This window comes from Schistocerca piceifrons, chromosome X, assembly GCF_021461385.2.
Source record: "Schistocerca piceifrons isolate TAMUIC-IGC-003096 chromosome X, iqSchPice1.1, whole genome shotgun sequence".
Lineage (NCBI taxonomy): Eukaryota > Metazoa > Arthropoda > Insecta > Orthoptera > Acrididae > Schistocerca > Schistocerca piceifrons.
The window spans coordinates 394861433-395005611 of record NC_060149.1 but is presented as its reverse complement, the minus strand read 5'-3'; the positions used below and the strand labels follow the sequence as shown (position 1 = coordinate 395005611).

The 144179-nt window shown below is 41.0% G+C and overlaps 1 protein-coding gene across 3 annotated transcripts; it reads left to right on the top strand.

Moving 5' to 3' along the window:
• The first annotated feature begins 44292 nt into the window (after positions 1-44292).
• On the top strand, positions 44293-111996 carry LOC124721724 (E3 ubiquitin-protein ligase RNF6-like). Of its 3 annotated transcripts, none has more exons than XM_047246818.1 (4): positions 44293-44411; positions 94552-94662; positions 106214-106275; positions 109795-111996. In XM_047246818.1, the coding sequence occupies exon 4, from the start codon at positions 110434-110436 to the stop codon at positions 111409-111411; it is 978 nt and encodes a 325-aa protein (XP_047102774.1). In that variant the 5' UTR covers positions 44293-44411; positions 94552-94662; positions 106214-106275; positions 109795-110433; the 3' UTR covers positions 111412-111996. The 3 variants fall into 3 exon arrangements, with proteins under 3 accessions (XP_047102774.1, XP_047102776.1, XP_047102775.1); XM_047246820.1 differs by lacking the exon at positions 44293-44411 and adding an exon at positions 77778-77798; XM_047246819.1 differs by lacking the exon at positions 44293-44411 and adding an exon at positions 78325-78739.
• Positions 111997-144179: the final 32183 nt, after the last annotated feature.

Sequence of the window (144179 nt, the reverse complement as noted above, 5' to 3'; positions counted from 1 at the left end):
TGTCCATAAATTCGTAAGAGTACATGGGGGCAGAAATCTCTTCTGAACAGCACATTGCAAGGCATCCCAGATATGCTCAATAATGTTCATGTCTGGGGAGTTTGGTGGCCAGCGGATGTGTTTTAACTCAGAATAGTGTTCCTGGAGCCACTCTGTAGCAACTCTGGATGTGTGGGTTGTCGCATTGTCCTGCTGGAATTGCTCAAGTCCGTCGGAATGCACAATGGACCTAAATGGATGCAGGTGATCAGACAGGATGCAAAAGTACATGTGACCTGGCTTAGTCATATCTACATGTATCAGAAGTTCTCTATCACTCCAACTGCATACGCCCCACACCATTACAGAGTCTCCACCAGCTTGAACAGTACCCTGCTGACATGCAGGGTCCATGGATTCATGAGGTTATCTCCACATCCGTACACGTCCATCTGCTCAATACAGTTTGAAACGCAAACATACGTTCACACTCCACCAAAACAATCAACGTTATATGTGTGAAAGTCTGTAAATTTCCCACAGGACACCGCTGGAGAGAATACTCGAAAAAGAAAAGGTTAAATGTACAATAAATGGATTTAAAAATTAGACAAACGCCAAGCAATAGTATTAGGAACTAATCCATATCATGTCAATCTGTGTTATGCTATCCGTATTGTCCACAGAGCCTCTTTTCAACCTCTATCAACAAACGTCTCATGATTTCATCTGAAGTAATGTCAATATGCAATCAATGTGTTTCGTTTCTTCTGGCTCTGAAATCATATCACTTTACACTGCAGCTTTTTTTACTTTCTTTTTTTTGCGATCTCAAATACGTATGACTCGCAACTAACATGTATTGGTTGGAGAATACCACATCATTCAGAATAAAGTAACATTTTACTTTCCTATGGCTTACTTTTCAGATGCTATCTTAGATCACACATCGTGGTTCCATAATATACATTAATGCAGAACTTTTTTTGAGTAGATGGACCTATCCCAAGCATTACCCTGGGCTTTCTGCAGGTAGATCTGCCCAGAACAATATTCCCAGATGTATCCCACGCTAGATCCAGTCCGAACAATGTACCTAGATGTACAGCATGATTGATGATACCTCAGATCACACATGGGTGGATCCATATAGAATATTATTTGGGAAAATTTTTGACATGGATGGAGCCACCCAATCGTTATCACAACTTTTGCACAGCACGACCAGTATCGCACACCTAATGCAAATGGATCCACCTCTTGGATGCACCTCTGAACCTAGCCCAGGACACTACCCCCACCACTACTGCCGCGGCCACTGCTGCCACCAGCGACACCTATGGTGTCAGCGGAGGGAGGGAGTGGGGTTCTCAGCAGGGGACTTACTACACCAAATAGTGTAAATGTGCTAAGTGTGTGTTTACAACAGGATAGCATCAAAACTTTACCCCTCAGCAGTCCATGTATATGCACATGTGCTTGTTGTTGCTGTGGCTTTGCTGCTTGGTATTGACATTTGGAGGAATAAGTAGATACCACAGCCAGGCTGGAACCCTATATCAAAATTTGAAGGTTATAAAAAATGGCAATCTATACCTGGTTATGTGAGTAATAAGAGCATATATACACTAGTAAGTTTACATATTCAATATGGGAAAAAATAGACAAATATCGAAATTGTGAAAATGTAAAAAATTCTTTAAAAAATCCAGATACGATACAGTCACACAGGATATCTGCATTTATACTTACAGTGTAGTCGAAATGTGACATAAGAGCTATATCAAAGTGTCTGCAGAGATCTCGTGGATACTTTCCTAGAAAACTACAAGGATGAGTGATCTGTTAGAATCACAGCACAAGTCTGCCTCCAGACTGGCTGAGATCTGTGCTAAAGGTTAAGAGAGTAAGAGAGAGAGAGAGAGAGAGAGAGAGAGAGAGAGAGAGAGAGAGAGAGGGGGGCGGGGGAGGAAGGGAGGGAGAGAGGCAGCTCATCGTGGACCCTTTGGCAAAAAGTATTATTTGTGCAGTGGGAGTGTTAGACACGGCATCGCAGACATACTTAGAAAAAAAACACAATCTTTTTACAGATGGGATAATCGGTTAAGTGCCGGCCGGTGTGGCCGAGCGGTTCTAGGCGCTTCAGTCTGGAACCGTGCGACCGCTACGGTTGCAGGTTCGAATCCTACCTTGGACATGGATGTGTGTGATGTCCTTAGGTTAGTTAGGTTTAAATAGTTCTAAGTTATAGGGGACTGATGAGCTCAGATGTTAAGTTCCATAGTGCTCAGAGCCATTTGAACCTTTTTTTTGTTGTTGTTGTTAAGTCCAATAGTGCTCAGAGCCATTTGAACCATTCGAATCGGTCAAGAGGAGCTGTAACGAGTAGATACAGGAGAGGGAACGACACCACATGTGCCTCAATATTGGAACGATGCTGCATTCTAGAAACACGAGATGAAACTGTCACACTTCCAGGAGTTTGTATGTGTGAGGAAACAGCAATGTTCTTTTATTCTGAATGATGTGGTACTCTACAGCCAAACATGCTAGTTGCGAGTCTTATGTATTTGGGATCGCAAAAAAAGGAAAAAAAGTCTGCAGTGTAAAATGGTATGTTTTCAGCGCTGAAAGAACCCACATTTATTACATATTGATGTTACTACAGATGAAATCATGAGAAGTTTTTGATAGAGGTTAAAAAGGGCTCTGTGGACAATATAGATAGCATAACATAGATTAGCATGATATGGATTAGTTCCTAATACTATTGCTTGGCGTTTGTCTAATTTTTAAATCCATTTATCGTATATTTTAACATTTTCTTTTTAGAGTGTTCTCTCCAGCGGTGTCGCTTATGGGAAATTTACAGCTTTTGGTACCTATAACATCGACTGTTTTGGTGGAGAGTGAACGCTTGTCACCGGTGGATTGTCTAAAACGCCATCAGCACAAATACTGTTTCCTATCTCATCGTCATGTCAGTTATAGTGCATTAGTCTAAGCTGAACCGGCAGGATCACCCAATAGATCTATCTGTCATCCTGCGACCTGGTTATTATTTAAACAAACAAATATCCTATTGCTGTAAAGTGGTCTGGGCATCTTTGGAGTGAACGTCCTCCATTAGTATTCCGTTATGCATACAGAAAATTGAATCTCATCGACCCTACTCCTGGTCTTGGGTATTCACACTGCAGCACACATGTAAAAAGAATGCGATTACATCCCCACCTACAGGATATAACCGAAAGTGCTGCCATCTTGAGGCTTTGCCCAGACGTTTTATGCGATACATCGACTAAACTGTGGGGGGTCAAATGCAAAATATTATCCATCTGTCCATAATTTTTAATTATTTACAGTGGAAATTGGATATACAAACTCGTACTGTTGGTGTGTGCTCGTATAAAAGATATTAATGTATTCTGAGCTGTTTACTACTACTACAGACGGTGCATAAGCACTGGACTGAGGACCTATGTCTAGTTTATGCGCATTATTTTGTCAAAATACACGTCATAGTTCCATTTAAAACTATATCAACGCCATCCATATAATTATTGTGACGACCATAGCGCCTGGGCTGACACTTTAATAAATATACGCCGCTAAGCACGCGTTTTTGGTGTGCAGTGTAGCTCTATGTATGTTGCTTGTCACTGTTGTTGGACTCTACGCTCACTCCTCCCTCCGACTCCGCTAACCCTTTCGTTGGTCTCGGGAGGGGGGGGGAGGGGGGGGTATCCACGTCATGATACATGTAATATAGTGAAAGTTCACGGTCTTATTGCAGTGCTAAGACGCATTCAAGTGTTCGTTCTACACTTTTTTTACGAATACTCATAGACTGATGTGGCGTCTAAGCTGGAATCTTCCTGATAATTAAATACTGTTGACTTGTGTGGCTGTGCGTACATTCCACATAATCAGAGTCGACAACTGGTTATAATGCTGTGCTCTGTATATATATATATATATATATATATATATATATATATATATATATATATAGCGTTATTTGAGCTGGAAATCGATTACAAGAGTAATGCTGACAGTTCTACTGTGGACTATATGTGGGTTGGATGAATGTCTGTTCGTCGTAAGCAAACGATCAAGGTTTTTTTTTTTATAGTGTTAAGAATATCAAAAATTCTAGTGACCCTAACTATGAAAATGCACAAAACAACTACACATTTATAGAGCGTTTGACTGTCTTGCTGGCAGTGGTCTAGAACAAACTATACTTTCCTAACACTTGAAGAAGGCAATGTGCACTGAACAGACCTACACTGTTAGCTATTAAAATTATCTTATACGTAACCCTAAAGCCTAGTTTACACGACGACATTGGGTTGCGCCACTCGTTGTGTGGAATGAGTTGCACGCAAGTGGTTTCATATATGACCGTAGACGCGGCGACATCAGTATACACTTTAGTTCCGTTGTTTTGTGGGTCCCTGAGTAGTGTCTGAAATGGAAGTTTTGGCAACTGCACGCCGCACGAGTTGTGATGGAGTTAAAGCTTGTTGTGTGGAATCGCTGCATAAGAAAACAATTAGAAACGTTTTTCGATTCATGACAGCTCCGTTGCTCAGAATCCTTGCTGAAATAATTTATAACGGAAGATCCAAGAAGTTCTTTTAATTATCTTAGAATGTCACCGGAACTGTTCACGTTTCCTCTAAACTTGGTTAATTATGCGGTAAGGAATAAAGGTACTGTAAAGCATGAAGCACTGTCGCCAGAACTGAAATTACGTATCATATTGCGTGGCTTACAATCGAGAACACGTGGCATGCTATAAGATACAGTTTCAGTTGGTGATGACGCTATTTCATTAACACCAGTAATTATTAACATTAACAGTAATAATTATTAACGTTACCAACAATAATTGCTCGAAGCAGGGCGCATTAAGAAGAGAATGGTTTGCAAACTACTCTCTTGAAGATAGATCTGTACAGTGTCAATATTTCAAAATTCTAAGCCTATCCCCATTGTTATTCAATCTGTATATTGAGCAAGCAGTAAAGGAAACAAAAGAAAAATTCGGAGTAGGTATTAAAATTCATGGAGAAGAAGTAAAAACTTTGAGGTTCGCCGATGACATTGTGATTCTGTCAGAGACAGCAAAGGACTTGGAAGAGCAGTTGAACGGAATGGACAGTGTCTTGAAAGGAGGATATAAGATGAACATCAACAAAAGCAAAACGAGGATAATGGAATGTAGTCAAATTAAATCGGGTGATGCTGAGGGGATTAGATTAGGAAATGAGACACTTAAAGTAGTAAAGGAGTTTTGCTATTCAGGGAGTAAAATAACTGATGATGGTCGAAGTAGAGAGGATATAAAATGTAGACTGGCAATGGCAAGGAAATCGTTTCTGAAGAAGAGAAATTTGATAACATCGAGTATAGATTTAAGTGTCAGGAAGTCGTTTCTGAAAGTATTTGTATGGAGTGTAGCCATATATGGAAGTGAAACATGGACGATAAATAGTTTGGACAAGAAGAGAATAGAAGCTTTCGAAATGTGGTGCTACAGAAGAATGCTGAAGATAAGGTGGGTAGATCACGTAACTAATGAGGAGGTATTGAATAGGATTGGGGAGAAGAGAAGTTTGTGGCACAACTTGACTAGAAGAAGGGGTCGGTTGGTAGGACATGTTTTGAGGTATCAAGGGATCACAAATTTTGCATTGGAGGGCAGCGTGGAGGGTAAAAATCGTAGAGGGAGACCAAGAGATCAATACACTAAGCGGATTCAGAAGGATGTAGGTTGCAGTAGGTACTGGGAGATGAAGAAGCTTGCACAGGATAGAGTAGCATGGAGAGCTGCATCAAACCAGTCTCAGGACTGAAGACCACAACAACAACAAGATATGTGAATGGGGAGCACTGCAGCAACGTTTTAATTAGGTGAATACTGAATAAAGAATGCAGCTTCTTGAATTTGTCAACAATATTCCTTATCAAAGAGTTGCCAAACTCGAACGATGAGATTTTAGTATTGTAGACAAGAGCATTGCCACAGCTAGAATTACACTTGCTTGTATTTTTCTTAATTCAGCTGTATATGCGCTCCTAACTCAATAAATTTTGCCCTGCGGATCAGATATTGTCAAGCCATCTATGTTATGATCGCACATGACGGTCTCAGCGGCATCAATATGTTGCTTATTTTTGTAATCAGCATCACTGAAATCCCACAAACACCAATGCAAAGCATAGATATCCAAGAAGTAAACATTATTCTCCGTTCGCCACTTCATATTTCAGTTTGTCTACACTCTACGAACACACATAACCTCAAAACTCATGCAACTAGTGTCGACAAAGTTGGAACACGCCGAAAGTATTTAGTTTCACCAACGAGCTGTACAAACGCGAGGCGCCCTTGCGCAGTGGCCGGTAGCGCAGTTTCCTGCAACCTAGTGTCGTCGTCCAAACTAGGCTTAAGATCGTTCTGAAGTTTGTCTACTAATGAAGTAATACTAGCTCAGATAGCGTTGATTATGACATCTTTTCTGGTGATGACTCCTAAAATTAAATTACATAAGTCTTACATTTTTAGATGCACGTGTACATGTTGTGGGAAACTGTATTTTTAACGCATTATTTTATACTCTATTTAAAAAAGGAGACAATCAGGACCTGTAATAATTTCCTAACGGTGGAAGGATGTGGTTGTTTATTCATCTAACTGTTATGTCACCCAACTTAGTGGTGAAAAAACCTAGCAACAGTAATTCTGACAATGTAGACGTGGGTGTTGCTGGTATTGCAGGTAACGATACAGAGCCAATTATGTCTTCATTATAGTTAAACGAGGTATTGTTTGTTAAGGAGACTTAGACCATTACCTAATAAGTTTTCGTATATGTAGCCCTAAGATCGTTCAGCAACTTTTCTACTGTGGAAGTCATACTGCATTAGATGTTGTTGCTCATGACGTCTTTTTACTGTTATGATTCCTAAAATTAGAACACATAAGTGTTATCTTCCTAGCTGGGAGTGTACATTTTGTGGAAGACTGGTCTTTTAATGGATTCAAATGGTTCAAATAACTCTGAGCACTATGGGACTTAACATCTGAGGTCATCAGTCCCCTAGAACTTGGAACTACTTAAACCTAACTAACTTAAGGACATCACACACATCCGTGCACGAGGCAGGATTCGAACCTGCGAACGCAGCGGTCGCGCGGTTCCAGACTGAAGCGCCTAGAACCGCTCGGCCACACCGACCGGCTTAAATGGGTTATTTATTTGGCAATGACAGTGTGTAATACCATATCTGAGTAATATACCTAAAAGACAATTACGACCTATAATGGTTTATAAAGCTATGGGTTGTATGCCTATAGTTTTAACGTGTAAATCGATTACATAAAACAGCGGTTCTGGCATCTCTTTTGTTTCCGATCTAATGAGTGGCTACTGGTCTGCTGAGTGAATGAAAATCACTTTGGCTGCTACATTACTTCCTATAGTCCTGAGACTGGAAAACTACTTTATTATACCCTTGCACCTATGGCGGGCGGAAACATAATTATTCTAGATGTACTACAGTTCCTTCATGCAGTGCTAATGTCAATATGGTGTTGCAGATAAATACCTACGACTGGGCTTCGAATCTAGAATTGTTTATCAAATATGTAGCAGGTTTAGGATTTTCGAGGTGTGTTACGACAAAATGTGGGAGTTGATCGATAGTCTGAGACACGTACCAGGTTCGATTTATGGATGTGGGATATTATTATCGACAGAATACTTCCATAGAAGTTTATTTTACTGAGTCATACGTGTACATACGTATAATTCCGAACAATTTTTTAAAAGCTTATCCGAACTCTAGATCGCTAATCGCGTGTAAGAGGATCACGTGAACATGAAGTGTCTCTTCCCAAGACACACGCAATCAGTGTATTACCTTGTGCCACTCACAAAAAACGTTGCTAGAGAGAAGCACGTCGATCGTCTTATCACAAAAAAAAGTACGCTCGTTACAAATATCACTTCTCAGTAGTGTTGTTCGTGAAACGAGCGTATTAGATTTGAGTTTACGTAATGCTAACGTGTTGTTTGAAGCTACTGGTACCAAGTCCAGCGTTATGTCATTGGTATTTTGGGAAAAAGTCTTCTAGTTAGTAAACTGTGTATTACTGAGACAAACGATACATTTCTACGCAGTGGATCAGCAATCTTATAAAAACACATTACAGATTTTTCCTCGTCAGTCTGAGGCCTTTACCAGCTTGGGTTAATAGGTGTGTAATGTAATTATCGCGCTCTCTGTCTGTAATGTGTGATCCCTAAACAAATTATCCAGCAGAGTCCCACACTAGGAATACGATACATCCGCACAGGAGGAATACGATACATCCAAGGATTATGATCACTTTTTTACAAACAAGATGTCACATTTACCGTATTAGAAGACAATAATATAATGATTTAGTTACATTCTTTCTACAGCCTTCTCTCCTTTCAGAAGCTTCAGGCAATGAAACTGACTCATATTGCCTGATTTGCGATTAGTAATTGACGACAGCGTTCTAGATGGGGTTTTGTCAGAACAGTAAAAATCTAAGGGAAACGGGAGAGAGATAGATTCATGGTAAAATCTTAATGTCCAACACATTACATCTTATGCTATTACACTGAAGAGCCAGAGAAACTGGTAAACTTGCCTACTATCGTGTAGGGCCCTCAAAAGCACACAGAAGTGGCACAACAGTGCTGGAGGGAACTGACACCATGAATCCTGCAGGGCTGTCCATAAATTCGTAAGAGAACGAGGGGGTAGAGATCTCTTCTGAACAGCGCGTTGCAAGGCATCCCAGATATGAAACTTCCTGGCAGATTAAAACTGTGTGCCCGACCGAGACTCGAACTCGGGACCTTTGCCTTTCGCGGGCAAGTGCTCTACCAACTGAGCTACCGAAGCACGACTCACGCCTCGTACTCACAGCTTTACTTCTGCCAGTATCTCGTCTCCTACCTTCCAAACTTTACAGAAGCTCTCCTGCGAAGGTAGGAGACGAGGTACTGGCAGAAGTAAAGCTGTGAGTACCGGGCGTGAGTCGTGCTTCGGTAGCTCAGTTGGTAGAGCACTTGCCCGCGAAAGGCAAAGGTCCCGAGTTCGAGTCTCGGTCGGGCACACAGTTTTAATCTGCCAGGAAGTTTCATATCAGCGCACACGCTGCTGCAGAGTGAAAATCTCATTCTGGAAACATCCCCCAGGCTGTGGCTAAGCCATGTCTCCGCAATATCCTTTCTTTCAGGAGTGCTAGTTCTGCAAGGTTCGCAGGAGAGCTTCTGTAAAGTTTGGAAGGTAGGAGACGAGGTACTGGCAGAAGTAAAGCTGTGAATACCGGGCGTGAGTCGTGCTTCGGTAGCTCAGTTGGTAGAGCACTTGCCCGCGAAAGGCAATGGTCCCGAGTTCGAGTCTCGGTCGGGCACACAGTTTTAATCTGCCAGGAAGTTTCATATCAGCGCACACTCCGCTGCAGAGTGAAAATCTCATTCTGGAAACATCCCCCAGGCTGTAGCTAAGCCATGTCTCCGCAATATCCTTTCTTTCAGGAGTGCTAGTTCTGCTAGGTTCGCAGGAGAGCTTCTGTAAAGTTTGGAAGGTAGGAGACGAGGTACTGGCAGAAGTAAAGCTGTGAGTACCGGGCGTGAGTCGTGCTTCGGTAGCTCAGTTGGTAGAGCACTTGCCCGCGAAAGGCAAAGGTCCCGAGTTCGAGTCTCGGTCGGGCACACAGTTTTAATCTGCCAGGAAGTTTCATATCAGCGCACACTCCGCTGCAGAGTGAAAATCTCATTCTGCATCCCAGATATGCTCAATAATGTTCATGTCTGGGGAGTTTGGTAGCCAGCGGAAGTGTTTAAACTCAGAACAGTGTTCCTGGAGCCACTCTGTAGCAACTCTGGACGTGTGGGTTGTCCCATTGTCCTGCTGGAATTGCCCAAGTCCGTCGGAATACACAATTGACATTAATGGATGCAGGTAGTCAGACAGGATGCTTAAATACGTGTGACTGGCTGAGTCGTATCTACACGTATCAAAGGTTATCTCCTTATCCGTACACGTCCATCTGCTCAATACAATTTGAAGCGAGACTCGTGCGACCAAGCAACACGTTTCCAGCCATCAACAGTCCAATGTCGATGTTGACGGGCGTGTCGCGCAGTCATTAAGGGTACACAAGTGGACCTTCGGCTCGGGAAGCCCACATCGATGATGTTTCATTGAATGGTTCGCGAGGTGACAATAGTTGGTGGCCCAGCATTGAAGTCTGCAGCAATTTGGGAAGGGTTGCACTTCTGTCACGTTGTACGATTCTCTTCAGTCGTCTTTGGTCCCGTTCTTGTAGGATCTTTCTCAGGCCGCAGAGATGTCGGAGATTTGATGTTTTACCAGATTCCAGAGATTCATGGTACACTCGTGATATGGTCGTACAGGAAAATTCCCACTTCATCACTACTTCGGAGATGCTGTGTCCCAGCCGGCCGCGGTGGCCGAGCGGTTCTAGGCGCTTCAGGCCGGAACCGCGCGACTGCTACGGTCGCAGGTTCGAATCCTGCCTCGGGCATGGATGTGTGTGATGTCCTTATGTTAGTTAGGTTTAAGTAGTTCTAAGTTCTAGGGGACTGATGACCTCAGATGTTAAGTCCCATAGTGCCCAGAGCCATTTGAACCATTTGAACCTTGATATTCTGCCAATGCAACAGCAGTAACTGAGAGAACAACTGCGCCAGACGCTTGCCTTATATAGGCATTGGCGACCGCAGCGCCGTATTCTGCCTGTTTACATATATCTGTATTTGAATACGATTGCCTACACTAGTTTATTTGACGCTTCAGTGTATTGTATCGAGTACAAGTAGGGATGTTTTTTGCCACTCAGTAATGCTTTTTTGAAAGTAAGACTATGTGGGAAATCCAGTAGCTCATAGAAGTGCAATAAAAATAATTTTAGTGCATTTACATTCATACAGCTTCCTCTAGCAGCTTCGCATTTCGACAGTTGTACGCTGATAGTTTTCTCAGTAGGCTCTGATGATTAGAAACGCCACTGCTGGTGTGTGGGACACTCCTCAGATATCGTTTCGTAATGGCTGCATTTTGGGCTCGGTCTTCCGGAGATAGTGATCATGGGCCGGGGAAAAGGAATCTGTTGGCCGTTACTGCTAGCAACACACACATGTCGGGGATTCCCTCCATTCGTCAGTTTGCATACACCGTTTTTTTCGCGGTTATTTAGACGCATTGACATGGCTCTTCCCCGGCACTGGTGGCTGCATACAGCGATCGGTTATGGACGATCGCTGTCTGGTCACTGTTCCCAGGTTCACAGCGGGGGGTTCGGCCCTGCGGCCCCTGACTCAGTAGCGCTGGCTGAGACTTGCAGTATCTCGTCACAAATATGGTGAAGTTTGTACTGTTATCAGGAATGTACAACACATTCTTTTCCAGAAGTCATTGTGTGTGTGTTGGTTGCGTTTTGAATAATGTTGGTGGTAGGTTGATTGCTATTTGGAGAATCAATTTATCGGCAGATGATGCACGAACGCTACATTTATCTAAGTTCTCATTTTTTCTGTAGAATTGTGGGGGAAGCACTGTGACCTGCTTATGAAGAAACAGTTTATTTTTGGCGCACTGTGGCCATTGCTCAGTCTCGATTTGCGTGTGGTGAGGACGTACACTACTGGCCATTAAAATTGCTACACCAAGAAGAAATGCAGATGATAAACGGGTATTCATTGGACAGATGTATTATACTAGAACTGACATGTGATTACATTTTCACGCAGTTTCGGTGCATAGATCCTGAGAAATCAGTACCCAGAACAACCACTTCTGGCCGTAATAACGGCCTTTATACACCTGGGCATTGAGTCATACAGAGCTTGGATGGCGTGTACAGGTACAGCTGCCCATGCAACTTCAACACGATGCTACAGTTCATCAAGAGTAGTGACTGGCGTATTGTGACGAGCCAGTTGCTCGGCCACCATTGACCACACATTTTCAGTTGGTGAGAGATCTGGAGAATGTGCTGGCTAGGGCAGCAGTCGAACATTTTCTGTATCCAGAAACGCCCGTACAGGACCTGCAACATGCGGTCGTGCGTTATCCTGCTGAAATGTTGGGTTTCGCAGAGATCGAATGAAAGGTAGAGCCACAGGTCGTAACACATCTGAAATGTAACTTCCACGGTTCAAAGTGCCGTCAATGCGAACAAGAGGTGACCGAGACGTGTAACCTATGGCACCCCATACCGTCATGCCGGGTGATACGCCAGTATGGCTATGACGAATACACGCTTCCAATGTGCGTTCACAGCGATGTCGCCAAACACGGATGCGACCATCATGACGCTGTAAACAGAGCCTGGATTCATCCGAAAAAATGACATTTTGCCATTCGTGCACCCAGGTTCGTCGTTGAGTACACCTTCGCAGGCGCTCCTGTCTGTGTTGCAGCGTCAAGGGTGACCGCAGCCATGGTCTCCAAGCTGATAGTCCACGCTGCTGCTGCAAACGTCGTCGAACTGTTCGTGCAGATGGTTGTTGTCTTGCAAACGTCCCCATCTGTTGACTCAGGCATCGAGACGTGTCTGCACAATCCGTTACAGCCATGCGGGTAAGATGCCTGTCATCTCGACTGGTAGTGACACGAGGCCGTTGGGATCCAGCACTGCGTTCCGTATTACCCTCCAGAACCCACCGATTCCATATTCTGCTAACAGTTATTGGATCTCGACCAACGCGAGCAGCAATGTCGCGATACGATAAACCGCAATCACGATAGGCTACAATCCGACCATTATCAAAGTCGGAAACGTGATGGTACGCATTTTTCCTCCTTATACGAGGCAGCACAACAAAGTTTCTCCAGGGAACGCCGGTCAACTGCTGTTTGTGTAATGTCGTGTGAGGAGCAATGTGCAGTGTGCTACAGTGTCATAGGAGGTGAAGACATGTGCTGCTATGATGTGTCTAGCGTATGGTGGCTGCGCTTTGGAATTATGCTACGTTGATACAAAGTTGACTTTCACCCGCGTTCGGTGGTCGCGGCTCGGGATCGCGGTCCTGGACGGACGTATGTGTATGCTTTGACCGCTGACGAGCGTGTTGACCGCGCCGACTCACGCTTGCGGAAGCCGAGCAGGGGCTGTGCGAGGTCTGAAATCAGACGGATGGGTGACTTCACGATCCTGTGGGCAGGGAGCAGAGTGGGGGTACCTGCGCACGTCTGCTGAGTTATTTTGCGAGCGGATCTGCAGGGTCTGCTATGCGTTATTAGGATAGTTTACTAGTACTGAGCGTATGTACTCATCTGTGTGATGTATTATTTAGTAGCAGTTTGCTATAGTGTGTACTGAAATTATGATTGGGTCCGTGTCTGTGGGCTGTGCAACATGGCCAAGGGCACATCTGGGATTGGAGTTTTATGATAACGTGATAGATACACTGTATGGTTAAATAAGTTGTTCAAGAAAAATAAATAGAGTGTTCTCAATGATTACACGCGCCTGCAGCGCAGATCAGAGTGATTGGTTTTCCGTCACCATCTCGGAATCCCCTTCCTCGCCTACCGCACGCGCGCGAGGCCTGCCTTGGGGCGTAAACTAAGGCGCATAGGCGATAACAATTTCTCCGGTGATAGGTGCAAATGCGACTGTGTTGAGGTCATGTTTGGGGGAGGCCGAGCAGAGACTTTTGGTCGGTTTGGCAGCTGGTGGTGCTTGGGCGCGTCTATTGCACTATTTTGCGAACATGTCTGTTCACTGTGCGGTGCTTTATTTGGAGAGTTTAAGAGTACAGAGCTCGTCTGCTGATATTGTATACTGCATTATTTAAGAGCTGTTTGCTATTGTGTGGTGAAATTAGGAGTTGTTTACGTGTTTGTGGCCTGTGTCCGATGACCACAGTGGGATCAGTGCGGGTGTTTTGTGACAAATATACTCCACGACTAAATAAAAGGGCTCCAAATAAATACAGTGCAGCCCTTCCTTACTTCCCCGAGCAGCACAGCGCAGTCTGAGCTGTTTTTGCGCAATAACGGCAATCTGGTCAGAATGTGAGTGACTAGACAAATAACTGGACAAATTTATCTGTAGAGGAGTTACAGGTCTGAATTGGAATGAATATCTTGATGGGTGTGGTTGTGTTGCCAAGTGTAGTACACAACTGGAGTTCGGAAACTGCCTTATGTCAGCGTTACATATCGAAACCTATGAGAGTTAAAAGTTTCAAAACGATATGTTGCAAATAAATAAAGTACACTCCTTCCTCCTTCCATCAGCCTATGAACTGAAATTATTTCCGAAAATTAGCAGTTGTTTGGCTATTTGGAGGTAAATGTTTTGCATTATTTACGAGCGGTTCGCACGTCTGTAGGCTGTGCTATGAGTTATTTTTAACTGTGTACAATTAGCAAGCGTGTTTGTAGAACATTATAAATGAGTTATGTAGGAGTGTTTTGCAGGTCTGTACGATGTGGGACATGTCGGTGTGATAGGTATACTCCATTCCTAAATAAAGTAAATTCGTTCCTCCATCCATGGACTTACTGCAGGGTGAGTCCGTTTTACCAGAAACGTGTAGGGAGCGGTTGAGTGCTGGTGGCTTAGTTTGAAATAATTTTCTTAGGTTGGTGGTGGAAGCGCAAGTGAGCTTTGTTTACTGGTAGATTTGAAACTTGGCGCTGGTTCCTAGGAGGAGGGGGAGGTGGCGGTCTGGTCCTCGAAAAGTAGTTGAAATTAGGGAGTTGAACACGTTTGCATACGTATATTAAATTATAAATTGAATTATTTAATATAGTAGGGTGGTGAGAGCGAATTAGCGAGCGTTCTCGCGACGAGCAAACGCGCTGTTATACGGTCATGGTGGATTCCACTGTCGGTGAAACACGGGTGCGAAACGTATCCTTTGTCTGGCACGTGGTTGACAGGTTCAAATGGTTCAAATGGCTCTGAGCACTATGGGACTTAACATCTATGGTCATCAGTCCCCTAGAACTTAGAACTACAAAAACCTAACTAACCTAAGGACGTCACACAACACCCAGTCAGCACGAGGCAGAGACAATCCCTGACCCGGCCGGGAATCGAACCCGGGAACCCGGGATCGACAGGTTCCATTGTGTCCAGCGTTAAGTGCTCGCGGGCGCGGCTGACCGTTTGTGGTGGGGCCCTGAGGCGCCGCTCGCCGCCTAGCTGGTGCGCTGGCCGTGGGGGTGTGCTTGACGTCAGCCGGCCAGGGAGCTGCCGATGGAGCGGGCTCAGCCGGCCGCGCGTACGTCACCTGCGCTCTGGAGTTTCGCTGTGTGAGCATGGAGAAGTCAGTTGGAACACACCTGCATGACTGTAATGTCTGAAAAAAAGAGTCTTTTCCAGATATTTAAAGAAGACTATGTCCGTCGCGTGTATGGAGGGTGTGTGACGTAAGCGGGACGGCGGCGCAGCGATCGTACAGTTATTACGCGCGCGCGAGTGCGAGTCAATTAGCGGGCGTTCTAGTGCGGTCCAAACGTGCTGTTATACAGTCATGGCGGATTCCACTGTCGAGCAAACTTTGCCGCCAAAAGTGTAGCACTGCGTTCTCGCTCGCACAGGGACACGTGGTTGACGGTGAGCGGTCGGCATCGACAGGTTTGAACGTGGCGCCAAAAGTTTTGCAGGGAAACGGCCGACCGTTGTTTGATTCAGCACCGAGGGAGACAATTTTGGCGGGAAACGTGTGTAGGCGACGAATACACGTGGTGAACGGACAATGGGCCACTGTGACGTCAAACTCGACAAGTTCCAGCGTGTCCAGTGAAAACATGTTTACGACGTGGGAGCGATCGCTGGGCTCGCCACCCGCGCTAGTAGCCGGCCGCCTCACGTGACAGGCGTAGGCAGTGTCTCTGCGCGCTGGCCAGGGGTGGCGAGGATTTGAACTAATTCAGTTGGAGTGCGGATGTCGTAGTGACTGCACTGCGATATCAAAGATGTGTGTGCTGACTGTGTTGGAGAACAAGTGATGACCGTACTGCTTGAAATAAAGTCTTCAGTCCCTTCCCCCCCCCCCCCCCTGCAAAATCAAAGGACGTGAATTACGTTAGTATAAGAGCAGTTTATTATTTGACGTGATTATGATAGGCTACCAGTGAAAAAAAAGATAAGTGATGGAGAAAGCTCTTACGTGTGATCAATTATGGTGTTGGGATTTGAACTTGTGATAGATTTTTGTTATGGATGTAAGGAAAATGGCTTTCTCACCGAGAAAATCGGACATCTTGAATGAATAATAAATGATAGTAATACATAGAAGTACAGTTTTCGAGAGAATATCTGTTGGAATTTGAATTTGGGGCAATTTTCTAGTGGAGGTAGGCCTATAATAATAAATGATAATCAATGATAATAAATGGTAATGAATGACAATGAATGATAATGAATGTTAATAAATAATAATGAATAATAATAAACAAAGGTTAGGTTTTGCAGCCATTATCGTGTTGGAATTTGAATTTGGAGGGAATTTCTTGTGGAGACAGGTCAATAATAATAAATAATAATAAATGATAATAAATAATAAAAAATGATAATGAATGATAATAAATAATAATAAATAACAATGAATGTTAATGAATGATAATCAATAATAATAATAAAGACAAGTACGGTCTTTGCATGCATTATCCTGTTGGAATTAAAACTTCCCGCCATTTTTTTTCTTCTGGAGGCTTAGGTTAGTGGACGTAGCACAATTGGACTATTTTGCCACTAAAATTCAAACTTGCCTCCATTTTTTCTTGAGGTTAGGTTAGTGGACATAGCACAATCGGAAAAAATATCCCGCCAAAATACGCCATCTTGGATGACGTCATGTGCTGTTGCCAAGTCTACATGCCGTCATCTTGGATGACGTCATCGCCGCCATGTTGAATAAATTTGGCAAACAATGGAGAGTGGGGTGGCACCCCTTTTGTCCCCCTACTGTAGTGTATATACTTCGGAGTATTTCGACGTCTTTTAACAAGTGGCATAGCATCACTAATATTGTGAGACTTTTTATTCTGGCTGAGACCCTGGCGGATCTCGTCCACAGTCAGCTTCTTGCAGGATTGTATTTATTAGTCTTATAGCATCGCCAAAAACTAATAAAACTGCAGGATTTATTTCGTTTAGATATCGTAATTATAATTACGTGTATTCACTCCACCTGGGAGTGCTGCCCCACTGAAAATGTCCACACAAAAGCACAAGTTGTAAAAGCATAATGGTTGGGTGAGGAGTGAGCTTTATTTATTATTGGTCTAGAGAGAAAAGGGGATGGGTATGAAGTGCTTGGCACTTAAACTGTTAGCAGCGTTTATCTGCAACAGCGTCCACCAATTTCCTCTGGTGAATGTGTAGGCGTCTGCAAGTTATGACTGTTTTGCCTAGGCAGTATGCTATTTCCATGAATGACTGACTGTCTTTTGTGTGAGCCACGAGACCGGAGACAATTATACATATAATTATGAAACTTTGTCTACCATGACTGGGGAGATGGCATGGCTCTGTGTTTGTCAGATATGTGGAAGTCTCTCATTTGCAGCTGTTTACTCAGTGAAGGCTGTGGCCACTTGAACTGTTTGATACCTTACCAGCTGCAGCAGCTTGAAGAGTTTCATACCTTACCAGCATCTCACTTGGCACATTGGACCTGTGATTGCTGGGGAGAGCTGCTTGTAATCTAGATGCGTATTTATAAAAGTCTTTGATATTTCTATGGACATGTTGGGATCTGTTTGCCATTATTACCATGAGTGGAAGATCACTTGCTCAAAAATGATAAAGCAGCAGTTTCTTTCATGTCAGCCACCAGACCAAAGAAGATTACACCACAACTTTCTCAGTCATTGGTGGTTTGGAGGGTTAATGTTCGTTGCTACAGCCCACATATCAGAATTTGAGGGGTGGGCTGTCCCACAGGCGACATGCTTTTTGCTGCAGTTGTCGAAGTACTGGTCAGCTGTATCTCTAGATCAATATTTTTTGTAGCACTGTGCATCACATGTAGTACCTTTGGTTAGAAGCATCAGGCTTTTACTATGACATAAAAAATCTAGCAATGTAGTGGTGGTTTGGCAGGGATTTATCTATCGGGGTGTGGTATTTCTTATACATACAATATCTCTGACTAGAAATCGGTTGTTCTTTAGAATGTGCTATGACGTCATTAACATGACATTATGCCAATAATTTCTACGAATGTGTTCATTCGGAGCACTTATACTGTGACATCACACACACACACACACACACACACACACACACACACACTAGTAATGGAGAGTATGTTTTCGTTTCTAACACACACACTATGACATTGCACACACACTAGTAACTGAATGGTGGCTTAGCAATGATAAATAAATTAGACCTATGCTGCATTGTATTTGAGAGCATCATGGAGTTGACACAACACAATGTGACATTCACGTGGTGTCGTGATGTGTCGTGACATAATGGTGTCGAGACATGATGTGGCGTGGTGTTGATATGACAACGAGACTCATCTCACACAATTGGATAAAATGTGTAAAATTGTGGAAAATACTGTAAAATGAGATTACTTACAAATCTACTTTGGTATGGTGTTGCTGGTGCCTCAAATGATGAAATATTAAATTATTTTTAACAAATAGGCCTCAACTGACGTAATTTGCTATTAACAAATACACACAGCCTACAATCTCTTCTTGTGGTGTCCCCTCAAATTTTTCAGTTACATAAGATAAAGATGACAAGGGTGTGCTATAACAGCAATGATAAATAATTCGGACACATGCTGCATTTTGTTTGGCTGAGAGGATCATGACACTGATGCGACATTAGGAACAGTGGGCTGGATCTTACGTAATTGTATAAAATACGAGAAATGTGGAATACGTCTGATTGTGAAAAATCTGGAAAAATGATAGAATAGGTGAAAAATACATAAAATTGTGGAAAATACAAACCTCTGTAGAAAGTATGGATAAACACATAAAATTGTGAAAGAATAAGAGCATTTACATATCAGGCAGGTTGTGGTCTCCACTATCGCCTCGAGTGATGTAATATTAAACTATTATTAACAAATAGAACTCAAGTGATGGGACTTCATGTAATTTGTTACTAACGAATAAACACTGCCTGATCATCTCCATACACTACTCAGCTCTTGAGTGAACTGCACCCAACCAAGTGTCCTAATTATAAAGGATGAAGATGGGAAGGTGGAAGGGGCTCAAATGGTTCAAATGGCTCTAAACGCTATGGGACTTAACATCTGAGGTCATCAGTCCCCTAGACTTAGAACTACTTAAACCTAATTAACCTAAGGACATCACACACATCCATGCCCGAGGCCGGATTCGAACCTGCGAGCATAGCAGCAGCGTGGTTATGGACTGAAGTGCCTAGAACCGCTCGGCCACAGCAGCCGACGGTGGAAGGGGAAGATGAGATGCTTGATCCTCATTGTTCCAGGGGGAAGAGAGGGGTTTCCTCGCCGTTTTATTTAAAAATGTTCAAATGTGTATGAGTTCTTAAGGGAACAAACTGCAGAGGTCATCGGTCCGTAGATTCACACACTACTTGAACTAACTTAAACTAACCTATGCTAAGAACAATACACACACACCCACGCCCAAGGGAGTACTCGAACCTCTGGCGAGAAGGGCCGTGCAGTCAGTGACATGGTACCTCTAACCACGCAGCCACTCCATGCCGCCATTTTATTCATTATCTGAGAGGAGTTCTCACCAATTTCATGTCATGACCAGTATCAGGTCCACTTGCATAAGGAGTTTGGGTAGGACAATGTGACCGATATCGATTTACGTCATGACCTTTAATAAAACTAGCACAGTTGCCTAGGAGGTTCCTCTGGGTGACCATGATCAATTCCTGTAATTCCTAGTGGTGCCCAAGAGAGAGGGAGTGGGGGGAGGGCACCTAGGTGCCCAGGTGTGTAACACAACATCGGATGTGCTTATCAGTGTAACATGATATACAAGGTCATCTGAAACATTCACTGCTATCCTACTCCCCTTACTATGACCTGTGATTGTGGAAAAGGTTTCATTTCAAGGCTAGTATGAGAGGTAATTTCACATTGTGACACCACCCGCTGGATGAAAACTGCCTACCACCCACAGGAGAATAGCTTTATGGAACGCTTTAATAAGACATTGGTAGATATGGTAGATATCCTCTGAATGTACTTTGTTGCCGAACAAAGAGATTGGATTACGATACGGCCCATCATGACATTTGTATACAACACTGCATTGCAAGACACTACATGCTTCACACTGCTGTTTTTGCTCCACAGTCACAAAGCCTGAACGGCAATGGATACATTGTTCCCATTTCAACCAGACAGTACTCACTATGACTACGTGAAACACATCATTCCAAGGACCAAAAAAGTGAGATGCGAAGCACCAGGCAGTAGGATACCGCCTGGGAGACTTGGTACAGAATTTTATTCCTGTGTCGAAAGTGGGATTATCAGAAAGTTACTAAGACACTACTTTGTACTGTTTATGTGCTTCTTCGTTTGTTGGATGCCACATATCAAGTCGAAGATTATGACCCTTCATCAAGAAGACAAAACGAAAGACATATTATCCATGTCCTCCAAATAAAGATCTACTACAGTCCTGAGGAACAGATCAACAATGGGGTGCAGGGATAGCCCGCTCCTGGGCTGGAAACCCCTACTGTTTGTCAGGAGAAAGCTGGTGAACCTGTACAACATCACCAAATATAATATAATGGATTAAATATTACTTCTTTTTTTCTCCAAATTCATCTCCTTGCCATAGATTTGGTGGTGGTTAGTGGCTCATCAAGCCAGCGAGGAATCTGCTGAACCCAGTGGCTGACTCAGGCTCCCATATCTCACTGTGTCTACACTGTGCTACGGCCAGTGATGGCTAGTAAGTGGGTTGCTACACCTTGTGTGGAGTGCGCCTTGGCGCTAGCTCTGCTTGGAGATGGCAATGACCATGGAGTGTGTGTACTGTGTCTCACACGCCATTCTGAGAGTGCTCCATCCTTCTCAGGTCATTGCTTGTGTTATCCCATCACATGGACTGTGATGTCAGATTCTCTGAGGTGGTGCTGAATACTGATCTTGGCCTGCCAGTTCAATAGGCCATGTGACCCAGGCAAAGGTGGAGTTTAGAGCAGTTAGTTCCCCAGGCTGGAACGAAGCTGGTAGGCCCCTGGACTATACATCAGTGATGCCTAGTACTGGAGGCTGGCTTCTATCTTCTGTGGCTACGAATCGGTGGTCATCTCTCAAAGTAGTAGGACTATGTCTGGTACTGGAACAATCTCATACACAAGATGTTACAATACAAAAATCAGAGAATCTAGTGCAGACGGTATGAGTGCCATCGGTCCTACTGATCGACGGACTCCAGTGTAGCAAGGTGTATTATTCACGACATTGAGGAAAGGCTTTGCTTTTCACATCATTCATCATGACCAAAACGGTTCTGCACTTTACATGTTGTCAGTGGTCTTCTGTTCTGCAACATGTGTTTAACAAATTCGTTTCAGTGCCTTAACTGCTTTTTAAACGCCTGAGAGATGTTGTTGCATCCTCCTTAGCATTTCTTATATAATTGTTACAAGAGTAATGGAGTCAGGTTGATCTTCTCTCGTCCAACCCTCCTACTCACAAACAGGAGTATTAACGTTGTGCTCTTGCTGCCTAACTAACTGTGTAACAATGTTTACACCTAGTCGTTAGCTCATGATGGTACTTGCATGGGCTTGAGAAATGCCATTCTGTCTGAACTAAGAAAATTTCACTGCAATATTTGCTTACTTTCTCGATGCATAACAGGGGCTTCTCATTCAAGGAAACTGGAGATCCACTCGATGATTACGGAGTATCAATGGGAAGCACTACCTTCAGTGCTTATCATAATGAAGAGAATGTGAAAAAAATGGCTGGAATGTGAGGATTCTCCTGTGCAGCCATACAGAGAACCATTGACAAGACACAGATCCAAGATGCTGTAGTCAGCTACAGTGAAAACGTCTCAAACAGTAGGCTGGTTAATTAGTTAGTTACATGCTCAATACATCATTTTGTAAGATTACCACCTGGTTCTTCTATATAAATGGCACAATGAAATTTTATTTATAGGTTCACTTCATGTCCCACTACACGTTTTACCTCATGGTTAAGAATGCGACTTCAGTTGTTCTAAGCAAACACCTGAGAAACTATTATAAACACAGGTAGAGATCGACCTTTTACCAAACCTCTTAAACAACTTAATTACATGCACAATGGGTAATATTAATGGGCCGAGTTACCATGAAGTTATATGTAAATTAAGTGGGAGCTTGTAATCTTATCATTGGCATTGGCATAGGTTCATTCATTAACTCATTCATTGAACTCTGTTGCAACTATTAATTCAATAATAGTGACAATCGTTTAAATTATGGGGTGAAACTAGATTCATTACGATTTGCCAAAGAAGAGGTTTCAACAATTTTACAAAATTTAGTTTGCTGAAAATTTGCATTTATTTATATTAAAATTGGAAAAACAGTAGCTGCAAAATTTATAATGCTTTCTATGCAATATATTCTACACATTTTGAATTACCTTGATGGTACAGCTGCGGAATTTACAAGCAATGGTCTCACGAGGTACATGATTATGATCACTCTTGCCTTCTCTTAGAAAATAATGGAAAGGAAACTAAACGATTCACTCAACTACACTTTACACACCAATTCCACTATGTGTACATGCAATTAGAGCAGTATAGGCCGTGCACCAAGATCTACTTGAAAGTGGCCAGCAAATTTCTGCAAAGTCATCAAGTGCACACGTATTAATTGTCTGGTTCATTACCAGTACAGTGAAACCTCTAATTACACAAAACATATAGAATTTACTTTATGCAGTGAACAATGGAATACTTATTTATTAACTTTGGTGTAACATGTGGATATGTAGCTAACTCCAGGGAGTGGAACAAGTATTACTGTTGGCCTTACCATGGAACTCAGGGCAAGATCTGATGTAAAAGATTACTTTAATGCAGAAAAATTTGTAAAACTGTACACAATTACGAGAAGATACGTGATGGGTGCAACACTTCAACACAGTCGGTTCATTTCCAAACAATCTCTAAAATTACTAAGCTTTCCAGCTAAAATGAATCACTGGTTGTAATTGGATCTCAAATAGTATGGATCAGCACTCTTTACATAGGATTGCAGAAGTGGAATTAACTTTTGCGTAACGTAAGTAACACAGCATGTGGTCATACACGAGGCACAAATAACACTATAAAAACAATTAAAATTCTCACAAGAAATCTCTCTAACGTAGCTTGTATCCTCATAACTACGTTTGCAGGGGCCTTAACATCAAAATGTGGTAGCTATAGACACTATATAATCTAAGAGAGGCCACCCATGTGCTGTATGGTTGAACACAACACACAGAGGAACTGCACAAATAAACTAACATTCCCCTACAAAATTACTGCTCCACAAAAGATTTTGAATTTACTTTAATTATCGTGAAATATGGTAACAACAAAACATAGTCCCAGACAAAAACGGCTCATGTAAGGCAAAAGGCGCGAACACGTGCTCAGTCACAAATCCTGAAAGAAACACTGAAAAGTAAATGAAATCATCCCACAAAATTACAGTAGGTGTGACTATTGGCTTTAACTGAGTTTAGGACACAATTGAAAAGACACAACATAATAGTTTAACCACACAACATGTGCCCACGTATATCATACAAAGAAAAGGCCTAAAATTATTTAATTAATGCATGTGAATTATACTGTTACTGCAACAAAAAAACATTTTTCATAAATAAAAACAAATAAAAGCTTCTAGTAAATTAAATAAGGGCATGAACTGAAGGTCCACACTACACGTCCACTCACGACTAAATTCCTACTTTCTATCACTTATTCCAGCAAAATCATGATAATTAGCCCGAAATTAAAACTTTCACTGACAAAATTGAGGTTTAAACCCACATCATTCGCGCTACTCACGACGAAATAATACATTCTGATACATTCCTTTGTTACCCAAACGTGAAGAGCTGCACCCAGCTGCATCCGCTCATCTATCCAGGTCCCACTAGTCTGGGACATGGCGTGATCCCTGACAAGAGCTCTCCCATTCAAACTTCGGTGGTAGGGGTACGGCGACCACACCTGTCAACCTGACGACTTTCACTCTGCCAGCTACGTTATCTTTGGTGCTACCTTCCGTTAGGTGAACTTGCCCATCAGGTTAAGTTGACATTGCCTCTACACTACTTTGTCTACCTCTGGTACGTCCTTATCCCGCCAAATTCAACCTCATACGATCACTCATACCAGGATGGAGAAGAAGAGAACGAGAAGTGAGAGAGAGACTTCAACTTTTCCTTCACCAGGCGACGTGTATCAATGAAAAGTAAGAAACAGTTATTGATATCACAGTTATCGAATCAAAACTATTATTACTTGAAAGTGACACACCTCAATTTGAACGATTATATAATCGAAATGATATGAAATGGGTCAGTTGACATCATTTGTATACATGCTTAGTATTAACATGAATGGATACATTATTTTTTTAGTCCTACTTACGCAACTTCATTTAAAAACTAAATTTGTCCATACAATAGAACGAGTTGTCCAGGAGAAATGATTTTAGGTTAGATTTAACACTTGCTTTGCTATTTGTGAGACATTTTATGTAATAGGGCAAATGATCAAAAATTTTTATTGCTGCAAGTTGAGCTGCTTTCTGAGCCGCTGACAGCTTCACTAATGGGTAACAAAGATAATTTTCTCCTCTAGTGTTGTAGCTGTGGAAATTACTGTTCTTCTTAGAATGTGATGTATCGTTTATGACGAAGTCCAATGGCGAAGACATGTATTATGATGGGGCAGTTAAAATGCCTAACTACTTGAAGATGTACTTATGTAACGACTGTAGCTGAACACCACATATTCTCCTTACTGCTCTCTTACGTGTAATCAGTACTTTCTATATAAGTGGTGAGTTACCCCAGAAAATGATTCCATAAGACATTATTGAATGAAAATATGCAAAATATGTCTGGAGGTTAATTTGTTTATTACCAAGATGAGCAATTATATGAAGTATCTGAACTTAATTTTTTGAGAAACTGAGTAATATGCTTCTCCCAGTTCAAGTTTTCATCAGTATATACACTGACAAATCTGGATCTTTCTGCCATGCTTACTGACTCTTGTTCATGTGCTACATCACTTAGTTGTTGTACAGAATTGAACATAGTGTTTTCTCAATACTAAGATAGAGTCCATTTTCAGAGAACCTCTTAATAATTCTCTGAAATATGTCATTAACAACCTCTTCAATTGCTTTCTCTCCAATGGGACTTATTGTATCACTAATATCGTGCGTTTTGCTTTTTGAATGTTAAATGGAATCCCATTTACATATGTAGGGGGATAGAAGTAGATCCTAAATTGAGCTCCATGGGACTCCCTTCGTGATTTCTCCCAGTCACTGAAATTTTCTACCTTGCCAACATTGCTTGTATTATTCACCAAAACTTTTTGCTCTCATTTGGTAAGTATGATTCAAACTAGTTGCATGTAAAGCCATCAATTCCATAAAACTTAAGGGTTTACGAGTATAAGATGATCTCCACAATAAATATGCCTTTGTAAGATCAGAAAAAATGCCAGCTGGCGTTATTTTATTATTTAACACTTATAATATTTGATGGGTGAATGTATAAGTAGTGTTCTCAGTCGAGCAACCCTCCCGGAATCCAATCTGTGATATGCTAAATAATAGTTTTCAATTTAATGTGAGACTACTCTTGACCACATTATTTTTTCGAATATTTTGGAAAAATATGTGTATGTGGAATTCTGACTACAATGGCGATAATTTTTAAGTTTTTCTTGTCACATTTCTTACAAAGCAGTTTAACGATTGCATACTTCAGTCTGCCTTAAAAAATTCCCTGTGCCAGTAATGCATTATGTATACCACTGAAGACATTACTTATCAAGTTACAGCAACTTTTCAAATTTCTGTTTCAAACCACACCAACACCACATGAGCTTTTGTATTTTAGAAGTTTTATAATTCTTTTGATTTAATTGCAGGATGATTATGATAATTCTAGTTGCTTCAAGTCTGGAATGACATTGTTAATGTATCCCCTTAGTTTGTCAACTAAACTACTTAATCACACTTGTGCTGCTATATTTAGAAAATAACTATTAAAAGTACTCACAATTTGTGAATTATCAATCAGAACATTGTCATTTAGTATAACTGTTATCATATCTTGTACAATGACTGGCTGCCCTGTCTCCTGTTTGACAAAAAACCATATAGTTTCAATCTTATTTCCTGTATTATTAATCTCTGTCAGGAAATGTATACTTTTGGCATTTTAATGACTTTCCTTTAAACACTGCACTATTTTTTATAGTAAATACGTTTCTCTCTTCCTCTCACATGAGACTTTAATTCGCTCATTCTCCAGGAAAGGGACCAATGGATCAAGCAGTGGGCCATGGAGTATGGTGTAGTGACTAGCATTAGTGCTGTGGGCTGCAGTTTAAACACATCCACCAGCAATTATTTGTTGTTTAGTGTATATCATTTCTGGAAGGTTCTCAAAATTTCATATGTTTCCGATGTTGGTACATTTTGGAATATTCTGTGTTTGTATAGATGCTAGCACTCCCTGCCCAGGGGTTCACTTCTCTTCCAGCTGTACACTGATTTTCCTGTTTAATGCGTTTCCAATACTAAGTGTTGTACCTCATTCATGACCTTGCGTTTGGATTTGGACTTGAGTGTGATTACCATGTGAATTTGTTGTTATCACGTTTCAAAGTATGCAGGTATCTGATGGTAATCTTAGAAAGGTGGTATGGTAATCTTAGAGAAGTGGTAAGACTAGGTTTTACAAGTTTCAAGCATTCAATTACCATTCCCGGAAGGCTGCATAATGTTCTGATGGTGTATCTCTCAAACAAACATAATTGCATTAAATTAAAAATTATGTTTTGTACATAGTTGGTTGTTGTCTTCCCACAAAAATTTGTAGTCCTCTTGCAGTAATTGTGTGACTGAGAGACTAAAATTTCTATTTTACACATTCAAACTGATGATACCATGGGTGGGCCAGTCCACTGAAAATTTTCTTGGCCCACCCTCTGATCCAGCCAGTTAAGACAGACAAGTTTCAGAATCAAAGTCCAACGTGAAACTTTATTTCATAAATGTAAAATAAATTGTATTCATTTATAAGCATGTGGAAAATAAGTCTGTTAATTTGTTAAACAATGTTGTATTATCCCATATTAAATCCATAAAATATAACAGAAACATTTGAAGTTGATTTTATGATCAAAAGTTACATCGACCTATCCATTGATCAGTACATGCAGAGCAACAAGCAAATGAACTAGTCAATCGATCCATTTAATGAATAATTCTTACCCAATTTCTGTTTTGTGTTTGGGCATATATTTTATACTTTGCATTCATAGTCAACAATAACAGCATTTTTTGTATCATCATAGTCTGTTTCGTTTTCTGTAGTTAACTGTAGGTGTTACTGAAAGCAAACATAGTAACATGTCAAAACAGTCTATAACATCCAATTCCTTCAGTCGATTTCAAAAAGTTATTGAAGCAAATAAGGACATTACAGCATCTCTGCCTGTAACTGCAGAGGTTAGTTTTCATGATCCAGAAAGTTAAGTAGGAAAGTAGGAAATATTGTGTTTGATGATGATCAAACAGAAGCGGGAAAGCAATTAAAAGAGTTATAAAATGAAAAGATCAGTGAAAACAAAGATAAATATTTATTTTCTATGCAACTCTAAGCTATCTGCTTCAATTTGTGATACATTGAAGAATCATGCTAATGAATGAAAAAAACCTCTATTAAGACATTTTCCTTTTCTCTTATTTGGAGACACAAGAAGAAAATTGTTGTAGGTTGGAAGAAAATTAATCCATCTCTGGAATGTAATATCATAAATAATTCTGCATTTTGTTTTCTACGTCGATTTTTCCACCCTACACTCAAGACACAAAAAGTGAAATGGAAGTGAGGGTTTCACTAAACAGAAAAGAGCAACAGAGTCTAATTCTGGCTTTAAGTTGTATAAGGATAATTTCACATACAAAAGGTCTGTAGTTGGTAGTTAGTCTTACAAAAATTTAAAATGTGAGCCTGGACAGAACGTTTCAGTTGCTGCTCTGTTAGCAGAAACATGTGCTCTAGAAATTCATGTAAATGGAGGATGCATGGATTCCTGGAGAACCAGCGAATTAAAGTCTCATGTAAAAGGAAGAGAGAAATGTATTTACTACAAAAAATAGTGTAGTATTTAAAGGAAAGTCATTAAAATGCCCGGAAGTATGATGAACTTTGCTACAAAGTCCATCAAGGAACAGCTCAACGAAGTTATAATGAATCGAAAAACAGTGCAAATAATTGAATTTATTATAATTAATGGAACTAACAGGGAAAAAATACAAATGTTAGGAAAAAACTTGAATATAAAAGGAAAAAATACACAAATCATGATATACAAAATGAAACTATTAGCACCATGAGCAATACCATGATATTACATTTCTTACTTGAAGTGAAAGAGTCCAGTACATGGTTGATGGCCAATGGAGTATTCAAAAATGGGACAACAGTCAATTATATTGATTATTATATCATTGTGATATTATTGAGGTGGAATCATACACGATCAGTTTCTAGGCTTTGAGCATGCAAGAAAAAGGAGTGGTTGATTCTTCTTTGTTAGTCTGCATTAAAAAGCCACCGAATTATAGAGTAAATTTAAATTACTGCGCTGCACAAACATATGATAGAGCTGGAGTTAGGAGTGGTTCTTGTGCATGTGTTCAATCTCTTTTAAGCGGGGGAGTCCCACAAGTCATCTAAAGTTAAATCTTGTTATAGTAGCAATATGCACAGGGTTGAAGTCAGTTAAAGATATTTTCATGATGCTGCAGGGACTTTGTGTTTATGAGTGGGTCTGCAGTGCATAAAATGTTTGTTGATACACAAATAAAAATTAGGATTGGAAAAGGGGAATTTAGTGTAAAGGTAAACTTTTCTTTCATCTTTCATTTATTCCTGTTCACATGTTTGCCAGGAAAATGCAAGTCACTATTTGAATTTGTTGTGTCCCAGGTAGAAACTGTGGAGTGGAAAGACAGGATTAATTACAACTTACAAGATTTAGTCTGATAACGAGGTGAAACATAACTCAGTGTAATCACTAGTGTCCAGGTCTGTAGCCAAAATTCATCTCCTGTAAACACTATCACAGTAACAGTGTCGCAACTGGGAGGAACCCTGCTCCACACTCCAGGAGGCCTACCAGACGACTATCCTTCCGGACCACAATGACACGACTTAATCATATGGTACTGCCTCCTAAGTGGCTCCGTCGACTCCATCAGTATGACTGCTGCTTCCCTAGTGACTCCCCCACTGTGAGGATTTTGAAGCATGTCGCACTTCTGCCACTGGAGTGCTGACACACAGTGCTCGAGAAGGCAGTTGCCATGTCTTACATGCTGCAACCGTGATGTACAATCACATTGCACAGCAGATTTCCTTCAGCATTGGGATATTATAGCTGCAATCAACTTAGTGCTGTGGAGACTCGATTGTTTGGACTAATTGTTGTCATGTCATTCGGATAATCGAAAATCCAGATAACTGAATGTATGAAGAAAAGCGATTTTTGTATTATTAACTCTGGAAACAAAACTTACATCACCTAAATATGCATATCATTTAGATATGCTGTTATATGGTTATCTTTCTAAGGATAGTTCACAATGATACATGATCGCTTTTGTAAAAACTAACAATACAAAGCTTCTTGCAGAAGTTTATTTTTCAGTTACTTTGTTACTTTTCGATGTTTATTTCCATCTTCACTATTAAGTTTGCAGGTGTACATCAAAATTGAATCCATATTCTTTTTGACATCGTTTATTGCAGAAGCACCTATAGTGCACTTATTAGTACTTTCGACTAGCTTCTCCTTTTTAATGAATTAGTAATATTTGTTTTATCTTTAACAGATAACACCACACTCTTGCGCTTTGATATTTTTAAGCACAGACATGCTACCGCCTAGTGGCATAGCGATTCCTAACTGTCTAATTCAAACAATAGTGAAAAGCATAGGTCACAGATCACATGGAGCATGAGCGGGTAGAGGCACATTGACATGTACGTGAAGGCACAGACTCCACTCCAAGGATATTTCCTCATGGTTGACAATACGGATAATCTCAAATCTGTACAATTAAAGTCCAGATAATCGAGTCTTCACTGTAGAAGCTACAAGAGATTATTTCAATGAAATGTGTGCAGCATCATCAGGTTTCACTCATGTGTGGTAAGAAAGTGTAGATGTGGCAATAAAAATAGGCGTTGCAGTCCCACAGATTCCTCAAAAATGGTTCAAATGGCTCTGAGCACTATGGGACTCAACTGCTGAGGTCATTAGTCCCCTAGAACTTAGAACTAGTTAAACCTAACTAACCTAAGGACATCACAAACATCCATGCCCTAGGCAGGATTCGAACCTGCGACCGTAGTGGTCTTGCGGTTCCAGACTGCAGCGCGTTTAACCGCACGGCCACTTCGGCCGGCACAGATTCCTATTCTCTTGACAAAATTCGAAAGTTACAAAATCCAACAAGCATATTTGTGACATGCCAAATAAAGACAGCCTTAAACCTGTACAAACAACTGATTTCAAATCTTTAGCATTTTATAAAGTTTTAGTATAATAGACAGTGAACCCCCACATGAACCATGGACCTTGCCATTGGTGGGGAGGTGTGCTTACCTCAGCGATACAGATATAGGTGCAACCACAATGGAAGAGTATCTGTTGACAGACCAGACAAATGTATGGTTCCTGAAGAGGGGCAGCAACCCTCTCGGTAGTTTCAGGGCCAACAGTCAGGATCATTGACTGATCTGGCCTTGTAACATCAAGCAAAACGGCCTTGCTGTGCTGCTACTGTGAATGGCTGAAAGCTGTAATTTTTACCAAGGGCTTGCGACTCTACTGTATTGTTAAATGAAGATGGCATCCTCTTCAGTAAAATATTACAGAGGTAAAATGGTCCCCCACTCAGGTCTCTGTGTGGGGATTACCCAGGAGGATGTAGTTATCAGGAGAAACAAAACTGGCATTCTACAGATCAGAGTGTGGAATGTCAGATCCCTTAATTGGGCAGGTAAATTAGAAAATTTAAAAAGGGAAATTGATAGGTTAGAGTTAGATACAGTGGGAATTAGAGAAGTTCGGTGGCAGGGGGAACAGTACTGTTGTGAATACATAGCTATAAATACAAAATCAAATACAGCTAATGCAGGAGTGGGTTTAATAATGAGTAAAAAAAATAGGAATGTGGATAAGCTGCTATGAACAGCATAGTGACCACATTACTGTATCCAAGATAGTCATGAAGCCCATTCCCACCACAGTACTACAAGTTTATATGCCAGCTGGCTGAGGAGGAGATTGAGGAGATGTATGATGAGATAAAGGAAATTCTTCAGAGAGTTAAGGGACCCGAAAATTTAATGGTCATTGAGGACTAGAATTCGATAGTAGGAAAAGGAAGAGAAAGAAAAGTAGTAGGTGAATATGCACTGGGAGAAAGAAATGAAAGAGGAAGCCACTTGGTAGAATTTCGCACAGAGCACAACTTTATCATAGCTAACACGGTTTAAGAAACTTGAGAGAAGGCTCTATATGTGGAAGAGATTTGGAGACACTGGAAGGTATCAGATTGATTATATAATGGTTAGACAGAGATTTAGCAACCAGATTTTAAATTGTAAGATATTTCCACAGGAAGATGGGGACTCTCACCACTGCTTATTGGTTATGAACTGCAGATTGAAACTTAAGAAACTGCAAAAAGGCAAGAATTTAAGCAGATGGCACCTGAATAAACTGAAAGAACTATAGGTTTTAGAGGCTTTCAGGAGAGCATTAGGGAACAATTGACAAGAACAGGGAAAGGAATATAGTAGAAGAAGAATAGGAAGCTTTGAGAGATGAAATAATGAAGGCAACAGAGGATCAAGTAGGTAAAAAGAAGAGGGCTAGTAGGAATCCTTGGGTAACACTAGACATATTGAATTCAGTCGATGGAAGGAGAAAATATAAAAATTCAATAAATGAAGCAGGCGAAAGGAATACAAACATCTAAAAAGTGAGATTGGCAGGCAGTACAAAATGGCTAAGCAGGAATGGCTAGAGAACAAATGTAAGGATGTAGAAACATATATCAGAAGGGGCAAGACAAATACTGTCTATATGAAAATTAAAGAGACCTTTTGAAAAAAGAGAACTACCTCTATGAATATCAAGAGCTCAGATGGAAAACGAGCTGTAAATAAAGAAGAGAATGTAGAAAGGTGGAAGGAATATATAGAGGGTCTATACAAGGGAAATACACTTGAGGGCAATATTACGGAAATGGAAGAGGACATAGAGGAAGATGAGAAGCGACATATGATGCTGAATGAAGAAATTGACAAAGCACTGAAATGTTTAACTCGAAACAAGGCCCTGGGAGTGGGCAACATTCCCTTAGAACTACTGATAGCCTTCAGTGAGCCAGTCATGACAAAAGCCTTCCAATTGGTGAGCAATATGTATAAGACAGGTGAAATAGCCTCAGACTTCAAGAAGAATCTAATAATCCCAGTTCCAAAGAAAGCAGGTGTTGACAGCTGTGAAAATTACCAAACTATCACTTTAATGAGCCACAGCTGCTAAATACTAACAAAAATCCTTCCCAGAATAATATAAAAACTGGTAGAAGCCGACCTCAGGGAAGAACAGCTTGGATTCCAGAGAAGTGTAGGAACATGCGAGACAATACTGACCCTTTGACTTCTCATAGAAGATAGGTTCTGGAACTGCAAACCTACGTTTACAGCATTTGTAGACTTAAAGAAAGCTTTTGACAATGTTGATTGGAATACTCTCTTTCACATTCTAAAGGTGACAAGCGTAAAATACAGGGAGCAACAGGCTGTTTACAATTTGTATAGACTTTTTTTTGTAAATTTGTGGTAAGGCCTTATGGGACCAAACTGCTGAGGCCTTCAGTCCCTAAGCCTACACACTATTTAATGTAACTTAAACTAAATTATGCTAAAGACAGCACACACACCCATGCCCAAGGCAGGGCTCCAACCTCTGACAGCGGGAGCCATGTGGACCGTGACATGGCTACCCAGCGTGGCAATTTGTACAGAAACCAGATGGGAATTATATGAGTCAAGGAGCATGAAAGGGAAGCAGTGCTTGAGAAGGGACTGAGACAGTGTTGTAGCTTATCCTCGATGTTACTCCGTATATTGAGCAAGCAGTAAAGGAAACAAAAGAAAAATTTGGAGTAGGAATTGCAGTCCAGGGACAAGAAATAAAGAAATTGAGATTTTGCAATGACATTATAATTCTGTCAGGGACGGCAAAGAAGTTGGAAGAGCAATTGAACAGAATGGACAGGATCTTGAAAGGAATATATAAGATGAACATCAACAAAAGCAAAACAAGGATAATGGAATGTAGTCGAATTAAATCAGGTAATTCCGTGGGAATTAGATTGGGATATGAGACGCTTAAAGTAGTAAATGAGTTTTGCTATTAGGGAAGCAAAATAACTGATGCTGATCGAAGCAGGGAGGATATAAAATGTAGACTGGCAATGGCAAGAAAAGCGTTTCTGAAGAAGGGAAATTTGATAGATTTAAGTGTCTGGAAATAATTTCTGAAAATACTTGTATGAAGTGTAGCCATGTATGGAAGTGAGACATGGATGATAAACAGCTTGGACAAGAAGAGAATAAAAGCTTTTGAAATGTGGTGCTATAAAATAATGCTGAATATTAGATGGGTAGATCATGTAACTAATGACTTGGTACAGAATAGCACTGGGGAGAAGAGAAATTTGAGGTGCAATCCGACTAAAAGAAGGGATTGGCTAGTAGATATACTTTAATTTCTAATACAAGAATGCAAATATTCTCAATGTTCTGCTGTTTAAGAGACTGTGAGCATCGCAGAAGACACTTTATGTCCATAGATGTACTGAAGTTTCTGATACAGGGTTGGAAATGTTTTTCAGTATTTTACTGTTAGTAGGGAGTGCATATATCGGAAAATATAGTCATGTAAGTAGATCTGCTACGATTTCTGATATAGAATTTGTTTTCTGAGACATCAAGGGATCACCAATTTAGTACTGGATGGAAGTGTGGAGGGTAAAAATAGTAGAGGGAGACAAAGAGATGAATACAGTAAGCAAATTCAGAGAGATATAAGTTGCATTAGTTACTCAGAGATGAGGAGGCTTGCACATGATAGAGGAGCATGGAGAGCTGCATCAAACCAGTCTCAGGACCAGAGGTGTACAAATTCCCCTTGCAGCCTGCTTGCCCCTAGTTCCTCTCCAACCATTCATGCAGGTCAGCCTGCTGCGACGTAAACACAAGAGTGCGCGTGTACTGAGGCATAGTGGGCAATGCGGCCGACTTGGGCTCCCACAAGCCTGGGCTACCTGGATTCCAGCAGGCCTGCCAAGCTTCACGGGACCCACTCAGCTTGCTGCGCCTGACAACAGGTTGCGCTGTCAAGCTACTGTGACTAGAGTAGCCAGGTAGTTAGCCCGCAGTTCATTTATCGCAATGGTGGGGGCAGCACAATGAATAGGTCGAACTTTAGTGAGATTGAAAAAAAATTGACAACTGGCGAATACATGCTGGTAACGAAACAGAGCACAAGTGCCGCATGGGAAACGTTTTCGTGTGTTTATGAGGCCATTTCAAATAAACTATGTAAAAAATTCTTAAGTACTTATTCGGGAACCTCGATTATGTTACGATATGTGTGCAAATTTGACAAGCAGTTCCCTCACTCTGTAAATATCTTGAAAGAGGACAAAGATTTAGTGGCCGAAAGGTGCATCGAAATGTGTGCTAAGGACCTGAGACCATTTAGCAGCATAGAGGGAGAAGGATTTCTTAATTTAGGACAGACACTGCTCGACATAGGTAAAAAATATGGCTTAGTTGATATTGAAAATATCATGCCTTCCCGAGTGACAGTAGCTAGGAAAGTTCAAACCTTAGCTGATAAAGTGCACAGCAAAATGCTCCCAGATGTAGTGCATGCGATTCGTTCTGGTATATGTGCCAGTACAATTAATCTATGGACAGACAATTACAAAGGGGTGCATTACATGTCTGTGACAATGCATTACATAAATTCAGACTGGCGTTTGGATAAATATGTACTGATGTGCTCTGCGTTTCCTGACTGCCCAAAAACTGGCTCGAATATTCGAAACGAGTTGGAAGATCGCTTAGAAACTATGGGTGTTTCTCGTGAAGACATTGCCAAAATTATGTTTGTCACAGACCAAGGCAGTAACATTGTCAAAGCTCTCGAAATATATCAGCGTCTTCCATGCATGGCTCACAGTATAAACACAGTCTTGAAACATGTTCTGAGCGAACACTTTTTGAAAGAAAATGTTCCAAATGTATTAGCCATTCTTAATACAGTGCGGGCTCCGGTTTCCTACTTCAAGAGAAGAGGTCTCTGTGTGAGACTGAACTCATCTTTAAAGCATTGGGTTTCAACTCGTTGGAATAGTTATTTTGACATGCTTGTACCAGTCCATTTCAGATTGATTCAGGGAAGGTGTCTCTCATAAGATGCTGGGTTATGACCACCATATAACTGGCCAGCTTCTAGCATTTCTTTAGCCATTTAAAGAAGCCACAGTTGATCTAGAGGGTGACAAGGAGCCAACACTACATTTAGTTCTGCCATGGTTTTATGCCTTAAAAGCTCACTGTACTGTATGGGATAACGATGAAGAGGTTTGTAATTTTATTCCATCGGAATATTACAGAACCATTTGTGAAATATGTATGTTGATAAAATGTATTTTCAGGACATGAAACCTTTGAAACAAGCCGCCGGTGCCTTCCTAGAACAGAAAATGTGCGTTAGTATGTTGCATAAAATTGCAACGTTTATGGTGCCTAACTACCGCACATTAAGAAAGTTAACCAAGGATGAAAAAATTTATGTTTACCAAGCAGCACGACAGATGTGTGCTGAAGGTAAGCTCCCAAGATAATGCTTATATTCATCATCTACATGTACATGGGCACTCTGTAAGTCACATGCATGTGCTTCGTTGAGGGTTCATCGAGCCACTTTCAACCTTTTCGTCTCCTATTCTCGAATTTCGCGCGGGATAAAACACCTGCCTCTCTCCGTCTGAGCACTGCCTTTTTGTATTTTATTCTGATGATCATTTCTTCCACTGTAGATAGGACTCAACAATATATCTGCGAATTCGGAAGTGTAAGTTTGTGATCGAAATTTCGTTTATAGATCGCGCAACGTCAAAAAACGCCATTGTTGTAATGATTCCCACCCCAACTCCTGTATAATTTCCGCGACACTCTTTCCCGTGTTTCACGATAATACCAAACGAGCTGCCCTTCCTTAGACTCTTTCAACATCCTCCATCAATCGTACCAGAAAAGGCTCTCCAACTTGGTAGCAATGCTCCAAAAGAGTTTTATCATTAAAACGCCTATAACATTTTCTGTGAGTCCATTCCTATGTAAGTAGGTCGTAATTTTAATCAGAGGTATTAAGTAGAATCTACAGCCTTTAGATTTGAGTGGTTGATCTTGTAAACGAAGTTTAACGGACTTTGTTTAATACACACACGGATAACCTCGCTGTTTTCATTATTTATTGCCAACTGCAGTTAGTTTTGATCTTCTCGTGACTTTACTGGACGATGAATGATAGCATCATCTAAAAACTATTATAATTTCTACTATGTGTAGTACGATCTTCACATGATTCTGCAAATATTAATTGAAGCCAGTATAGTTTCAGTACAAGTGCCCAATATTGCACACAGGTAACAAATCCAGGACCGTACAAAATGGCGAAATTTGAGGACTGGGCAGAAGAGTCTCCTCTCCTACATGATGAAGTTAGCAGATACTTGCAAGAACACTGTGTGAACGAGGGAGATTTCTACAGTGGTGGAAAAATAACTCCCAACGACTTCCTCCAGTTGCGTGTATGGCAAGAAAAATATTAAATATACCAGCCACTAGTGCCTCTAGTGAGAGAATTTTTAGTTGCACTGGAAACCCAATTATCGAAAAACGATCACGTCTTAATGCAGACAGACTTAACGATCTCGTCATAATTAATTTGAACACTAATCAGCAGACACATTAAGAATACAGTAGAACATTAAACAGGAAACTATGAGTTTGAGTGCAAATTTATTAATTAAGAGTGCAGTTTTCTTTCTTTTGCATTCTGGGCGTCAATTTCTGAGATAGAAATGTTGTAATGCATTTTTATTTTAGACTAAACTTTTTGTTTTCAATCCTCCCAAGTGACATTTATTATTGTTTATAAACCATTTTCTGTTACTTGTGTTTGCAAAAGTAGCCAATTTTTTAGGAGTATCTGGTTTGGCCTAAATAATACTTTCAGGGGAACTGAAGGAAAATTTGTAAATATTTTATATTGAAAAGTGTTCTGCAAAACAAAATATTCATTTGTGGATTAAGACAATACACATTATGAGTTTAAATTACAATTTATTTTGTTGAGTTCCACACACATTGCGAAATGTAATTTTCTTACTGTATTTCTATATTAAGGGGAATCCCACAAGGAGGGTCTAGATGCTCAAGACCTAGACACTACAAATGCTTTTAAAATGAAGAGCGCCTTTTCCACGAATGTATTGTAGTAGGAATATAATGGAAACACTGAGCTACACTCCACAGCGTCTACGTCTGCGTCATGAGGGTTCAGACTCGTCGTTTAGGTCTGTGTTATGAGGGTCTGCAGTTGTCGTTTAGGTTTGCATCACGCAAGTAAACACTCGTCGTCTAAGTCTGCATCATGAGGGTCCGAACTATGGTCCCTCATGACGTAGACCTAGGCTACAAGTGTGGACTCTCATGGCGCAAACGTTGACGCCGCAAAAAATGGCTCAGAGTCGCCATTGTATTCCCAGTACTACAGTTTTTAGACGAACTGGATACGAAACAAGTGCTTTAATTTTGTTAAAATGCATTTTCGCAATTTAGAATGATTTTAGCACTTTGAATGAATTCACAGAACCAGTAAAATACATCCTGGAAAAGTGGTTAAATATTTGTATAACTGGTGTCATACTTGGCTGAAACATACTAAAGTTAAAGAATCTAGACTTCCAAAATCTTAATTTGGTTCTCATTGCAGTACAGTGGTTATCAGCGTCGTAGATAATTTATTCCTTAGGGGAGGGGGACCAATCTTCTTTTTGGGGGGTGGAGGTTCACTTCTTTAGTGTTGAAAACCGCAACACAGACTGCATTGCGTTCTACTCCCCCCCCCCCCCCTACCTGTTATCTACGCCCCTGGTGGTTATCTGTAGCTTTTAGTGTACAAAGGAGCCCCATTTTCAGTGATTGTTCTGCTTGCTACACAAACCTGTTTGAGATGCGATCTGATGGTGGTTAGAATTGAGAATTTCCAGTATTGAGAGATTGTGAAGTCTCAAAGAAATCCTTTTATATTTGACAACTAGCTGAAAACCACGCGTTGCCTGGGCATTTATTTATTCCATACTCTCGTAGTCCATCTTCCCTCCCCTATTTTCTCTCTATCCTTTTATTCCTCTCCCACTATCTCTCTGTTCACCTCCCCCCTCCCCATCCCTTGGCCCATCTCCCCGACCCTCTACCCTTCTCCTCGTCCTCTCTCTGTTGGACTCCGCCACCTCAGTTCATCTCCTCTTCACTTATCTATGAAAATTCATATATATCTGTCAACTTTTGTGGTGATCAGTGAAGCAGTGTCAAAGTTTATTGCTAGGTAGCATTTATTGTAATACTTTTTGATACGCAGCACAGATAGTTTTGATTTCTGGTATGTAAACAAATGATGTTGGAGATGTCCCAAGAGGGGAATATGCGACATACAATTGGCCATGTGAAAAACATGATTTTCAAGATTGATGCCACAAATATATAACGACTGCCCTTGTGATTTATCTGTCCACGTAGCAAATGCAAGCTGCACTGGAAATTATAACCGTTTAAAGTCGAATGGTATGTCAGTCGGAATCATAGTGATACGTGGAATCAAACTGTCTTCACCTTTGTACTTTCCTTTTAAAATTGTGGCTTCGATTACGTAGTTCTTTAATTTCTTCACCGCAAGCCGGGTGATATTACAAAGACGTGGCTGGTTTACCTATCGCAACATAAAGATTGCCGATCCGACTTAAATGCAGATTGGGAGGCGGTAATCCGGGCAAATCCAGCGAATTTAAAAATTCCGTAGGATAGTTGACTACATCATCTTGGTTAGTAACGGAATAAGTCGACTTGTATGTCATCAATTCGCCAGGTATCATATTTTGAATCTGCAAATTTATTTCGTTAACATCAAGGTTTTTTGCAGCCAATATAACACGTTCGCTCAACCAAAAGTGGTTTGCAACTGTTAAACAACATTTGCTGTGCGCGAATTGTCAAACATGATGACTGTGAATGTGTCAGACATCTCTCAAATTTCAAAAAGATCATAGACACTTCATTTGAATATATATATACAGGGCTATTACAAATGATTGAAGCGATTTCATAAATTCACTGTAGCTCCATTCATTGACATATGGTCACGACACACTACAGATACATAGATAAACTCATAAAGTTTTGTTCGGCTGAAGCCGCACTTCAGGTTTCTGCCGTCAGAGCGCTCGAGAGCGCTGTGAGACAAAATGGCGACAAGAGACGAGAAAGCGTATGTCGTGCTTGAAATGCACTCACATCAGTCAGTCATAAAAGTGCAATGACACTTCAGGACGAAGTTCAACAAAGATCCACTAACTGCTAACTCCATTCGGCGATGGTATGCGCAGTTTAAAGCTTCTGGATGACTCTGTAAGGGGAAATCAATGGGTCGGCCTGCAGTAAGCGAAGAAACGGTTGAAAGCGTGCGGGCAAGTTTCACGCGTAGCCCGCGGAAAATTGGCTCATGCCAGAACTGGAGACCGACAGCGCCGACTTCATCTTTCAACAGGATGGTGCTCCACCACACTTCCATCAAAATGTTTGGCATTTCTAAAATAGGAGATTGGAAAACCGATGGATCGATCGTGGTGGAGATCATGATCAGCAAATCATGTCATGGCCTCCACGCTCTCCCGACTTAACCCCATGTGATTTCTTTCTGTGGGGTTATGTGAAAGATTCAGTGTTTAAACCTCCTCTACCAAGAAACGTGCCAGAACTGCGAGCTCGCATCAACGATGCTTTCGAACTCATTGACGGGGACATGCTGCGCCGAGTGTGGGAGGAACTTGATTATCGGCTTGATGTCTGCCGAATCACTAAAGGGGCACATATCGAACATTTGTGAATGCCTAAAAAAACTTTTTGAGTTTTTGTATGTGTGTGCAAAGCATTGTGAAAATATCTCAAATAATAAAGTTATTGTAGAGCTGTGAAATCGCTTCAATCATTTGTAATAACCCTGTATATATATATACAAAGATGAACATGGAAATACTCAAAAACCACCTCCATGGAAACATGCGTACAAGAGCCAACTTTCATGGTAACCTGCAAATGATGTCAAAATCATTTGTAAGGTACTCTATTCCATGCACTGTCCGAAATATTATGTAGACAGTGATGTTCCTCTTGATGGTCAACATGTGCAAAATTTCTTCAAGATTGGAATAAAACTGTAGGTTGGTGTAGAAGTGTGTGATTAAAGTACCCTCTGCCGTGCCCCATTCAGAATTTTAAGCAGACAGCGCCCTTCATCCTGCTTTGAATATCAAGTGTGGCATATTTCATCAAGATCGTAATAAAAATGTACAATTTGTCGAATTGTGTTAGGTAAAGTAACCTCTACCATGCACACTACGAAATGTACAAATAAAACCCAATATTTTTTTACCTGTAACTTATATATATAATGTTGGGGTTTGTCTTTTGGTGCTCAGGTAAAATAAAAACTTTTAATTAACGTTCATAAGACGACAATGACGCGCGCAGACTAAACGGCTGCTTAGAGCAGCTCAGCAGTTATATGGGCAGGCAAGCAAGTTTCCCGCAGCCTGCCTGGGTTGCGTTCTGTTTGGCTTGGCCGGGAGTGAAGCAGCCTGCCCGTTCTGATGACAACGCGCGGTGGCCTGCCCGCCTGGCCAACGGGCAAACATGGGTGGGTTAGAAGCAGAACATGTACACCACTGCTCAGGACTAAAGATCACAGCAACAGCATCCAGTGAACTTGAGAAATGTTTTGTTTAGCCTTCTAGACTAATTAATGAAATCACTTTTCTAAACCCCAAGGAAATTTCTATAGATAAACAAATGATACTGCCATTGGCATAAAATTATTCATCCAACACTGAATCGTTGGAGGCAGAAATTGAGATATTAAAAAAATCTTATCATAAGTCATGAACAGGAAACCAGCATAAAAATTGACAATTTATTTTCATTGCTTAAATTGTTGGAGCAATATAAATGTATGTTACATGATTTGTACAAAGTAATTCAAATAGTAGTGACTTTTACTCTGCATCATGTGAATGAACATTTTTTGTGCATGTGAAGTCTACGACGTTGTTCAAGGAATTCAGTGCCTGATGAACACGCAATTTATTTTTCTGTTCTTGCAACACAAAGGACTGTGACAGTGACTATTTAGTAGAAAAGAGTGGCCGATTTCCTCATCAGTCACGACAGCAGATGGATCAATCTGCTTTTAAAGTAATTACAGATCCGCTTGTTATTTTGTATTTCACTGTTTTTCACTTTCATCTGAGTGATATCAATTTTGCTCTTTTCCAGGAGAATATAAAGTGAATATACTATTCAAAATGCATGTTTTGAGGTATAATTTGATTTTGGTGCATGGCATGTTGGGTCATGGGTGCCATTTGTATTGGTATGCTACCATTCAGGTTGTTGTCATCGGCAAAGTATACATGTATGGGAAAAGGTAGCTTATGTATATTCAGTTTATGTACAGAGAGAAAAACAAGAGCTCTCTAGTTCTGAGTCGGCAGAATTCGGTTGACCATGGCATGTTCATGTTTTGTGTCCAGCCGCTGCCAACCTTGGCTATGAACTAAAACAGAATCTCGCTTTGTAGTCATTACAAAGTTACTGTTGTGCTGTCTCCTTTTTATTGTCAGAATGGAAGTTCTTCTAATGCCTTTCTTTTAAATTCTTGATTTTCTTCAAGAACTGATATGGAAGTTGAAGCAACAATCATCCTCATTCAAAGCCACTTGTAGCATAAATTGATACCAATATGTGTGTGCAAATGTAGTGCTAGCACTGTGTGATGTAAATGTGGCCTCTTCTCCCCTTGCCATCCATGACCATTGGACAGCCAATGCGCTGGGAGACGGTGGGTAGAGCTTGCTTCCCTCACTCCCTGCTCCCCTCAGAAATTTTTCACCTACTTGTGAACAAACAGTAGATTTACTTTAATTTCCAGTACAAGAATGCAAATATTTTCAATGTTTTGCTGTTTAAGAGAGAGTGAGTATCGCAGAAGACAGTTTATGTACATAGAAGTACTGGAGTTTCTGATACAGGGTTGGAAATGTTTTTCAGTATTTTACTGTTAGTAGGGAGTGCATATATCGGAAAATATAGTCATGTAAGTAAAGCTGCTACGATTTCTGATATAGAACTTGTTCTCTGTTCGTTAATTTGTATTGTTTATGTTGTTCCCATTGAAAACTCCATATTTTCACTGCCCTCTAGATAGTTCGTTTGGAGTGGAAAGAACATATCGGGCTATGTAGATTTAGGGGAGGGTGCGTAGGAAGTATTGATGGGTAGCAAAAGAGAGCCTTGTACATCTGGCCACAGCAAACTTACAGAAATTGGAAATGTTGTGTAAATTGCATGTTAATAATCTAATTTATTATCTCTTAAATTTCTTTTTGTCACACATATTTTTTTAAATATTCTCTTCCATGTTTTTCAGTCTGTCACTGTACAGTTACAGTATCAACAAAAAGTCTCAGCCACTGTTTTTATTATACAATCACAATTTATTTCGATGCTTACCTCATAATTTTCAGATCGTACATGCTCCAATTACAATTATTTACATTCTGTTTGCCAGCAACTAGTGAAGCCATCTTGAGGTTTTGAATCTTCTCGCGATTTTGTCCGCATCGGAAAGGTTATCCATATTTTTACTAAAACTTTGCTTGTTACCGCCATTGTATACTGTTACACTGCATTTCATCGAATTGTAAAAAGAAGTTGCAACCCACCTAACAAGTGAAAGCACAATGTTAGACTGTAATACAGTGTGATGTCTGTTATCTTCTTGTAATATTGCGCGGACTTAAATGTGCCAAATCAAAACTGTGACAAAGAAATTATAAAAAAAAATACTTGTAAAAATGTATACTTGACTTGTACAATAGCATATGTACGAATTGTACAATATTGTGATTTTTTGGGTCAATAAAACACAGTACTACATGACATAATATAATAAACAACATTGTTTACTGTTTCTCGAGAAAAAATAATGCTAGCTAAAACAAGCTAAAGGCAGCGGAATCGAATTTTCGAGGGGGCGTGACAAACCAGATGATGCCACTGTCTAAAGAAAAAAATGGCAGACAGAAGTTCAGTTTTCTACAAATATCGTGAACGTATAGCTACTCAATGAAATTTTATCTCGTTGGTGCTGATACATAAATGAACAAAATAACTATAAGTATACAGTGGCTATCAATACACAGTACACGGACTTAAACGTAATCTCCTTCCGAACTATATTTGGTACTTCATGATGTCTATTATAATGAAGTTACTGGCGGAATTGTGTGATATCAAAAGGCTAATGTTTTGTCCTTGATATTTATCCCCTTTTATAGCTAATCTGGCCCACACGTGACATATAGCTAAAGCCACCACTGCTACTGGGGCCAACAATCATTGCATATTTCCGTTTTGCGTGGGAAAAACTGGCGCAATCATCTCATAGCAGACGTATCGACGCATTACGAATCGAACCGTTTCCGATGTATACTTCGACAGCAGTTGTCAACTAATTTGCGCATGCGTTAGAGTTCTCAAACAACTGGAAGGGTTCTGTCTTCGTATTATAAGCTGTATTGTGTGCTTTGGAGGTGTGGTAGCGCCATTGTGGTTGTTTAGATTTGTAGGGGAAGAGAGGTATGTAGATGAAAGACAGATTCATGTGTAAAATTTAGTTTGTGCTGCGCGTTGTGAGTGGTTTCTATAAGCAAGATAAACATGCTTGAATTCATATATATTTTTTTCTTCTCTTTTTAAGTTCTGCCGAACTTGCTACCTTTAGTGATTGGCCTTTAGTCTTACGTTAAGCTTGATGATATTTGTTCTGTTGATAAGATTTTACTATTTTTTGGCTCTTCTCCGTATCTTACTGTCTCGTGCGAATTGGCTTTCACTAAAACTTAAGTTGGTTGGTTACGGGAGGCCAGCAGGGAATCAATATGCAAAGTTACTTTTCTCTAAATCTCATTTTTATGTTTTTTTTATTTCGATACTAACAGAAAATTGCTGTGCTGATGTGAGCATTACTTTTAATTTGTAATGTAATTAGAATTGAATTTGAAAGTGTTACTAAACTTAATTATATTCTCCTTTGATACATAAACAAACGGCGTGACATACGAAATTTTCTAACGTCATTAGTCGTCGAAGTCCATAATATTAAATTGGGTGATATAATAAGACAAGTAATATTATCCACGTACTACTGAAATTAAAGACATATTTGTATGTTTGAGTAAGACTGAAGGTAGCCTCGACAAAACTTGCTCTGCGATAATTGTGTGCTGTCAAAATTCTTACAGGATCAAAGATAACAGGGTAGTTAATGACGACAGATTATTATTATTACTATTATTATTATTATTATTTAGTCACACCACAACGATATTGTGTTGTGATGTGCGTAATTGAGAGTAAAGTCATTCATAAACAATGTCACACAGCACGAAAATGTTTGTTTATAGAACGAAAATGCATAACTCAATAATTCGTATAAATATATTCAGTGTGTTATCTCCTAATCATGTGTAGAGCGTGAAACATACAAACGGATCTCTCAGAAACTGGGAAAGCCCAGCAGAAACATTATTTATACGCAGGACATGGTAAGCACAATTTTTAAAAATATCAGTTTTGTACTATGCTTCGATCATTCTGTTGACTGTCTCCCACTTTAATGTTCATGGCGTGCTGTCATTAAGAAACAACTTTTTAGTAATATACATGTATTATTTCTTTCGCTCACACGTTCATTTTTATTTTACAAATTCTTTAAGTATCAAATGCATTGTAACATCTCCAATTATTTCTAATTTCATACAGTAATATCTGGATAAATTTCTTTGTGATTAGTTTGATTAATAAAATTTGGAAGGAGATTCACACCATTAGCTGACACCCTTTGATACGCATCACACCTCTCTGGAATTGCAGTAAGTGAAATATTTGAACAGATCTAGATATTAGACTTCCTTGTCTCGCTATAGCTTTAATTTTAGTGTAGTCTTTGTACTTATGTGTTTGTACAATAGATGGCCTCGCCCAGTTGCTAAGAGTGCTATTTTTCCATATCAGCTAGTTGACTAGTTCGTGTGTGTGTGTGTGTGTGTGTGTGTGTGTGTTTTCTAAAGAAGGCATTACCTTTTTATTTTATTGAACTGCTGAAGATTTACTCTAAGGCTGTTTGATGGAAGGTTACTTGTTTCTCACTGTTGGATTTTATTTCAAGGTCTGTTGCACCTTACTACATTCCTCTTCATGCAGTTTTCCTTGTGTTGCTGAACAGGACTAAAATTTAAAAATGTAATCTGTTGTGCTGTGTCGTTTTACTTTCATCACAATGTGGGTGATATAAAAGATCTGCACTTCACATACATTTTGAACTGTAATGTGAGATTTGAAGAATGCTTGTATTGTTCATTTCATGCTGAAAGGTTAGGATGTTCAGGTTATTGTAATCATGATATGCTCATTAAATTACAATCCTGAAACTGTGATCAGTATTTCATCAAAAAACTTGGAGAACTTTTTCCTGCTGGTAGGTACCACATTGTAATTGGTGCTTTGTGACAGTAATTTTGCAAGAGACTAAATAATGTCTTACTGTTCTTAGTGGTGGGCCCATGAAAAAGTTATTAGACATAGGGCTCCAATTTGGTTCTGATTAATTAACACCTGGGGTAAGTTGCCCATGAAAATAAATATTAGGCATGGGCAATAATTTCATGGTCCATTATAACTTGGATGATCATTGTGTAGGAAACGGTTCTAGTATTGTCTTTGTGAACATTAATGTTTAGCTTGATGAGTTATGATACAGTATAAGAACCACATACATAGGTCACTGATATGTGGGATAGGAAATGAATGTCACATCTTAACTCCTTAATCAAAGATTCCTTGTCCTGGAGATGACGAGGAATGGTGGGATGTGTATAATGAATATATAAAAGAGAAAGAGAAGTGAATATGGTTTTTAACTCTCTGATAGGAAGCATTACACACACACACACACACACACACACACACACACATGGTTGTGGCATATGGACAGTAATTTTAAGAGAAGTATGTATATACTGAGATTAAAATCTTCACGTAGTAAATAACCACTTCGGTGGACCTGAGTACGTTTATTTGAAGCTGTAATCAATCGTATTAATGGCTTGTTGTTTCATTTGCTATCAGAAGTGCTTTTCACAATACAGCAGAAAAACCAAATAACTAGATTTTGTGAGACCAATGCAAACGTAATGTAAAATTATATATTATCTTTGTTGTGCTCACTTTGTGAAGTATTGTTGTATTTTAAGGGTTTAATTTTATGCTAACAGTCAGAGGAGTTGTCTATAAATTAATGTTGAATGTTAATCAACTGACTAGATGCATCATTAATTTATTCAGAAAGCAAATCTGCTGAAATAGTAAGATAGCTCAGTTCTAGTGCAGTAATGATATGTTTAATTGTGGTGCTATGAACAGATAATGTGCTATTAATGCGTGTTGTGAGAAGGTAATTAAAAATGAGCAATTATTTGGCTTCCAAAATATAGTAACTGTTCAGAACGTTATCATTTGTTTTTTTTTTTTTTTCACTGAAGTACTGAGTGAGGAGGCACAGCGGTAAGACACTGCAGCCTCATTTGCAAGGACAGTGATTAAAATCCCCATCCCGACTCATATTTTCCCGTGGTTTCAGTAACACACTTTAGACAAATCCTTGGATTCCTCTTTCGAAAGAGACTGAACAATTTCCTTCCCTAATCAAAGTTTGTCATCAGTTGCTAATGAAGCCACCATTGATTGGACATTAAACCTTAATCTTCCTTTTGTGTAATAAAACAGCTTCCAAAGAGGTGACCAATTAAATATTTTAGATTCCCCCCCCCCCCCCCCCCCCCCCGATGTTCTTTATATGAAGTGATCAAAGTAGGTGAAAAATATCATAAGTTAATATACTAATACCCTCCTTTGTTCTCTGCTCTTCAGTATAATTCTTACCAGTATAACAGTATAAAAATAATTCGTGAACACATGAAAAGTAATCAATAATTATTTATAAAGTACCTCTTGAAATGGTGAAGTTTAAAGTAGTGAATATATTCAAATAACTTAAGGGTTTAATGCCGGGTGACGTCGTCGACCACCGCCGATATTTCGACAGGAGCACACCCTGCCATTCTCAAGGCACAAATGCAACGAGGAAGAATAGGTGTTAGATTCATGCAGTGAGGCAATTAGCCTCATATTTCATGTGCTTAATTCTTATGAAAAAGTTTTTTTGCTTTTCATGAATTATATCGGGCACACACTAACACAATACCAATAAAGAGGGTATTTGATATGGTCGTTGGCTTTGGGCAGTTACATAGGAAATGTGACACACATTGTAAACATATTGACTGTATCATGTTATCAGTGACAAATTTTTCAAGCGACTAAGCTACTAATCAGTCTGTCACTACAACCAGGTCATTTGCTTTCACATACATTGACTTCACCCACTAACAAGCAAACTGTGAAAATATGTACCAAAACATGACACTGGAGCAACCATTAACATTATGTCAGTGGTCAAAGTTAACAACTAATATCAAACAATGCGTATAAGGTGAATATCAAGTTGATTCATGTTACGGGCATTAGCCATCAGGATGCTGCAGTACTGTCTTTGCATATAGGCCTCTGCTTCACTTTTCAGAGCATTATTTTCCTTTTATACAGGAATTATGTTCAGTCATCTGAATAAAATTACGCAAATCTCTTGTATTGTTTCTAATTCAAAACAGTCCTAATTTATTCTTCAGTTGAAGTTGCACATTTTTAATTACTTCTCAATCATCTTCAGATCTAAGTAGTTGCCAGCAACCCATCTTGTCTGATCCGATCCTTATACCAGAGTACTGTACTCTGATATGCGAGTTTGACCGTCCAAGATGGGATGCTGATGCAACTACTTACATCTGAAGATAATCCAGAGTGATTGGAACATGCACATGTAATTAAAATGTGCAACCGAAACTGAAGAATAAATGAAAATTGTATTAAATATCAAAACAGTTGCTAATTATCTTGACACAGCTATTTTGTCTATAGCTTTCAAATTCCTCTTACAGGGAGAATTAAATGTGTTTTCATGTCACAGCTAGGTTGGAAAATGATATCTCGAGTCTATTTTGTGTAAACATGATGTTAAGCATATAGTAACTGTTTTGTCACTGTGGTTGACTGTAGTGGATATTAATTTGTGTGAAGGAACCTAATAAGCTGTCTCTATATTTAAAAGTTGTGAGCTCAGTGAAGCAACTGCTATTGCGAATTACAGTGCTGCCAATTTTATTCAGATCCTGTATGTTACGTGTGCCCATCTGATACGAGAACTGTGTTGAACATCGCAGCTGTCAGTTTGAATATGTGGAGTCAATAGCGGCCCTTACGTTTAACCTAATAATCACAACTCTAGATTTAAATTGTCCAAGACAACCACATTGTTAAGGAAAGTATAAGGAAATCCAAGCGAAATGTAAGAGATCAACGGAAAAAATTTCAAATGTGAAACTTAAGTGTGTGAATGATACAGCTGGCAGGATACATATGTGACCCATGTTGATGCTGTCTATATCTCTATGACTATGCAAGGCCTTTAATAGGGAAATGAAACGATAATAGTTAAGGAAATAAACTATTAAATAAACACACAATAAAGCCAGTCATCACTTTCTTATGGTGATGGCATGGTTCTGACATTGATCTCCTTATGGAGAAACTGGATAGCCAATGACATTTTCTCCTGTCATTTACTGCATGTCACTATTGCTGAGTGGGAAAGGGAAAAAGAAAAGCACACTAACCAATGGCTCCCATAATTCTATGGAACATGCATAGATTTAGAACATGCTCGGACACACACACACACACACACACACACACACACACACACACACACACACACACCACAGTGAATGTCAGTGTGTCTGTATGAGACACGCTCCAAAATTGTGTGCTAAGGTCATACTCTCTAAAGGAAGATAACCTTGGTGACTATTCACTAGTTTGAAATTATATAGATTTGTTTTGAGGCGTTTGAACACTTTTCCTAGGGGTTGTGTTCTACAGTCTGGATCTGAAGAGGAAACACATCTTCATAACAGAGGCCAAGTCACACATTCAGCCCCAAATTTCATCATCTATTGACCTTTCTTTCTCTTCATCTGTCCTTGCAGATATTACAGATTGGGGAAATGAACACTGATATTCACTCTAGTGATCACTTGCCAGGCAGAAGAGGACGTGAAAGGAACTTGCCAAAATTTGTGCTCAGTGGAGCAAGCTGGACAGCACAGCCTCTCAAACAAACACGAAACACTATTTGACAAAACAAAAGTTTTGCCCCAGGCTTCCGCTTAATGGGACAATACAATTAAAGGGGCTGTACAAATAAGAATATGTGAGAAAATTTTAAATTGTGATGGTGAATATAATCTTAGTGGCAGATGGAAGTGAGCTCTCGCTGCAGAGAAGAACCATAGATAATAGTTGCAATGTTTCTGCTATGGTGGGAGCAGTTGCACCATCAGTGCAGCATTGACCCCATCTGCAACAGCATGATGTAACTACCAGTCTATCAGAAGTTGTCCTTGAGCTGTATAAGGCCACTACAGCAGCAATTTTGACAGTCAGTTGCTCCTGATGATCACTATGGTGGAAATCATCGAAAGCTCAAGGTTGTACCCTGAATTGATGTGACAAGAAGTCCGTGAATGTTTTATACAACAGTGCTGTCACGGAAGACATGGTTCTCATATGGATGTTGTATAGACTGCTGGTTGGGTAGAACACAAAGAAAGTGCTTGGTGGATCTGACTGAAGTGTAATCCACCATGCCTTGAGAAACATGTACTAAAGATCTCAGATCGTTGTAAGAAGCAACATGTGGTCACATGGAATTACTGGCACACTGCAGTAAGGTACAGTTAGGCAGCACTGTGTGGGTTAAAGATTGGACTGTCAGGAGAAAACCCAGCAGCCTTTCTGTTCATGTGTGAAAGCACAGTGAAAAATTAAAGTGAGCAGAAAAATGTGTTGACAAGAGTATGAGAGCCAATGAGGATGGTCTCCAGTATAAAGGTAGGTAACCTACCTCAGCCATAATGAGTGATAGGGCTATTTTAACTTTTGCAGCTGATAAATAGTATGGCATGATTGGCTGGGAGTCTCTCAAAATGGTTGTTTAGCTGCATAGTGCACATCTATTGGATGCAACTTTCGCAGCTACCCCACTAAATCTACTGGGGATAGGGCACCTACAGTTTAATGTGGAATTCAAACCATGTGCTGTACCTTGCGTATCTAGTCCTCAACAATGGTTAACCCAAGATATCTTTTCTTGAATGAGAGCTGTAGGCTAGGTTAAAGGCAGAATGAAAAATTTTACAGTCCCCCTGGGATTCGATCCCGTGACTTTTGGGTTTCCAACCATACATGTTACCACTAGACCATGGAGTCGGACACAGTGGCTGTTACTGCAAAGGCAATAGCTAATTGTTTCCATAGCATAACATTTGATGGCAACAAAGAGCCCACATTTTTATGCCATAAAGAAGCTGTGGGGAGGCTGCTGATGGCATTTAGTTCATTCAGTTGAGAAGAATGTAATGGGCACTTCTGTTTGTGGGAACTGGAAAATATGTTTGTGCTGCTACAGTTACAGCTTCAGTTATATTTATCAAAATGACCCGTCTGTGATCTTCTCAACTGCATACGATCAAAGGAACTATATCCAGGTTCATAGAGGGGGATCCATAACAATATCCCATGATTGCAAGGCAACATAGCCGTAAGCCATGACAGTGTAAGAAGCCGATCTTGTCAGAGTTTTCGTCATGTTAAAGAACCATCAAGACCTCCCAGACTTTCAGACTTCTTACTATCCTCTACTTTTTCTTCGTTACAAAATTTGTGTAAACAAGTCAATTTTATGGATGATGGGCTATTTGTCAGCAATCGGGCCTGTTACTGTATTCTATGGAACTATTCCAAGTGTTATTGACAGAAAGGTTGTTAGGTTACCCCACAGGTTAGAAAGTGGGCTATATGTTTCAGCATAGATATTAATGATAAATTAAATACATGTGTCCGACGTGGAACTTGTCACTTTTATTTGCAAAACAGCAACTAAGTTAGATAAGAAATTATATCTTTGTAACAAATGGCTAAAGTGTACGTACTGTACACCATACTCTTTGCTGTGTGCTGCTGTTGGCAATTTGTTTCTGTTGGTTGTAATCATTCGAGTGATACTGTATGTTAAGACAGTGAGAATCATTGAATCTAATTATTTCCTTTTCAGGATATGCAAATAAAATTCTTTCTGGGATGGAGAGCAGGAAGAAAACTCGATGGGTTGACACTGACCTGCAGTGTAGCCCAGGGCCAAGGTTAGGTTGGAATATGACAATTTGGTTGAATTGGCAAAGCCAATGAACGCTAACACAAAAATATGACTGCCCTAATAGATTGATATGCAGTGTAGCAAGAAATTATGTTTGTAACTTACTTTTATGTCTTATTTCTGATTTTGCCAAAAATGTTGAGGGTGTAGTTAAATTCCAGCCTAAAAAAATACCAGCAAACTGAATTTATGAACCATAGGGAATTATGAATGAACATTGAATGGCTACAACAACTGACAAGTGATTTGTTGTGCTCACTTCCCATCATTCTTCTTACCAACAGTAGCACACAGCAGAAAATCCACAGTACATTATAAATTCACTTTTACTGCATTTTAGGTTAAATACTTTCTTCTGTAGTGGTCAATCCAAGGATTGGTTTGCAACAGCTACAATGGCAGCTTGTCTCCATTCTGTGCGTCTTTCAGCTTTTCTCTTCATTTCTTTATAGGTGTCACATCCCACATCTTTCACGATTTGATCCGTGTACCTCAGTCGTGGTCTTCCTCTTGGTCTTTTTCCCTCGACATATCCCTCTATGATTGTGTTCAGGAGTCCTTTATGTCTTAATAGATGGCCTGTAAATTGCACTTTTCTTTTAACAATGAAACTCCAGAAGCTTCTCTTCTCACCTGCTCTTTCCAGAACCACTTCGTTGGTGACCTTGTCGATCCATTTTATTTTGAGCTTGCGTCTATAGCACCACATTTCAAAAGAATTTAGCTTCTGCTGTTCCTCTGTCCCGAGAGTCCATGTTTCACACCCATAGCATGCCACACTCCACACATATGATTTCAAAAATCTTTTCCTGGTTTCAAGGCTGATGCTCTTAGATGTTAATGTTTTTCTTCTTGTTAAAAGCAGCCTTTGCTTGAGCTATTCTACTTCCCACTTCTGCCTTGCTCCTTCCATCCCTGGTAATATTACTGCCCAGATAAGTAAATTTATCAACTTGTTCAAGCAGTTCATTGCCTACATGAACTTGGACTTTCACTTGATCTTCTTTGTCGCATGCCATTACTTTTGTTTTTGCTTTATTAATTCTCATATTATATTCTTCACCCATAACGTTATCCATTCTATTCAGTAGGACTAAAAGATCTTCTTCACTTTCAGCCAGGACAGCTATATCATCGGCATATCTTATCATATCTATTCGTTGGCCATGAATTACTACACCTGTCTGTGAATTTTCCCTTACTTTTTTCAGCGCTTCTTCAATGTATACGTTACAGATAACAGGGGATAGTGCGCAACCTTGTCGGACACCTTTCCGTATCTGCACCTCTTCTTGTTTTGTCCGTCCACGGATAACTGTTGTCTCGTTTTTGTACAGGCTCCATATCATTTTTCTATCTTTATGGTCTATTCCTACTTTTTTGAGTACCTCAAAACATCTTATCCCATTTAACATTATCAAAGGCTTTCTCTACATCTACGAAAGCTATGTATGTTTTCAGGTTCTTATCTAGTCGTTTCTCTATTATTAGTTTCAGAGCAAATATTGCTTCTCTGGTTCCTCTATCTTTCCGGAATCCGAACCTGTCTTCGGAGAGTGTAGCTTCGACTTTTTGTTCTATGCGTTTTAGGATAATTGAGGTTAATATTTTAGAGGCGTGAGTAACTAGGCTGAGTGTCCTATAATTTTCACATCTTGTAGCATTTGCCTTCTTTGGAATGGGGATCATAATGTTTTTCTCAAAGTCTGTAGGAATTTTACCCTGCTCGTACATGTTGAAAACAGGATTATACAACTCCTGATTCAGTTTTGCTCCTCCAGAGTTCAGAAGTTCGGCTGGGATATTGTCTATACCAGGCGATTTGTTGTTTTTCAATATTTTTCAGAGCTAGTTCAAACTCTACCTTTAATATAGGTTCACCTATGTTGTGTGCATCTACTTCTGTTTCTTCTTCCATGATGTTTTCAGACAGGTCTGGTCCGCTGTACAGTTTTCCTATATATTGTTTCCATCTTCTTGCAACTTCATCATCGTCATCCAACATATTGCCATTTTCATCCATCACAGCCCTACACTTGTTTCTTCTGTCTCCAAAGCAATGTCTCACACATTTATAGGCCTTGTCGATATTTCCCTTGCTCATGTTGTCCTCAACTGAAATACAGAGATCAACAAGGTATTTTTCTCTTGCTTGTTTTGTCTCTCTGTTGATTCTGTTTTTCAGGCTCTTGTATTTCTCTTGGTCTTCCTTCTTCACAGAATTTTTTAATTTCCTTCTTTCTTCCATCATATTTAGTAGGTCATTAGTGATCCATTCCTTCCTTTTCTCTGTCCTTTCTTTTCCTATTACTTTTTCTGCTGCTTCTAAAATACCAGTTTTTATTTTTTCCCAGCTGCTTTGGATGTCATTGCAGCCCTGTGTATTTGTTTTCTTGTCTGTTTCTAGTTGATAGTGCTTCAGTGTATTTTCGTTTTTCAGGTTTGTCAAATCCCATTTACATGTACTTCTTCTTTTAATGTTCTTGAATTTTAGTTCAGTCGTCATCATAACGAGTATGTGGTCACTTTCCACATCACAGCCTGGATATGATCTGCTGTCCTTAACTTGGTTTTTAAATCTTTGCTTCACTAATATGAAGTCAATTTGGTATCTGTTAATGTCACCAGCCATTTTCCAAGTATATCTTCTTCTTGGATGATGATTAAAGAAGGTATTTGTAATGCAAAGTTTATTTCTTTGGCAGAATTCTACAAGTTTATCCCCTCTTTCATTTCTTAATCCTAATCCAAAATTCCCTGCCACATCCTCTTCTTTACCTTCCCCAACAACGGCATTCATATCTCCCATGATGACAAGGTTTTCAGCTCCTTTAATTCTGCCAATTACTTCTTCAAGGTGGTCATACATCATGTCGATTTCATCATCCTCGTGCCTCGTAGTTGTCATGTATACTTGGATTATGATTGTGTGTCTTGGTTTAGTTTCCAATCGGACATAAATTATCCTCTCACTATGTTGAACAAATCCTTTTACTCTTAACCCCATCTCTTTATTGAGGATAATTCCCACTCCTGCAATCCCGGGACTGTCTTGTGATGTTCCAGTGTGTATGATTCTGTAATCCCCTGATCAAAAGTCGCCAGCGTTTGGCCATCTCATTTCTGAGACTCCCAGTACATCAATATCCATTCGTTTCATTTCCATTTTCAAGTTTTCCAGTTTACCACATTTAAGAAGTGAGTTGGCGTTCCATGTTGCTATCCTTCTTACATTAATGCTTTTGGGTTTTGGTATCTCTTTAGTTGTCCCCGCCTGGAGATCCGAATGGGGGACTATTTTACCTCCGGAGAATTTAACCAAAGAGCTTTCCATCATAAGCTGTTGATACTTGGGATACCCACCCGGGTCTTTAATGGAGTGGTTTCCCGTTGCCTTCTCCATTCTATGCCGTTGGCCACCTTGTGGCTCCTCCGCCTTTAGGAGCAGTTTCCCACCCCAAGGGCAAGAGAGTGCCCTTCCTTCTAGCCGCTCATCCACCCTCCTAGAAGGCCGTTGGCACTTGATAGAAGGTAATCTCCTTATCCCGGGAGATATTCGGCTCAGTAGAAGTATAGGTTGGAAATGGAAGACCCCTAGCCCTCGAAACCTAATAGCGTCAGGGTCGGAAAAGAACAAGAGTTGGTCGAGGGTGGCCAAATAGGAAAGATAAAAGTGAGGAGCCTGGCATAAGTAAGTGGAAGCAATGCCAGGACTCGGCTCGGGACTCCGTGGTCGCCAGGTTAAATACTATGTATAGCATATTCAGCTCTGTGTCCCCCTTCCAGTTTTTCACTAAATTGTACAACAGACTTAATGAGGTATATTTACTGTTAATTTTGAATTAGTGAGACTGCTCCTTTCTGTACAGAGTTTCTTCTGTCACAATTCAGACAAATTAAGGCAGAGAAAATAGCATTAAAATAAATCAATATTACTTCATTGTTGGACTATAATAGGTACACATGACACTAATTTCTGGTGTATGTGGACTCTCATCTGATGGTAGATAATGTGTAAGCCATATCTCTATGCCATTTTGAAGTCATCAGTTGACACCTAGCTCCTTCTGAAATCGGTAGTTAGCGAGGGGCTGTAGGTTGTCATGTTCCTGGTGAGCAGCTTAAGGCTCCATTATTATTTATAGATTGGTCGTGAAGTAAGACTGTTTCCCAAAGTTTAAATGACTGTATATGGAATTGACTTAGCTAGTGTGAGTACATGAAATCACAATGGGGGATAATTCATCTATGACATAAATTATCCCCAATTCTTGATGCTTTTGATAATTTATTTTTTTTCCTTTTTTTTTTAAGAATTTCAGGCTTGTTCATATCGTTAACACAGAAGAAAGAAGACATACAAGAATGACTGGATTTCTTGCTGTCAAAAACACATTTCATAGCTATTTAGTCAAAATAGTAACCATTTGCTTCTACTGTAAATTTCTTGTGTTATACTCTCAGGATATAAATGTGTTGCAAATTCAAATCGTTCATTTTGATTCATCTTAAAACTTCTACACATCAGTTTTCAATTTCTTATAGCATATAAATTTCTTCAAAAAATAAGAAAACTAAGTTCATTTTTTTTCCCTTCAAATGACTCTTATTGTATCATAGTTCATTGGCCACCAGTGCCTAAAATAATTGCATTCACCAGCTTTAATATAAAACACCCAAACACAATACAATAAATATTCTGTAACTTTCTACTTATAGATGGGTACTAACATTTTCTTTGCATCACATTGCAGGGTTCATTTGCAGTAAATGATTATTTCTTTCATCTCAGTTCTGCAGTGGAGAACAAGGGATACCTTGACAAATCTTCTGCTGTCTTCTTGCAAATGCAAAGTCTGCCTCATTGAGAGAAAAGAACAGCACCATGTTGCCACAGATCACAGAAACACTATACATAGCATGAATATATTGAAGTGTAAATATCGTAAATGTGCTTGCTCATCTTAAGTTTAATATGTGTAATAATTGTAGCTATGAATTTGCTGTGGCACCCATTGGTTCTTTTTTTAAGGCTGTAAATGACTTCAGAAGAAAGATGGATGTTAAATTAACTCCTAATTCCATTTTAGTACACATTTTTCTTCAGTTATAGAACTTTTCGTGCATGATTCTGTGGCACCAAGAGCTGAGAAGCAGTGCCATAGTGTCAACATATTTTATAGCCCTCAAATCAAGAACTCTTGTTTACTTGTATCTACATATTTTAAGTGATGGTATGGTGGAAACCAGAAATAATACAAAACTATGTGGCTGAAGCGATACCACAGTTTGTGGCACTGGCAGCATCAAGTTAAAGAAAGTTGGTTTACTTTTATTTTTTTATTTTATTTTTAAGGACAATGAGGTCTTTTCTAGAACATACTATTCCCATGTCAAAGCTTAACAGTCTCACTATGAAATTGTTTGATGGTAAAGGTGCAATTTGTATGTTGTGGTAGTGAACATGCCCAAGTTCTCAAACCGAAGGTAACATTAGCACTTCATTATAGGTATGCATCAGTTGTCTAGGGTGAGCGATGGTGTGACATTTATTATTATTATTATTATATGGTTCTGTTTTGAGTGAAATGAATGGTATATGGTTGTACATGGTACAAAATCCTACTGCCGTCCATTTCACCTGGTGCAGCTGCAGACACTATGCAGCCAAAAGTGAAAGCACGGTTCACGCTCTTTGTTGTTTGATTTTCAATTTTAAGATTTACGGCTACCTCAGCCTCTGTCAGGCCCTATAGTGCATTTAAAATAAGTTTCAGCTTTTGACAGTTAAGTACGGAGTGAGTGAAGGGAAGCGTAGTTGCCAGAGTGAGCTGGCGCGTCAGCAGGTCCACAGTATAATGCCAGGCCTCCTAGGCATGAAACCTGTCAGGCTTGCTTGCCTGAGTCAACAGAAAGCCACCCAAACTGACCGATCTGTGATCTTTCTCAAACATTTTTAAAGAAACTATTTGGTTATAAACTCTAATACTCGCATATCTTATTGCTTAATTCGTCAGCTTTGTGATGAACCAGCTATCATTTCGTTAATGGTCACTGTTATTGTGATATTTCGATAGTGGGTAAACTACTGCAAGAAATTCTTTGTTTCCAGAGAAGAAGAGGTATCACTGTGAATTTGTGTTTGTTGTATGAGAGGTTACATGTTGCTGTGTATTAAATGTAGATGATATATTGAATTATTCTTTAAACTTGTAAAGATATCGCCATCTGTTTCCAATTTCAAGAAAATGTAACATATGTAAAACACTCCGTGACAAACTTGTGCGTCAGTGTAAAAACTAGAATAAAATATTCATAAATTCCTCGTATCTCATACATGGTTTGAGGTATCCAAACAAGATATTTGCAAATGATAGCGTGCAAAGACGAGAGTGTTTTGCCATACAATCAACATGCAAAACTTCCATGTCTACCTCGATATTCAAACAACTACAGATTTTTTTTTTTCAGTGAAATAATGTAATTGTTGAGAACCATCGATAGCTGGCGAAACAAGAACTGCTGTGGATTTTGTGACAGTATAAATGAAGACATTAAGACTTTATTTTTATACTAAAAATTTGCTGTTTCATAAACTATTGACTTGACTAGAACTCAGTTGTTTGTTTCATAAAGCACTATTTCAGGATTCTGTTGGAATTTCAACTGCATTGGAATGTTAGTAAGACTAATATTTCTGAACTGCACTGTGTTTTGACAAAAGAAGCAGATTTTGACATGACACAAAGAGAAGTTAGTATTAATCAAGACTAACCACAGTCCTTCATGAATCAATGTCTCCTCAACTGCCTTCTGGGCATGGCTGACAGATCGAGACCAGTCATGTCGTGCAACATTTTCAGTGGCTTCTTTCATCAGCATTTCATCCTCACTGAGCGTAAATTTCTTGTTGTTTTTTGCCACATTATTTTTCACCTAGACCCATATACTCCATTGGATTTAATTGAGCATGATACGGAGGTAGCCTTTACTGTTAGCCAGTTTGTCGGCTCGGTAGCATGAAGTTTTGGCTGGTACAGCACCAAAAGTTCGATTTCCTTTGCCTTATACATGCTAGGTTCACCTTTGTTTCGTGGAACATTTCTTTGTACCCACAAAATATCCGCTTTCCTTCATGGCATTGTTGGAGTTTAATGCATCACAACAGCTTGGTAATCCATGAATCTTTTGCAGCAGAATGTTGTCTTTCCAGCCCGTGAACGTGTTCTCTGATGACACTTTTATTGAAAATTTAGTATTCAGATGTACTGCACTGTTGTTATTATTGCAATGCCAACACATAACATTTGCTCATAATACCTGAGGACTACAGAATGCTTAAATGCCAGAAAATACGTCGTTACAGTGAGAGCTGACAAACGTTGATGCATTTAATGTGTGCTGTTTATTCATGGTGTGGCAACAGAGGCGCGTAATCAGTTGGTCCGCTAGCTGCGTGAAGGGAAAGCCGGCTCGCCATTGGTGTTACCTGGGCAATGGCGTCACATCCCTCTCCAGGCAGCCAAATATCAGAAGTTGCAACTAATTTTAAACTCACTATATAGGTGGTTGCAAGAGAGAAGTAACAAGGTACCTTGACTAGCATTTTCACTTTGCAATTCTAGCAGGGGAAGCATTATTGGGTCCATGTGCAGCAGTCTTTTGGCACACTGGGCCATATAAAGTGTTGAGCCTCCAGTGCCATGATACCACCGATGACTGGATGACTAGGTCATGTGAGGACTCGGAGACTTGGTGGGATGGTGAAGGGGATAAGTATGGCAGCAGGGGGATCCAAATGTTGTTCTAATAGCTGTTTTGTATATATCCTCAGTGGTTACTGGGAACTGATTCTAGACTTTGACAAAGTCTAGAGTGGTAAAAAACATACAATCGGTAAGATAATATGCGAGACCTCTTTGTATCGCACTAAGTAGCATTGCGGGTCTGCCTAAGTGTCTAGCGCCATGTGATTGCTTCACATCAACCAACCATCTGGCTTTTTGGCAGCTTTGAGAGAAACTCAGGTATATTAAAAGAAAAACCTATGGGTACAATTGGATATTTTTTCATATTGGTAATTAAATAGTTCACTTTATATGCCTCTGATAAATTTATTCAAAATTCTAACCTATTCTTACAACTAATTTATTAGTGCCCCATTTCTTGCTGTGCCAGCACGGCATCCATTGACAGAATCTTCTCTACCTAAGGGCTTATTTTGTCAAAATTGAGAAATAATGTAGGAGAGAGAAGACATGAGAAATTAGTGAAGATCTATAAATACACCTCAGTTACATGGTGACCACTGCCTATGTTTGATCTCAATAAGCAATAAACACTCACAGATGACAGATGACAAGTGGCAGCACTGGCAGTGGAGGGTGTATAAAGCACTATGCGGAAATCAGTGCAATTGTTTCATAATGTGGAAACAGAGTGATTTGTCTGACGTTCAAAAGGGCATGATCATTGGCTTTCGGGCCAAGGGTGGAAGCATTTCCAAAACTGCTAAGTTTCTAAACTGTTATCCTGCCACTGTGGTTAAAGTGTACCGTGCATGGCTAAATGGCACTATTCAAAACTGGTGTCAAGGCAACTGTGGTGCACCGTGGGCTACACATTGATGAGTGAAAAACAGCTGAAGGAATGTGTACAGGGCAAATAGATGGGCAACTGTTGAGTAACTGATGGCCCAGATGAACCCAGGGAGTAAAAACACTATCTCCTCAATACCTGTTCAGCCAACGTTGCTGCATATGGGCTTCCGCAGCAGGCACCTGGTTCATGGACCCATGCTGGCTGCTGTTCATTGACAACAAAGGCCGCAATTTGCATGCCAGTATCACAAGCAGATGTCTCCTGAGTGGCGACAGGTAACCTTTTGAGAAGAGTCATATTTTATGTGCCATCCGACAGATTGCCATTTCCGTATACGTCATGAAACACCTAAAAGCAAACACCTTGCAACCAGGCGGGAAAATAATCGTCTGGGGATCGTTTTCACAGCATTCTCTGGCTGATCTCATCATTCTGAAAGGCACAGTGGATCAACACATGTATGCTTCTATTGTCCAACCGTTACATACAATTTGTTTTTCCTCAGCATGACTGCATATGCCAGCATGGCTGTGCAGCATGTCACACAGCTTGCAGTGTACTTACACGGTTTCAAAAGCAACAGGATGAATTTACTGTACTCCCCTGGCCGCCAAACTTCCAGATTTGAACCAAATCAAGAATCTGTGGGGCCACTTCGATCCTGCTGTTCTTGTCGTGGGTCCGCAACCGAGATACCTATCGCAGCTGGCCATGGAACTGAAGTTAACATGTCCAGCTAATGAAGGAATATATGGGGCTAAAGATTGTGTAGTCACAAGTTTTTGCACAGTTCTAAGAGAGAGTGTACCGAACAACATACAAAAAATTCTGACCGGTCAGGTGTGTTAGTATGGAGAGTCTTCTAAAGCTAACTTTTTCATGGTTTTCTCAGGTAACTATAAAACCACAGCTCCTAGTGACAAAAAGTTTCCCAGTACATTAAATTTCATAAAAGAGAGGTCCTATTAAATATTTCTCTGGGACTAATAGTTTCCATCTTGCAGGGGATGGAAAAATCACAAGATTATTAAAAATAATGTTTTAACAGTATGAAATTAATGTTTATTTTTAAATGAACAGAGTTGGGAACAAATATTAAATGTGTGTACCATGCCTAAGTGCAGTAGAGGTGTATTAAGCAATAAATTGTGTTCTGTGGGTGTAGTAGGGTGAGGAGGGGATGTGTGGGGTAGAAGCAAGAGGGAAGGTAAGTAGGTTGATTATTTCACACACTTACGTCCTTTATCGGTGTGCAACTGTAGATCAAGCAGGCGATTCCCCACTATGTCACAAGAAGCAATTACAGAAATTTTCGCAAAGTTATGCAGACCCTCTGTGCGCTTTAGGCCCAATTCATACAGAGATGATGTGGCACAGACAATTGACGGGGATGTAGCACTGTTTCAAGTCACCTCTGTGTTATCAAATGAAGCAATTCACACGGAAGTGGTGTGGCAGAGATGCGTCACTTTGTGGCCTGTGCCATGTCAGTTTGAACCCATGAGTGGACACTGAAATGATGTGTGGTGGAGATGTTAGTGGTGCGCTGCTGTTTTCATTACAATAATCTGAAGTCATCCGAAGCACATCAAAAAAATTACATAAATGAAGTTTAACTACATCCATCTGTCTAGTTAGTTTTTCAGGTCAACTTTTAAATTTTGCATAAAAAATTAAAAAAAAACTGCTTCAGTATTCATGTGTGTTCTCCGCCATGCAGTCATTCTCATTCAGTTTTGAGGAAGCCATTTGGTAAAAAGACAATTTTTCCACAATTTAGTCTCGACATCACAGTTTGATAGTAAACTGGTTTTATTTTTGTTACTGCCCATAGTTATTGTGATACTCCACAAATATGTAAACCACTGGTAATATTGTGAAGTGTTTGCAGTGAAGAATGTAGTCACTGGACATTTTATAGTGGTGGATTTTAGGTCACATATTGCTGTTTGTGATATATAGCTAACATATCAAAATTGTTTTTAATAATGGAAAGAGAGACATGATACTTCCTAGTACTGAGTAAATAACAGATATATTTTGACGGTTGGCCATGACGAACTATGTCACACCAAACTTGACGTTAAGGCCTCACTATATGGTTTCGTGGTTCCTGTTTCTCTTTCGTATGTGATTTATGTACTTAGTTAGAATCACATTTTAAGTTAACATTGTATTTACAGTTATTTTCATTTTAAAACTATAGAGATAGACAATCGCAAGTCCAACAGCAGAGTTAGAGGTTTATGTTCAGATGAAGATCATATGAAAATAGGAATTGTAAAAACATTCCAATTTTGTTACTTCTCACTGAATGCTGTCCTTCACTTTGTCTGACACAATAGAGAAACACTCCTAAGACAGTCTGTAAAAACGCTGGTAATGTTTGGGATACATGTTCAGTTCTTTCACTATGTGAAATGTGCCATACTACTTCCCTGTTTTTACCAATAACAGTTGTATCCAATATCTTCTTCACAGCTCAACATTTAAGAGTTACAAAAGATCAAGTGCATCAGTATCTTTGTCTGATGAAGACGACACATTCTGATCCATTCCTAGCATGACCGTACCGCGTCTCTCAGCGCCACTTCAGTGTGAATTGCTCGCATCCTGCCTTTACCACCTGCCTGACTCGCCACTGCCAGGTGTCTGCACCATGCTGTTTAGTGTGTTAATTTGTCCTTATGAATCACTGGTGATGCTGTGCGCAGACATGTTCAAGGGGTGTTTACTTTCCAGAGTGCGTTAAAACTTGTAATGCAGATATGAGTTACTAATAATACAAATACAAGTAATGTACATGGGTGGAATCTGCATAAATTACTGCACACTCTTGTACACTGTTAGATGGTAAATTGATTTTTAGTCATCCTCTATGGTAACTGTTGTGTGATTCTGGGAATTGCAACTTCCTCCACAATGAGTGCTGTTCTGATTTTCGGTTGAGACACAACTGTACTTCCCCAGCATATGCTGTCCTGTTCTCTTATATAACAAACTTCAGTTAGCATGTGGTTATATATAGTGCAGTTATCTTCAGTTTATTAAATGAGTGCCGGCCGCGGTGGCAGAGCGGTTCTAGATGCTTCAGTCCGGAACCGCGTGACTGCTACAGTCGCAGGTTCGAATCTTGCATCGGGCATGGATGTGTGTGATGTCCTTAGGTTAGTTAGGTTTAAGTAGTTCTAAGTCCTAGGGGACTGATGTCCTAAGATGTTAAGTCCCATAGTGCTCAGAGCAATTTGAACCATTCTTAAATGAGTAATATTTGCGGGTGTTAAATGACCTTTTATGTAAAATACATTTCTTAAACAATGGATGAGATATGTTTAATTTGTGTGTTGTCAGTGACCTATGTAGTGTTGGTCAGAAAGGGATTGGATTGGTAAATATGACACCTTGCTCCTCTCAATCATTGACAGCCTATTGTAAAGCCATATAATAGTGTTGTTATCACTTGTGGTGAATTAATAAATGACCAGAAACTTAGTGCTCTTCTCTCGCTTTCATTATGTCAGTACTGGCAGGTTGCATAGATCTTTTCCTTTCAGGAACTGCTGGCACTTGCAGAGTGGGCTGCACTGAGTTGTCAGCACATAACCACAGTGTTTCTTCAAAGGTTTTTGTGAATATGTGTGATGGAGTGGGACTGATCATGTTCAAGTTTAGAACAGTTATCTGCTGTAATGTATTGCTTGACTTATGTTGAGATATCTTAAGTTCTATTTCACCTACATGATCTACTTCTGTTGTAGAGGAATGCAGTTTATGCGTGTGGGTCTCCTCAGACATTGGAAGAGTTGAGGCTAGGGGTGTGATGCATGTGATACCCGTCATGCTGTGGAAAGTATTCCAGACAGTGATACTGGAAACCATGAAATCAACACTGTTGAATACAGACTGAGAGCATGTTACACTTCTACTAGGCTCTTCAGTGTGGTAGACAGTTGACAGCTCTGCTGTCGAGCTTTTCTACATAACACACTTAACAACTGCAAAATAGTACTCGCTTAGTAAATGGAAAGAACTCCACTATATAAATGTGAGCTTGGTGAAGTTATTTTGTCTACTCACAGAAGAGAACTGGAAAGGAAATACTGCAGAGGTATAGTCTGTCTGTAAACTGAAAATCGAGGAGCATTCATAGTGGGGGGGATGTTACCTTTCCTGGAAGAACACTACAGCTGCTGTGCAGGATGACTAAGACTTGTTGCCCCTCTAGCGGTGTAAAACAAGCAGAGACTTGCATAGATTCTGTCCATGAGAGTTTCTTGCATTACTGTTACTTGTAACTCATATCTGCATTCCATGTAGTGTTATCGCATTTTGTGGAAAATAAACATCCGTGGGTGTGTCTACAGACAGCATTGACAGTAATACGTAAGGTTATTCGACATACCTTTGTGAGTCACCCTGCAGTAGCTTCTTGTGACGTACTGGGGTGGATACTGGAGACTCACCTGCTCGCTCTTCAATTTATGGACCTATGGAGGAGAGAAGTGCATGAACACAATCCAGCGATCTACCTTCCCTTGTGCTTCTACCCTACACATCTACCACTTCACCCTGTTACACCCAGGAACCGAATTTATCCCTTAATAGGGTTCTCCTGCACTTAGACGTGCTACACATGTTTAATACTTGTTTTTAACCTGCTTCATTAAAGGTAAACATTAATTTTATACAGTTAAAACAGTGTTTTTAATAATCTGTGATTTTTTCCATCTCCTGCAATGTGGAAACTATTAGTCCTAGAGAAAAAAATGGATAGGACCTTTTTTGTAGGAACTTTCATGTCATTCAATTTTTTACTGGGAGAAATTTTTGCAAGAAGCTGTGGTTTTAGAGGTGCTGGAGAAAAACATGAAGTTACCTTCAAAACTCTCCCACCGTAATGCTCTCATCCTATCAGTCAGGATTTTTAGTAGGTTGTTCAGAAGACTACCTCTTAACAATGTACAAGAAGTTGAGACTGTCCAATTTCCCTCCTCCCCCCCCCCCCCCTCCAATCTATCTTTTTTTCGATCTTCACTGACTGGGCTAATGGCTCCACATCCCTGCTTTCGGTACCTTCCAAAACCTTATTAACTGTCTTCATGCATGTCTCGCACTGCAAAAGGTGGCTATTCATGCTTTTGACAGGCGGTCACATTATAATGCGACTGCTTCCAAAAAGGAATAAATTGTACTGTACAGTCATTATGATTCTACATCAAGTTAGTTTGCTTTGTGTAAGTGTAAATGTCATTTAACTGTGTTTCTCATATTGCAAGAAAAGTTAAAATAGAATATCAATAAAATAAATCTTTGTAACAGTTAACAGCTATCTGCAGTAAATATGATGGCTCTTTTTAATTTATGCAATGCCAACTATGCGTCATTTTGTATGTTAATTCAGTTTTCATAATTAAATATAATTGGGTTTTTTGTCGTTTTTAATGGGTTTTTGGGTGGGGTAAAATTATACAACTACCCTGCTTTTTGGCTAGTACATCAAGGTGCTTTCTGACGGTCATGCTGTGCTGTATCTGCGTGATATGTTGAATTGAACGCTCTTGAAAGTTTGTTGACAGAAGGGTGTTTTATGTGTAACACTGTTCAACAACAAAATTTTTAAAGAAAAATATGCAATGTGTGTAGATTTGGGTACACTGAATTAAAAAATGACAGCTTTTGTTTTTTACCTTCTGTTTTCGTGCTATGTTTCTGTTTTATCAGGTATACAACTGAAATTGCACATGAATGCTGTTTTACGTCATTATAAGGTATGCGTGTTGCAAGATGGGGTGATGACCTTGACCACCTCCTCAGATCTAGCAATTGATGAACATGCCCTCCATGTGATATTATCTCAGTGTTTTATTTCTAATTAACACAGTCTGAGATTGCTTGCCTTCCAGAGTGCTCCATCGTGTATTGTGACTTTTACATGAGTTTCAGAATTACTGTGTGGAATCAAAACTGCTTTTATGACCTGCAAATGTGGTAATAACCCCCAACAATTTGTTTTACGTATATGGAGGTGCAATTTTTGGACAGAGGAAGCAAACATTGTCACATTCAGTCAATAAAACTTACTTCCTATATTTCAGGTGCTATGTAGGGGACCAATCAAACTCGTGGGGCTCCTCATAGTTTCTTGTATCATATATGTTCATCAATTCTAAATTCATGGCTGGAAGGGAAAAAGTTTCCATGAATTTTGCAGTGCTGGCCTTGTGGTGTGAACCTACAGATCATGTAACAGTTTGCTACTTCTGCTTGGTGCCTCCTCTAAAAGGATTAACAAGAGAAAAGAGCATTGTTCAGTATCTGAATGTACTAAGTGTGGCGTGACCAGTGCCTCATCTAGTGTGTCTTCCAGTTACAGGTCTTCAAGTAGCCACAACAATAACCTTTTCTACTAACAGTGAGAATGAAGACCAGTCAGATACATACTATCGTTCCACATTTAACGATTCCACCCTTACACCATTGTCATGTAGGGAAATGCACAAAATCAAGCAGAGTTAACTCGGTAATCTTGTTAGAGACTAGAACCTTCCAAAAAAAGTCAGAACTATTAGCTTCTAATTTCATGAAGTGGAATCTTCTGAAAGATAAAGTTGTAGTATGCACTATACACCACCATCAAAAGCCACTTGGAAAGTTTTTCATCACAACAATTGTAATGACATAATGTATGGGTGTTGTAAAAGGTTCTATGCAAGAACTCAATCTTATACAAACAGGATGATTGGAGACTTTTCATAAGTGATTCAAAAATTGATTTGAAAGCCATGCTATTACAAAATGGCTATGTGCTTCCTTCTGTCCCAGTGGCATATGCAGCCCCAGAATAGGAAAATTACATCACGATGACATGTTTTACATAGCTTCGACTATGATGGGCATCAATGGCTCATATGTGCCGATTTAAGTCACTGGTAAGCTTATGGGCCTACAATGTGGTTAAAAGAAGTAGGGGAACACGAGGAGGAGTTATAGACCTTTTTTCTATTGCTACTAGTTAACATGATTTATTTAAATGTCAAACTTTTCCTAGTACTACATGTCAGTGCAAGCTTCGGGTATACAATTTGCCCTCAGAATGAAACAAGATCAGATATTAAATAATTTATGCACAATTGTTAAAGAAAGTGTACTTTGTCTGCCTGTTTCCTGAATATGGGGCACATTGAGACAATTGATGGGGAGGAGTGATATAAGGAAATAATGTGAAAATATTAAACCTACTCGACATTTACAAGACTGAAATTAATTCCAAAACTGGAAGAAGATTGCTGTCTTTTAATGCCACTTTGAAATTTGGGTTTTGGGAGGATCATCTTAATGTTTCCAATGGGAATGGGAGAAACATCTCACACAAGAGGAACAACAAATTTTCCTACAGCTATAGAATTTGTCCTTAAAAAACTAATTTCTGTCACCTTCTTTGTGTCTTTTCTTGGTTACTTTTTGAGTAAAGTGCACAACTTGTGTTTTATTTTTGAATTCACTCAAAACATAATCATCATCAGGTTCCCGTCCCAGTTCATAAAACCCTGAAGATCTGTGTGTGGTTCCCATGTTTCATAATCTGAACTGTTACACAGTTCTAATTCTCCTCCTCCTCCTCCTCCGTCTTCTGAAGTCTCTTCAATAAAAAGATCCCTTTCTATAGACTTTTCCTTGATTCAACAGTTGTAGGCTGCTGTGGTTTCTGCCATGCCTTGGATGTCTGTCTTGCTTCTACAAGGTTCTTTTCTGTATTATCTGTGGCTATGATGCTTATGTCCTGTTTTCTTCCATTCTGTGTATTCTTTCTGTCATCTGCTTTGGGATAGCCTCTTACTTCCTCTGGGGGTTGTAAATGAACCTGCAGAAACTTGTGATTCCCCAACAAGTGTACTTGGAGCTTCTTGTAGTTTGTAATTTGGTTGATGAGACATTGGCTCTCTAGAATTGGAACTGCTGGTTCCTGGTGATATGGATGGTAAAGGTCTGTTAGTAATGGAACTTGGCAAGAAATCCGTTTCAATGAAGATATTGTCATCGTAGAGAAGAATTCCAGAAGACCCCAAATTGCAAAAATTTAAGGTGTTCAAACATAGCAAGAAAAGACTACACAGAAAGAGATTACAAATTATGTTAACACACATAATGTAGGCTACATTTTAAGACCACTATTTTTGAACTCTAGGTACTTAAACACGTTACTTGCTGACGAGTGTTCATCGGTTGTCACTTAACATTGGGAACAGCCCACATGCTACACAAAAATGAGCTTTTCTGCACTTGATCTTGCAAGCCACGTTATGAGCAATGCTCTTAAAACTACTAAACTGAACATTTACTAACACTTATTTACAAAATTTTCTCAAGTTAACAGAACACTGGCTGTATTCCATCCAGGTTGCAGAGGAGAGATGAAGATGAGTAACTTTCTTCAGAAATTTTCAAGGAAAACTATTCATGTAACATCAACCACTGCTTCTCGTTTTCAGAGCAGAAATGTATCCCAGAGTTTGATTCGACATGGAAGACCTAAACTGATTATGATCCTTCTTCACCAAGCTGAACACTGCTTCCTCGGCTGACTCACTTCCCTTCATCGGCAGCAATGATGGAAACCATTCTACAGAAGAAAACTTGGCATCCTCAATTTTAGAAACTTCTGCAACTTTTGCATGCTTCAGTACTTCATTGCTGAGGGGGGGAAATTGTTTATGATATAATCCCATGCAGAGCAGAAGCAAGCCCTGACAGATGAAAAGAATGTTGATTTGTTTTATCACTAAGTTTCTTCACCAAATTTGTCTGAACGCCAATAACTAGATCATCATTGTCTCTCTCATTCTCAACAAGATGATACTGAATTTTCTGTAACAATGAACTCTTTATAACTTTAGGTTTAACAAACCTAAATCTGCTGTAATAGGTTTGTCATTTGTTCTAACAGTTTATGAATTTGAGGGGGAAGCACTCTGAAGTTCAGAATTAAGATTCTCAAATACAGGAATGACAGCACACAGGAAAGCACAGTATGCATTGTTTAAGCCTGAAGAGTGAAACATGAGCAGTTTTTATTCACAGGTTTGAATAATGTTGTTGTTCTTCAGCACAGGAGTTTCAGATTTTGTGGTAGATACAAATCTCTTGGGGGCAACCAATTCTGAGGACTCGATAGCCTTCCTCTTTCCATGGTCTTCAGAACCACCAAGCTCAGCTTTTGGGATCGTAAATGATGTAAAGCTACTTAATGCACACTGAGCACCAACACGCACCTCATCTTTAAATAACAAAACTAAATGATTCCACTGCTCGGACTACAATCTCTGCAGACACTTCCCTATATATATCCATCTTGTGCAGACATATTTTAATATATTTTTAGTTTCCTTGTTGTGAAGCTCTTAGAACTTCTTACAGTGTTCGTTCCTCTTGCAACTCTTCTCTAAATAATAGAAAACATCAACTAAAAGTTCATCAGTCTTAACAGGCAAACTGCTTGCACCTTTCTCAGCAGCCAAGTTAATCAAATGACATGACCAACCCAGCACAAAGACATATGGTTGTGCTTCTCTTAAAACAGCAGCAACCCCATTTTTTCTTTCCAATCATGACTGGAGCATTGTCGGAACAGAATGCCACACAATTTTCAGTAGGTATTTTGTAACCGTGAAATTGACAAATTCCCAATATTGTGTCCTGTTTAATTGCCCACCAAGGCTGGGACATACAGCACCAAAGTAACTATCTTGTCCTGCTCTTCCTCAAAACAGGTGACGACTAAGGGATAAAGCTTAGCATCACTGTCATTGCTCCCATCTGTAGCCAAAGTAAATGGTTCACATTGCATGCAACTAATGAGTTCATTTCTTGAAAATATGTGAAGTCTTTGTACGACCAAAACCGTATCTTCTTGCAATTTCCGAACCAGAGAACGTTTTCTTGAAGAGGGCACCAGCATGATCAGCAGCAGGTAACGTAATATTATGTTCAATTAAAAATGAAGTGAAACCGACATTCTGCTCTTATTACATCCAGGAGTGGTAACAAATGACTCAAATTTCCTACTGTTATCCTCCATATTCGTATTGGAGACCTGTTTAACAGATTGAATATAATTTATTAATTCAGTTCTTCCTCCGTAAGCAATGTTTATATCACATGGAACATTTTGTGAATGTTTCACCTCTCCGCGATTGCATAACACACAGAAATTCAGCAGAACATTGCATCCCTGAAAGACTGATGATATTGTTTCTTAGTTGAACTCGTCACGAAAACGCTAAATCGCACAAAATTTGCAGCAAACACCATAAAAACAAAGCATAAACAAAGCTTTCCTGCTAATATGCAGGCAAAGCACAGAGTATGCAGCGATAATCTGTGAGATGTGATTGATAGAATGTTTGATCTACTTTCGCTGGTGGTGTTTCAAACACACAGAGTTAATGACAAAAATGCAGCAGTATTCTGTGAGAAGGGGTTATTAATAGTATTACTGGTGAACTTTCAGTCTAATTTCAAACACTCGCATCTCAGAATAGCAGCTGTTATCAAAAGTCAAAATGGAAATGCGATATGAATGCAGAGGTCAGGAACAAGCCTGTGAATTAAAAATCCAGAAAGAAACAAAGTTCATCTGGAAAACCAAAAGACTACCCCAAAATCTGGAAATCTTCCGAGAAAGCCAGAAAACTTTGAGGTATGCATGATTATTGAAGGAGTAAGACCTTTCTGATGAGCACTCCCTACTTGGCAGCAATTTCATTGATCATGACTGGTTTTCATGGGTGTTGCATTAACCAGGAGTCGATCGTATCATTATATGCTAGTTTAAAATGTTTAAATATTCGGACATCCAGTGGCTGAAGCTTGTTTGTTGAATATGGTGGAACAGTCAAGATAGTGACACCAATATCTTCTGACAGGTTTAAGACATTAATAATAGATAGCTGTCATGGTTGTTATAAATTAATAGAGAAGGATCTTCCTTTGGAGCTGGCTGATTGTTCTATGAAATATTTAATCACTTCATAAAAAAGTTTCACATTCCAACCAGAGGGTGAAGCTAGACCCAGGCTTCCAGGGGGTGCCACATCCAACATGTACTCTTTAAAATGCACTCTGGGAAAGACTAGGACTGGCGGAAGACTGTTCCCCACAGCACTCGGTACCCAGCAAGTTGTTACTAATGCCCCTTTTTCAGCACTTGTCACTTTGCATACTTGCTTTACTCCTCATTCAGCAGCAATCTTTGCAGGTTTTATCTGTTGTTGTGCTAGTTTCATCCAGATTAAAGATCCATGTTCCATCGGCAAAACTGCGGCATCACTTTATCATCATCTTCTAGCTATCAAAAAACACTTTTATGTTGTTTCTTGAATTCAGTTGCCCTTGATAGACTGCACCTTTCAGGCATTTGTGTTGATGGTGTTGGGTGCCATTTAAGAAATCCCCATATCCAATCCACCCCAGCAAATCTGTTGGCATTACAGGTCTTGGTTATTCTCTTATTATTCTTTACAGCTAGTTCACGAGGCTAGTTTCCATAAGGTATGACACCAAGACCGATCTTCTTCATCACTGAAGACCAGTCTATCACAATAATAGGAGTCATGTGAACTTCTTCATTGATTGAGTCCTTATATTTCTTTACATATTGTTCCAATGTCTGAAAGGGCAACTTATTATCGACAGATTGAATGCTACGCCCACTTTTTACAAAGTCTATGGCTTGTCTCATACATTCAGATGTAAATGTACTTACCTGAGCTTTTCTTTTATGATCCCATGATGGAGTTCTGAAACAAAGTAAATTCGGTCAAAACTACTGTAATTTTGAACATACAAATATGGGATTCTGTGCGGGGAACACAGAAATAAGTGTCTCACTGTTACCCATGTGTCCATTTTCTAAAACTGGAATTACATCAATTCACAATTAAGAAATTTTCTGTGTTAATATATCAAAATAGAGCTTCTCATTTTATACACTAACATTTGTTCTCTGGCAGATAAAACAAATAATATGCTTTGAGGAAGATCACAACAAACCACCAAAACAACATCCAACATTCAAAACTCAATTACAGGCTGTTAAATTTGAAAACAAAAAGTATTGGCTAGAAGCATGTTAGTACCGCATTCCAACAGTAAGGTTCCAGTGTTGCTTCACTTTCATGCTTTCTCACTGTTCCCCATGTCTCATTGTATGCCAGGTTCCCATACTGTTGCTGCATTTGTGAGTGGGATGGTCGTGCTGATGACGTGCGTTACAAACATGTGGACTGGCCATGACAAAACGTTTTATTGCCCGGTAAGAAAGTTTCAAATGGGAGCCACGTGTAAATCAGTAAAGTCTTGTTACTGCCACAACATATAAAGCTATAATTCATGGAGTCATTTGCAAAAGCAGTGAATAAGAACAACAAACGAGCATTTGAATGCTTGTGGGGAAAATTCCCTGGACTAAGTGCTGAGAATATCAGGCAGGGAGTATTCATTGGTCCACAGTTACGTAGTGCCCTTGGAGAGTAGCAATGTAGTATATTCTGCCCTGATGAGCCAACGTGTGGCTGTGCTTTCGGGAAGTTACAGCGCTGTTCTTGGGCAGTAGGAGGGCTGAAAATTACGTTCAGTTTGTGAGTCATATCTGCATTTGAGAAACTGAAATTCAACAGGTCACTCAAAAAGCACTTCATTCGATCACATATCGACTTTTTGCCTGAAGATTGTCGGGCGTTTAGTGATGAACATGGTGAGAAGTTTCACCAACAAATCTCCGTAATGGAACATAGATATCAAGGAAGATTTATGTCTTCAGTGTTTGCAGATTTCGGCTTTGCATAAAGAATCTCTTCCATAAGCGTCAGGCCAAGAGAAAACGTGTGTTGCAAAGCAAGGCAGCTGTTAATAGCGAATCTTTAATTGAATTAAATTAACTTTAGCTTTTGGTCTAAATCACTTTAATGTATTTTTCCACGTGATTCGTGAATTTGCTCATATTTCAGTGATATAGCCTATAAAATATCTAAAAAAAGGAAAAAAAACTGGAGCTTTTATGTTCTGCATTATCAAAAAAATTGAGTAAAATATGAAGGATATATGTATCAGTATTTCCGTGAAAAATATTTACTTCAACGCCTTTTATCTAAAAAGTAGAGCCATTCTGTAAAAAAAACGGGCTTCATATTTGTGATACGCCAAATGTTTGGTAAATAAACGTGTTGGGCAGTGCTACGCTTGTTAGTGTAGGACCCACTATTATATGTGAAAGAATAATTTTCAAAAACTTCCATACATGAGCTAATTTAGATTTTTATAATTTTCTGCTTCAGCACATTCAAATCCATATAAATCAACTATTTTGGCCTTTGAAAAAAAAGTTATTTTGTTGCGTAGTGTATTAGAAAGGAAATTCCGTTAAAAAGTGCGCGACCAGTGCCAAAATGCGGTCGGATCGCCACTGAATTTGCTGGACGATATTTCTTATTGAAGTTGTTTGGACCCCAACTATTTCGCACATCAAATACTCGGTGTATCAAGAAGGTGCCAAGTTATAATCGATAACGGCGGCGATTGATGTAACTATTAGGTAACTGCGAAATCAGTAATAACATATTTTCATGTAAACATATTTTGTAATAGTGTCTTTTATTTCATTCAAGCAACGGCATACACTTTCTTGTAGAACTGACTTTAATTTGTGATTTCCGTCATGAAATAAATAAGATTTTCCAGAAGATATCATGCTAGTACCGTCTTAGAAATCAATGAAACATAGTTTTTATCTATCATTTGCAACAGTTGCAATTGTTTCAAAATGAAAAATTTTCTAAAGTGATCTTTGATAAAAGGTGTCCTTAAAACTAATCTAAAAGCAAAAAGAACATTTGTTGTATAAATAATAAAGAATTGGAGCAATAAATCTTTGTTATAAATTTGTAATTAATTTACCATTTTAAGTACAAATAAATATTTTTATTTGTATAAATGAATAATGGTGTGAATCAGTATTGTCAGTGATGAGTAATAATGTTTATATGTATTTGTCATTTGAATAAATTTTCCCGTGGTGCGTAGCGTAGGAGCCCATCAAGCAGTTCTGGGCCTGTCACCAGAAAGGTGTGGCACAGAAACAGTGGTGGTTTCCCTTCTCGCAGCACTTCCTTATACAGTAGCTGTTGCAACCGTTTTTGTGTGAAGCCTAATTGGCGTTCTTTCAATCGTTTGGATCGACTTGTCACCGTGGAGTCGGGGGGGGGGGGGGGGGGGGGATGAGGAGATATTTGTGATCACATCGCACACTTGGAAGGTGACTTGTTAGCAATGGGTGCTGCAAAGTGATTATATTTCATCGCATCCTGCTTTGAGCCCGGCGACAGCGGAATGCGCGTCGACGTGACTGAAAGACAGGGGTGGGCACTGATTTTGAGTGTGCCAGTCCTTGAAGTAGTTTCAGATAATTGGAGAACTGAGAAGTTCTCTAAAACTGGTGTTGAGTATTGAAATTTTACATCGAGAACAAGGCCTCCCGTTTCACGTTGCGGATTAGGTCTTGTCGCCTGGACAAGAGACCGAAACGAGAAAGTTCTTCTCTGATGTATATTAGTTATTTTCAGCTACCACTCACTAGGGGAATTTTGGCAACTGGTTTCTCTCATTCTGTTGCTTTAAAAAACTACGTAATATTAAAAATGCTTTTAAAAAAATATTTGATCATCCACACAGTATAGTTGTATTAACAGAATCCCCACATAGTTTCACCAAGAGCTGTTCCATTAGATTTGAAAATTATTATGAAAACAACAAAGTATAAAATTTTTTGAGGAAAAATTTTCTGAATAAAGTATTGTAGTTATTTAATTTTCCGTCTAATGCTGTAGTTAAGTTCTCAAATTCTTTTTGCTTAGGTTGCAGTAGGTATGTCCCCACATATTAGTTTGGATAAACAAAGAATGCAGGCTTTCCGTTATTACTGATATTTGATATATGAGCGTAAGGCCGTGAATCAAGGCATAATTCTCCGTCTAACGTTTCATCTTCCACTGCTGGAGACGTCATCAGAAACTTTGATTCAGAAAACTATTACAGACTCAAGCAAGCTTGGTCGGTCGGGTCTTTATCATGGATTGCCCGTCTCTCCTGTTTGTTGCAGAGGTTAAGCAGGTTTGCTGTTCCTCCTAAATCTACACACATCAAAAAAAAGTTTTGCATCACCTCCGTGTCGAGAGAACCAGAACCTGTACAGAAAATTTGAATAGAGATCAACATAAACATCATTTCCGCTCTTTTTATTGCTCATGAAAACAGCACCACCGTACAGCGAGACCTTCAGAGGTGGTGGTCCAGACCGCGGTACACACTGGTACCTCTAATACCTGGTAGCACCTCCTCTTGCATTGATGCATGCCTGTATTCGTTCTGGCATACTATCCACAAGTTCTAGATTGCCCCCGTCCTCAACGGCGATTCGGTGTAGATCCCTCAGATCGGTTGGTGGGTCACATCGTCCATAAACAGCCCTTTCCAATCTATCCCAGGCTTGTTCGATAGGGTTCATGACTGGAGAACATGCTGGCCAGTCTAGTCGAGCGATGTTATCCTGAAGGAAGTCATTCAAAAGATGTGCACGATGGGGACGCGAATTGTCGTCCATGAAGACGAATGCCTCGCCAATATGCCGCCGATATGGTTGCACTATTGGTTGGATGATGACATTCACGTATCGTACAGCCGTTACAACACCTTCCATGACCACCAGCGGCGTACGTCGGCTCCACATAATGTCACCCCAAAACGGCAGGGAACCTCCACCTTGCTGCACTCACTGGACAGTGTATCTAAGGCGTTCAGCCTAGCCAGGTTGCCTCCAAACACGTCTCTGACGATTGTCTGGTTGAAGGTATATGCGACACTCATCGGCGAAGAGAACGTGATACCAATCCTGAGCGTTCCACTTGGCATGTTGTTGGGCTCATGTGTACCGCACTGCACGGTGTCGTGGTTGCAAAAATTGACCTCGCCATGGATGTCGAGAGTAAAGGTACGCATCGTGCAGCCTATTGCGCACAGTTTGAGTCGTAACACGACGTCCTGTGGCTGCATGAAAAGCATTATTCAACACGGTGTTGCTGTCAGGGTTCCTCCGAGCCATATCCGTAATTAGCGGTCATCCACTGTCCACGGGGGACCTGAGCGAGGCATGTCATCGACAGTTCCAGTCTCTCTCTATCTCCATGTCCGAACAACATCGCTTTAGTTCACTCGGAGACGCGTGGATACTTCCCTTGTTTGAGAGCCCTCCCTGGCACAAAGTAACAATGCGGACGCGATCGAACCGTGGTATTGATCTTCTAGGCATGGTTGAACTACACACAACACGAGCCGTGTACATCCTTTCTGGTGGAATGACTGGAAGTGATCGGCTGTCGGACCCGCTCTGTCTAATAGGCGCAGCTCATGTATGGTTGTTTACGTCTTGGAGCGGGTTATTGACATCTCTGAACAGTCAAAGGGACTGTGTGTGTGATACAATATCCACAGTCAACGTCTATCTTCCCGAGTTCTAGGAATCGGGATGATGCAATACTTTTTTGATATGTGTACTTTGCTTGTGTGGTCTTCTTCACGTTGTTTGTTGTCATGTTGCGCTTCACAGGTAGGTTGTCTGCTCTTTGCCAGCAATGCCGATAAGGTGTGTTTGTGTTCATTGCTCATCGATGCGAACGCCAGAGAGTGCAGCTGCAGTGGCAGCGGGCGTGGCTGCCTGGGCAGCCGGCATCACAATCGATTGAGGCGCCATGGCGAGCTGCGTGACTCGCTCGAAGGCCAAAGTGCGTGTGGATATGAGTGCAGGCAGGTCGCCAGAAGTGACAGCGGTCAGGCGCAGCAGCCATTGTTTGACGGCTCGGAGCGGCTTCAGTGCGGTCGGCATGGATGTTTTCTCCTTAAGTGGTCGTCACACGGGACGAGGCAGCGTAGGTTGACGTGCACGCGGACGGCTATCTAATTTCGCTTGCTAGAGTGCCGTCTGCTCAAGGGATGAACTGCTTAACGTGATTTTGCGCTCTCGGCTCTCTTGTCCATATGCTAGTCGTGTTCTGTGTGTGGTATACATAAATAAAAACTTCGGTACTCTTGAACATGTGATAAGACAAAAAGGAAAGATACATGTAAATGACTTCAGCTTATAAAAGCTGACGAAATCGAACACACTCACTCCCCACAGGAAGAGTACTTATTTTTACATAACATTAAATATTACAGAAGTTATTCCAATTAATTTTGTAAGAGAGCCTCACGATCTTTTAGAAAACGCGTAGGTGAAAAAAAGATACAGTGGGACGCGAACCCTTCCACTTTCGAACTGTGCTATTTCCCTAACGTGAAACCCCTGCAAACTACGCTACGGTGGAGCTGTGCAATGAACGATATTGTATTTTGTGTTACGGTCTTCTAGAAGCTTCAATCGCCGGTATGTTGTTAACTGCTATTTAGTTACAACAAATCCTAACGAGAACTACACGTTTGTCATGGAACTTCAGTGTGTCTTTGCCATAAAATGGCTAATGTTCATAACACGCGAATTGTAATGTGAAAATAACTAAATACGAAAATTATTTAACCACCACAGCGACGTTTCCCGGCATTTTATTACAAGAAGTTGCACCAAAAACGACGCGTTCTCGGCATTCTACTTGTGACGTAGGGAGCGTTTTTTCTTTTTATTGGTTCTAAGTTAAGGTGGCACGTTGCCGAAATATCGAAGTACTTATGTGTTTCACGTGACGAAACGGCTCCTGAACGTGAAGTAGAGGGAAGCATAGTCACAAAATTGTTAGAGCGCCACGACCACGTTAGCTAACTCGTCCTGTGTGTCGGTCGACTGCTTCAGGGAGATGGACTGACAGACTTTAAGGTGTGCCATCACGAGCGCGCTTTTTGACGTGCAGATGCCGTGTTCTGCTTCCTGGAGCACAGGCGACAGGCAGTCGTGCTGTCCTCGTTACAAGGAAACATCAAAACTCTTCATCGTATTTTAAAGAGAAAAAACACGTGAAAGATGTCACAGCGGTCGATCCCGCGCGAAAATTGTGGCCATAATTCTAATAGTACGCAATTATGACCTAACAGTATAGCTTTTAAACTTTGCGCGCACAGGTTGTCTGTCACACACTCCGCCCGAGAGCGAAATACTCTATACAAAGGAATGAGTGAAATGCTGTTTTAATGATGATAAATTGCTTTGTTCATTGTGTCAAAGTACGCAGTTTCTATCCTTTAGTTGGTGCCAGAGATCTTTGCTTTGAACATTTAGGTTGCAATTCACAAACACAGTGTAAATGAATTGGTGTGTCATTAAAGAAGTAGCTTAGCGCTATTTCATTATTAACATCGCAGTTGTGCTTTACTTGCTTTGGATTCTCAAGTTGGAACTGTTAAAGTGAAGTTAATTTGCAGGACATGCACCATTCTTCAGCGTGATTAACATGGTTAAATTGTAAATAGAAAAGAATTAACTTCATTTCATAATTATTCTTCAGTTACTTAGTTTTATTCATTTTTATTTTGATGTGTATACATGCCTGCAGAATATCAGTACTAGAATATTGTTATTATTGAACGTATATGTGTGTGTGAGGTTGGCATGTTACGTATTTAATAATTTTCACGCAGAATAACGTGTTCCCAAACAGTACTTCAAAACACGCTGAACAATTGTGTCTGCCTACTACTCCCATTGCGTTCAACACCCCACAAATAGAAGGGCTCTGTGTACAGTACTTCACGCTCGACCATTAAGCGGCTGTAGCGGGATAGAGCTAATGACAAACAACCAGTGCAAGAAAAGTTTGAAAAAACTGTACTTTCAGACAGCTATAACTGCATACTATCGGAATTTAGCCCCAATGTTCACCTGTGATTGGTAGATAGGCTGATATCTTGCAAGTATGTGTTTTCTCTCCTTTAAAAAAAAGAGATTGAGTTGGTGTTACCTTGTTAGTGTCTTTGGCCCCCTCTCCCCCCTCCTCAACTGCCATGGCGCAGATGTCAGGTGTAGCGGGCGAACTTCGGCTTCTATTGCATGCCACATGGATGAGCTGCCTCAGCATGGGCGATATTCTGGTCAAAATCGACCATTCGAAGTGCGTGCACCTTTCGTGCCTGCCTGTACGTCAGCAACCAATCAATACACGAGTGTGTCAGTGACACCAATGATCTGTAGATTGCGCCGAGTGTGGAGTCCAAAATTTTAAGAGTATGCTGCACACTCTGTATACTCGGATACAAGAGACTATGGTGGCATCTGCTAATGTCGAAAATTAGCACTAGAACTGCTAGATTTTTTTCCAATTCCCTAGAACCGTCTTCGGGACAAAAACATCCAAACTGTAGTCAATATGTTTACAACTCGTTCTTAGTCTCTTATTTTGGGAAATGAAGTTTTTTGTAACAAATAGTCGCAGCAATATTCTATTATTTTTAACTCTAAACACTGAATATTTTCATATTTTTTGTTCAAATCAATTTAAAAATCCAGCATCCATAATATTATAACAAAATCTTTTTTAAACAAAATATTTCCTACAATTAAGCAAGGACATTTAGTGTTGAGACAGTATGTTACCATAATCTAATAGAGGTCTACACTTTGACACACATTATGTAAAATTAAACATTACAGTTTGTCTAAACAAATAAGTTAATTTTTGATTCCTATAGATCATCATTGTCTTTATACCGAGTTTTGTAATTTGGGCGGATGTAGGGACCTGTAACAAAACATTTTTTGCAGACTGGCCTTGGTTTCTGTATAATATTTGGCAAATTCCACCATGAGCTTGTGAAGGAAATCTTGCGTTGTTATTTTGTGCTTTGTTATATTTCTGTAGATAAACCCAGCATTCCCCCTGCAGGTCCAGGGATTAGAATAGGCCCAGTGTATTCCTGCCTGTCGTAAGATGCGACTAAAAGGAGTCTCTCACGTTTTGGCATTTATGTGATGGTCCCCCCATGGGGTTTGACCTTCATTTTCAAAATTTTTCCAAAGAGCGAGCCAACTGGGGAAGGGTGCCTTAGGTGGTGCATCATGTCCGTTGTGCCTTCAGATCTTTAGCCCACTTTCTCGTCGTCACATGGCAGTCCAGCTCATTCTCCATCTCTTGGGTGAGGACACCTTGCTGGGTGCATTTTCCACCATGTACTATGCAGTGCCGCTCTTTCTGAGCCAAAGATGACCATGGACTTCTATGCACCTCATATCCAGCATGGTGGCCAGTCTGTTGTGGTGGGACCACCATGTACCCTGTTGGTTGTAGCACCCTGACAACACAGAGATCATTCTGCTGATGCCTGCACTGTTAACTCCCCACATATGCCAAGGTGTAGGTGTCTGTCGCCCTGGGGCATCAGAACTCTCAGCAAAGGCCATCCTGCCAGGAGGCTTTTGCTATGGCTGGGTGGCGCCTGTGGGGAGGCCCCCCCGCCTCCTCCCACCCCCCACCCCTGGGCGGAGTAGGTGGCATCAGGGCGTATGACACACGATGAAGTGTACCACGTCATCACTTGCTGGTGATCAGAGACCAGCAGTCCCTAAGCGTTCAGTCAGGCTAAGGATGGCAGTGAACCTTATTCACCCCGGTACCTCATATGTACAAGAAGTGATGGGGACTCCTTTGTTTCGATGAAGGAGGGCTTGTCCAAAACGTGCTCAGTCAGTCTTGATAAACACAGCATCCAGTGCCCAGTCATGGGCTTTACTCGCTAGTAACAAGTTGGGGGATTTTCCTGTTACCATCACGCCACATAAGAGTTTAAGTATGGTTCATGGTATTATATTCCACAGGGAACTTCTTTTACAGTCTGACGACGAGCTGCGCAGCAATTTAGAGTGGTGAGGTCTTCATTTTGTCTGGCACATCCATCGGGGTCGGAGGGATAACCAGGTTGCCATCGGTGCCTTATCCATTTGCAGCCCATTATTTGTCCTGTCTATCTACTGGATAGCACATGATGACCTGTGTGGTAGTGACCACTTCCCCATCTTCCTGTCACTGCTCCGGTGTGAGGCCCATGGACACCCACCCAGATGGGCTTTAAACAAGGCAGACTGGGAAACTTCCACCTCTGTGGTCGCCATTGATTCTCCCCCACATGGTAACATCAATGTGATGGTTGAGCAGGTACTACAACAATCGTTACTGCGACGGAAAATCTATCTCTCACTCTTTAGGGTGCCCCCAGCGAAAGGCAGTCCCTTGGTGGTCGCTGGAAGTCACTGAGGCAATTGCGGAGTGTTGGTGAGCTCTACAACGGCTTAAGCGGCACCCTTCCCTGGAGCACCTCACAGCCTTTAAGCGGCTCCGTGCCCGTGTTGACCAGCTTATCAAAAGATGGAAGCAGAAGTGTTGGGAGAGAGATATGTATTGACCGTTGGGTGCCATATGTCACCTTTCCAAGTCTGGAAGAAGATCAGATGTCATTTTGGGTACCAGACCCCAACAGGTGCCCCGGGCATTAACTGACGCAAACGTGATTGCGGAGCACTATGCTGGAGCCTCTGTGTCGGAGAACTACCCTCCCGCCTTTTGCCCCCTCAAACGGCGGATGTAAAGGAACGTCCTCTTGTTCGCTACATGCCATAGTGAACCCTATAATGCTCCATTTACAGAGCAGGAGCTCCTCAGTGCCATTGCACATTGCTCTGACACTACTACTGGGCCAAATTGGATCCACAGTCAGATGATTAAACATCTCAAATCTGACTAAAAGTGACATCCCTCATCTTCAACCGGATCTGGTGCAATGGTGGGAGAGCACCATCATTCCAGTGCTCAAACCCGGTAAAAACCAGCTTGATGTGGATAGCTATTGGCCCATTAGCCTCACCAATGTTCTTTGTAAGCTGCTGGAACGAATGGTGTGTCTGCGGTTGGGTTGGGTTCTAGTCACGTGGCCTACTGGCTCCATGTCAGGGCATCGTCCACCCTGGTCGCTCTACCACTGATAATTCTGTGTCCCTCGAGTCTGCCATCCGAACAGCCTTTTCCAGATGCCAACATCTTGTCGGCATTTTTTTTATTTACGAAAAGTGTATGACATGACCTAGCGACATATCCTTGCTACAATATATGAGTGGGGTCACCGAGGCCCACTCCCGATCTTTATTCAGAATTTCCTGTCCCTTCGTACTTTGCATGTCAAAGTTGGTGCCTGCCATAGATCCCCCCATATCCAGGAGAATGTGGTCCCACAGGGCTCTGTATTGAGTGTATCTCTATTTTTTGTGGGGCCATTAATGGTCTAGGAGCAGCTGTAGGGTCATCGGTCTCGCCTTCTCTGTATGCAGACGACTTCTGCATTTCGTACTGCTCCACCAATACTGTTAGTGCTGAGTGGCGTCTACAGGGAGCCATCCACAAGGCGCAGTCATGGGCTCTAGCTCACGGTTTCCAGTTTTCGGCCACAGCATCGTACCGTTCATCTGGAACCACAACTTTACATTAATGACGATCCACTCACTGTAGTGGAGACATATCGATTCTTAAGAGCTCCTCAGCATTGTATTTACTCGGCCCAGTGCACCACTGTGGTGTTAACCTAGCGACAGAAGCTTTTAGGCCGAGTCCAGTGACCAGCATCTTGGTGGAGGCCGGAGTCCCTCCATTGCAAGTTAGGTGTGTGCAATTGCTCTCCAGTTACGTTGCATACGTTCGTAGTTCTCCTGCGTATCTGAATTACCGTCTCCTTTTCCATCTCCGTCATCGGCGGCCCAGGTCAGGGCTTACAGTTGCAGTTTGTGTGCGATCCCTTCTCTCCGAACTGGAGTCCAGGTTAATTCGTGATCACCTCCATGGTGTACACCAAGCCTGTGACTTCGCCTGGACCTTTCAAGTGGCCCTAAGGACTCGGTTAACCCTGTTACTGTCCGCTGTCATTTCCTCCTGATTCTCGACATGTACCGGGGCCCTGAAGTGGTTTACACCGATGACCGATGGTCATGTTGGCTTTGCCTATGTTCTTGGAGGACATATAGAACAGCACTCCTTACCAGATGGCTGCAGTGTTTTCACTGCAGAGCTGACGGTCATATCTCGTGCTCTTGAGCACATCCGCTCATGCCCTGTCGAGTCATTTCTCCTGTGTACTGACTCCTTAAGCAGCATACAAACTATCGACCAGTGCTACCCTCGTCATCCTTCGGTAGCGACCATCCATGAGTCCATCTATGCCCTAAAATGATCCATTCATTCAGCGGTGTTTGTCTGGACCCCAGGTCACTTCGAAATCCCAGGCAATAAACTTGCCGACAGGCTGGCCAGACAGACTACACAGAAACTGCTTATGGAGATCGGCTTCTCTGAAACTAACCCGCGTTCAGTATTATGGCGCAAAGTTCTGCAGCTTTGGGAGATGGAATGGCATAACGTCCGTACACACAAGAAGCTGCGTGCCATTAAGGAAACTGTGAATGTGTGGAAGACTGCGCGCCTCTTGCAGGGACTCTGTGATTCTTGGTCGTCTCCTGTGATTCTCGGTCGTCTCCACATTGGCCATATGTGGCTGACGCATGGTTACCTCCTCTGTGGCAAGGACCCACCTCGGTGTAGCTGTAGCTGTGGCTGACAAATCATGGTCATTCATCTCTTGCTGGACTGCCCACTTTTAGCCGCTCTGCGGCGGACTTATAACTTTCCCAGCACCCTACCTTTGGTGTTGGGCGACAATGCCTCAACAGCAGCTTCAGTTTTACATTTTATTTGTGAGGGCGAGTTTTATCATTTGCTCCAAGTTTTAGCACATGTCCTTTGTCCCTGCATGTCCTCCAACTCAGTGCTTTCAGGGTGAAGGTTTTAATGTGTTGCAGAGTGGCTGGCTTTTCCTTTTTATCCTCATGGTCAGCCAGCCATGGTAACATGCTTTCTTGTTTTAATCTCTTCCACCTGTTCCTGGCGTCTTTGTGCTTTTCTTGTCCCCTTTAGTCTAGTTAAGTGTTCATTACCCTTCAGTCGTTGTTTGTGGTTTTTCCTTTCATTCTGTTTTGTGTTGTAAGTCTCATTGTCTTATTCTCACCCTTGTGGCATTGTTTCCTTCAGAGCAAGACACCGATGACCTCATAGTTTGGTCCCTTGCCCCCACCCCCACCCCCCTGCCCCTCTTTTAAAAGAACCAACCAAGCCAAGCATATATACCTTTTAAATCTAGAGTATTATAAAAATCTGAACAGGCCACATTCTTCCACCATCTTTCGTTGACTACTTGGGGGGTCTTCTGGTCAACATTATTTACTCTGTATGTAGTTTCATTGTTGTGGGTCACTGTTAGGCTTAAAGTCCATTTCAGTTTGTACATTTTGATGCAAGTAATGGAGAATTATTACAAGCATTCTTGGCTTTTCGTGATATACTGTGAAGGCCATATCACCTTTTCTGAAAGCTGCAGTTTTGCATAGGTTCTCGTGAGATTTCTTCATGTACTCGGGCAATTCCTTTCTAATTTTGTTTATTATACCACTGAACTTGTCAGGTTTGTTTCCAGATATCAAGCTAGTGAAAGTGAGGCGAATTATTTCTGTCACATAAAATTTCTTTCTTTAGGTAGGTAGAGACATAAAAGTTTCTTCCTTACAAAGTCTCTAAGACGTTCACCACTGTGACAAGTTTCATATTTATCAAGACGTGTGAAAGAATTTAGCATATATTTGGAATCTCTCTCGACAACCATTCAGTATTTCTGTCCATACTTGTTAACTTTTAAGTCATGAAATGAGGGACCCGACATGTAAACTTAGACAGGAATTACTGCTTGTCAGCACAAATATATGGACAAAGAATGTACATTTTTGGACAGTTTGCTGTGACACTCTTCCATATGTCTGATTGACAGCAACCTTATTATTTAGTCTCTCCAACTGCATTGACCAAAAGTCAAAACCTGAGGAACCCTACAATTTCCATGGAGCAATTACGTAGCATCACAGATATGCAAAACTGTATTCTCCATTTCTCAGACAAAAGAAGTTCCACTTCTATTCCTTCTGATCCAGCAGCATCCCTACCTTACAGAATAGCAAGAAATGCATCAAACTATTCTAACAGTAATGATAATTCGTCACCTTCCATCACTGTATACACCTCTGCTTTAGTGTGTTTGTGAATATGTTTGACGATTCATTAATCAATAATCATAGATAGATAAATGTGCTTTAATTTTTTTTTTTGTGTGTGTGTGTGTGTGTGTGTGTGTGTGTGTGTGTGTGTGTGTGTGTGTAAATTTTTGGTGTTATTTGGTACTTAGCAAAAAAAAAAAATAAGACACAGTGGATAAAGTAAAAAGGTGGTTTACTGTGTTCTAGATATTGTGTGATTGGTCTACAAGTACATATTTTCTCTAGCAAGTAAATGTTCTGAAATGTTTGGATGACACTTTCCTATCTTTCAGTTCTCAGGAGTGTAAGGAATTTACCACTTGACCTTTGCCAAGAACTGCCACTAGGAATTCTGCTTTGGGCAGTAGCAAACACTCATCATTGTTTGTTCCTACATTTTGTTACCATATTCAGATTTTTTTTAAAAAAAGAATAGTCCCTCATAACATATTTTCAGCGATAACATGCCAAACTTCAGAGCAGACAGCTGTCACATCTCTCTTAATTGTGGTGCTGGCACGTAAACAAAAACAGGCACTAGAAAGAGATGAGGCTCGGTACAGGAATGAAACAATCAACTGGGAGAAAGTTGATCATGTAAAAGTGGCTTTAAGGTACTTGCAGCCACAGTAATGCGCCACATGCGTGCCGCCACAATTATTATTCGGAAAATTTAGAATTTCAGAGTGTTCTTTCATTATATGGCCTTGTGGAGACAAATAACACTCTGAATTTCTAGATTCTCTGAATAATATTAATTATAATATAAATATCACAATGGAAGAAGAGAAAGACAATCAAATTTCTTTTTTGGATGTACAGGCAATTAGAAAACCCGACGGAAATTTAGGGCATAAAGTCTACAGAAAACCCACTGACGCAGATATACCTTCACAAAAATTCCAATCTCCAACCCAAGCAGTAAAGAGGAGTGGTCAAAATATTAGTGGGCTGAGCTAGAAGAATCTGTGAACCATTGTGCTTGGAGGATGAACTCGATCATTTAAGAACAGCCTTCAGAAGAGACGGCTACGGCAACACAGAGGTAAATAGGGTACTACATTCCAAAAGGTCTACAGCTTTGAATGAAAAAGATAAAATTAAAGGGAAAGTTTTCCTTCCTTTGTAAAAACTATCAGAAATCACATCAGCAAAGTACTCAGAAAACATGGTTTGGCAAAGTGTTTAAGCCAACAAGAAAGGTACGCGAGTATTTGAACACTGCAAAGGACCTATGCCCGCCAATTGCATTTGTGGCCAAGTGTTTATAGGAACTACAAAAAGAAGCATTAACACCCGCCTTAAGGAACACTAGCAATTGTTGACTGAGCAAGATGGATAAATCAGCTGTAGCAGATCATGAACTAGGAATGAGAAATCACCAGATTTGTTTGTCTGATAGTGGTTTTTTAGAAGAGCTACTAATTACTATGCTAGGATGTACAGAGAGGGCTTAGAAATTCAAAAGCACAGAAAAAAATTTAACAGAAATGGAGGAGGATTGAAATTAGGCAAGTTGTGAACCTTACTGCTAAATATAATAAACAGCTTCAATGCTTCCCCACTAAAAGCTCCATAGCATACGTCTCTGTGACTGCGCAATCTTAGGCAGCAGTCTGATGTCACCAACAGACCGTTGGGTGGATACATAGAAACAGTTCGGCATGCTCAGCTTGTTTGAGACTAACTGCTTCTGATGATGTCTCAAGCATTGGAAGACGAAATGTTAGGCACAGAATTATGCCTTGGACTGCAGCTTTATGCCCATAATCAAATGTTGACAGTAATGTGGATAAAGTTGTTAATTTGAAATTAACAACTGTAATGGCACTGTCCAGAAATAATGGAGCAGTTGGAAGGGGGTTGTAAGTTAAGGTGCTAATACCATGATACATTGAAGTGACAAGAGGGATGTGGGCCTTAGTTAAGACATGACATCACTAAAATTGATCATTGCATACAATTCTCCACTCCTCAAAAATGAAGTTGTGCCACTTTTCCAAATTAAAAAAACTATCTCAGAATCACGTAAGTCTGAGGGGGTGTGTGCCTGGAGAACTACAGTCTATAAAGCAGTTCACACAGTAATTGTCCCTGTCTCGCTAATAAGTTTGTACAGAATGCACGCAAAGATATTCGTTTGTTGCACGATCGCTGCAGTGTGTAGCTTGCACTGTAAGAAACTGTCACAGAGGGTGTATCGGAAAGAATAGCATAATTTCACTGTCTGGTACTTGCATAACAATTTATCACAAGTGACTGTTAATACGGCTAATGTTTAGATTTTTTAAATGACTGCCATTCCAAGTCTGAATCAAACATTTATGGTCATGTATTTTTTTTATCATAAATATCTTCAAATGTTCCAGTCTTGTCTCTTTCTACAAATTCAAGGGTATTTTCTTTTATATGTGGCATAATCGTGTTTCTTACTTTGTGAACTGTCCAAAGACGATTTTTGCAGCAATTTATGGCTTTAGAGGTGTGGCAGGTGACATGGAATCACACAAGATTCATGCAGGCATGCCGCAGCTCCAGTAAAATAACTTTGGAATGTAGTGCTGGGTGACAAGTGTTACTGGCTTGCATTAAGCCATACTTGACATGGCAGCAATATATGTACTGTATCTGCAAAACAAGTTAGGCCGTAAGTACATGACATTCAAGAAAGATCTAGAATTGGCTGGTGGCTGGCCTCTACTTGACTCCCTAAAACGATAATTACAAGGTTATTTTAATAAAGAGCGCACATACACATCACAGACCTGAAAACTTGAATATGTACAACTTGCTGCATAACTGAAATGTACATAGGGTTGCCACATTTTCTTGAAGTCAGGGAATTTCAAACATGTCAAGGAAATATCAGGGAAATTTGGAAAAATGTGTTTTTGTCTCGATAGATGAAATGGTTTGTTTACTGAGGTGTCTTGCATCGTCACTGGCTGGGTTCAGCTGAGTACGTGTACCGATTCCCTATTTTCTCATTACTACTGCTTCTCCCCTTCCTTCCACTCCCCTCAGCTTGCAGTCAGTGTGGCCACCACTTGTTGCTGCTAGCCTAGCAGCTGCCAATGAGAGGCAGGGAGGCATGAGAAGTGGTTTGTTTGGATCTGATTCTGAGACTGTAGACGGCGGCCGTGTGTGCGTAGGTTGTGTGTGGGTGAATATGTGTCGTCGTCTCACTTTCTGACAAAAGCTATGACTTAGTTGTGAGAGTGTGGTTATCTTTTCTATGTGCCTGTCTGTGGTTCAGCAATATTCTTTATGGTGAGTTGCTACCTATTCTCATTATTATTGATTCTGAGTATTTGAACAAGTTATCTGTTGCATGGATTGATCACTGTGGTCTCATTTCATCAAGATGCAGTCTGTGGCTTGTGAATAGCCGGCCACACAAGTGGATTTCCGTGACAGACAAAAACTGCAGGCCGTTCATGTGAGTATGTGTCATGGATCGAGCCTGTCAACCTAAAACCATTTGGTTCCCACTAATGTACAGGCCCTGCCCATGGGATCTAGTCTGACCGCTCTGCCCGCAGGCCGGATCAGTTTGTGTGTTGCGTACTGCAGGGGATTTTCATGGTTTATTCATGGACCCAGGACTGTGCTGCTCCTCAGTAGGTCAGAGGCAACGGGTGATGGATTTCAGGAATTAAGACTGTCTTGCTGCAAGTACATTGTAGCGTTTTATTGACATTTTATTTGTTCTAGTACATTTTGGCACTTAAAAAGTGGCTTATATGTTAGAAAGTATGGGTCATAAGAAGAAAATTGTCAGTCACTGGCAGCTTATTCGCTATGTACTGATATATTTCTTGAAAGAAAAATAAAAAATACCTGTAAAGTAATAGATATAACACAGTGGGTAATAATTGACAATAACGAACATAGTAAAACCAAATTTTATTGGCGGTCACCTACACAATTCCTCCCCACCGTATACACTTCTTTCAAGAGGCCTACATTTTTCTGAGGTTCTTTCTTAAATCAGTGAAGGTATTTTAAATCTTTTTTGTGACTCCAAGCAAATGCATATTTTTGTCACCAAATGTGTTTCGTTTTATGGGAATAAAATAACATCAGTGATCCTAATGAAACACACACATCATCTGGCTTGCTTTCTCCATTTAAAAACAGTTAATTATAAAAGAAGTTGATGTTAGTACTTAAAATTTTTGCTCCCATCGGGAAACGCAATCTGCTTGAAAGTTGTTTTAGATATTTCCTCTTTTGCACTATTGTTTCTTGTACCGTAGCTGCTAAGACAGATTGTCAGCTTATGTCTTAACTTACCTTTGAGATATCAAAATTTGTCAGGGAAATATAGTAAGAACCGTCTGGAAATCAGGGAATTTCACTTGGGGAAACTAGTGGTAACCCTAGTACACTTTCCTAGCAAGCAGGTTGTACTAGTACAGCAGAAGTTCACTGTTCTTGGATGTGTGTTAGATTCCTGTTGGTTCTCGTTAACATAGTTCTTGATCCTGGTCACTAGTGCGCTGAAGGCATGGGTGCCACAGAGTGACTGACCAGTCTTTATCGCTGACAGCAGGCACAGGTTGACTAATTCAATCTGTTGTTTTGGCAGCTGCTCTTGCCTGCAGCGTGCAGAGCTGTTTCTACAAAGAAATTTCACTATAGTAGTACTTACGTGATGCTGCCAACCTGCATAAGGCAGAGTCTTCCTCCCTGAGACAGTCACACTTAAACCCAGGGCAACCTTTTCTGCTGCTCATACAGTTGCAGAATTAGTGACTTTTGTTGAGACTGTAGCTGTCTGGTTGCAGTGGATCTTCTGTACTTGCTTTGCATGGATTTTAAACAGTGCAAGATCTCTTTGTACTGCGAAGCAAGGAGCCATGTTGCTGCTCAAAAAATAATTTTTCCCGCCAATTGTCCTTCATGTGATACTGCTCCTGAAACCTTGGTACTCTCCAAGTGGGATCTGTAGAAGAAAACTGCCCCCAAACCTATATGCAAGACTGGTCGTGGTCAATGTAGCTTCTCTGTGGAACCACTTGTCAATCATTTGGTACTAGCTTGTATTCCAGAATCCTGATCTACCAATAGAACAAAAAATAGCAGTGGCCAACTACTGCTGAAGTTTATAGCCCTCTCATCTGCTGGTCAAGCTATTGCAAAATGGAAGCAGTTTGGTTTTACATGGCTTGAAATGAAATTTCGGGATTCTCAGTTGTGGTTTTACCTTGTAACTACACAAAGGAAACATTGGCATCCTGATACTAATTTTTTGTAGAAGATAATACATACATGTACAATATGTACACGTATGAAATGTAGAGAAACCCATGTTGATGCACTCCCATCCAGCCAGGTCAGAGGCGAAGTGAACACTAGCAATCTTCCACAGGTAGTGTCTCATGGTGCTGCAGGTAAATTTTTCCTAGTTGCCAGACTGTGTCTTTTGTTATTAGAATTTTTGATAAATAGTGGCATGGCTGTATGGTGCAGCAGCACTGAAGGCCAAAGTAAACAAGGATGGAAAAGACCCACCATAATTTAATAATGAAATTAGGAAAATTCTGCGGAAGTAGAGGCTGTTGTACTCTTGGTTCAAAAGAGAATATGCAAATGACAACAAGCAAAGGTTAGTAGAGATTTGTGCTTCTGTGGAACAAATCTATGCACAAGGCATACAACTACCATCATCATACCTTAGCAAAAGATCTGACAGAGAGCCCAAGAAGATTCTGCTCCTATGTCAATTTGCTAAGAAGGTCAAATGCTTCCATCCAGTCACTTGTTGAACAGTCTGGTGTGGCAGTTGAAGATAGCAAAACTAAAGCAAAAATTTTAAATATCACATTTAAGAAATCATTCAAACAGGAGAATCATACAAATATACTGTCGTTTGACCATAGAACTTATGACAAAGTAATAAGCAACCCTGACAGGGAGAAACAACTGAAAGAGTTGAAAGCAATGGAGAGTGCTACGGGAGAACCAGTTGTTTCTGTGCCATGTACAGCGTGTGCAGGCACTATCAGCAGCTGATTGGCCTCCACGGGTACACTTCTGCGAATGGTTCATCCAACAAAGTGTCAATCCTCATTTCAGTGCAAATGTTCTCTTTACGAATGAGGCTTCATTCCAACGTGATCACCGAGCGAGGTGGCGCAGTGGTTAGACACTGGACTCGCATTCGGGAGGACGACGCTTCAATCCCGCGTCCGGCCATCCTGATTTAGGTTTTCCGTGATTTCCCTAAATCGCTCCAGGCAAATGCCGGGATGGTTCCTTTCAAAGGGCACGGCCGACTTCCTTCCCCATCCTTCCCTAATCCGATGATACCGATGACTTCGCCGTCTGGTCTCCTTCCCCGAAACAACCAACCAACCAATCCAACGTGATCAAATTGTAAATTTTCACAATCAATATGTGTGGGCTGACGAGAATCCGCACACAATTGTGCAATCACATCATCAACACAGATTTTCTGTGAACGTTTGGGCAGGCATTGTTGGTGATGTCTTGATTGGGTCCCATATTCTTCCACCCACACTCAATGGAGCACATTATCATGATTTCATACGGAATACTCTACCTGTGCTGCTAGAACATGTGCCTTTACAAGTACGACACAACATGTGGTTCACGCACGATGGAGCTCCTGCACATTTCAGTCGAAGTGTTCGTACGCTTCTCAACAACAGATTCGGTGACCGGTGGATTGGTAGAGGCGGACCAATTTCATGGCCTCCATGCTCTCCTAACCTCAACCATCTTGACTTTCATTTATGGGGGCATTTGAAAGCTCTTGTCTATGCAACCCCGGTACCAAATGTAGAGACTCTTCGTGCTTGTATTGTGGACGGCTGTGATACAATACGCCATTCTCCAGGGCTGCATCAGCGCATGGGGGATTCCATGCAACGGAGGGTGGATGCATGTATCCTCGCTAACGGAGGACATTTTGAACATTTCCTGTAACAAAGTGTTTGAAGTCACGCTGGTACGTTCTGTTGCTGTGTGTTTCCATTCCATGATTAATGTGATTTGAAGAGAAGTAATAAAATGAGCTCTAACATGGAAAGTAAGTGTTTCCGGACACATGTGCACATAACATATTTTCTTTCTTTGTGTGTGAGGAATGTTTCCTGAAAGTTTGGCCGTACCTTTTTGTAACACCCTGCATAGATAAATGATTTGGCATACAGGGTGGGCAGCAGTCTGCTGCAGTTTACTGATAAGGTGTCAAAGTTCAGTGACTGTAGGGTGATACAATATGGTTTAGAAAAAATTTCTAGTTGGTGCGGTGAATGGGAGTGAGCTTTGAATGTAGAAAAATGTAAGTTGATCAGATGAGTAGGAAAAACAAACCCATAAACAATTAGTAGTGTTCTGCTTGACACTGTCATGCTGTTTAAACATCTGCACATAATATTGCAAAGTGATATGAAATGGAAGGTGTGTGTGAGGATTGTGGTAGGGAAGGTAAATGGCTGACTGTGGTTTATTGGGATAGAGAAGTGTGAATCATCTCCAAATTAGACTGCATGTAGGGTGCTAGCGCAACCTATTCTTGAATAATGCTAGAGTGTTTGGGATCCATGCCAGGTTGGATTAAAGGAAAACATAGAGGCAATTCAGAGGCGGGCTGTGAGATTTGTTACTGGTAGGTTCAAACAACATGCAAGTGCTACTGACATGCTTTAGGAACTCAAATGGGAATACCTAGGGCGAAGACAACATTCTTTTAGAGGAACACTATTGAGGAAATTTAGAGACCTGGCATTTGAAACTGACTGCAGAACAATTCTATTGCTTTGAACATACATTGTACATAAGGACCATGAAGATAAGAGAAATTAGGGCTAATATGGCAGCATATGGATGGATAGTCATTTCTCTCTCATTCTGTTTGCGAGTTGAACAGGAAAATAAATTACCAGTAGTGGTGTGGGGCACCCTCCACCGTGCGCCATGCAGCGGATTGCGGAGTATCTATGTAGATGTAGATACTCACTTTGGTCGGCGCCCAATTCATTAGATGATTCTGACCAGGGCTACAGTTTCAGCTGTGCTTGTCATTAGGTGGTGCATTGTACAGCATGGTTAGGATAGGGGCATTGCTGGCGAGTCACAGAAACTACCAAAATACCGCTTAAAACAATTATTCAATCCACATCAATATTCTAAATGTTCTAATAAAAACAATAATAACGTGTAAAAGTGACCTTTGTGTAGATGTGCACTTTTAAGTGCATTGAAAATACAAATTTTGCCCTCCCATATCCAAATATTATGAGGGGGCAGTTACTTGCCATCACCAGTTTCGTCCAAATGTATGATATATGAAGGGCTTGGCAGAAATGAGTGACAGAAGTCGGAGCTTCAGGTGGCCAAGTGTTCAGAGAAAATATCATGTTTTGGTGCAGGTTGGGTGAGACCATCTACTATTTGTGTTAGCATAGTTTAGCTGCAGTGGTTGAAGTGGAATGAGTATAGAATGGTAATCAGAGGGTCGTGGGGTTGAGTCCTCAAGTGGAAACTTCGTATTTGCAGTTTTTTCTTTACTTTAAATAAATGAAATAAAGTTCAATATATTGTATTTGCAGGTGCGGCTTGTGGTATCCGTGCTGGGGAAGGCTGCTATATTTACTGTGTCCTGACTAACCTACTCTTTGGACTACACTACAGATAAGTCGTCACCACAACCAAGATTTCAGGTGAGGGCCGAATATCACAATCTTGCCAAAAGTTTACATACTGTATATCTATTCCATAACCAACTACTAAATATCTCCAAAAGCCAACTTCATGCTAAGATCTATAAGTAGCATATTTATTTGCTGAAGCCACACTTCACGAAACTTTAACACAACAAATCATACTGGACAGAAACTTAAATGCAGTGTATGTTTGCTGTGTTGGTTGCTTAATGAGTTTTGTGTTTCCAAATCTAAACTTGAAGCATTTAATCTTTGGTCAATAACGTGAAATGCCAGGAAATGTTCTACAATGCCAGGTCTTTCTCGACCCAGACAGAATAGATAGAAAGCTACTTAAAGCCGTAAGCCACTTGCACCATATGCCTTACCTAGGCTCAAAGCACATGAGCGCATAACAGCTGTGCACAGCTCACAGCAAGATCACGACATCGTAAATTGTTTCAGTGTACACGTGGCAGCATTGTAGCAATAACTGCGCAGCATTACTAGGTTCGAAGCCAGTCAGTATGCACCTAGGCAGAAGGAAGCAGGACAACGTTTGTTTATTTAACGTATAAGAAACACAACAGGTTTTGGACTCGCTAAGTGGTTAGTTCGCAGCTGCTCGAAGCATTCATGACACTGTTTATAGATTTAAGAGAAGGTGAAAGTAAATTTTTTATTTTTGAATCAATGTGCAGTCACTTGATGAATTAACTGGAAAGCATTAGTAGTAATTTATTTTTCAGATATCTGGGTAGTGTCTGGACTCTGGTATGTACTACTAATACAGAGTTGGCCACCCAGCACTGTGTAGAACAGTAAGGAAAGTTTGTATTTGTAAAGCTGTGTGGGAAGTTTTGCACAAAGGGTGCAGACCAAAACTCACAGAAGAAACATGGTTGAAAAATGCTAGGGAATTTGAAAAGGATGCAAACTTCCCCATCTACTTAGGCACCTTGGATGGCAAAAACACGAAACCAGTTAATCGAGGTTTCAGTGATTCTCAATTCTTGAACTAAAATAAATTCCTTTCTCAAGTCTTGTTTGTGGTTGCAGGTGCCAATTATTTGTGGAAGTTGGATCTCATGGTACAGAATCTGATACCAGTATATTTGAAACTGTAAGATGTATAAAATGATTGGAAATGGCCAAGCAAGCCAACCAGAAGGACAACCACTACTAGAAACTACTGAACCTCCTGTGCCTTTCACTTTATTAGAGAAGTCTATCTATTTTTGTCATGAGAACATGTACTGGAACTGTCCACTCCTACAAAAAAATTGAGCTGTAATTGTTATTTAAGTTGTACCCGGAGATATGTGAATTGCACGTCTCGAATTCTAAGGAATAAATAGAGAATATTTCACAGACATATCAATTTTGAGCTTAATGTTACTGTTAGAATTGCATTATGTTGCTGTGTCTTTTACTAGAACTGCTGTTCCAGAGATGTTTTCACTTTGAACACACTTAAAGTATGTAGGGGCTATGTGATCTGGAAAATGAAAGCACATCAGCCCAAGGAGGAAGTTGACTGAACAGTAGAAGGAATGTTTTCACTGATAATTTTATAGGAAATGCTGGTAAAATACTGTGGCAAGACAAATAAATCAAAATCTGGTCAATAACAATCTGTGGCGAGCACTGATTCAGTTTATTCCCAAGTATGGAAGACTATTCAGTTTATATCTATTGAAATGTGTGCAATTACGTATTTTCTGAATTCAATACAATAAAGCGTTGATTACATAGAATCAGCTGATATAACAGAATTGATTTTAATCTGTTACTGTTGACTGAAGATCGGTTTGTTCTGATGAAAGGTCACTCACTAGGGGGCAAAGCATATGCTGCTTAGTGCTATTTCAAGTATTAAGTATGAACATTCAGGCAATAATGCCACCTCCAGAACACAAACATTAAATAGTTAAATGGTGACATTTACCTACATAATTTCTTTCCCAATTCGGTTTTGCAGCAAAACCCTCACGAAATTTTACACACACTTGAAACCATGCGGCTCTTTTGTTAATACTATCACAATACTCCTTAATAAATGTGTCTCTTATGTCAGAATGGTTCTTCACCCCTTCAATGAACAATTCGCTGTCCAAACTAGCTATGTCCATGGCAGGCTGACAGCAGCTGCTGCTGGGTTTGCGAACACATGTGCATTCACAGGGGTGAAACTCGTACAGGGACTTCTGGTAACATGACGTTGGTTCACTGCCAGACCACTTGTCTCTGTTTGCTATTGGGTGATTTTTAAATCACATTGCCTGGTCGGATGTCTTGCTTCAAATTGTATCGGGCAGATGGATATGTATGGGTATGGAGACAACCTCATGAATGCGTGGACTCTGCATGTGAGCAGGGGACTGTTCAAGCTGGTGGAGGCTCTATAATGGTGTGGGGCATGTGCAGTTGGAGTGATATGTAACCCTTGATACGTTTAGATAAAACTCTGACATGTGGTATGTACATAAGCATCCTGTCTGATCACCTGCATCTATTCATGGCCATTGTGCATTCCAACAGACTTGGGCAATTACAGCAGAGCAGTGTGATACCCCACACATTCAGAATTGCTGTAGAGTGGCTCCAGGGACATTCTTCCGAGTTTAAACACTTCCACTGGCCACCAGCCTCCCCAGACATGAACATTATTGAGCACATTTCAGATGCCTTGCCGCTTGCTGTTTAGAAGAGATCTCCACCCCCTCGTACTCTTACGGATTTATGGACAGGCCTGCAGGATTCATAGTGTTAATTACTTCCAGCACTACTTCAGACATTAGTTGAGTCCATGCCATGTCATATTGCAACACTTCTGTGTGCTCACAGGGGCTCTACACGAGGTTAGGCAGGGGTACCAGTTTCTTTGGCTCTTCAGTGTATATAGTTTCCTGAATTTATTTCTGCAGGATTGTCTTGGGGTCAGATCTGCAATGCATCCAGCAGCCTTCTTTTGAAGCTTTGCCTACCCTACAGATATGCATATGTGCAACATTTTCCCAGACTAAAATGCAGTATAAGTGAGGGTAGACTAAACCATAGTGCCTTGTTAATAGTCCGTGTATACTGTCCTCGGCATCTTTCTCATTAAGAATATGTTAGTGCATAATTTTGAGTGTACTTTGCTTATATGACCCTCACATGTCAAATGCTTATCAACGATGACATCCAAGAATTTATAATTCCTTACTTCTTTGAGAACTGCATTACACAGTTAAAGGGAAATACTGTCAGTCTGTGAAGTTTTATTCACTTGTAGTTTTTCATATGTTAACTCATTCGCATTTACTAACATGTTGTTTTCACTGAAATATTTGTAAGCCTTACTCGTATCTGCAAGAGCACTGGATTCCAGTTCTTTTACAAGGTCACTTTTTACTCTGAGTGAAGAGTCATCTGCAGACATTATTACATTGTCACATACTGCTGGTGTCATATCATTTACATACAGAATGGAAAGGGGGGCCCCAACACTGATCCCCTGAGGTACACTGTACTTAGCTACCCGAAAATTAGTGTATGTTTACAATAGTGCCCCTTGTTTTATGTATTACTTCAACAATTGATATATGATATCAGCTGCCTTACCCCTAAATTAGTTTGCAGTGACACACACAATCAAATGCCTTTGAGAGGTCAAGGAAAATACCACAGACTTTTCTTTGTTGATCTAATGCTCCAGTAACATCAGCTACAAAGTTAACTGTGCCTGTGGTGGTAGAGCTACATTTTCTAAACCAAGCTGTACCTCATTTAGTATGTTCTTCTCTATAAAATTTAATAGTCTGTCTTTCAAGGCTGTTTCCACAATTTGAGATAAGACAGCTGTGATGGTAATTGGCCTGTAATTTGCAGGATTTTCCCCATCACCACCATTATAAATGGGCACAACCCTAATCTTTTTCAGATATTTAGGAAATATCCCATTCTATGTGGCTGAGTTTATTAAATCTGTCAGATATCTCACCAACCACTGAGAACAGTACTTCACTACCCAGGTAGGTATCCAATGAAGACATTCTGTGTTTTTGGACTTTGAGTGTGTCTTATTTTTGCTATCTCTGGTTAACTTGTTGCCATTGGAATAAAACATTCTGCAATATTGGATATCTTATACATATTGCTTGGCGTTTAGGAACTATTGTAAAGCGTTACAAATTTTCCAGTACTCCAACTTGATGTTGATCAAAGATATTGCTGATATCATTTGGATCCCTACATTCCTTAGCATCTTTCTCTAAAATTGTGAGACCATACCATCTTCAAAATGTTTTTAGATGTTGAAATTTCATTCTGGTAAAATTTAAATTTAGTTCCTCTGTTAATTCTACTGTAGGCTCTCCTCTTTTCGTTATGTGTCAATGTTAGCTGTAGCTTTGTTTATCTGGCAATTTTTATATGCCATTTTTAGATTCTCCATTGCTTTGATATCTGAGGTGATCCAATGCTTAGTAATTCCCTTATTTAGACTCCTGGATACAATGGGGCAAGCAATTATTATAGTAGCATAGTTTCAAGCAAAAATTCTCTCATTAACATTATGTATGGAATGTTTTTCCTTCCAATATTTCCCCTTTACTAATGTATGTAGTCTGCTTTTTTAGCTTTATAGATACTAGTAGTAGTTCTACTCAGTTAACATTTATTCCTTGTATTTCAAGTCCTTGTCCATAAAGGTCTGAGATAGCGTTTATTACTTGCTCTGTTTGTCTGCCCTGAGGAATATTAGTAATTGCGTGATACGTGAGTGTTTGTGAGGTCTGGCAACATCTTGTTGGGCTTTGTACACCTAACTGGAGATTCTAGACATTGATCAGATAACAGAAACTTCTTGTGTGGCAACAGTCTTTTAATGTATCAATATTTAGATCCCCCACTACAACTATATAATGGAATTCACGTATTACCTTATCTAAAAATACTTCTAATTCTTTTAAAAAGTTGTTTATTGATGAGCTAGGTGATCTCTACAGCCCCAATATCAGGCATTCGCCGTGGGAGAGCCAGTCCTGACAAAACTCTACCATCTGGTGAGCAAGATGTATGAGACAGGCGAAATACCGTCAGACTTAAAGAAGAATATAATAATTCCAATCCCAAAGAAAACAGGTGTTGACAGATATGAAAATAACCAAACTATCAGTTTAATAAGTCACAGTTTCAAAATACTAACATGAATTCTTTACAGACGAATGGAAAAACTAGTAGAAGCCGACCTCGGGGAAGATCAGTTTGGATTCCGAAGAAATATTGGAACACATGAGGCAATACTGACCTTACGACTTATCTTAGAAGAAAGATTAAGGAAAGGCAAACCTACATTTATAGCATTTGTAGACTTAGAGAAAGCTTTTGACAATGTTCACTGGAATACTCTTTCAAATTCTAAAGGCGGCAGAGTTAAAATACAGGGAACGAAAGGCTATTTACAATTTGTACAGAAACCAGATGGTAGTTATAAGAGTCTAGGGACAAGAAAGGGAAGCAGCGGTTGGGAGGGGAGTGAGACAGAATTGTGGCCTCTCCCCAATGTTATTCAATCTGTATATTGAGCAAGCAGTAAAGGAAACAAAAGAAAAATTCGGAGTAGGTATTAAAAACCATTGAGAAGAAATAAAAACTTTGAGGTTCACCGATGACATTGTAATTCTGTCTGAGACAGCAAAGGACTTGGAAGAGCAGTTGAACGGAATGGACTGTGTCTTGAAAGGAGGATACAAGATGAATATCAACAGAAGCAAAACGAGGACAATGGAATGTAGTCGAATTAAGTTGGGTGATGCTGAGGAATTAGATTAGGAAATGAGACACTTAAAGTAGTAAAGGAGTTTTGCCATTTGGGGAGCAAAATAACTGATGATGGTCGAAGTAGAGAGGATATAAAATATAGACTGGCAATGGCAAGGAAAGCGTTTCTGAAGAAGAGAAATTTGTTAACATCGAGTATAGATTTAAGTGTCAGGAAGTCATTTCTGAAAGTATTTATATGCAGTGTAGCCATGTATGGAAGTGAAACATGGATGATAAATAGTTCGGACAAAAAGGGAATAGAAGCTTTCGAAATGGGATGCTGCAGAAGAATGCTGAAGATTAGATGGGTAGATCACGTAACTAATGAGGAGGTATTGAATAAGATTGGGGAGAAGAGGAGTTTGTGGGACAACTTGAATAGAAGAAGGGACCAGTTGGTAGGACATGTTCTGAGGCATCAAGGGATCACAAATTTAGCATTGGAGGGCAGCGTGAAAGGTAAAAATTGTAGAGGGAGACCAAGAGATGTATACACTAAGCAGATTCAGAAGGATGTAGGTTGCAGTAGGTACTGGGAGATGAAGAAGCTTGCACAGGATAGAGTAGCATGGAGAGCTGCATCAAACCAGTCTCAGGACTGAAGACGACAACAACAACAACAATATATCTTTCAGAAATATATGTTAATATATATTTCTCAGCCGTTCCTCTTAAATCTTTAACTGCGAGTCATGCCAAGTATTTAATAATACTTTCACAAAAACCATAAAAACAAAAAGCAAATTAAATGTGGGATTGGAAATAAATGTAAGGCATACATGACAACAACTTATATAAAATCACTTTTATTACATTACAATCGACGATTTACATGTGCTGGGGCGATGATAATCGTGAAAAATGGAAAAGCAGTAATTTATTCGGCATCCTTTACAAGTTGTAACAGGGTGTATACGACCCGGGAGATCCGGGAAAAACCCGGGAATTTTTTCATCCGGGAAAACCCGGGGATTTTTAGAATTCCGGGAATTTTTTGTTGTTTTAGTTTTTGGTTAAATTTTTGTAATTTTGACTGGTAAGAACCGATACTCTAAACAAAAAATATTACTGTATCCCGCTATTGCAGAATAATACTGCAGCATTAAAACATGAACAAGAGAAAAAAACGAAAATAAAACTTAAATTGCAAAGGAAATGCGCCATATAAAACAACAGTGCTCGTACGAGCATCTGCGAACAGCAAAATGTGTCGTAGGCTTTCGGAAGAATATGCAATGCTTCGTAACAACAAACTGCCTCCAATGAGCGTGACGTCACAACTGTTTACATTCGACTCATTTAATCAGTTACAAGTGGGCTCATACACATGCGCAGTTAAGTCGCATACAAGTAGTACCTTCTCCCGCTTCTGGTTACAGAAATGTGGCTGTTGGCTGTGTAAGCAGCAGTAGCTTCAACCAGCCATATGGGATCCGAAAAATTTTACAGGCGTGCCCAAGCTGCCAGATTCATGCGTGCGCAGCAGGCCCGGATCTCTTGGGGGGGGGTGGAAGCAAACCGGGGTATCTGAACCGGGCGGCAATTTCGCAGGCAGGGGGCATATTCATATTCTTGAGGAAAAACCTTGTTTCACTAAGCAACTAGCATCCAGCACACGTTGGTCTATCATTTACTCATATGATTTTGAAATGCACACCTGCTGGTTTTTGGACACATTTTAAGTTGATTTCTGAGTGAATTATAAGTTGATTTTTTGAATGCGTGCATAGTGTACGTGATGTCTCTGCCAGGGGAATCCTCGTCACATCTAGAAATAAAGTTTCCTGCAGACAATATGGGACAGGGCTATGCGAGCTGAGCGGAATAAAGCTGAACCAGTGAATGCCAACTGCTGCTTGTTTATGTGGTTGATTCGGTTTGTGAATGCTCAGCGTTGTTATAATTACTAGCGAAATCCATAGATTCAGACTACCGGAATGGAAATAAACGACTACCAGGAATAACAAGTGAGAAAGATTACGTATTATCTTCTCGGTGTATCCAAGAAAGTGAAATTTTCACAGAAAATATTTGACCAGATCGCTACACTAGACAGGGCCAGTTGTAGTCCCCAGCTAGCAACCGCTTAAGTTCCATTCTGAGTAGCGCGGAAAACGCATTGCACGAAGGCGTAATAACGCCTAACCAGAGAATAATCACTGTAGAACTAAACCGGTGATTGTGGCAGGGTTAATAAAGTTAACCAGAGAATGAGTTTTGACAGTGGTAGAAATAGTTACAGAACTAGTGATAAGACTCTCTTAGAACACAGAAGAAGAAGCGGGGAATCACACAAATTATGGAAGAATATGACGATTTCAAATTTATGCAAAAATTTGTTACTACTGCTTTTCGGTCTCGTGCGTGAGAAACTGGAGCATATGAATGAAATGTGAAACTATTTCCTAATGTAAAGCCTTTTGCTTGTAGTAGGCCAAATAGGTATTTCATTCTGGTGCTAAGTGAATTATATTCTGTCGTATTATTAAAATGATCATCATTGCCAAAACAGTCTTGCGTATTTGGTGTATGTTGCAATTGATGCAATATTAGAAAGGCCTATCCTGTTTTATCCAGCACACAGTGACAAAATAGACGTAATCAGATCGAGAAACCATACCAGTCTTGGGTACTATTTGTATTAACAGATTTTTCGGTATTAGACAACGACATTTCTATTTTTCATGTAGCAAAACGTTTGACGAACTTTATAAGGTGATAGTTCTTTTGCTGAAAGGAAAGCACGCCATGTAAAGCTGTAGCAAGATTAGAGAGAAAAGTTGCTAGGGCCTAAGGATTGAAGAAATATGTACTGTCTTGCCTGTTTCTTGTCTTTACTAGTTTTAGGTATCCTATCTTTAATTTTGTCACACAGAAGAGCAAGTTACTAGTTAATAGGCAATAAAGTCCAGATTTTCTGAAGAATTCTTGTTCTCCTGGTTACAAATAATCCTACCCAGTACTAATTGCGAGGTGTTTTTATTATAAAAAGAGGGCAGGGTGTTTAATGTCCACTGTCCTGAAATAGTTTGATGACATCCATTACAAAATATACACCCTTGAATTCCACAGAGCGAAATACACTGACATGCGGCATAAGAATGTTGTTTGAAGAGGCGTGGCACTGCACTGCATACTTTAATTACGGAAGGCCAAAATATGTTACTAGTTGTAGATTTTATTTTATTTTATTTCCGCCTTTCTGACAGTTACGCATTAATCACCTTGCAGAACAATAAAGTTAGTTTTGTCGTTTTGCTAAAGAAGTTTGGCTTTTATTAAGCTTTCCTGCTGAGGCAGGCAATGTATTTGAAACGAAGTGTTTAATTCCACACTATTGGTTAGTTTCAACTATTCGCTGCATTTCAAGTGCACGTTTTTATCTTCTAGCACATATGGGATTATGTCATAATAAAGAAGCAAACATGAGATAATACAGTACTGGTACTCTAAGAAAATTTACGTCACGAAAACCACACTGAAAAGCTTCCTGTCAGGCCGAGGCCTACGTCATTGGGAATCTGGACATATGAATGTGCACTGTAAGGGTAGCTGTGCAAGCGCGGTAACGTTTCTTATCTGGGTCTCTCTGGAAACTGCTGAAATGAATCCATTTCTAACAGGTCGCAGGAAAATATTGCGAATTGTTGTTCGAAAAGAGTTATTTTCAAAGTAAATTTGCGTTTGACACATGATGAACTATGTGTGAGAATGTACGATGAATTTCTTAAATCACAGAACGTTTTCTCTCTTTTAAAAATCAACTCATTGATGACGAGCCATTTAGAAGAATTTCGAGCCCAGAAGATCAGAGATTTAAGTCGCTATTAAAAATTTTACTCGTCTATTTGTGTGATGTCTCTTAAAGTGTAATATGCGCTAAACGGATCAACATTATATGTGAAAGTTTAGCTTTTCTTGTAGCTTATTAAGCTTAGAGATAAATATTATATGCGAAAGCTTTGCTTTTCCTATAGCAACACTATGAATATTAATTTAAACCATTAACTTTTCCTGTTGGTAGACTTCGAATTTATACTTCCATAACACAAAAATATGCAATGTACATGTTGCTGCACATCAAAGATCTTTCCAAAATGTGTTCCCCCCCCCCGAGTTTCGTTTCCTAAAGCGCAGGGAAATTCTACGCTGCTGTATAAAACCATGTCCATTCAAAGGATAAGTTTTACAGATCTGAGAGAAAGTATACTGTCACTTACAATGAAAAAAGTGTATTTTCACCTGGGAGAAAATGTATTTTTAACCAGGAGATCCGGGAAAAATCCAGGAATTTTTTTTTCTTGTCCACGTATACACCCTGTATAAACACCGCATTTTTACTATTGCATGGTTATTTTAAAGTTTCTGTAGAAAACAATCTTGGTTTACATTCATTAAAGGTTCACTCTTAATCACACAATTTGGCAGCAAACCGTGTGTAATGTATCATTTCACCAAATATTGGTGAGGATAGCTGGTGGTGGTGTACAGTGTAAAGCATTTTGATGAAGTCTTCTCAGGATGTGAGTTCGTAATGTGGTGGTGGTGGTGGTGGTGGTGGTGGTGGTGGTGGTGGTGGGGGGGGGTTAATTTAATACTGCACGATGGAAATCCTTTGTCCTAAAAAAATTTGTGTGTAATTGGGGATTTGTTCCCTGAAGATTTAACAGAAGAAATTTGTTCTCCTGCACTAAGGGCTTCATTTCACCAGCCAAGATTTTTGTAAAATGCTGTTGCAAGTTTCCCAGAGTGGCCAAAGTAGTGATGACATTCCTATCTTATGCCACCTAATAATCCACCATGTTTTGAATCCATGGTCCAAAAGAGCCAGTACTGTCTAGGCATGCATAGACCGTTGGCAATAATTTACCATAAAGGTTTTATAGTACATTGCACTTTCAGTGCAATTCATGTGAAAATGGGAAATAAAAAAATACGTTCCCTCATAGAGACTTGACCCCCACCATCCTGGGATTACTGTTCTGTACTCTTTCCACTGCGCCAGCCGCTATGTGGAAATAGTGTTGAGATAAATAGCTGATCCCTCACTTGACCTGCATTAAAAACGCTATTTTCTCTAAACGTTTGGCCATCTGGATCTCCACTTCTGTCTCTTTCATTCTTTTCTAGCCCTTTATATCCCATAAATTTGGACAAAATCAGTGATGATGAGCAGGGCAGCACCCCTGTTAGTTTGCTGTTTAATTAATATGTATCCATTGTGGTTTTTTTTTTTTTTTTTTTTTTTTTTTTTTTTTTTTTTTTTTTTTTTTTTTTTTTTTCAGTCGCCTCTCACTGTAACAATGTACATGCGTGGGACACCAACGATAATTACTAGTGAACATCTTTGTGTTGCCACATTGTTTCTGTAGTTCAGCAGTCGGTCTGTCTTATCGTTTTCTCCGTTAAAGAATTACCACAGTACATCAGCCACAAGCACACACCCCAGCTTCTTACGCAAACTTTTACTTTCCTTTGTGTCAGTCCTTTCTGTTCACTAATCAGAATATCCTTAGGTGTATGTTTCTTTTTGTATACAAAATTACTCGTCTTGGTTGTAATAATTAATGTTTCCTAAAAGTAAAGAAGACTGTTTCTTAATTTTGGCAAAACTTCTGAGAATTCTACATCTGTAGAGAATACATGATACAACATCAGAGAAATAAATAACAAGCTTTAATGATCAATATTTCTGAATGTGCAAAAATTAATATCATACAATGTTAACTGTGAACTAAAAGGAGATTTTTTTATGTTGTAGGTACAAGCTGGTTCACCAGATCAGGCAGCAGAATTGCGAAACTTACTACTTCCGGCTGAACAGTTAAGTGCACTGAATACTTTTGGCTCTTAGGGGTGCATCACCATTATTACTTGTTCCCTTTAAGTGCAGGACTCCAGCATCTTGCTGAAAGTCTCTGAAATTTCAATAGATGAGGACCAGGTAAAAATCTATTTGTATAATTAGGTGACACATGGTGTATATGTTTCAGTAAAAGTTTGTGGCAAATTAATGTTCATCCTAATTAGTTCTTTGATAGAAAGTACAAGCTATATCAGAGCAGGTACACTTCAAAACAGGAAGATATGATTTTATTGTAAACCAAACTCGGTACACAAGTTCATGTAACACAAATTACTCAACAACGTGACAATAAGTCCTCAATCTTACTAAATATTTCTTTAACTTCTATTCAATTTATTAATGTGGTTGATCCCTTGCTAAAGCTATTGTTCAACACATAATGGTTACCATAGAAAGCTCCACCACCACTTCCCACCGACCATTCCTATCACACAACAGGTCACCAGTGTGCTTTCACGCTCACTACCCCCGTCTACCACTACCTGCACACCTGTGTTCCTGTTGTTCTAAAGACTCATCTGTATGGCTCAAATGACTGTGAGCACTATGGGACTTAACATCTGTAGTCATCAGTTCCCTAGAACTTAGAACTACTTCAACCTAGCTAACCTAAGGACATCACACACATCCATGCCCGAGGCAGGATTCGAACCTGCAACCGTAGCAGTCGCGCGGGTCTGGACTGAGCGCCTAGAACCGTGAGACCACCGCGGCCGGCTTCTGTATGGCCTCAACATCAGAATGTACCTCGCAACTACAATGGAAATTATTTAAATTATTCATAATTAAATACTATAATGTATGTTTTTGTATTTTTGTATTTTTTCCTAATTTGTCTACCTAATTGTGTCGTCATTAATCAACAGCTTATATACGTAAATATGAGTTTGTTGCATCTTCTGATCTTGAATTATATGGCTATGTGATTTCAGAATGGCAGGCCACTGTGTGTCAATCTGTATCTTAGCTTGAATTGTCCATGAACTAATTCTACTTTTCTATTACCTTGAGCTGTCCCATTTGTGTTAGGTATCAGATGTAAAGTAGTAGTTGTAAGTAAGCTGGTGATGTCAGTAATTGTGCCCTTTTACTCTCTTCATGCGGACATATTTGCTGATTATTTATTTCATCTGCCACATATAGTTATTTAGTCCCTCAATATGAATATTCTACATCATCCATCACTGTCAGCCAAGCTTGGAACAGAAGCCATTTCCCACCTTCAGAATACTAGTCTCTGAAGATTGTTCCCTGATGTCATTCCTATTGTCTCAGTGTATTACATGCCTTAAGCTTGCAGCTGCATACCTTCCTATTTGGCCATACTAATCAATCTCAGTGCCATAGAGTGTTGTATATGTACAGACTGAAGTGACGAATGAAAATTTGTACCGAGGTCAGGATTCGAACTGGGTCTCCTGCTCACTACGCAGATGTGCTAACCACTACGTCACTCTGGAACCATATAGTTTCACTTGATTAAATCACCTATACCTGGGTTTCAGGCAAGAGCAAGATCATTGGATGCTGAGGTGCTGTTCCAATACAGTTGGCAAGTCTCCGCACTGCTGTTAGAATGTAGGGGGAATACCAAGTGGACTGAGATGTGAATGGGAATTTGGATTGAGGAAGGAGGTGTGCTGGGGTAGTTTGTGAAGTTGTGCAAAGCCACTGTGCCAGGGTGGCATGGTGGTTAGTGCATTTGCCTAGTGAACAGGAACCCTGGGTTTGAATCCCTGCCTTGGTTCAAATTTTCATTCATCACTTAAGTCTACATATAAACATTATAGATGTTTTAGACTTTTTAAAGTCTCTGGAACCGTAGAATTTCATCTGATCTTAAACTGAGGTTTGCAATAGTAAGACCCCAAACTTTTATTCAGGAGGACTGTGATTCAAATCAGTCTGATCATCCATATTTATGCTTCTGCCATTCGTCTTAATCACTTAAGTTAAATGGTTAGATAATTCCTTTGCTAGGGGACAGCCAATTTCTTTCCCATCTGTGAGATTGTTCTCGATCTCTAACCACCTGATTGTCAATGTGACATTAAACCACAATCTTCCCTGCAGTACTTTAAGCCACATACCTGTTTCACATTCGTTGGTACTATCTTCTTGATTTTGATCCATGATAAGGAAATCTTCTGCTTTTTCGTTAAGAATGTCAGAATTTACTACAAAATCTCCTTAACTTCGTTCTTCTCAGCTTAACACTCAATCTTTGTCAGAGCTGACATTCACTTCTTCCGTGCTCTGTAAGAACCTTCCTCCATGTAACACATACCTATGTCTGTTTTGACAGTTGCCTTTTATTCACACACAAAAAGTACCTTCCCTACTATATTGGCACCTTCATTTTCAGGAGTAATCTGAAACTGACAAACCTATGACCCATTGCAAGTTTCTCATTGATTAGCGCTTCCCCTGACACTCAAGCCGGCTGATGTGGCAGAGCGGTTCTAGGCGCTTCAGTCTGGAGCCACGTTCCTGCTACGGTAGCAGGTTCGAATCCTGCCTTGTGCATGGATATGTGTGATGATGTACTTAGGTTAGTTAGGTTTAAGTAGTTTCTAAGTCTAGAGAACTGATGACCTCAGATGTTCAAGTCCCATAGTGCTTAGAGCCATTTGAACCCCTGACACTCAGCCCTTGCTAAACTCAACATTATCTGTTGCTAGAGCTTTAACTAATTTTCATTGTGGTGTGAAGTAAAGAACCTCTCACCTAAAATCCTACTTTTATTCTCCAAAATAGCAACCAATTGGCCACACTACATAGACACAGCTTACGGTCATGAACCAGCCTTGTCATTGTCATTACCCTGTGGACAGCCCAGTTGTTAAAATGTTTCATATATACTCCCACTACATCTTATCACAATCCAATCACAGGCATTTCGTATCTGATCATAGTTAGGCACATGTGAAAGCAGCCGTTTCATATGCCAGTTGTCTTGCAATTAATATGGATTATTTTATGTGGGTATGTAAGCTAAACAGTTGTTCTGGATAAATGACCACCACCAAACTTTAACTAACCACATACTTGACTGCCTAGTTTCAGAGCATGCTGCACACAAAAATAGCTAATATGGCAACAACTGCTTCAGAACTAATGCATTTGGATCCTCCTCTCAGCACAAGGCAGCCAGTGCTGAAGAGGTTGGAATTACAACCCCCCCCCCCCCCCCTCTCTCTCCCTCTCCCTCTCTTCCTCTCCCCCCCCCCCCCCCCCTCTCTCTCTCCCTCCTAGTTGATAGTGAAAGGTATTTTGCGATTTTGGATTGTCTACAAGTGAGCGCATGTTGTTCCTTTCTTTTTTATTTGTTGTTTTGACTCCAGAGCATGTTGTCAATTTGAAGGAGTAATTTTAATATGTCCCCCCCCCCCCCAAATCTGATGAAACTGAGTCACCTACATCCACCTGTTACCTATCTTCAGTGCTAATTTACTTTTCTGTATCGTTGTTCACAGGTCCATTAATGTCTGAAGCAGTTGTGGAGCAGCCTCGATGTTACAGGAAAACACAATGTGGGATTAAATGGAGTGCTGTCAAACCCTGTACAACCCGTAACTCATTCAGAGTGTACTTCAGATCAGTTGGAGAACCACACTAATAACATTGCAATGGAAGACCCTACAAGTGCAATTGAACATACAGCACATAGTCTCAGAAGTACAACAGCGCGGTCTCGCAGATGGGATGCATTGCACATTCCTGGAGATGGGACAAACACGGCACTTGAACTAATGCCAAGAGGAGTCACACAGCGTACCCGTAGCAGGGTGTCACGACCACCACATGGACAAGGCTTCAGTGCCAGTTCTGATGAAAGAATTGGTAGGGAGGTTGTTGTTTTGCAAAAGTGTGATGAACAGCAGAGTTCACACAACAACAAAGATCTGACAGAGATACAGTTATACCACAACCATCTGTTGGAGGGACAAGTATGTCTCCCATTCATCATGGAGAAGTGAGAGCCACTTGCAGTCAAGCTATGGATGTGAATGTCTCTCACAGTCGTCGTACAGTGCCAAGTGATAGGCAGGGACGTAGTGTGACGAGAGATGTTCCGTACACTCGTGTTCGTGTAGCAAGTTCTCCTCGCAGCCATGCGAGAGAGGACAAACGACACTCATAGCCACAGTAGGGAGGGGAATGCATCTGCACCTCGTGGCAGAGAGGCGAATGGTCCAACCAGGAATGGCAGAGAAACGAGTGTCACAGAGGAACATGGTGAGGTTGCTGGTGGTCGTCAACCTTGCCCAAGACTCAGGCACCGGAGTCATGTGAGGGAGACCAATGCTACTCAGAGCCAAGATAGGGAGGCAAGTGCCCCTGTAGCTCGTGGCAGAGAGGCAGACAGCCCAACCAGAAATGGCAGAGAAATGAGTGTTGCAGATGAACATGGCGAGGCAGCTGGTAGTCACCAACCTTGCCCAAGGCTCAGGCGTCGTGCTTTGCCAGACCGAGGTATCAGAAGAAACAGTACAAATCAAGAAAGGGAGCCTTATTCACTTAGACCAAGAGGTGAGCGACCAAATTACAGTGTAGCTGCTGGTCATCGTAGAAGAACTCAACCAAATTGGCGGACACAATTGAGAACACAGATGAGGCAGTACATGGATGAAATTTTTGCTGCCTATGTGAATGCAATGTTATTTGGAAATCAGAAACGTGAGGTCAAGGATCTTCCAGAAGTTGCAATAAATGAGGAGCAAGTTAACTCGGGTCTGAAATGTTCAGTGTGCTTGTTAGATTTTGTACTGGATGAAATAGTACATAAGCTGCCTTGTGACCATTTATACCACAAAAATTGTATAATACCATGGCTTGAGCAGAATGATAACTGCCCAATGTGCAGAAGGCCTGTTGATGATGATGATGATTCTGATGATGATGACGATGATGATATTGATATTCTTCCGGATGATGACGACGATGACGATGATGATCCAGGTAACCAAAGGGCTCGTTTCCGAATAGTTGTTGGAGATGCAGATGTCACTGTTATCGCACATGACAGTGCTAATGAATCTTCAGCCTCTGATACTGATTTCGAAGTATTTATGAATTCTGATGAGTACTGAAGCTACTGAATATTACGACTGATTTATCCATTTGAAGATTTGGGACACATTTTTGTGTACTCAGTATGGGAATGTATTTTCATCAATTCCCATTACATACTATCAAATATATAGACTGAATGTTTCCAGAATCATTTTCAGACACTCTACTTACAACTGTGTTACAGTGCAAAAAGTTTTACAAACAGTAGTTTTTAACAGCAGCTGTGATTGGATGCTGTCTGAATGAGAGGGAGGTCCTAGCACTCTTTCAACATACCGCGTAGACCAACGCTTCAGTAGTGTACAAATTAGTGATTTTCTCCCTTTACTGTCCCCAAATACATTCACACCAAGAATAACTTTTTGTGACTTGTTTGAATGGCTCTTCTTTAATGCATATGGAGGGGGGGGGGGGCTGAAAGCAGTTGTGCTGGGAAACTACTTGTATAGTGTTTGTGATTATTAAAAGATATTTAAACGTAGTGAATATTAAATGGTAAACACACTATTGGTTCCATAAATCATAACTTAAATGTCTGTTTATTGTTACAATGTCTACTGTGTCTATAGCCTCATACTCTCAACAAAGTATCATAAACTGATTATATATTTATTTATTGTACAAATAGTAACTGAGATTTTTATGTTATATGCATTGTTTTTTACTTTATCGGGCCTATTGATATCTGAGAAAAGTATCCTACTTGGAGTTTGTTTCAGTGAACTGTAGCTGAAATACAGTTGTACATTTCAGATTGTGGTAACTTTTATAGTGTACTGCCACATGTGTAACCATTGTTCCATTTATTGATAATGTTTGTCCCTGAAAAACTGTGAGGAAGGAAAAAAAATGTTTTTCTAAAGTGATTGCAGAAAATGTGAAAACTGGAAATGCTGTGAATATCACCATGTGGTTTCCAACTCGTATATTGACTGAATTAAGCTACACTCTCTCTCTCTCTCTCTCTCTTCTCTCTCTCTCTCTCTCTCTCTCTCTATTTTATTTGTAATTAGAAGGTTCAGTGGCATATTTAAGTATATAATCCACTTTTATCGTGCTCAATTCTACATACATTTCATCAAGGCTACTGGATTTAACAAATGAGTACTGTGCGCAAAAAATCTTAATAGAAATGTATCATAGACGGGCCAGACAACACTTTAGAGAGTAAACATATTGATTTAGGTTGTCTACAATAATAGACCGACAGTAGCCTGACAGTCTCTTGGCACTATTTTCTGAAACAGCGATAAAATTACACGCTAAAGACAGGCTTCATGATTATTTTAGATTTGTTACTTACAAGGGAATTACACACTCAACAGTTGAGGTTTCCCTTATCTTTTGCTTGACTCTACCACGTACTTGGATCTAACAAATGCTGCTCTAGTGAGATGCACTTCTCAGATGTGTTTGAGATATCAAGGTTCAAGGTTTAATGAGCCTGTTGAGCACCATATGAGAGCACCAACTGGCTATGAGAGAAGACGAGAACTCTGCATTTGCTGTGTTTGAGTCGAGCGTGTTTTTTTTTAAATCTTTCACCAAATACTTGTATCAGTTCAGTGAGTGTGTGTATTTGGAAAGGAATATCACCATCATCATGTCATGAAAATTGTATTACACTACAATCCCTGGTACTGCATCATTTGATAGCTCCATTATTCATATTTGTGTTCATGTACATAAGGTATGTATAAAAAATTACACTGATTAGCCAAAACATTATGACCACAGCCCACCACAATGCTGGATGCCACCTGGTGGCGTTGCAAGCATGTGACATGGTAACAAAGTATGTAAGAGGAGCAGACACCCAACAGGAGATCACCCTAGCAACAATATGAGCTGCAAACTGGGAAATACATTGAGATAAGTGACTTTGACAAAGGGCAGATTATTGTTACAAAGAGCCTGTGAATGAGTATCTTGAAAACAGCGAAGCTGGTCAAATGTTCACAGTGCTACTGTTGTGAGCAGCTATGGAAAGAGGTAGGAAGACAGAGAAACAACAAAAACTACTACTACTACTACTACTACTACTACTACTACTACCACTACCACCACCGCTTGACACAATGGTCGGACGTTCACGACTCTCCACAGATTGTGGGGTTCGGAGGCTTGTCTGCTCTGTATAGTAAGATAGATGGTGAACTGTTGGATCACTGCTGAGAGAACACAATGCTTATGCACACCCAAGTTTTTCAGAGCACACTGTTCATCGTAAATTGTTGAACATGGAGCTCTGTAGCAGACCAGGCATACATGTTTACATGTTGACCCAGTGGCATCGTCAGTTAAGATTGTAGTGGGCATGGGACCCATCAGGCTTTGACCATCGATCAGTGGTAACCTGTTGGCTCTGCGGGTGAATCACATTTTTGCTACATAAGGTCGTTGGTTGTCTCCACAAATGCTGTCATAGAGGTGTACAGCGGTTCAAAACATGAAGTGTGTCATGGATGCGGGCTGAACGGAGCACTATTATGCTATGGGAGACATTCTCCTGTGCTTACACAGGACCTGTGGTAGTAATCAATCATAGGCTGTCAGCTGTGAAGCATCTGCGTCCCTCCATGCTTGATGTCTTCGCCGACTGTGGTGTCATCTTTCAGCAGTATATGACAAAGTTCGCCTGGTGTATATTCCATGAAACTCGTCTGGTTTGCTGTCAGGCACCATCACAGAGTACACTAATCAGCGGCCCATTATTTATGTTAATCACATGACCTGTGCATAGACATCTCATGCCACATACCTCCACAAAGCTACCAACAAACTGTTGGATCCCTGATATGCAGAATGAATGATGTATTTCATTCCAAAGACGGACAAACAAGCTACTAAGCAGCTGGAAACAGTATTTTGGCTCATCAGTGTATGTCTGAAAAGCTATTTTTTTAAATGTTAGTGTACTGTTTTTTCTGCTGTCATTATTAAAAACCAAATGTGCTTTTCAGTAAGGGCATTAATAAAATGTGCTTTACCCATTTCTGTTCTAGGTCTTTTTGTGCTCTAACGATAAACCTCAGTTCGGATACTGTTAGCCCACCAGTGACAATGAAGAATTCAGACTGCAGTGATTTAACTGATGTATCATTTTAAGACGAGCATGAATGTGTCAATAATAATGGTTCATTTCGCTACAGTACCTTACTAAACCTCGTCATGAATGTCCTGTTGGTGGTGGTGGTGGTGGTGGTGGTGGTGGTGGTATTATTCCTTTCCAAAGAAACACGATTTGTTGCAGTGTTGTAATTGTTTGGTTGAAGATTAGAACAAGAAGAAAAGAAAAGACTCAAATGCAGTATGGGTAGACCTGTAGTCTCCTACCTTAGCTGGTTGCCCTAACTCTGCTGCTTGACAGGTGGTGCACTTACATGGTAGAACTGTGAGCCTAAATTTCTCACAAATGCTTCATAAGTGTAGCATACTGGAGCACCACTTCTTACACCTAACAATTTACCGTATTCATGCAAAAGTTGAGGAATATATGTTACTGCCTATATTCAATTAATTTGCATAAGGCTTTCTGTAGTCCAAGACATAAATGTCTTAATATTTCATCTTCCTGTGCTGGAGATTCTGATTTTGAGACATAATCACAGGCTTGAACAACTCAGAAGGTAGGTAGTCTCAGACAAGCTCAGCAAACTGATCTGTTTATAATACTGTATATCCATGCATCGGTCAATTCATGACATCATCAGACCTCTGCCTACAGTCATGGAGCTGCTCCAGTGTATGCCGTGGAGCTTCTAGTGGTGAAGAGTTGGCTCTGTTTGTTTTATTTAGCACAAAGGCACACAACTTGTCTAATTTCAGTCTTATTACTTTTTATTGAAATTGGCTTTGTGCTTTCAAATTTCTGTTGCCTACGTACATCCTAGTGTAATAATCATTAAATGTTGCTTAAACCAAAATGTCAGAGAAACAGATTTGATGGTTTTCCAGTCCTAGTGCGTAACCTGCTATTGCTGATTTACCCATCTTGCCCAGGCAACAGTTGCTCATGTAGTCCTTAAGATGGGTGCCAATGCTTCATAGTTCCCATGTACACTTGGCTGAAGATGCAAAGAATTTTATAAATCCAGCAATGGCAAGCAGTGGGTGTAGGTCCTTTACAGTGTTCAGATATTTGCACATATTTCTTGCTTTAAAACACTATCAAACCATGTTTTTATGAGTGCTTAGCGGACGCAATTTGTGGTAGCTTTTACAAATAGAAGGAAAACCTTTCCTTTTGTAGTGTCTTTTTCACTAGAAGCTCTAGACCTTTTAAGATATAGTTCCCTATTTATATATCTATCACAATATCTGTTTCTCCTAAAGACTGTTCTTAAGTAGAGTCCTCCTCCAAGTACGGTGGTTCGCAGATTCTTTAAACCTGGTTCACTAATGTTTTGATCACTCCTCTTTCCTGCTTGGATGATGATTGGAATTTTTGTGAAGGTATCTATCCATGTCAGTGGGCTTTCTGTAGACTTTACACTCTAAATTTCAGTCAGGTTTTCTAATTACCTGTACATCCAAAAATGTGTATAGTTTTTCTCTTTTTCCATAGTGAACTTACTAGAATTAATATTATTCAGAAAATTTGAAATTGAGGTGCTTTCTCTGTGAAGTTGTATAACAAAAATTAAACGAATTTCATGATGTTGTTCTGGTCTTCAGTCTAGACACTGGTATTATGTAGCTCTCCATGTTACTCTATTCTGTGTAGGCCTCTTCATCTCTGAGTAACTAATGCAACCTACATCGTTCTGAATCAGCTTAGTGTATTCATATCTTGATCTCCCTCTATGATTTTTATCCTCCACATTTCCCTCCAGTACTAAACTGGTGATCCCTTGAAGCCTCAGAGCATATCCTAACTACTGATCCCTTCTTCTAGTTAGTTGAGCCACAAATTCCTCTTCATCCCAATTGTATTCAGTACCTCTTCATTAAATACACGATTTACCCATCTAATCTTCAGCATTCTTCTGTAGCACCACATTTTGATAGTTTCTATTCTCTTCTTGTCCAAACTAGTTATCGTTCATGTTTCGCTTCCATACATAGCTACACTCCATACAAATACTTTCAGAAAGGACTTCCTGACACTTAAATCTGTACTCAATGTTAACAAACTTCCATATTTCAGAAATGCTTTCCTGGCCATAGCCAGTCTACATTTTATATCTCCTCTATTTTGACCATAATCAGTTATTTTGCTTCCCAAATACTGATACACTACTTTAAGTGTCTCATTTCCTAATCTAATTCCCTCACCATCACCTGATTTAATTTGACTACATTCCATTATCGTCATTTTGCTTTTGTTGATGTTCATCTTACATCCTCCTTTCAAAACACTGTCCATTCCGTTCAACTGCTTTTCCAGGTCCTTTGCTGTCTCTGACAGAATTACAATGTTGTCGGCAAACCTCAGTTCTAATTTCTTCTCCATTCATTCTGATTCCTACTTCTTCTTTCGTTTCCGTTACTGCTTGCTCAATATACAGATTGAATACCGTTGGGATAGACTACAACCTCGTCTCACTCCCTTCTCAACCACTGCTTCACTTTCATGCTCCTCGACTTTTGACTACCGTCTGGTTTCTGTACAAATTGTAAATAGCCTTTCGCTCCTGTATTTTACCCCTGACACCTTCAGAATCGGAAAGAGAGTATTCCAGTCAGCATTGTCAAAAGCTTTCTCTAAGTCTACAAATGCTAGAAACGTAGGTTTGCCTTTCCTTAACCTATGTTCTAAGATAAGTCATAGGGTTAGTATTGCCTCGCGTGTTTCAACATTTCTATGTAATCCACACTGACCTTCCTCGAGGTCGGCTTCTACCAGTTTTTCCATTCATCTGTAAAGAATTCGTGTTAGTATTTTGTAACTGTGACTTATTAAACTGATAGTTTGGTAATTTTCACACCTGTCAACACCTGCTTTATTTGGGATTCGAATTATTATATTCTTCTTGCAAGTCGGCGAGTATTTCACCTGTCTCATACATCTTGCTCACCAGATGGAAGAGTTTCGTCATCGCTGGCTCACCAAAGGCTATCAGTAGTTCTAGTTCAATGTAGTCCACTCCCAGGGCCCTACTTCGACATAGGTCTTTCAGTGCTCTGTCAGATTCTTCATGCAGTGTCATATCTCCCATTTAATCTTCATCTACGTCATCTTCCATCTCCATAATATTGCTGTCCAGTATGTCTCCCTTGTATGGATCCTCCATACAGGTTAAGTCACTAACTATTGTCACTAAGAATAACTCTGAAAGTATGATAGTAGCTGAAAAGTTTGTGGGACAAATGTTGCATGGGAAGGTGGGGACCATAATATGACATTCGTTTTTTGTTGCTAGGTGGGGTTGCCTCGGACATATGAAGGTCAACTTTGTTTTTTAAATGGGATGCTGTAGTTTGGTAATTATTTTGTGATAGCGGCTATCGAGATAAATCCAATGATGTGTAACAGTAAGGTCTTTGAAGGTTAACGAAGGCCAAAAAGGTGGCATTGAACGTCCATTTACAGGTGTTCGAAGTGATCACCATTGGTATCAGTGCAGTGCTGCAATCTTCTTATCATAGATTGAGTGATATTTCTTATCACTTCAGCACTTATCAAAGCACATGCTCTGACAATTCTCTCTCATATTGGTGCAAATAGTAAATATTCGTCGAATACAGCATATCCATTAAACGTGCCATTGACATATAAACACACCAGCATTGGTTTCACAATACAGCACTAATAGGAACGGTAAGACTAGTATCATTGAATCAGGCAAATGTGAATGACGTATTCCTTTGAAGAACACAAGTCCATATGCTTCTCATTTATGGAGAATGTCAATGAAATTCAGTGAGAGCTAGAGACTTATACGCTGAAAGATATCCTCAATGTACTCGCCCTACACGTCGTACATTTAAATATGTGTATGATAAATTCAGAACAACTGGATCTGTAACGCATCAGATACATATCCAGCAAAGGAAAGTTACTAACGATGAAACGGAAATCGGTACTCCCGCCATTGTGGTTAAAGATCATTGTGTTAGTTCACATCAAATCGCAAGGGAATCTGGCATGAGCAGAGTTGTAGTGTTAGTGTTCTGCATCGCCATAAATATCATCCTTACCATGTCAGTCTCCACCAAGAATTAACTGGTACGGATTGTATGTGTTGCATTGAATTCTGCCGATGGGCTCAACTTCAGATTCAGAGGGATGATACATTTATTAATTCAATTTTATTTACTGACGAGGCTACATTCACGAGCCATGGAAATGTTAATTTGCATAACATGCATTATTGGGCAACTGAAAATCCATGTTGGCTGCACACCAAAAACAGTGGTTGTATGGTGCGGGATTCTGGAGGACAGAATCATAGGCCCCAATTTCATCGAAGGAAATGTAAATGGTAAGAAGTACACCACATTTCTGGAAGAATCATTAGCTCTGTTATTGGAAAAAATACCTTTACGAACAAGGAACAGAATGTGTTATCAACACAATGGGTGTCCAGCACATTGTTTGCTGATGGCTAGAAATAAGTTGCAGAGACAACGCCCAAATCATTGGATTGGAGGTGGAGGAGATGTCGTGGCCGGCTCGTTCTCCAAACTTGACACCTGCATTTTTTCCTTGTGGGGATTCGTAAAAGACATTGTTGATAAAGACATTCCAACTACACCTCAAGATGTGTGTGCGAATTCCTAAGGGACTAAACTGCTGAGGTAATCAGTCCCTAGACTTAGGCATTACTTAAACTAACTTACGCTAAGAACAAGACACACACCCATGCCCGAGGGAGGACTCGAACCTCTGGCGGGAGGGTCCTGTGCTATCCGTGACATGGCACCTTAGACCGCACGGCCACTCCGCACGGCTACACCTGAAGATACGTGAGAGAGAATTGTCGGAGCATGTGCTTCGATAAGTACCAATGTGATAAGGAATACTACTCAGTCCGTGATAAAAAGATTGCAGCACTGCATTGATACCACTGGTTATCACTAGACCACAGATTTTTAGGTCGTAAAAAAAGTGTGTTTTAGGCACCTAAAATAGGCTCCCTCAGTAGTTCATTTAGGCCATATAAAACCTAAAATAGGCTCTAATAAAAATGATGCAGAGAAAATAAAAATAAATTAAAATACACAGTGTTGACAGTATGAACATCTTATTAGTCATTAAAACAAGGGGAATGAATATTTACACAGTTACAGAGCACAGCAATGTACAACATTAATGTTGAACATAACTCCAAATATTTTTGAGTTCCTGCAAGATAAAGATATCTGTAAAAAAGATGTGGCAATGGTTTAATTAATACACTCGTAGTTTCACATATCCTGACCATAGTTGGCTTCACAATAAATAACCAAAATCTTTTCTACGTTTCCTAGTGAAAAACTGTGGCACTTGTCAGTCAGAATCAATTTATACGCTGAAAAAGAACGTTCTACATCGACAGATGTGATAGGGGCGTACTTCACTTTCGGCACATGTTGGGCAGGAATGCTGCAGTCAAAAGTGCTGGATTTTCCACTAAGTATGTCGGCAGCTGCACACAGTTCCTTCAGGCCAGTCTTCTTCTGCAAAACCGTTTGCCCTTATTTTTTCCTCTACTTCACCTGGCGCTTCATTAATTTTCGTTTTGACTTCTTCAAGCAAAGAAATATTGCCGTAGATAGATCTCCCTGAGCCTTCGAATTGTGACATTATTCTTGCCATAAATCTGTAGTCGGCCCTAATGTAAGATAAGTCCCGTTTTAAAGAAGAATCTTTGAGTAACTCTATTGGTGCAGTTACGGATGCAGCATCCTCCGGTACATTTTCAACCACCTTCTGGACAGCTGAGAGAGGCGTACTATAGTATTCTGCTGCTATCAGCCACATGCCCCAGAGGGTGACAGTGGGACATCTGGTAGCTGTTCTTTGAATGCCTGTATTCTTGATGGTGCCTTAACAAAAATTTTCTTCACCATAGATATAACTTATTTACTTTAGGAAATTGTAGTCTTACTTGCTCTGCTATGCGGTTGATACCATGCACTACACAAGTTACGTGCAGCATCAATGGGTAGAATACTTTTAATAGTTGAAACGCTCCTATCATATATGCAGCAGCATCAGTGACGGCCAGAAGTACCTTATTCTCATCCACTCCGTTTGGGTATAGCATCTTAAGCCCATTGTTCACAAACTGTGCTATTGCTTGTTGGTTAGTTTTTGCAAGCTGTTTTGAGTAAATCAAATGAGCCCTGGATGGAGCATCTGGATCTAGCTTGCCAATAATCAGGTTTGCAATGTAACGGCCAAGACTGTCAGTAGTTTCATCCACAGAAATCCATATACAAGTTTCTCCAACATCATCTCGGATTCTGTGCAATGCAGCATTGTAAGCTGAATCCACATAATTCTTACGTAAAATTGACTCTGCGGGAATAGACTGATGGCAGTACTTCTCAAGAAAACCTCTGAAAATAGGGTTTTCTTTTTTCCGAAAGGGGATGTTTGCTGCCACAAGTGCATGACACAAATCACTGCAGAACTTGTTTTTTTCGGAGGATTCACCAGATTTATTGGTTAAGAGTTTCCTTCAATTTTGACTTTCGTTCAACATTAGCTTTATTTGCAATTCCATCTGCATGCTGAATTAAGTGAGATTTCTTAACACTTGAAACCTAATACGAGAGAAAAGGGAAATGCAGTTTAGAATCGCATATAAACAGTATTTCGTATTACTAAAGGATAGCGATAAAAAAGAATCCTAAGTAACAGGAAAATAAGAAGTCTAAAAAAAAAAAATCAACTAACGTCCTTGTTGCATGCTTGGCAGAAAATAATGTTCCCATCTGTTGTATAATGCGGAAAATCTTGCAGCCACTGCCTTATATGAGTAGACTTTGAACTAGCTGTTTTCGGCATGGCGTAGCATTCTCACACACACAAACTAGAATTTTTTTTTGCACTTAGAACGTCAGTAACACTTAACACGTCGCTCGCTACACAATGTACTGATTTCTTTTCCCTAGGAAAAAGTGAACGATGACTTTTTTGCTTTTTTTTTTGCGGTGCCTGGGAGCGGTAGGGGAAGTACCGTACTCGTTGCTGGACATATGGCACCTAACAGATGGTCGCCCCCTTCTGAACAAGCGAATGGAATCTACCGGTGCTTTTGATGAAAACATTTCACTACTGGCAAATTATTTTTCGAACCGGAAAATTCACGTATAATACCTTTCACGAAACAGAGTAGTTTGATAGGTTCAAATGGCTCTGAGCAGTATGGGACTTAACATCCATGGTCATCAGTCCCCTAGAACTTAGAACTAATTAAACCTAACTAACCTAAGGACATCACACTCATCCATGCCCGAGGCAGGATTCGAACCTGCGACCGTAGCAGTCGCGCGACTCCGGACTGAGCGCCTAGAACCGAGTAGTTTGATAGGACTGCCTGTAGACAGCAGTGAGAAGATGCGCGAAGGACAGTAATTTAGCTATAGAGGGCGTTTGCTATTAACATTGTGATTTTTTAATCCATGCTCAGCCTAAGGCCTATGAAACCGTTTCTTTGCGAAAATACACAGCTGGCCAGAATCCTAGGAACGAAATATTTTCAAATATAACATTTAGTACTCCCACGTTCGATTCTAATGTGTAACTAAAATCTTTGACCGGTTCCCATTCGCTCACCGAAGTTAAGCACTGTCGCGCTCGGCGCGTAGTTCGATGGACAACCATTCAACCGTGCCGAGTGCTATTGGTAGTAAGACAAGCAAAGGAGTTGTAAAGAGTCTCTAGCGACCTTCACCTTCGATGAGACGTAAAGCCCTAAGTTTACTTCCTTTTTCTAATCTTTGAAAACACAAGAACTCTGTCAGATTAACGAAATAGGTACTTCTTAGGATTTTGATGCCAAAATAGGCAAAATTAGGTGTCAACGTCGAAATACACAATTGTAGGTCCTATAGAACTAACGGTATTCAGTTTAATTAGTCATGAAACGCGTAAGTACCAACTTATATGCAAATTGGAGCTTAGGAAGAAAAATAGGTTTTAACCTAAAGATCCGTGATCATATTTTTTACATATGAATAATAAAACACCTATAAAGAGTATTGTGGCCTTGTGTAGAGGCTGTCTTGTTTAATAAGTACAGGAGTCCTTATATCCTAATCCTTATGGTAAGTACTGGTTGCCATGTCTCGTATCAGTGTAAGTATTTTTTTTTAACTGGACTATAATTTGTTGGCTCCATTTTAAGAACAACAACAAAGTTCATTTAGGGTACACCTACAGAAGTTGCGATAAATGCATAATTATTGACTTATTTTGTGTAAATGGATTATTGTTCAACTTATGGGCCTTGTATGAGATTAATGATTTTGCTGAAGAAATGTCAGAAACATGGTTTACTTGACTCGAGGTGCATGGCCCGCTGGCACCAAACATGAATGATGTGATGAAACAATCTAGTGTCAAATGTTACAGCAGCCATATTTTGGTGCCAAAGTTATCACTTTTCTAATTCTGTCATGATTTTGACAGGTTCGTTGTGTTATCACATCATGTGAAACTAGGTGTAATAAACTTCATTCTCTCAAATTACAAAGTCTGAAAATCAACAAATGTAGGTATTTTTTTATTTAAGCAACACATCTTCTAATGCAAATTTTTCTAGTCTGTCTACTCTGCTGTATGGTTTCTGTTAAGATTCTTAAATTTGCTAATTCACTCTTTTGCCTATTTCTGTTTCTATGTATTTTGGTGTGTGTCTTACATCTGAGAAGGGATTTGGGAGGATTTGTGGCAGTATACTTTATAGCAGTGGTTGTCAAACTTCAGCCTGTGGGCCACATGTGGTCCAAATCAGGTGTTCATGCAGCCTGCAGTTCTCAGCCAATAATAATAATACGCATTGAAGTACTAACAACAGAATCTAGAAACATCAAGTAACGTTAAGAGCTTCTTAAGAGTGTAGTTTTCCTGCTAAGTAACAAACAAAGGTATTTAGAGAGAGAGCAATATTTTCAAGAAATGCTTACTTTTAATTGATGGTGAATTTGGCAGTGAGCAAAATAAAGTTTCATTCAAGCTCGTTTTGGGGATCTGAAAGAACCCATGATCACACAAATGCCCAAAAAGAGCTTGAAATGTGTGATGTGGTTAGTGTCTGTGGGGGGGGGGGGGGGGGTTGTTTTGGCATACCATAGCCCTGTTGCCTTTTCACCATTTCCATATGCTTGCCCATACAAATCACCATGTTAGTTTGTTTCCTACATGAGTGCCAGTCCATTCTGCTGCTTACAGTGCAATATGTCGAACACACAGCATAAAACACACAAGGTACCTGGTCAGATGAACTTTCATTCAAGCCATCTACTGGGGCAACAATGCATTTCCAGACACATATTCATAGGACCTTTTTTTTCCTTCGTTTCCAGCCAGGAGTCTGTCCCTGCAGTTTGTCGGTTTCATTAACCAAGACAGTCATCTTCAGATGCTGTACATACTTGTAGCAAGGAATGTGAAATTAAAGTTACTGTAATATAAAGCAATGAGTAGAAGAAAAATTACAATTAGGGCATTTAGTAAACATTTGTAATTGTGTTGCGTAGTGCATTTAAATATAAGTCCAATCACTGTTGTTAATCAGTCAACCATCCTGTCATGCAGACAGTACAATGACACTGTCAGGCAATTCCAGTGTCACAACTTTGGGGTTGCTGAGGTTGGCAACAATCTGAATCAGAGAACAGTCGATAGACTGTTCCGAATGGTGCTGACCTTTACCAGTTGCTATTTGGGGGCTTGTGACCAACTTTTCATACATTTACTGTAGGTACTCTATTGGGGGCTCACAATATACTATTTTATCTTTCATGAAGAAAGGGCACAGCAATCAGTTGCGAATAACGTTTGTTGCATATCCAGATTTAAGTCACAGTGTGGCCATCTTCAGTGCAGTAAATGTAAGTTAAAACATTAAAACCACTTATATATTCACATACTATCAACTTTATTATTAATGTCAATGGTTGAGTGTGAGGGTGATGGCAAGCTTTGACATGCACTGTTCCAGTTGGTACTATGTGCATATATAAACGGGTTTAACATTTACATTTGCTACACAGAAAATTGCCAGAGACCGAAATAAACATTATTTGCGAGTGATTGCTGTACCCTTTTGTACTTAAAATAAGTTGTCGCTCGGTTCAACTGCTTTCCTCAAACCTGGTAACACTAATTTATGTAGGTTACCAGTAAAAAACAAGATATGTACATATGCAACATGAGGAATCATCCCACAGTGTGTAAGTATTGGATCTTCAGCAAGAAAGTGTGATGGCTACTTCTTTATACGTTTTTTGGACAGTGGAATATTGCTTTGGAAAAGTTACAAAAACTCTGCAACATTCAGCTATATAGCGAGTTGTAATAGGACTCTCCAGCACAATTTTAATGACATCCACATAGTTCAGGCACTGAATGGTCGATAGAAGCATAAACAAGACTGATAATATTGTTAAGCTTCTAGGTGGTAATAACCTTCAGAGATAACTGGAAACACATCACATACACCTTCATGGCTATATTAGCCCAGCCAAATGAAATTATATCTCGACTGGTGAGAGGGGTTGCATTGGGTTGAGTAGAGGAGTCGAGCTTCAAGTGAGGTGCTGTCTTGTGGGTTAGGCTGCGGTTGTAGTGGAGCTGCCCGTTTCGACCAGAGCAGCACTGGCGAAATAAACCAGTGTGTGTGACTTAGTGGAGCTGCGAGCGGAGCCCAGAGCTTTTCGAGTGACTCCGGCTGCGTTTGGGCAACGCCTGCAGCATGCGGCAGTTGCTGTGGGTAGCAGCTGGCGCTTGAGTCTCTGTCGAGAGAATGGTTTCAGCGGAAGCCTACCTAGCAGTTGTTTTTTTCTCATCGTTCTTTGTGGTACCAGCGAAACAACTATCAACAGAACTGATTCATTTTGGATAAGTTTTGTGTTGCGGTGGCAACAAATTAGACTAAAAGTTCAGTATTCATTTCAGTAAACTCTTACTTCCGGCAGTGTCTTAAAACGAGAGGCGATAATAAAGGTGAAGCAACGTAGCTGAGAAGCACATGCAAATCAATCGTGTATTATGTGAGAAAAGTTTTCGAAACTTCATTTGGACAGCTTCATCTGAAGGTCTGTTTAAATTTCCTCCCGTCTGATAAATGTCTTTCATCGAACGCTCAGTGTTACTTTCATTTGCTCATCGACACTCGAGGATCCTTGTAGATCAACGACAGTGTTGTGGAGAACATATATTTTTACAATTTCGTCAACAAGTTTGGTGACGTTTCTATTAGCTTTCAAAATATGCTCCACTGAGCGCTCATTATTACAAAAGCTCATTATATAAATCGTTGTGGTCTGTAAAAGTGTTTGTTGAAATATTCATTCCATGCATGAAAAACACGTAACATTTGATAAAATGCCCCCAGAATGGATATGCCTTATCTTCAATGAATACAAAATACTGATGATGTATTTAGTAGTGGAAAGTCTGGCGGTATGTTATCCCCCCCCCCCCCCCCAATCATGCATCAAGCGCAATGCACTAGCAGAATAAAATCTACTACCGTCCCTTTCTTCCAATATCCCCAAAACAGATTATAATGAATATCCCCTGAGGATCTGCAAGTGCTTGTAGTACGAGTGAGTGAAAATTTTATAACAATAAAACATTGTACCAGAATTTTATTAGCATTTTAGATGTGTGTGGTTTCTGTAGACATCACAGACTGCACTTCCGCGAAGTTCTGTATTTACGTAAAGCTTTTACAGTATTTAGAAGAAAATATTCGCATGTGGAGTGGCTGGTGGCAGTTACCCAATATTTCCGTAGCTGACTCCACAGTACTTAAACTCATATTTCGAAAACCACTTCTGGTTACTAGGACCCTGTAATAATTCTAATTTCATCAGCTATCTATGTCTCTTAAAAATGACGTTATTTCATTGGAACAATTTGTAGTTGCATGACTTATCGGTTAGATATGGAAGTTCCGCCTATTAATCATAGGGCAAAATATTCTCCTTGTTTCGATATCTCAAGCTGTTTCAGGTATACGGAATGTTACGAATATTTCATTGTGGCGTTTTCGTTGGCGTGCTAGTTCGGGATGAAGAGCTTTACGTAAGATCCATGTTCTCCAGACTGGTGACAGATGGCGGCATCCTTAGTTTAAATCCTTATGGCAGTATCCTTAGTTTAAAGACTAATGCAGTGTGTTAGCCCCATTTCATACGCAGAAACAAATCACCTAACATGCACCAAACGCAAATCCATTGCGACCTCTATTTTTCAATGGAAACTTTTCGAGATTAGTGCAGTATGTTAATTTCGAAATACTACAATAACTGTAACTATTAACGAAACGATAGGCAGCTCATCGTGAAGCTGACGATTAAATGTATGAGAGGTGTGAGAATCAATATATTTTTCACCCAACTAGTTTCTTTACTAGCGTTCGAGAAAGACTGCAGATTGGCCCACTTGCGTGTTCACTGTCCACACAGCGAAGAGAGCCTGCCTGCTGCGGCAGCCGCCCCATGCGGAGCTCCGCTTTGAACTGTTGCGCTGCTCCACCATTATCCGGGACTTACAAGGGAACCTCCCCATCGTACTCCCCTCAGATTTAGTTATAAGTTGGAACAGTGGATAGGCCTTGAAAAACTGTACACAGATCAATCGAGTATGGGGACGCTACGCCTAAACTAACATCGAAACACAAGACGTCAGTCGACTACAGCGCACGGAAGAGAGAGTATTCCTGCTAACGAGGCTCCCTGGCTGGTAGTTGACTGTTCGCTACTTTGGACGAGAGTGCATTAAATACGTGAGATGTATTCCGTGGGCAATATGAATCCAGCAAATATAGCTCGCGGCTTCAATAACAAGGTCAATTTTTTACGAACTGTAAGGAATCGGAAAGTTCCTTACGGGATCGAAAGATTGTCGAACACTTGTATGATTATTTCCTACATTTGTTGATAAACAGTACGTGTGGTGATGACGATACCTTGATGATTGCTGCGGGGCTTTATGTACCAGATGATGAGATTGTTGACGATCCGTACGAAGAACACAATCTGATGGTATTTCTTTGGGTTACATGAAGGAAATGCTCAAACACAGGTTACTGTCCAAACCAATTAAGCCACAAATATAGATGGAATGAAGTAAGAAATTTAAAGGGATGGAGGAAAACAGCGCAATTAAATATTGCAAAGAAGTCGTGGAACCCGAAGACAAAAGTTCAGTGAACTAGAAAACCATGTATACCGACAATTTGTTAAAGCCAGAAATGAATTAAGTGCAGTGCATGATACAGACCTACAGATTTGGGGATTGCATTACGCTAAACAAATCGGCCTGGACTTCAAGGTTCCATCTCATTGGCTTGTCACGTTCAAAAGAAAATACAAAATTACGAGCAGGAAGATTACGAAATACGTAAGCAAGAACTACGCGAATAAACTGGAAGAACTTTGTGTTCCAAGACGTTTGTTACAGAAACTAACGTCAGATTCCAGCAGTATGATGACGTATATACACTCCTGGAAATGGAAAAAGAACACATTGACACCGGTGTGTCAGACCCACCATACTTGCTCCGGACACTGCGAGAGTGCTGTACAAGCAATGATCACACGCACGGCACAGCGGACACACCAGGAACCGCGGTGTTGGCCGTCGAATGGCGCTAGCTGCGCAGCATTTGTGCACCGCCGCCGTCAGTGTCAGCCAGTTTGCCGTGGCATACGGAGCTCCATCGCAGTCTTTAACACTGGTAGCATGCCGCGACAGCGTGGACGTGAACCGTATGTGCAGTTGACGGACTTTGAGCGAGGGCGTATAGTGGGCATGCGGGAGGCCGGGTGGACGTACCGCCGAATTGCTCAACACGTGGGGCGTGAGGTCTCCACAGTACATCGATGTTGTCGCCAGTGGTCGGCGGAAGGTGCACGTGCCCGTCGACCTGGGACCGGACCGCAGCGACGCACGGATGCACGCCAAGACCGTAGGATCCTACGCAGTGCCGTAGGGGACCGCACCGCCACTTCCCAGCAAATTAGGGACACTGTTGCTCCTGGGGTATCGGCGAGGACCATTTGCAACCGTCTCCATGAAGCTGGGCTACGGTCCCGCACACCGTTAGGCCGTCTTCCGCTCACGCCGCAACATCGTGCAGCCCGCCTCCAGTGGTGTCGCGACAGGCGTGAATGGAGGGGACGAATGGAGACGTGTCGTCTTCAGCGATGAGAGTCGCTTCTGCCTTGGTGCCAATGATGGTCGTATGCGTGTTTGGCGCCGTGCAGGTGAGCGCCACAATCAGGACTGCATACGACCGAGGCACACAGGGCCAACACCCGGCATCACGGTGTGGGGAGCGATCTCCTACACTGGCCGTACACCACTGGTGATCGTCGAGGGGACACTGAATAGTGCACGGTACATCCAAACCGTCATCGAACCCATCGTTCTACCATTCCTAGACCGGCAAGGGAACTTGCTGTTCCAACAGGACAATGCACGTCCGCATGTATCCCGTGCCACCCAACGTGCTCTAGAAGGTGTAAGTCAACTACCCTGGCCAGCAAGATCTCCGGATCTGTCCCCCATTGAGCATGTTTGGGACTGGATGAAGCGTCGTCTCACGCGGTCTGCACGTCCAGCACGAACGCTGGTCCAACTGAGGCGCCAGGTGGAAATGGCATGGCAAGCCGTTCCACAGGACTACATCCAGCATCTCTACGATCGTCTCCATGGGAGAATAGCAGCCTGCGTTGCTGCGAAAGGTGGATATGCACTGTACTAGTGCCGACATTGTGCCTGCTCTGTTGCCTGTGTCTATGTGCCTGTGGTTCTGTCAGTGTGATCATGTGATGTATCTGACCCCCAGGAATGTGTCAATAAAGTTTCCCCTTCCTGGGACAATGAATTCACGGTGTTCTTATTTCAATTTCCAGGAGTGTATTATCAACACAGATAAGTCCGGTTTTAACCATGAAATGAAATCGACTTACACGTTATCGCTAATTGGAGGACACGGAATGTACTGTTGATCAGCTGCATGCCACTTCACATAATTATACCATACAATATGCTCTAAACAAAGCAGGATTTCTTTTACCTACATTTTTATTTATGTTTGCAGGGAAAAAATGGTGTATTTGGATCGCAAGTTCAGCAGCAGGTGAATAGGGTACTTGCGCAAACGCCGAATGTCATTGTGAATTGCAGTGCGTCAGGAAAAATGGAGAAAAGACTAGTGAAAGACTTAAATGAACGTGTGATTGCTCCTTACGCCGACAAAGATTTTGCCTTACTACTTGACAGCTATACAGGACAGAAGGATCAGGCATTGTACAATTTTAGTGTGGGAGTAGACGTGATTACCATTTTTCCAGGTTGTACACCTCTTGTGTAACCGTTAGATGTTTGGTTTTTGGCAAGTGAAATACTTCGTGAAAAGATCCTATGATTTTGCGAAGCTGCAGAGGTACACAGAGCAGTATTGTTTACGTGATCGTGTCAATTATCAAAGTTCAGGCACTCGCACATAATCAACTTCGCTCTCCAAAATTCCAGGACATGTTCAGATTTGCTTGGACATATGCAGGATTTGACGGTCTACACACGGAAAAATTTGAAAACGTTAAAAACATATGTTTTGACAGAGCACAGCAAAAACTGTGCTACTGTGAAACTGTTGCATTTTATGTGACAAACTCTTATGTTTTCATCACTCTTTTGGAAGTGATTATCACATCCACAAGAAAACCTAAATCGGGCAAGGTAGAAGAATCTTTGTACCCATTCACCAAGTGTACAAGTTAGGTCGGTCGACAACATATTCCTGTCATATGACGCACATGCCGTCACCAGTGTCGTATGGAATATATCAGACGTGGTTTCCTGTGGAGGAATCGGTTGAGCTATGACCTTGCGATCAAACGTTTTCGGTTCCCATTGGAGAGGCGCGTCCTTTCGTCTACTAATCGCACGGTTTTGCGGTGCGGTGGCACTAAATTTATTACAGTGAACAGAAACGTCAATGAACGAACGGACAGATCATAACTTTGCGAAAATAAAGTAAGTAAACTTTTTTCCCTCGAGGGACGACTTGAACCAAGGACCTCTCGTTCCGCAGCTGCTCACGCTAACCACGGTGCTCCTGAGCTCACATTATCCTTGATGTTGCCTATCTTGCGCATGGAGTACTCAGTTTATATATTTTGCTTAATTTTTTCATACTTCCACACAACTTCTTCCTGTTTTCTCGGTTGATCTGTGTTCAGTTTTTCAAGGCATATCGACTGTGCCAACTTATAACAAAATCTGACGGGGGTGCGATGGGGAGGTTCCCTTGTTAGAGAAAAGAGTGGTTGATGTTGGGGAGGGAGATACAGATAGTTTATGGGACAGGAGTGTGGTACCAGTGAGTACACTCTGGCACAGACGCACTCAGGGACTCAACTTTCGTTCGCTAGGTATGGGCTTGGCGACCCTAGGATTCCTGAGCTGGGGCTGATACCGTAGTGGGCACCAGTCCTGTCACTGTAAGCTCTGGGCATGCTTCAGCGACCACCATGTAGTGCAGCAGTGGAACATTGTGTGTCACAGGGACGGCGATCTTGCCTTGACTGCCCAGATCGTGAGGATGGTTAAAACCTCCATAAAGAAACCTCTGTCTCGAGATGTGCTGTGCACCAGTGAGATCTGTGGCCGTTGAGGTGGAAAATTTAGTAAGTGGGCAAACTCTGGCGAACCTGCCGCACCTCAGCTGGTTTAAGGCTTTCCTAGTTATGCTGGTGGACTTCCATTTCCCTAGTTGCTCGTGGGACTGAGATGGATCCTTCAAAATTTTCTCTTCCTCCTCCTAGTGGAAAGGGTGGGTCAGTGGACGGTACAAACATCCAATCCAACTACAGGGCTCAGTAGCCAGTCCTCCCAACTCAGAACTCTTTCAGATTTCTAGTAGGTATAATAGCAGAGTAAATGTTGCTAGCCAGAATGTATTTTTACTAGTTAAAATTGAAGTTTCCCAGCTTGGCGCACTTTCACAGTAAGTTGGTGATTACACTGACAAATCAGTTTATTACAGTGATGAATACAGGAGGTGACCCGGGGGGGGGGGGGGGGGGGGGGGGGGAAGGTCGACGCTGTTATTGCAGGCTTGCATTCTTTTAGGTACGTTGTTAGTAATAAATTAGACGATACGTCTTCTGATGTTGCTTCTTCCATTCTGAGAGCCGACATCGGCTACGAAGCACTACGGACACTTGCTGAATGTGTACTGTGCATTCCTGTTTCGACTTGCAGTGTAGAAAGGTCATTTAGTACAATGAACAGGGCGATGACAAACTTAAGGATAGGATGGGTCAGGAAACGCTCCAAGCTTGTGTGAAGACTTCAACTGAAGGGGACGACGAGCCAACATAAAGTTTTATTGATGACATCATGAAGAGTTACGCTGTAAAAAGGCCTTGACGTATTAGTTTGATGTAAATGTGAGTTTTTTTGCACGCATTAAAATTATTTTGTTATTTAATATAATTAACTTAGGCTTAGCCTAACAGCTTAGTACTTAACCTACATATTATTTAATTATATATCAGCTATTCATCAAAAATTTTAATTATTTATAGTGCTGCTGCGTCTTTAGAACGCTATCACTTAAATTTTAAGCCTATAACGTTCTATATATCCTCCCCGGGGGAAAGTGGCTGTATTCATCACTGGTTTATTGACACAAACAGTTTATGTTCGCAAATGTAAGTTCTGTGCTCTGTTAACAGTTCAAAACAAATAAGAAAAATCTTTGAAAACTAAATGAATGATTTCTTTGACAACTAAAAGTTCTTAAAAAAACAACAAAATAAAACTTTGTGTGAGACTATCCCCTGAGTAGTTCTCTTGCAAACGAAAACGACCGTCATCTAGACATGAACAGTAGGCAAAAAATTAAAGTACCACATCATGAGCAATACAAGGAGTTCCAGCCTAAGAGTCCACAGCCAGAGCAGTGGGTCATCAAATGTGGTGGTCGCAGTGTGGTACTTGCAGACTTCTGCTTCTGCTGGCGGAGACGGAGCTGCCTGCTGCTCACCCAGCGAGGGCAGTTATACCCATATGGCGGATGACTACTAGATGGCTGTTGGTCGAGCTATGTGGGTTTGGATTTGCTGAAGAAAATGGCGTGGCGGATGCACCAAAAGGGCCATATATGTGGCGGCCTCTAGTGCTCCTATGCGCGCCCTCTGACCTAGCCTGCTTCCTGCCAGCCAGGCAAAGTTCAGCCGACTTTGGCCAGTGCCTCTGCCGAGCTGGAGCAACTACCTGCATAGCGGTGTGACTTTGCAGGTTTGTGGCGATGTAAGAGACCCCAGAAACACGCCATATCTTGCCTCCCCCCCCCCCCCGTTCCAAGGAGAGGCAGAGGCAGCAGTTGGAGTCAAGGGCAGTGTCACTGCTGGAAGCTTCGCCACAGAGCCGGGCAGAGGATGCTGGTGGGTCAACATCCATTGGGACAGCAGGTGGGAACGTTCACAAGCTGCACGCACCAAAAGGTGGAAGCTTCATCTGGGTGTGCAGTGAGCCACTCAGAGTTCTGTGTATCTGGAACAGGGAGAGAAGTGCTGGAGTCTGCTGAGGTGGGGAACCACAATGTGGACAAAGTTGGTTCATACGCTTGCGGGATTAGGAGCCATTGAGGAGTGTGATGAGAAGCATAGCTTGGCCAGGAGTTGGGAAACAGTGGCTGGCAGCCACCAGGGCTGGCTACAGACAAAATTCATACCCCAGATTGGTCCCTAGGAGAAAAACGGTGCCAGCAGTAAGAAAGGGGAGAGGTGGGATGGTCTGGGGTAGAATGGACAGAAAGGAATGGAGAGGCTGACAATGGAGCCACTCTGCAGGAGGGTAACCCTTCATTGGAGTTGCTCGGTATGATGTGAGAAAAAGGTGAAGAGCTTCACTGAGGCAGTGATGCTGGCATAGTTTGGACAGTTGAGACATAATTTAGGGGAAAAACTGAAGGCCATTATCGGTAACAATAGATTCAGGTAGGCCATTAAAGACGAAAATTTGGGTAAGGGCCTGACTGGAGTGGGAAGGAGTAGAAGACATGCGAGTCACAAATGGAAAACTGGATCCAGTGTCCACAGCGACAAGCCAAGGAAACAGCACAGTCTATGCCCCACCAATAGACATGATGGCAAGCCAGCCACTTTGTAAGAACAGTCCCCCAGTGTCCTTGGTGGAGAAACCGGGGGACCCAGTTGCATAGAGCCACTGGACTGATAACCACAGTGTGGCCCTTGTTGCCCTGGAGCAGGACTACACAGTCCTGAGATCCCTGTGATGACCCTAGAACACCTGGAGATCTTGGTGTACCAGCGCCTTCTGGTTGGATGGCCAGCCATGCCAGATGTGCTGGAGGACAACATGGAGGACCAGATCATCTGCCATGTAGAGTCAAACGAGGTCCACGTCTAGGGGTAGCCATGAAATGGCGTTGGTGGCGGCAGCAGAGTCAAGGTGGCAGTGGACTTCCAAATTGGTGTCGAATGCTGAGTGGAAGCCAGGAAAGGACATCAGCATTGGCATGGTGGGTAGTGGGCAAAAAACTATCTTGTAGGAATAGACAGAAGAACAGGCCCCAGTGCCGGAGATGGCGAGCTGTGTTGATGGGACAGGTGCCAAAGTGCGTTGGAGGGGCAGCTGGGGCTCGTGGTCCATATAGAAGATAAATCGATGCCCATAGACATAATCATGGAACTTTCTGAGCACAGAAATAGTGGTCAATGCTTCTCTTTCAATTTGGCTGGAGAATTTTTTAGACACCAATGCAATTGGTCACTCCACTCCATTGACCACATGGGATAGAATCTCTCCCACACTGTAATTGGAGGCGCCGGTGGTGAGCATTAATGGCCACGAGTTATCCTAGGTCATCAAGCAGGTAGGCTTGAGTAGCGCCTGTTTTAATATGCAGAACTCCCTGTCACATTCATGGGAGCAGCGCCACTGGACATTCTGGCTGATGAGATGGTGAAGAGGCTCCACAATGCCAAGTGCATGGGGAATGAGTCGGCAGTAATAGTTCAATTGACATAAGATAGATTAGAGTTGCATCTTGTTGTGAGGCACAGGTAGCTTCTGGATGGCCTCAACCAACTGTGGGACTGGGCTGATTCCAGAAGCACTAAGAACAATGCCAAGATATTCTACCTGTCCCACAAACAGGTCACGCTTGTCCTTGTTACAATGGAGGCCCACACAATCACACTCCAAACTAAACGTCCAGTTTGTGGGCGAGGTCTTCGGCGGAGGAATCGATGACCAGTATATCATCCAAGTAGTTGGCAGCCTGGGGAATGTGCCACAACAATTGATCAAGATACCGCTGGAAAATCACTGGTGTTGTGGCGATACTGAAATGAAGACGATTATATTGAAAAAGACCAGGCAGAGTATTGATAACCAAAATGTCCCTGGATGCTACATCCAAATGCAGTTAGAGGTAGGCATCATGAAGATCAATTTTTGAAAAAATCTTGCCAGTGTCCAGTTTAGACAAAATCTCCTCAACTTTGGGGAAAGGATAAGAGTCCGCTATTGACTGTGAGTTGACTGTGACACTGAAATCGCCACAGACATGTAAGGCACTATTGGCCTTCTCTATGAGAACTATGGGGGTAGCCCAGTGCCTGTTGGAGAAAGGAGTGAGGACACCAACGTCCTGCAAACAACAGAGTTAGGGAATAATCTGAGCTTTGCAACACTTAGGAACAGACGACCGAAGAAGTGTGATGTGGGGCTCAAAGTCCTTGACGCCAGAAGAGGGTGAAGAAGACGCTTTGGGGTACTTGGCAAACAATTCAGCGCCATAGGAATCGGCCTCCAACTGGCAGACATTGGGACTGGTATTGTAAATCTGCAGCCCCAGAGCAGTGAAAAGATCCAAGCAGAGAAGATTAGAGCTGCCAGAACACAGCCCTTGGCTGGAATAAGGTGTTTGCTAAAACTGCATAGCTGGGTATGGAAGTGCTGGAGTGGGGGAGATCCCAGGGCCTTATATGTTGGCCAGTCGATGTTGGTGACAGAGGACCTGGTAATGGTTAGAGAAACTGCGATACCCTTATGCAGGATGGAGAGACATTGGTTTGTGGGTGGAGGGGAGCACTGTGTGGATCAAAAAACGGGCTGTGCAGCATCGCGATCTCCTGTATTGTGAGTGTTGGGGGTGGCAGGAGATGTACAGTCGACAGACATCGCTGAGGAATGGCAAACTTTGGACCGATGGCTGGACTTTCCACATGCCAAACATTTGGCACACTGGAAACGACATTGCTGCTGCTGATGGTCACTAACAAAACATCGACTGCATTAGGGAAGGGCGCGCCAGCGACGCCCACCCTGCTGTATGTGGGGATGTTTGGAAGGGGCAAAAGGCTTCCGAGGTGGCTTGGAGGCAAAGACCAACACTGGATCTTGCAGGGACGCTGAGGATCGCCGAGACTGCTCATACGCTCGAATAACAGGGAGGCAAGACTCGAGAGGGATCCTTAAGCTTAAGCAAATCATGACAGAGAGCCTCATTTGGGGAGTGCACTAGAACTATGTCACACACCAGGAAGTCTATGAATGTTCCCACAGATCATTAGCACACTGGAAACGACAAGTCCAAGAGAGTCCGTGGAGTTGCATAATCCACTCCCACTAAGATTAATGAGAAAGTTTGTGACAGCTAAAAATGGTTTTAGGTGACAGCAACATGAACATTGGTATCAAAATAGTCGGAGAGTCTGGATTTCAGAAGTTCAGAGAAAAAAGAATCCTGATCAGCCGCGTCTCTGGGTGTCACCTGTCAATCCGTGGACCACGAAAAGTTGTTCCATTTGTGTTACATAGCATGACCACAGTTCCACTTTGTGGTCGAACACACAGAAGGGAGGTGGTGGCTGCCGAAAGCCCCAGCTAGGGGCAGGGGTCACATCCCCATGCTCCAAAACCACTGTTGGCCAGTGCACCAGATCAACGAGTTTCATCAGAAGAGGCTCATTGACCCACTTGGGGTACTTTCACAGTAATTCAGTGATTACACTCACAAGTCAATTTATTAAAGCAAACAGTTTGTTCACAAAAGTAAGTTATGTGCTCTGTTAACAGTTTGAAACAAGTAAGGACAATTATTGAACACTAAAGGAACGACTTCTTGACAACTAAAAGTTCTTGGAAAACAACAAAATAAAACTTTTCATGAGACATTGCTTCAAAAACTTCTCTTGCAAACGAAAACTACTGTCTTCTTAGACATGAACAGTAGGCAGAAAATCAAAATATCATCTCGTGAGCAATACAAGCAATTCCAGCCTCAGTCACCAACCAGAGCAGCAGGTCACCATGCACAAGTCCAGGCAGTTGTGTGCTGCTGCCAAACTTCTGCTTCTGCTGGTGGGATAGAGCTGCCTGCTGCTCACCTGGCGAGGGCAGTTCTGCCCATGTAGCAGTTGACTTCTAGATAGCTATTGGGGCTCGGATTGGCTGAGAAAAATGGCTCGGTGTATGCACCAAAAGGTCCATATATGTGGCGGCCTCTACTGCTCTTGTGCGCGCCCTCGGAACTAGCCTGCTTCCTGCTGGCGAAGCCAAGTTCGACTTACTTTGGCCAGTGCACCTGCTGAGCTGGAGTGATGACTCATATGGAGGTGCGACGTTGCAGGTCGGTGGTATTTCAGGAAAACCTGGAAACATGCCAAAGGGAGAATCTCTGAAAATGTCTCACCTTTTTACATTAAAAAGAGTTTAGAGTGGATTGCAGATACATTGAAGTATGTTAAGCAGTTGGAAAATGCGACACTGGTGGTCGAAACCTCAAGTTCCCAAGTGACAAACCTGGGAATATGCCATTAAGACTGAGCTCCATACCACCTTAAACAACAGTAAAGGTGTTGGACGTGCGGGGATCTTGTGGACATCCCCAACGAAGACTTGAAAGTTGAGTGGGTCCAAGATGGCTGTCCAAAATGGAGTCAGATGTTCATCTCCTCCAAAGTGTGTGAACTGCTCTGGGACTCACTTTGGCTGAAGTAGGGACTGCTGTGTCTTCCTTGAAGAACAAAATATAGAGGACATCAAAACAACTAAACAAATCCCCTATAATGAGGCCAAGAACATTTATAAGGCCAAGCAGCCCCCCACATTTGCTACTGCCTTTGCTTCAATTGTTAAACAGCTGGTTCAGAAAACTGATGCTGGGACAGAAACACAGATTACTATTACCTGCATTTGCCAGTGCACTTCTGCTGCTGCAGCTACTTCAAAACCTATTCTTCCTCCCAGAACATCAGACAAGGCTGTCGTCAGTGTTGCAGAGCTCCCTGCTCCTCCAAAGATTCACCTCTGGTCAACTGACTAGCACTGCCGCTACCATGATGTTTGGTTTGTGGAGCGCTCAAGTGCCCGGTCATCAGCACTCATACAAAGCACCAATTTTTACACAGTCCAATTTTTTGTACACAGTCCAGTCTAACCAGACGACGACGACACCACAAACGCCCAGTCCCCAGGCAAAGAAAATCCCCAACCTAGCCGGGAATTGAACCTGGGACCCTGTGACCCAGAGGCAGCAATGCTAGCTACTAGACAACGAGCTGCTGATGCCACTACTATGGCTGTGATTGTGGCTCCAAAGCCTACTCAGAGCAAAACATCAAAGACAGCACCAAAGACTCAGCAGCTGACGATTTTGACATTCCTTTGCCTGAAATTTCTCATGATTCATCTTGAGAGCTGCTTGATGCTGGTGTAGTATGCTCATCTCGCCCCAAGACCAACTCCACCCACTATGGTCTCCTCTCCCTGACAGAAACATGGAGTGAAAGTGCTACTCCAATGATAAACAGCTCCCATACTACATTGCAACGTTAATGGGTTCAGGACACATGGAGGAATTGAAACTCCTGGCACAGGCACGCTCTCTGTGCCTGTATTTACAAGAAACACATTTTACAGCTACTGATGCTCCTGAGCTATGGGGTTATACCCTTCACTGAAACGATGACCTGACAGGGGACATGGCCAAGGGAGGGGTTATTGTGTTTGTCAATAATACACACCACTCTCCCTCTCCCCCCCCCCCTCCCCCCTTGGTTATTGACCTACAATCAGTAGCCATTGCAGTTCACGTGGGTCAGAAGATCACTACTTGCTCACCATATTTACCTCCACAGTATGCAACAGACACTGAGGCTCTCCCAGGCCTTACTGAACAACTTCCCTGCCTATTTCCCCTATTGCGCTGTTTCAGTGCTCATAATATAGTATGGGTTTCGAGCTGCACTTGCCCTAGCAGTCGAGCCTTGGAGGATCTCATGATGTCTTCGGAGCTGTGCACCCTCAGTACGAGCAGTTCCATTCATTTCTCAGCTGCTGCTGGATCTTCCTCACCCATCGACCTCTCTTTCTGCTCTCCCACCCTTGCAGATTTGGCTAAGTGGGAAGCAACTGATGACCTTCATTCCAGTGACCACTTCCCATTGTGGATCCACCTACAGCATTACTTGAACAGAAGCCACCAAACTGGATGGGCAGGGAGGTTGATTGGATGCTGTTCAGACAACTGGCTGTGTTTGAACACTGTAACAGTGCCCTCAAATAGGTGGTCCACATTACACGAGTGATCCCTCATGCCACTGACTTATCCATCCATAAGTCCTCAGGAGACAACCTGTACATTGGTGGATTGATGAGTGCTGCTCATCGATGTGGAATAGGCGTGCAGCTCTTCAATGGTTTAAGTACTGCCCAACAGCAGACAACCTCTCAGCCTTTTGGGTCACGAGAGCTAAGGCTTGATGCCTAAATAAAGAGAGCAAAGAAAGGTCATTTCAAGCGCTCCTGGACACCACCAGCCGTTCCACTTGTTCCAAAAAAGTATGGGAAGCGATCAGGATGATTTCAAGTAAACACAGTCGTTTATCAATAGCAGCAGTGGTGAATTGGGGTGTCTTCAAACAACACCCGAAGGCATCACTCAGACAATAGCAGAGAGTTTTGCAAACACTACTGCCAGTGCCTGCCATGAACTGACATTTTGCCACTACCGTACGACTGAAGAGAGCAGCAAGTTGGACTTCAGATCCAACAATTCTGAGTCCTACTACAACCCTTTCTCCATGTTGGAGCTGGAATCTGCACTGGTTGAGATTCGTGATACTGCACCTAGTTACAACCAAATCAGTTACTGCATGCTTTGACATTTGCCAACAGCGTCAAAGGAAATCCTCCTTGAATGTTTTAATTTAATATGGCAGACAGGCCGATTTCCCAACTCTTGGAGAGAGGCAATATTGATATATCTCCTCAAACTAGGAAAGTACCATACATGTCCCAGCAGTTACTGGGCCGTCACCTTAATGATCTGTGTTGGAAAGGCCATGGACTGAATGGTTAACCGTTATTTGGTCTGGTTGTTAGAGACTAAGCAATTCCTTAGCCGTTTTCAGTCTGGATTCTGAAGATTTCGGTCCTCTGTCGACAACCTGACCCTACTAAAGGCAGCTATTTAGTGGGCTTTCGTACATAAACATCACTTTCTCGGTGTTTTCCTTGACATCAGTAAGGCGTACGACATTGCTTGGAGACACAGTATTCTAGAGAAACTTCATCAATGGGTCTTTCGTGACCATCTCCCTATCTTCTTACAGTCTTTCTTGTCTAAGCAGTTTTTTATGTTTCACTGTCAGACCGTTCTGAGCAGGAGAACAGTGTTCCTCTTAGTCATAAACAGCATCACACCTACGTTAATGTTTTCTGTACAATTCTTCTTATTTATGTACGATTATGCTTTTTCCTGTTCCTCCTCCAGTTTTGTGGCTGTGATTCGGCAGTTGCAACTTACAGTGCAGAGATTAGAGGAGTGAGCTACAAAAATGGGTTTTCAGTTTTCCTCAGGAGTGAGTATTGTTTCTTTTTCATTTTAACCATTCTTGCCGTATTTTTAATTTACCTGCTTGCATGTGAGGGACACTGTTCTACTTTTTAAAGGCTCAATGAGGTTTCTGGTCCCCATTTTTTACTCCTAATTATCGTGGTTGCCACACTTGAGAGACCTGAAATCCAGAGCCCTGAAGGCACTTCATGATATTAAGTGCCTTAGCTACAGGTCTTGGGAGTAGACAGAGCATGTCTGATCCAGTTTTATAGAACTTCCATGCATTCACAGCTAGACTGGGTGCACAGTGTATGGATCAGCGAGGACATATTATCTGCAGATCATTGACAGTGTACACCATGAGGAGATTATGCTGGCCAGAGATGCTTGTAGGACCAGCCCGTTCCCAGTCTGTGCGCTGAGGTTGTTGAACTGCCACTTCCGATATGATGGCAACTCCTCATGGTGCATCAGGCATGTAAGTTCCTCAAATCTCCAAATTCACCTGCATACGATGCTGTTGCTTGTCCACCTCTGGAACGCCTTCTCTCCAGTTATCCATGAGCAACAAGGCCATTTGGGATCTGTATGTGGCATGCGCTGGAGTCACTTGGTGTGGAGAATGTAAAACCCAAAATTCAAGGTTTTAACTATCTGCACTTTGATTACTGCAGGGACCCAGAGAAACTTCAAATCTCTGAGTGGCTTTCACTCTTTACAACGATTGTACCTAGCAGATAAATATTTCAGAATATCCACGATGCCCTCCTTCAACTACGATGGTTGGGGAAGTAGATGTCTTTCTGCTTGTTGCCAGGGCACTTGATAACTGCATGGAATGTAAGGGCAGATATAGCAGCCAAAGAAGCATGTTACGATACTCAGTTTGGTATGCCACCCTCTGCACGCTATCGTCTTGGTGTTGAAATACAGTGTCATGCGTCGATGGGAGGATCAGTGGCTCAAAGTGACAAAAAAGAAGCTCTGTCTAGTAAAGCCCACAATATAGCAGTGGCATACCTCCTTGCAACCACGTTGATGGTATAGGGTCCTCGTTACTTGTCTTCATGTAGGTCACAGCCCTATGATGCGTGGCTTCTTACTCTAGTGAGAGGACCCTCCAATGTGTGGTGTTTGTGGTGCACAGATCACTGAATGCAACATTTTATTAGACTGTGTTTTATTTTCTGTCTAGTGGGCAGCAGCAGAAAAAAATGGCTCTGAGCACTATGGGACTTAACATCTATGGTCATCAGTCCCCTAGAACTTAGAACTACTTAAACCTAACTAACCTAAGGACATCACACAACACCCAGTCATCACGAGACAGAGAAAATCCCTGACCCCGCCAGGAATCGAACCCGGGAACCCGGGCGCGAGAAGCGAGAACGACAGCAGCAAATTGTCAACAGATTTGCTCTTTATTTTAAACAACGTTCAAATGAAAATGGTGAGTGTTACAAGGTTTTGTGATTTATTCAACAGGTTTCCAAAAATTTTAGGGAGATGTTTTCTGCATGTCAACAGGGTGACTGACCCACCCACGTTTTCTGTAAGTGGTCAGCCAGTCACATTTCTCTGCACTTTTGTTTTAGCTTCTCTGTCATTTGGTTCTGTTTTAATGCCATGTATAGCACCTTCCACCCTTTCTCTGTTGTCTTATGGCATGTGAGATAGTGACTTGTGGTCATTGCTTGTGAGGTGGATGTGTGTGTGCATGACTGTCATTTTATAGATTTCCCCCTCACTGTGTGATAACATTTCCAGCAGCTTGTGGCCCACATATCGCTGAGCACCACATTTTATTGACTGTGTTTTAGCACACTGGACTCACATTCCAGAGGACGATGGTTCAAACCAGTGTCTGGCCATCCTGATTTAGGTTTTCCGCGATTTCCCTAAATTGTTTCAAGCAAAGGCCAGGATGGCTCATTTGACAGGGCATAGCGGACTTCCTTCCCCCTCCATCCCTAATCAAATGAGACCGATGACCTGTTTGGTCCCTTCCCCCAAATCAACCAACCAGCCAACCAACCAACTGTGTTTTATTTTCAGACCAGAGGGTAGCAGCGGATTTGCCATTAGATCTGCCCTCTATTTGAAGTGACTTTCCAATGGCTGCGGCTAGAGTTTTAATATTTTGTGAATTCTCTGACATTTTCCCAAGATTTTCATCCCTTGTGTGGCACCTTTCTCCATTGTCTTAAGGCATGTGAGATAGAGTGGATAAAAGTGAGGTGGGAGTGAGTGTATTAGTGCTGTGTTTTAGGTTTGATCCTCACTGTGTGCAACAACTGTACTGATTTTACCCACATTTGTTTCTTTCAAACTCTTTCTGGGTGCTGATAACATCGCCATTGAGCACCTGTGAAGAAACAAACTCTCTCTCTCTCTCTCTCTCTCTCTCTCTCTCTCTCTCTCTCTCTCTCTCTCTCTCTCTCTCTCTGGCAAAGGCTGGGCAGTTTACATGTTGTGCACAATGTTATGGAGAAGTGTATTGCATTGGTTGGGATGTAGATGTAGAACAGAGCAAGAGGGAAACTGGAGAGGTGAGTAGAATGAGTAGGAGGGGAGCATAGTGCTAGGGCTGGAAAGGGGTGTGGGACAGGGGCCCAGTGGAGATCGAGGCCTGGAAGATTGAGTGTTTTGAGGAAATTCCCATCTATGTTCCTCAGAGAAACTTGTATTGGTATTGGAAGGGGAATCCAAATTACGGCGCGGCGCAGGGTAGCCGTGTAAACTAAGGCATCTTGTCATGGTCCGCATGGCTCCCCCCGTCGGAAGTTCGAGTCCTCCCTTGGGCATGGGTGTGTGTATTGTACTTACCGTAAGTTAGTTTAAGTTACATTAAGTAGTGCATGAGCTGAGGGACCGATGACCTCAGCAGTTTGGTCGCATAAGGCCTTACCACAAATTTCCAAATTATGGCATGTGAAGTGGTCATTGAAGTAGGGTGTTTTCATGTTTAGCAGAATGTTCCTCCACTAGGCGATCAACTCTATTCTTGGCTACTCTCAAGGTGATGACAGATGTAGACCCCTCTGACAGTGGCCATGATCATATAAAATGTTGCCATACAAACATTACAGAAGTGCTTGTATGTAATATTAGTGCATTCCCAAGTGGCCCTGCTTCTGGCAGGACATGCCTGTGATCATACTGGAATAGGATGTGCTGGTTGTGTGCATAGGAGAGGTCTTGCACCCAAGTCTTCCACAGGGGTACGACTTATGCAGTAAGGGCTTGGGAACAGGTGTTGTCTAACAATGAACCAGAATATTTTTGTAGATGGTTCTGGTGACTGAATACAACTTTTGGCAAGAATTGTGGGTGGATGTTTATCGTTTCCAGACATAAGTAGTCAATGCACTGCTGAAGGACACGATTAAGTTGTTCGTCTGGAGCGATACCTAGTAATGAAGGAGGTCCTCCTTTTCAGCTGATAGTTGAAGGATTAGGAGCATATGTGTATATGCCAAAGGAGATATGTCTGGGGACTATTCTCAATGTTAGTCAGATGGGCCATGCCCCATAGAAGATGCAGGTGTGTGAGGTCCAATGAAACTACTTAGCATACACTATTCCAGTCCTGCTACAGGTATATGATATGCTGTCAGATGCAGGACCACAGTGATAGCAGCAATATAATATGAGGAGGTGACACACAAAAGTGAACATGTCCACAGTTTCAAAAAAATGAGAAATGGAATGGAACAATACATATAGGATAAGCAGAATCTAAATATATCGCCAAATTTAAGAGAAACTGAACATATGCTATAATA

Bases quoted from the DNA above. Each gene is read 5' to 3' on its own strand.
- LOC124721724 (XM_047246818.1), top strand. From the start codon at position 110,434: ATGCGAGAGAGGACAAACGACACTCATAGCCACAGTAGGGAGGGGAAT.